This window comes from Ammospiza nelsoni, chromosome 5 (genome assembly GCF_027579445.1).
Source record: "Ammospiza nelsoni isolate bAmmNel1 chromosome 5, bAmmNel1.pri, whole genome shotgun sequence".
Classification (NCBI taxonomy): domain Eukaryota; kingdom Metazoa; phylum Chordata; class Aves; order Passeriformes; family Passerellidae; genus Ammospiza; species Ammospiza nelsoni.
The window spans coordinates 29,458,252-29,602,430 of NC_080637.1; the positions used below are offsets into that span (position 1 = coordinate 29,458,252).

Here is a 144,179-nt window from a genome sequence, read left to right on the forward strand (position 1 = left end):
ATGGCTAAACACCTCCTTTCCATTTCAACCACATCATTAGGAAATAAACCTGCTGATCACTTAGTGTCATTTCTCTCTAGTCCACCCCAAGGGACATATTATTAACAAGAACCTCAGCTACCCCTGCTTCAGGGAGAGCTGTAGCACATGCTGTGTTCAGAGAGGAGCATCTTGGTCTTGCTGTAGCTGTATCCCAGGAGAAACTGCAAACCTGAGTGATGTCTCACCTGCTTGCTTCCCAATGGTCTTCTCTACTTAGCAATGCCCATTGCCTGCACATAGATGTACTCCAACAATCTAAAATACTTCTGTCCAGCTAATTTTAGACTTTTCCTTTTCTAACTCTTCTTGAAAAGCCTGGCCCAAAGCCTCAGAAAACCTGGTTCAACAGAAGATGCCAGATTTTTACACCTTCCTTGCCAACCCACAGCTACTAATCAAATATCTGATGGGATCATCAAGTCATTCTGGAGAAAAGGCATTTCTACTCATTTCAGTCAGGAAAATACTTACATTAAAGTTTATATGAGGAGGAGGAAGGTGTTTTTCCACACATTTGTACTTTTTGCTGGATTTTCCTCTTCTGTGTTTGATTTCTTTAATTTATCATATTTTCATACTATCAAAGCTCAGATTCCCTGAAGAACCATGAGAGGCACAGTAATAACATTCATGAGATGAGGTCATCTGTCCTGTTATGGAAGAAAGCTGATATTCCACTGGAATTTCATTGTAATTTAGCAAGCATTTGTGTCTCCTTATTTGAAAGTTTTTCTGGATAATGAATTGCAATCCCTCAGGCATTCCATAATAGTTCTTATTTATGTAATACTATACCTTCTGTGCATTTCTAATACCAAAAAAGTGCATGTCAAGCTAAATTATCAAAACTGAATGTAGTTTGCTCAGTGTAATTTAGCTCAAATTTGAATTCCTTTCTAGCTATGTATTTTAATTATGCAAACTAGAGACTCAAAGTAATTTTGCCATGTTAACAGAAAGGACAACTGATTTTCCCAATGTGAAAAAATGCAAATCTCCTCAGCCTTTGCTTGGTTCCCAGACTTAGTATATTTTGATGCATCTTAGAACTCTGTTTACCATGTGCATAGAGCCACCTCTCAGGATCTCCCTGTCCTGGGCTGTAGATGTGTGATTTGGTTTTTGTAGTTCATGAGTAAGCTATAGGTTGCACATTGGTTTTTTGATAACATGTGATCCCTGATTGTCTGGTCTGCATTTGGGAAGAAGCTGAGCTTTTTCTCACAGGAGTATTTGAAACCACTGGGTGGGAATGAATCCTGAGCCTGTTCTCAACGCTCCCCATCCACCCTGTAACACTGAGCAGTGTGCCCAGCCAGGGCTCCTACCCTGCTGGTCTGCACATGCTATCCTGTGTCACTTCACACACTGCAGCTATTGTCCCCCCAGATTCCCCTCAGCAGCCACAATCATGCCTTCCCTGGCTCTGCTATCACAGCCACATGGATTGTTTTCCTTCAGACTCCAATAATAAGTCAATTAGGGCAGGATTAGCCTCTGGGAAGTGAAACCAGTTAGTCTCTCTCTCCCAGAACGAGGACCTTAAATGATCCTCTTGAACATTTTGATTCCCTTCCTTTTGCTTTTTTTTCCTGCAATCCATCGAATCCCTTCTCTTCTAATTAGCTTGCCAGTAGCCATCTATCAAGCATTTCTCTCATTAACTTACAGACAAAAGAGTCCTCTGTAGCTATGTTGTCAGGCTACAGCCAAATTTGGTGTCTGGTAGAGCTGGAAAACAAACAAAAACCCATCCCACCTCCAAAAATACTCTACCTGACCCTGTGCTAAGTTTTCACACAGGAACAAGCTCATTTTCCTCCCTGACACTCCCATTTCACTCCTCTAGCCGTTGGGAAGAATCATGGTGATCTCTTTTATAAACACCAGCAGGCCACTGTTTAGGGATGGGGACAAATTTCTGGTCATGATTTTAGTTTCCTGGATTAAGACAGGCAGAAAAAAATGTGGTTAGCCAATAGAAATGAGTTTTGGCTTTGTTCTGTGTTAAAAGGTGAGCAAATTCAAAATATCAGCCAGTTTGTAGTGGCTAGAATTTAAAGGATCATCACCATCTCCTCAACATCACAGCCAAGCCTTGCTCCAATCCCCCTCCTGTTTGCCAGGCTGATTTAGGAGGGCAATGGTTCCAATGGATTGGCATTTGCTCTGGAAGACCCTTAGGGTTATGAGTTTGCCCACTGCAGTTTCCCAGAGCCTCTGCTCCCCCAGGAACAGTGGCTGAGACTGGGAGTGGCAGCTACAGGAGAGGCATGGAAAGCGCCAGGGAAGCAATCCAGCTGTGAGCGCAGCTGTGTGAGGTCTCCCTGCATCCCCTGCTACTGCCCCAAGCCATGCAGGGCCTTCTCCATGGTGTTTGGAATTTTTGCACTAAGTTTCATACAACATGCATGACGCAGGTTTTGCTGCAGGGCCTCAACCATTAGTAAGGGAGAAGAGGACGCAGAGCATGAGACCAAAATCTGCTGGGAAATGAGTTTCTGAGGAGTTACTAAGAAAAAAAACCTGCAAAGACCCTGGAGTCTGGCTCTGGACCTCTTTTAGATGTTTCCTGTAGAGCCATAGAAATTATGCATCTTGTTTCCAAACCAATCACTGCAACTGTAATCTGGCTGTAACATGGGCCTTGATTTATCAAAGAGCATATCAGAAAAATATAACTGAATGACAGCAGGGATTTTTTTCAAGCAAACCTTTGGAGAAAAGCCGGTTGTTTTCAAATCTGGAAATGCAGCTTCTGCTTTCAGCTTTTCTACCTGCTGGGTGCAAGGGGCTTGCAGATGTAGCTGGATGCTCTGGGTGCTTTGCTTGGGACTGTGTTGTGAATTGCACACTCATGAATCTTCATCTTCTGCACTGCAAAATGCATCCTACATTTTAAACTTAATAAAGCAAATATCTGTTGACAGGGAATGAGAGGCTAATGGCAGGTAGAGCCAGCAAGGGAGACAAAGGTAGGGACGTGCGCACAGAAAACACCCAGGCAGCTGCCAAGCACCCCGGGATGGATTCTGCCTGCAGCTTTGCACGGAGCCTCCAGCAGCACCAGTGCCTGCCAAGGGCTCCCAGCCATCCAGGCTGGGCTGCCCTGCAACAGGCTCTCCTCAGCATCCTCCTTGGCACTGCAGCTGGGATTAACAGCCCAGCCAGGCTAGGCCAGGGGCCTCTTGATATATTTGGTATTTTAGAACAAAGCCATCATTCTCCAGGGCACTTGAATGCACCGTAATGAACCGAAATAAGGCAGAATGTAAAGGCTGGGAGATACAGGCACACTGCTGGAAAGCAAAGTCATTAAAAATAATGAGCAGCCTTTCACTTCCTTCTTTTTATTAACTTTCCGCAGAGGACAACCTGGCACTTTATTTTTAACACAGTCTCCACTTTACTAATATCTGTCAGACAGATGACTAATTTTTTTTCCACAACATGCTCCAAAATATTAAGAAAAGAGGGGAAGGGAAGGGAAGGGAAGGGAAGGGAAGGGAAGGGAAGGGAAGGGAAGGGAAGGGAAGGGAAGGGAAGGGAAGGGAAGGGAAGGGAAGGGAAGGGAAGGGAAGGGAAGGGAAGGGAAGGGAAGGGAAGGGAAGGGAAGGGAAGGGAAGGGAAGGGAAGGGAAGGGAAGGGAAGGGAAGGGAAGGGAAGGGAAAAGGAGACCTGAGCTCCCCCCCTCCCAATTTCTTCTTCTCTATATACCTCAGATGGCTTCTTTTGCAATAACCCTCTGAATTCAGCAACTCCTGCTACACTTTGTGGCAATCTCATGAAAAGCAATGCAAAAAGATGCCACACCCAGCGGCATTTGAAGCATGTGTCTATTAACCACCAGTAACAATTAGTGAAAATTGGAATGAATGAATGAATGAAGTTTTGCAATCTCTTCCTTGGGACAGGGGCATGTCTGTAGCCACAGACAGAGCCCTGGCTTCCTGAATGGGTCCTGGTGAGTGAGTCCTGCTCTGCAGAGCACAGCTGAAGCGGGCAATGGCATCCACCAACATTGCACGGCTTGGGTTGAAGTGGTTGCTCAGCCACAAATCCACAGCCCTTAGAAAGGTCAGAGCATCAGAACTCAGGCTGTTAATTGCTCTAGCAGCTCTGTCTTCTCCTATAACCACAGAAACCTTCAGGCCTAGCTTGGAGCCATGGCTTCAGACCCTGACCCCATTCCCTGGACCAGCATCCTTGGGCTCCTCTGCCCCTGCCAGCTGCCCACCCAGGCTCGTAGCCCTGGGCAGACCCTGCGGCACCAAGTGCACTGAAGGTGAAGCTTAGCAGCAAGCAATGCTAGAACATTCCATTGCTGCAATCTGACATGTGGCTCAAATCATTGCTCTAGATCTAAAGAGCTGATGAATAGGATTTAGACTTCTAATTTACACTTGCAATTTGTCTTTGTTGAAGCTTTAAACCGGGGTGGTAATTTATTACTGCAATTCTACCATCTTCCCCAAGGCCTCCTGGAATCCTAAAAAACAAAGCCTCTCCCCAAGCCCCCTTGGGTAAGATTTGTCCCTGCTGTCCCTTTAGATGGGTTCTTAATTTCTGCACTCACACACAGAATTCTGTGCTTGGATCACAAAAAAAATCTGCCGTGAGGCCAGAAATTAATATTTCAGAAGGGTGTAAGATAAACTGAATGCAACATCAAAATGAATAAGCAACATATTTGCATCAGACTTGAGAAGGGGGTGGGTGGGAAGGGACAGGGAGCTTGCTGAAGATAGACAGCAATATCACACAGCCCTGAACTACCTGCTGGCTACAGCCTGAAATGCTGGGAAAGCCTCAGAGGGAGAGCAAAAGGAGCCATGAGGAGCATTTTAGTGCTCTCCTGGTCTGCTCAAGCATGAACAACCCCATGCAGAGCCTCCCACTGAATTTAGCTTCAGAGGATGGCACCCTGCAGCCACAGGGGCCCAAATCATCCTTTACAAACACCTCCACAAGCTGCTGCATGGTGATTTAGGGTCTATGGTACAAAGGTCTTTGTACAGGCATTTTCCTGCATGACTGTAGCAAAGCTCCAATAGTTCATGTCAGCCACGTTAGCCAGAGTTTACAGGGCTGTCATGATAACCTAGTGCTGATCCCCCGATAAGAGAACAAATATTTAAGTCTGGGTTGGTTGCAAATATTTGCTCTGAGTTGTGCTTCCCAGCTGTAGTTGATAAAATGAGTGCTGCCATTGCTGTCCAGGAAGGTCTGGTGACATTTTCTCGATACCTTCCTGAGGGATATCTCTGTGAGCTTGCAATCCATACTCTGGCTACTTTTACAGCCCCTTCCAGCAGCAGCAGCAGAGTGGACATGCCCATACACTGGCAGCAGGTCTGCATTTCAGATCAGGTGTTGAATTTCCTAAGTTAAATAGTTTTAGAATTTCCTATTTGTGTCAGCGTTTAGATGTACAGCAATGTGTAAAGATATGACTGTCCTGGTTGGGGCTAAACCAAATTTTTTAAAAATCGTAAACTTTTCATGAGCAGCATGAAACAGCACAGCCTTTGTTTCAGTCAGTTCACTACAGAGGCCAGAGGAAATTCAGTTAAGAGAAAAATATTCCTTGTGCTTATGTATCGTCATGTATTAATCGTCTTCCTCCTGTTCCACAAATTGCTCTGGGCTGTACTGGTATACAAGGTATACATCAGCTGAGGATTTGTTTTTGAAATCCCTTTTGGGTTTGCACTCCAGCAGGGCCTGTGCCAGAGACTATCTCTGACAGCTCAGAAAAGATATGAACTGTAATTGATTGTGCCCCTGAGAGCTTTTCTTCCTGTTTGTCTGTGTGTGTGCATGAGAGAGAGAGAGGGAGAGGGAGAGAGAGACTGTCTTTTATCCTCTGCCAAAAGTGGCTTTAATCCAGCACTGAGCTTTTCTTCTTCACTCATGTTCTGAAATGCTCAGCATTATGTGTTTTCAGGGTGGGATCAGAAAAAGGCAGCTTTCAGAGAACATCTTGCTCCAGAAATTTCAGAAAAAACCCTTTTTCTTTAGTTGAGAGGCAAGGGAAGCAGCAGCAGTGATGACAGATCTCCTTTTTGAAGACATGGAGAGAATGGCATTGCCACACCATGCCAGGCCTCTGCCATGCTGAAGGACTCTGCCAGCAGAGCACTGCCAGACCCTGCCAGGGAAGCTAGAGGGGTCACAGCTTGTCCCTTCTCTGCTCCTTACATCCCCTTCCCCTGCCCCTGGGATGCTGTGGCGTGGAGGACTGGGTTTCACCTCCAGCCTGCAGACAGTGAGGACAAGGCTGCTCCTTTCCCCAGGCTCTGACAGAAGGTGGAAGGACATGAACCACTTTCCCTGCTGCTGCATCATCAGCCCATCTTAATGCCTGTAAATCAGAATCATAGATTCATAGGACTTCCCAGGCTGGAAGGAACCTGAAATGATCATTTGATTCAACATTTAGTGGGAAAGGGAGATTATAGATGTAAGTAGCACCCTGATAAATCATATACTGAAGTTCTCTACCACATCCTGGAGAGGTTATTCCAATAAATGATTGCTCTCACTGAAATAATTCTTTCTGCATACCCAGATAAAACATCTCAGTGCAACTTGTACCTGGTGTCCCTTGTCTCCCTATGTGGCTCCTTGTGAAGAGAGAGACCCCATCCTCCTTGTAGCTGCCTTTTAAATATTGGAAGGTTATGGAGCTGCTCCTTCTGGAAGATATTCCAAAGAACATAAAAGATGGGAAACACTTGGGAACAGCCAGAGTGGAGTGAGTGAAGAACAGCCTGGTTGGTAATCTCTTCTGTACTGAGGTGATTGGGAATCAGGCAGGGGGAGAGTGAGACCTGCTGTTTTCTTAGACTAAAGCAAGGCTTTCTACAGCATCCATGGAGCCAAACTGGTGAGGCATGGGCAAGGCCCTTCAAGTGCAGGATATGTGGAAATTGATTCATTGGATGGTGACCTTCTCTTGGTCCAGAGAAGAGATGTCTTTGGAGGGACCTTATTCCTGTATGCAAAAATTTAATGGAGTCATAGAGAAGAAGAACCCATATCCTATTTGGAAGTGTGTAAGACAGCAGACATAAATTGCAATACAGCAAATTCCAATTAGATAGCAAGATAGAAATTTTTCCTCAGTGTGAGGATAGTCAAACACTGGAAGAGGGTTCCCAGAGACTGTGAAATCTCCATTGTTGAAGATATTCAAAACTTAAATATCCAATTGGATCCTGAGCAACCTGATCTACTTGGCCTTCTAGTTGGAAAGCCAGCTAGGAACAAAAAGGACTCTGCATTTTGTGTGGTATTTTTCATTCACATCTTAATTATTTCCCCTCTTCATTCTTGTATAGGGCCAAGAAGTAGCCTCTGTGGGGCCTGATTTTAAAAAAGAGTCATCTGTGGGTGTTTTCTCTTCTACAGTTACATTTCCCTTGCTTCTGCTAATGAAAAATCCCACAATGATTGTATTAAATGTTCTTAAAGAAGTCTAAATAACTTTATAATCTTAAACATTTATAATCTTAAACCTTTATAATCTTAAAACCTTTATTAACCTACCTCATTTTGCTAAACCTTCTGTGTTAAAATAGCTTGAAAGATGATTCTGTGTGAGCCTGATGAACTGTTTTCCATAAAGCCAGATCAAGTGGCACAGTTGATAGCACCGAGTTGCAAAGAGAACTTTTCATCAGTAACTGATGTTTTGCCCAGGATTGATGGCAAGCCCAGAAGCCTGCTTTCAGATCACTGTATTTACACCTTTAAAATAATGGCACACATTAAGGTCTTTCTTACAGGCCTCTGGAAATGTAAGCCAAAACTTTCCCAGCTAGATGCCAAAGCCTGCACATTTAAATAATGTTTGCAAAGACCATGAGAATGGCAGATGCTTAAAAATAGGGCATGTTTATTTATGTGTTGAACATGGGTTTAGGCATCTAGCTTCTTATATGAAAATTACACAAGTGTGAATAGCCCACTTCCAGACAAGCGTGGTTATGCTTGCGATCATCTTTGCTCCTATGCAAAAACATGCTAAAAGTGGGTGTGGACAGCAGGAACTCATGCAGCATGGTTGTGCCAGCAGGGGAGGGCAAGATTTCCTCCACCATCAGGTTTCAAATGCATCAAACAACAGCAGAGGTGTGGATGGAGGGATGCACCTGCGTGGGAATTTGCCATGGAGCAGGTATGGGATGGAGATTATTGGCATTTGAAGAAAGAGATACAGAGATGCAGGGAGAGGGAGGGAGAATAACCCTTAAAATTAGATTTAAAATGGGAAAATGATAAGTCCTGCCAATTCCTACTATGGTACTGCTGCTGAGGACAGGGCTGTCCCCAGGTTCCAACCACTGCACTCGCTGCCACTTACACTGCCATCAAAGTGTGCTTTTCCAACTGGCTGCATTCCATCTCCCAGTCCAGGAGTAATATACTGCTACAAAAAAAATCTGACTGAAACTCACAGGTACTGTTAAAAATCATGAGCATATCACAATCAGCCTGTGTTGGTTGTGGCCAAAATCCACAGGAAAGAAATTCACAGCAAAAGTCTTTGCAGTGCAGAGGGTGGGAGGTGAGAGTTTGGAGGCGATCTAAGTGCACGCCTCAGCAAGGATGATTTTCCTGCACGGGCTCACATGGGTGCATCATGTCTGATAGTCAAACAAGCTTGTTTGGAACAAGCTGAGCCTCTCTGCACACCCTGTTTTATCACAAAAGCTTTGGTTCCTGCATGCATAAATAATTTTAAAGTGGTACTTCTGGCCAGAAATGGAATATATTTAGAGATCAAGTTCATACTTAAATCACTGAGAATTAGATTACTGAATACCTTTGAAAATCTGGTCATGTGGCTTTCAAGTCACTGAAATGCCTCTGTAAGTCTCAGCCAAAGGATTAATCTGGTCTTGTCATCTACTGATAGAAACTCACAGGTACAGCTAGGAATGTATTTTCCTCACAATCTTTTCCAGGTACCTGAAGGGCTGGAGCCATTCAGTCTGTTAAACTCAGCTCCCATCTTGACCAAAATGAAGAGCTGATATTTACATTGTACCTTGAGAATGTAATTTTTATTGTTTCTAAAACAGTGACTGGACCCTGGGAAACAACTGTTTCTAATACTGGACAATATTTTCAGTCTTCAAAGACATGCAGTTTATAATGTGGAATACTTTCTCCATCTCTAGTACCCAGTCTGAGGGCACAACTACCAAGATGCAAATTCTGCAGTTCAGGCCCCATTCAGTTCCTCTGCTTGGTTGCCCAAAGAAGCAACTATCCCAAACTGACCATAGTTAAATATAAAAAGAAATTCTAATAAAATATCTTGGGACTAAGTGTAAGGGAGAGTGTTACCACCCCTCCCTAGCACCTGACTTCTTGTAGCACTTCACTTCTTCCTCATAGTATTTGTTCCTGGTTTTGTCTCTGGACAGCACTGCTCTTCAGTGGCTACCTTTCTTATGCCTAATGTACCATGCCACTTTTTCATGCTTAATTCAGAAATGAAGGAATTTATTGGCCAAAAGACCTCAGACAAAAAAAATCATGGCAGGGGGGTGGTGGGTGGTGGGGGGCAGTGGGCAGGCAGGGGGAGGGAAAGGAAGTAGTCTGGCAAAGGGATGGATCAGAAGCAATAAAAGTACTTTTCCCTCTTCAGCATCCAGGGAACTTGTAATTGCTGATGTGGAGGGACTGAAACTTGCGATGTAGTCCTGAAGTCAATTTAAAGTACAATCAACAAAGTACTTCAAAAGAATGAACATCTGCCAAATGAGTAACCCATTAAAAAATGCCCAAAGTATATTATATAAATGGACTTTAATGCATCTGCATAGTAAGAAAATATTTGGAGTTGCTAAGACTGTACAGAGCACAAATCAAAATGATGTGTCATTAGAATTGTTTTGTCACCATCTTGTGGGACATTAGGGTAACATCTGGCTGATGATGATCTCCTGATTTCAGTTTGTGGGTTCAGTGAGTGTGAAGAAAATGGTGAGAAAGTGACTGCTCTAATATTACACTGGTGTTTTATAAGCACACCATACTGCATAATTTCAGATCACTTCAAGTGCGCTTTAGGGCTCCTGCAGCTTTATTGTGCTACTGAGCAAACTTTCCAATTTGCAGGTCAAATAATTCTCTCAAAGGGAGTATGCAGATCCTTATAAAAGTTAGCACAATAAAGGGGGGAGAGAAATCAGATTGCTAATGTAAACAGCTATGTCTTCTCAGAGAATGTCTCTGTTTCAGCCATCTGATTTTAAATGGTTTCCTTAAGCCCTAATTTATTACTTCAAATTCAGAAACTGTGCCTAGTCTGAAGATGCTTGATAAATATGCTCTCTCTCTCCATTGGTCCAAGCAGTTGCTGTCTGATGCAGATTTTTCTGGGTAAATGTGAACCAGATGTTTCCCAATGCTAATTTGTGAACTTCTGCCCCAGGTTTCTATGCCAAGGCAGTGCAAGAGAGCTGCTCAGCAGCAAAGGGCTGTCTGGGTAAGTGTGCTGTTCCAGACACCCTTCAGTGTTGGAGCACTTTTCTTCTTGTGCTTGGCCACCAAAACACAAATCTCTCTCTTTCTAGGGCCACTGAACAGCACCCAGCATAGCAAAATACATTTGTAGTGGGCAAACACACCATACTGTGTGTTTCTAGGAGAGGTGCCAAGCCTGTGTGGGCTCATTATGGCAATCCCTCTGTGCCAGCTCTGCCCATGGAAACCACCTCACAGGCTGCTGCTGCTGTGATAGCCAAGGACATCACATCTGAGAGGTCTGTGATAGAGAAATCTGGAATCAGATCATATTTCCCAACTATTAATAAAACTTCCCTCAAAATAAAAGTAGAGGATCTGGCATCACTTTGTGTTATTCAAAACCATGAAATCCCCTTCTCCCACAGTCTGCCAGACTCTTCTGCAACTTCTTAAAAATTTGAGATGTTTTCATCAAGTGAGCATCATCCCCCTTCAAAATGCACCAAGGAAATTTAGTGTTCCAATTTAGCATTGCTGTTTATGAGAGGAGGGAATGCTGATATTGACCCACCATGCACTGGAAATATATTAGCAGGAGTTTCTTCACTGCATTTACCCCACCTTTGCAGCAAATGTTTCTAGGAATGATGCTCTGGGGCCAAGGTGAAGGGTATAAGCTGTATGTGAGAGGAACAAGGAGAATCTCTTTGCTGTCAGCCTCAGGTCTGTTCCTGGGCCACCAAATGAAACAGAGCTGGGACATTAGGTGATCTCTGTCTTTCTGGCTCTGGCATTAAATTATTGACACATTTCTTGGTGCTATTTTGGCCTCTACTGTTCTCTGGACTGTGTGTGGGTGCATTTTGGAGAGTATGTGCCAGAGGCCCCCTGCAGCAAGCAGAGACCTTGGAGTAGGTATAGATTTATACCTATAGACATATGGAGATGAACTATGTGTGCTGTGTTGTGCTACTGCTTAGTAGGGCAGATGAAGCCATCCATGTAGGCAAGAGTTGAGCTGATGCCTCACAAGACCTGTTCAATATTTCTTGTCTGCATTGAGTCACATTTTCTTGTTAAGAAGCACCTTTGGCCCTAAATGCAGCTATGCAGAGAGCTGGAATGGGAAATCACCAGATAATTTCCCAGATTTTAACAGCATATTACCTTATGTCTTTCATTGCTCAGTGTTTTACAGGCCCCCTGTCCCAAAGCCTCTGGGTATATAAAATAGACCACTGATGTCAGATGGAGCATCTTGTTATTAAAGTAAAATTACTTGTAAAATTTGTCACACATAATAAATATATTACAAGCAGTCTAGGATCCTAAACCACCCAACCTGAGATTTGAAGAAGGCATCTTTCATGTTTGATGTGCCTTTCTCTTCCCAATGAGCTGGAAGGCTGCTGGCTCCTGGCCTTCAGCAGGTCTGTCCTGCCTCCCACCTCACGGCCAAGCCCTCATGATGATAAAGAATCAGCACATTACCACTGGAGAAAGGACAGGGACACTGAGCTGAGTGAGGATTGCTTCCCACATGAACAAGCAGGGATTTTATATATGCAAGGGAGATTCTTGGAAATATTCTGTAGTTCAGCAAATGGGATCATGCTTTTTTTAGGCAGAAGGTCTAGATTTGAGACTGTCATCTGCTAGTTGAAAATATATAGGGATGACAACCTGTCTTCTGCATGCCAAGAGGTCATTTTATTGTCCTCATATTTATTATTCTGGTATCTTTAGCACATACTTGGCATAGCACTGATCTCATCATTTAGCTTTGGCTCGTATGGTAAAGGCAGCGTGAAGCAGCAGCACAGTATGCAGTTAGATCTTTAAAGCGAAATGTGCCCTCAGATTTGCATGAAATTTCTGCTTTCAAAGCAAGTGATTCTTGTGTAGCTATGGGGAATTTAACTGGCAACCTTTCAAATAAGACAGAAGTTTCAAGTAGCAACTCCTGATGAAAAAAATACCGCATGAATTAACTATGTTACAACATTGATCCTGTATTTCTCTCGGCAATAGCACATTTTGAAAATTAACAATTCTGAAAAATAACCACATGCTTTGTCCTGAACAAAATGCTAGAGGAAGGTATATGGCTGGGAAAAAACATCCAAAAAGCCCCAGAGCCTGAGGTCTCAAGCATGGGGAACTGGATCCTCATGGAAGATCTGTGCACCAGTGCAGACTTACATGGGTATTAGTGGGGCTCGGTGAAGGGCTGGAAGTGTGGCTGCTGCGGTGACTGTGGAATCAGAACCAGAAGTCTTTTCTTGCACCGAAGAATGGTCATGCCAATTCACATCCTTTTTTTCTAATGTACCATGTTACTAAGAAACCTGAACAACTTTGCCAGGCTGGTACTCATGCTTGAGCTGGCTTATGCCTTTTGATATAGAAGATGCCACTGGCTTGATCAAGAATGTAAATGTGGGTATGAGTAAAAATATTTAAATACTAAAATAGCTGGTTGCTTGAATGTGTCTTTCTAGGGCAATATCATTAAAATAAGAGACCTCACTTTTTTCCGGGAGTAAAGCAGAAAGAAAAAAATTTAAGAACTGATGTCTCCAGAAGAGTTATTTTTTGGTTAGAAAAGTAAAGCACACTCGAGAGGTATGAAATAATGTTTGCAGCATACAGAACAAAACAGAGAGAAAAAGTCGCTGAGCAGTGCAAAATTGCCTGTAGATACAATTTTTTAATTAAAATTTTATGGTTCTGACAGCTTATATATAATTTAATATGGCAGCAAAAAAACCAACACTGGTAACAATGGTGAGGGAGTTGTTTGCATAGGGGTTAGGTAAGCTTTTCAGGCAGCCAGAAGCACATTTCCTTATCAAAGTCCCCTCTCTCCCTCTGCTTAAGCAGGGTGTAAGTTACTGCTGGAAATAGTGCTCCACTCTCCACTTGCTCTGCTGCTTGGGAAATCCTCTGAACATTGAATTTCATATGAGGCAATGCTGTCGACAGCTGGTCAGACAAACACATTGCAGGAGGCTAAGCTTCCAGCCCAAAGAGTTCCTCCCATTTTTATGCCTGCCTATCTGCATTCCCCAGAGACCTGTCTCAAAATAATCTCTCAGTAAATATTTGGCAGCATGATACCAAAAATTCACTTGTCCACAAAAGAAAAGCAGCAATGACTCTAATCCTGCCACGGAAGAGAGGATTCTAGAAGCACAATAATGTCATTCTTCGCTGTGCACTTTCTGGTCCTGCCTTTATATCAGCTTACAGGTTGTGTGGTTTCCCTTTGAGGTAACAACTATGAATTTACTTCTTTTCCTTTCTCTCTCAGCAGTTAGAAGTGGGAATTCAGCTAATGAACTGGAGACACTTTTCTGGCAGAGATAGTAATAAACCCAAGACAGAAAAGAATAATTGAAGGGCAAAAGAATTCTTAGTTAAATACCTTGTAAACACTGATGAAAGGGGCTACTGGTGGCAGCCCTCTTAGCCCTGTCTGATTTACAGAGCTTCCAGGAATACAAACACTACCAGGGTTGCTGTTTTCTTTACTGAGGTGTATAATAAATGCTTTTGCAACAAGCTTTTCTGCAAGATGTTTTAAATACAAAACACTAAAAAGAAACTTTCTGCTCTGTGGATTTACAAGCACAAATTTCAATTTGTGTTCTGTGCAACCACATTATTAATTATTCCATCTTCCAAAAGTAAATTCTAAAGCTCATGGACAATGATGAACTGACCATGAATGTCATTACCATGGTCAGTAAATGACAGCCAGAGACAGCTGAAGTGCAAAACAGGATTTCATCCTACAAGGTGTAAATATATGCTGCTGCTATGAATCACTCCAGTCTTCTGCAAATAGAAAATTCATGAGCTCTCCTTGAATGTTTCTTGCTTCTGTGAACCAGACTGCAAAATAAGCCCATACAGTTACTTCAAAAAAAGCCTTTCAGTATTCATAAATGAGGAGTTTTGCTTTCCAAAACAAAATAGTAATGATGAGCAAGACAGAAAAAGCTTGGTTTATTTCAGTTCTTTAGAGAGAGTCATTTTTTACAATTTACAGCTCAGATTCTCCATGTTGCATGCTTTGTTTAATTATGCAAATAAAATTTGAAAAACATATGTGGACAAGAAAGTTTTGTTGCAGGAACAGAGATAAAACACACACAGATTAAAGAGGGAAACATTTGTTTATTGAAAAGGAAAAGGTTCTGGATGGCAGCACAGAGTTAAACATGAGACAGATTAATGCATGCACAGCTGTTCATGTTTAAAGGCAGAATATAGACATAAATACAGTTAGATCTTTGCTCTGCTCTGCTGCTACAGTATTTTTATACAATCAACTCAAAGGAATATCTATCATAACTGAACACAAGGAGAAATTTATCAGAAAGAGAGCACGGATTGCTTCTTTAAAGCTAGGATAAACAAAGCCCAGAAAAGCCTCTCAACCTACAGTATTGCAAAATAAACTTAAGTGTGCAAAAGCAAACCACCTTCTGTGGATGGCAATATTAAATGTCAGATCCAACTCCAAGTCAGATAGCTTGTATTTCTGTTTGAACAAAATGCAGGTAGTTTACCCCCACTATCACAGTTCTGCTCTGTCTCAAGGAAAGCCAGTACTGTGAAATAGGAATGCCCTTTACAAGCAGTATTTTTTTCTATGATGTAAAAAGCTTATTTTCAAAGCACACCAGAAAGAGAGAGGGCCTCCCTCCATGTTTTAATGATTAGATTATGATTAGTGAGACCATCTTGAAAAATCATAAATGTTCAGGAAATGATGGTCAAATACCATAGGAGAGCAAAACAGGCCACACAAGAGAGACCATAAGAAGGTCTATAGATACAAATACTTCTCCAGAGTTGCCACTTTCTAGCCTTTAAAGGACATTTTTCATATTGGTTCTGCCATGGTGACCTCCACTCATACTTTTTCTGCATCAAGGAAGATACCATGTAACTGTTCAAGGCATTTAAGTGCAGCCTTTAGTATTTAATGCTTCAATTTCTACAAAAGTAGAAATATGGAATATCATATCATGAAAATTAATTATTGAAAAATGCTTTGAAAGGCTTCTTTGGTGTGCAGTAGGAAATTGTTTCAATTTATAAATAAGGCCAACATAGATTTACTGTCAACACGGATTAACTGCCAACATGGATTACTTTGAAATCACAGTTGTGATGTTTATATATGATGCTTATTTTAATGTTCCTTTATTTAAATATTCAGTTATCTTACTTCAAAGTTATTTTTGTAAATTGTTTTCCTTTATATTTTTTAAGTTAAAATACCACAGCACATTTCTGATCCACTTATAATTCAAGTTTAGTTTTGATAGCCGCCAAACATCAACTTTCACATATCTATTTGTTTCTTTATAGAAACTGTGAAAACAACCCCACATACTCCTTCCTAATCTTATTTAAAGCTTTGCAAATTATAGAAAGTGCTTGCAAGATAGCAGTATTTTATTCATATTCTGAATTTTCCAAGAATCTCATGTTTTACTGCAATAAAAATGCAAAGACACAAAGCCCCTTCCCTGCTACATGGAACTGTCTTTTCAAACAGCCGACAAAACACAGAAGTTACACTGACCATATTCCAGGTTACAGAAGTGGAAGAAAACCCCAAACATTTCCTTCATCTTGTCAAGTGTGTCTTGGATATTAAAGCCTTTCAGTTAGATAAGAAAACCCATGACTGTCCACCAGAAGCCTGCATGTGCTGAAATCACTCAGTCACAGCTCTGCCCACAAATGTCAGACTGACTGTACAACACCCATGTTCCAGGTCAAACACCTGGGCACATCCTGCTTCTCTGCAGAGCGAGGGTGGCACAACAGGCCAGTAGGAATTCTGCTAGAACAGACAACTCTTAGTGCACTCAGAGCCAAAGTTTCCATCTCCTCTGCCTCCTCCCACATATAACCTTTGGGGAAATACAAGAAGAAGACATCTAGAAGATGAATTCATCAAGAGAAGTCACAGGTACTGTTACACATCAAGTGACATGTGAGAAACAAGGTTTTTCATACCTAGTCCCTTTTTGGCACTTAATATTCAGATAAGCATTAAATATGTGTGTATACACACACAGGTAAGTTAAGTGCACACACACAGCCAAGTGCAGTTCTGTCACCTAATGTGTAATGCTGCCATTGATGGGATTGAAAAGATCCTAGAAGCCATCTAACAAAGCATTGTTACAATCCTCTTTAGCTATTACAATTTATTTTTTTTTTCTCTATGGAATAGTGATAGGGCAGTTAAGCATTTCATTCCTCAGCATGACCCCAAGCAGGAGTGCCGTGTGACTGTGACAGCCAGGGGCAGCTCAGCACATGCAGAGCCCACAGCTCTGCCTTGGAGCACCCTGCCCTTCTGGCAAGCATCTCGGCTGCCCAGTGGGATGGAAATTCAGAGCAATTTCAATTAAAGTATATGGAAACACATTACTGCAAATACAACCCATTATCTTCTTTTTTTGTTTGCATGGCCTCCTAACATGCCAGCATCATCAAATCTCCAGTTTCTTCAGAACTGATCATTAGGCTTACATCTTTCTTAAATTGCCCTCAGGACAAAAAGTTAGAAACTGGAAATGGGGATGACTAATTGAGCCCTTTTTCCTCAAAAAAAGAAAAAAAATCTTGCACAGGGAAGTCACAAAATGTCAAAACATAAGAATTACTTTTTCCCTACAGTAGGCTGAAACTCTAAATCAAGGGTATAATAAAGAAAAGATGCAAAAATCTACAATACAATATAGTGCTGTTCTATGCAAAAGTTGGACCATATGATATTCTAGAAGTATAGAAAATACATTTTTACTCAAAAATACATTTTACTATCCAAGAAAAACATGATATATTGAATACTGCATTAAAAGTCACTTTGTTTGGCAGTGGATTCACAGAGTGACTTTGTGGCAGCAGAGCTGAACGCTTTGTAGCCTTTAGATGAGCTGAAAAGAAAAAAACCCTCTTGGGGACAGAGGCAAACTGCAGTTGCCCTTCTGGCAAAGCAGCAGGCAAGGGACCATGCTATAAAAGCTGGAGATAGCACAAAGAGAGGAAAACTATTTCAGATTTCTACATTATTTCAGTTAAAACTTACAAGGCAACCCCCCACAAAAATATAGCTAATCATGGGAGGATAACTGGAAAGAGCAGACAGACATGGAGTTCTTCCCTCTGAAGCAGGAATTGCTTCTATAGAAATAATTCCTCTAACTATAACCTTCAGTTATTCCAGTACATGTCAATGTATACCACTATAGAGGAGCAGTAAGAATGCAATTATTCTGTAAATTATCTTATTTCAGCCTAAAGAAGCTGAAATGTTTTTGCAACATTTTGTACTTAGAGTACAATACCAAAAAGAACCAAAACAAAAGTATCCTGGTACCATTCACACAAGCATATTTATTATATAAATATTTTATAAATTACAATATTTTAATTGCAAATGTAAACACTTCTAGGAAAATAATGTTTTATAGTCTTATTAATGTTTACAACTATTATAAGGCACATAGTGCAAAAATACATTTCTGATGCAGAGATCACAAATAATTACCTACATGTGTTATCTTAAAAGAAGCTGGATGCACTTCTGTGGTACAGTATTGTTTTTAATTAATAAATATTGCTAATTCATGGCTAACTTTTGTGGATAAAAATGTAATATAGCTGCCACTTGATCCACCAATTATACTGGCTTGCAAAATAAATATTTGGTTTACAAAATATGTGTGGTCAGAGAAAACATGTATAGATATTTGGTACATTATAATTATCTGGTACAATAATATGCATTATTACGCTGGTAGAAAATTTTATTCTGAATACCTGAGAGTTGGCCCTAAAACACATTATCTGTATATGCATATATTTCTACAGTTCTGGATTGTACGAAAATACAAACCAACAAATCAAAGAGCTAGATCATCTTTTAAACCTTGTAACTCTTCTTTAAACAGCAGATGTTAGAACTGTATTTACAGACATTGAAAAACCAAACCAAGTCAAAGATGGACACCAAAACCACAGTGGGTGTTGCTTCCATTCAGATTTTTCAGTAAGGTTATTGAAAATGATGCTGAATCAGGTTTTGAAGGATGCACACTACTGCACTTTACTAATGTGCCACTGGCCAGGGTAAAGGAGTAAGGTGGATATGGAAAGTGTTTAAGCAAATACATATTTGTGCAATTATACACAAGATCCCATGGTAAACAGAATGCACTGCTTTCACAGTATACTTGGATGAGAGGCAGCGATTTAAAATCAGGTTTTGAAGCAATTTGTTTCCATATTTTCTTTTCCTGTAACCACAGCAAACCTAAGACCTGATGTTTAACATATGCTATAGAGACTACAGAGGTTAAACCACACTTCTCAGTATTTCTGCTAGGATTTGAGCACCACAAAGAATATAATGAAAGGGATGTGGAAAAAGGCTTTCACTGACAGAGAAACACACTGATCTATAAAACTATCTCAAGCATTTTGGCTATGTACTTTTCAGCTGTAAGTTATTGACAGATAAAACCTACAAGTTTGCATAAAATTGGAAGTATTGAAATTACCCGTCTCTTTATACAGCAGTAAAGCTTTCGATTCTATATTTTAGCACAATCTGTCATAAAAGATCAGTAGAGGATAAATTTTACTGAATACTGCATAAAGAATTATACTGGTAAGTAACAGGTAAAGAATTACAATTATGGTAAAATTTAGTGTTACCCATGGAAGTAATCCCAGTGCAATTTACTTGTTAGTACATACTGTACTTTGAATAAATGCTTCTCCTGTAAAACCTGAAGGTCTCTGATTGTGATTTATGCACTTGCTAGCCCATAAACAGATAATACAACCTTGAGTTAATCCTGAAGAAAACAGGAATTCTTATTAGTGAACGTTACAGTAATGATCACTACAGACATGAAAAAATTACAATATACACATACAGAGCACCTACAATTTGAGCCTAAATGGCAAATGTCCCTGCTTTGATGCTCCTAATACATCAGAGTTGTCACTGTACTTGAAGTTGGAGACCAATAATTGTGTTAGGAACACATTTTCCACAAAATCCTCCACATCTTCCATATATTTTAGTACCATCCTAGGAATTAGACAAAGAGAAGAGTCAATCAAGAAAAGTGATCGAAATCACAGTTGCACAAAAGGCTTCTCGAGGTTTGCACACAACAGACCTTTTGACAAATCATCCCTAGAAACACTAAATCAAGAGACAGCAGCATTAGCAAAACAGGAACAGAGATCCTTTATCACTACCACTCTACACCTTGCTCCCAGGCTCTCCAGCATTCCCAGGCTTACCATCCAATGTTGTCTTAAACCAGGCACACTTACTGTTCTTGTTTAACTGGTCTTTTGGTTTCCCATACTAATAAAGATCAGAGTAAGAAAAAAAAAGGATAATCTGTAGTAGGATGATCTTGAACAAAATATGGAGGCTTAGGTATTGTGTTTGGGTATTTTTTTAGAAGCATCTTAAAGCCTCTAATAAACACAATTAATACAATAACCTCTTAAAATCAGTTAAGTGAAGGGTAGGCAGGGAGTGCTGATCTGATTTAGATGCTGGACAGTGTGATTAAACATTGTTGAAGAAAACTTAAATGGGTCAGAGACTTTGAATGCTATTTCTGATTCACAAAAATCACTGCAGCTTTCACTACAGCCAACATTTGTACCTCTTGTTCAAGCTGTAAGAGCAGGTGAAGGACAACAGCATTGACTCACATGGGATTTGTGTATGTCAGCAGTGGCATAGTTGCCCTGAGCAATCCATCTCACTGTACTGGATAATCTCAGACCTGTACCAGCCAAGTTAATGCTGAACTGGCCCTAGGAAAAAAAAAAAGTAAAAAAAATTACAGACCTGATAAACAGGGTTCAAAACACTAAAAAACTTTATATTGGCATATTTGCACATATTGCTTGGGATATGTCTAAACATGAAGTACTCAAAGGTGTGTACAAAATATGGGCTGGATATGCTGCCTTACCCCCTTTCTATGGACATTCACAACACAAAACCAAGTTGTTCTGCAATAAGCACCAGCTGTGCATCAGCTGATCTGTAGCATCTGAGTATGAAGACAAAACTAACATCTGACAACTGAAATTAATTTTGCCCTTCTACAAATGAAATTTTAATTTACAAAAAGTACAGATTTTCAAAAGCAAGAATGAAGCTGGTTTTCTTGAATGACTATTGTTTTTTAAGTTCCTGAAATTTTTGGAAATAACTTGATCAAAACACACTGCTGCCTCTAAAGACGAATCGCTTGGACATCAAATTTTCAAATGTTTGCACACTGTAAGATGATGTAAGCATCATCATCTTATCATGTTCCATTGCTTTTTCAGTATAATAAATAACACATCTGAACAAGTACATAAGTGAATGTTAAAATAAATATTTTTAAGTGGAATGTTTTGAAATATAAACCATTCACAACAGATATGGAAGCTATTGATTCTAAAACATTTGCCTACACAAATATAGACTCTGAAAACTAGCTTCAGTCAGTTCCTATGAGAATAGGAAATATATTAAAAGTAACAAATTGCACTACCTTGGTAAACAAACTGGGATACAGAAAATTATTAAATTGCATTCACAGAGAAGTGCAATTTGTTACAAAGATGTACTGCCCCCACAAAGAGCCTAATGATTGGTTCAGGCAGCACTACAATCAGAAAACTGCACACCTCTGCATTATTCACTGAAAGCCTGGATTTCTGTATTCAGACCTAGTAATTTTTTATTGCAAATGGTAGCTTCTGTGTTTTATTGCTTAATAATGTCATACATATATAAATATATATAGCTTTTATTATAATGAATCATTTAAATTCTGTTGCAAAAATTCAGTTATATTGCTCAGCGTGGCAGATTTATTTTGAGAGCACTTCTATGTAAAGATGCTGTGCTTATAGCACTCATGTAACTCGGGATGAGCTAATAAAAACTCATATGGATAGGGCAGGATGTTTTTCAACTATCCTCAAAGTGGAAGACTTCCATTTAATGAAAGAGGAAATTCATACAAATGGTATGGACTTATTTCCATAATTAACAGTCCCAGAGTAACTTCTTTCACAGTGACATCATTTTGCAAAAATAAATGAGAAACGCTATTACAATTACAGCTCAATAGCTGTCTGATGTATCATGCAGCATGTGCAAGGCCAGGAACAGATTTAAGGACTAAAAGTACAGGAATGGAAACCTTTTGACTGCATCAAAAGTGTCAGCTTCAATCAGAACTTTTAGATGGAAATAAATATGTCAGTGTCCAGCCATGTAAGCAGAATGACCTCCCAACAGAGGCTACACACAGCAGCAAACAGATCTGTATCATGCTGCACCCAAAGGACTTGCAGGTTGAAGGCATCCAATAATGTAATGAACTTCAACTGTTTTCTTGCCAGGGGTTTAAGTCTGCCAAACCTAGACACTTCATTTGTACATAAATTGTGCATAAATTGTCTCTAGCTGCCCTGGGCTGTGCCCACCCACAGCTGATCCCAAGTTTAGGCAACCAGGAGATATGGGCAACAGGGATTCACTTCCAAGCAAGCGTGAGCCAGTTGGTCTTAATTCCTTTATAACGAAAAGAAATTCACTTCCAGAGGACAGCTGACCTCATCCTAAATTGTCTAATAGTGTAAGGTAAACTGAAGTGTTTTCTAAGGAGTCCTGTTTCTGCTAGGGGGCTACAAAGGTTGACTAGCTCAGAGTTGGGCTATGTCTGCATCATCAAGAAGGACAATGCAGTATAAGCAGACCTGTAAAGCAAAAATTGGCCCAGAAAGCCCAAGTCTGTAGACAGTGCACCAATAATGGATTTATTTTGGACTAAATAAACTCACACCTAGTCCCATGGACTGCATCCTCAATAGCATTAGAGTATATTAAGATCCCTCCTCTGAAGCTCATTGCTGCCTTTAGCTTAATCCAAAAGGGATCCAGTTCATGTCTTTCCAAACTACTCTGTGATGTGAAACAGCAAACAGAAAACTGGGACAACATAGAGATTAATCTAAAAAGCACCACCCAATAAAACTAGAACACTAACGTAGACACAATAATGCATACGGAAATTTTAAAGTACACTGCTAAAAAAATTTGATTTCCTCTGGTAGTCTTCAAAGACATGAAGCGTCAGGAGAGAAACAAAGAAAAGATTAGGAAAATTATGCAGGATTATAGAAAAGTCACTAGAGAAGAACAAAGACTGAGAAAGCATTAGGGGAAACAAAGGATACATCAAATCCAGAGAGAGGCAGAGCAGTACATGAAACACACAGAAAGCTGGAGACACATACATGGAGCCTACAGGGAAATGGTGTAATAAACAATTTGAGGGAAAAACTGTGAGAGGGGGGATGGTGGAACAGGAGAGAAGAGAGTAAGAAGAAAAGTACTTATTAATGTTGTACACTGACCTTACAGAACAGGAGATTGCTTTAGAACCTTACAGATCTAAACAAGTCACACATATTTTTTCTCTCCTCTGATGTAAACATTTCAAGGCAGCAAGAAATCATAAATACCTGTGGACATCTGGCTGCACTGTAGCAATCTCCAGCTGTAGCAAATGGTACTGCTCTCCCCAGTATAGTCTGAGCAAAAAGAAAATCTGTAGCTAGAAAACAGAAAGTTACTCAACACTAACTGCTGCATTTGAAGTTCAGGGGGAAGCAGGGAAAAGTGTGAACATGGAAGTTTTATTGTTTGCATTGGGTGGGGTTTTTTTCTTTGTTGTTCCCTTGGAAAGGAAGGTTGTGTGTTTTGATTTGAGAAACAATGATTTGAATTTTGGTTATTGCACTCCTAGTCCAACCTACAAGGCCAGATTTCTCTCTGAGATATGAGTGGGTTAGGAGGAAGATGGATGTGCACCTGGACACTGCACCAAGGGAGCTGGGCCAACTTGCCAGCTTCAGGCAGGGGCTTAAAGCACTGCAAGATTCCTTGTCCACTTATTTAGTGTCTGCCAAGGTCTGAGAAGGGACTAAGCAGAGCGCAGAATCAAAGACTTCCACAGGAAAACAAAATGCTGTGGATTAAAATAAAATGAAATAATGGGAACAAAACCTTAGAAAATGAAGGTAGTTCACATACAAAAAATGAATCTGTGAGACTGACCCGCTTGACCACTTGGGACAAATTTACAAGGTAAATAGTGGTGTTCTTTCTTTTTTTTATTTTTGACATTGAATTCTTAAATTAAATAAGAATTTTGTTTGCCCCAAGATGGCACAGCTGGATCTGTAATGGATCAAAATATAATTTGGCAATTGTGACCACATACAATTTCAATAAAATGCTCAAATTGGCTGAAACAAACAAAATGCTTACTTTTAATTTGCATAGATGCCACATCAAATCTTATTTTGCTAAAAATTGTAAAGCCAGCTGCAAGGTAATCATTTCGACAGGCACAGTCTTGCCTTCTGCTTCCATTGAAGGGACATTCATATGGATTCTGCAACCTAAAGAACAGCAAATATTTAGTTTTCATTTTGAGATTTTTTTCTTAATATCATAGTGAAAAATAAGTGTATTGCACTATGCCACATAAAAATATTAAACAACCTTTACTGAACAACAAGCTCTGCTTTTAATCTTGGCTCAACTGAAACACTAATGTGGACCAAAGTCATTTCTACTAAAGTCAAGACAGAAAATAAATATAATAATTTACTACAACTAACATAATTTCAGGCTTGAACTATCCATATTTCTGTAGTGTGCTCACATGCCTGGATATTTAAAACAGAAAATCAACAAAAAAAAAAATCCTACTCTAATTTCTCACAAAAAGTAAGCATTATTTTATTATCTTACTTTGGAAGGAATAAATGAACTTCATAACATTACAAAACCACTTCTGTACCTGTATCCATATACTTCAGAAAAGTTTTCTGCTTCACCTTTTACCAATGTCAAATATTCTTTGGGATTCTCTAAGTTCATGCCTGAGCAATAAATCTGGGAGAGAAAATGCAACCCTTTAGCAAAATTTTTATTAGAAAAAAGTTATTTCATAAAAACATGTACTCATAAAAACTCATAAATATTAACAGTACCTTTATCATCCTTCCCTTAACGTTAAGTAGGTATTCACCATCCCTTCTCAGCCCTTTTTTAATCTGCATATCTTTGCAGGTGGTAAGAATTTCACCTTCAAAATGAATTATTAAATCATATTAATATTTCAGGAGCAGAGCTTACTTTTAGGACTTAATTTTCCACAATTGCATTCCAAATATATTTATAGCTTTAATATACGTAACCTGGGAAAACATTAACTGCATAAAATCACAGCTATCACTTACATTCTTTCTCATGGCAGATCTTTCTGGCAGCTGGTTTTAAATGGGGCAGGCACAAGTCACTAGATAAGCCATTTTCAGTCATACACTCAACTGTCCTCTGCTTTATCCCCACTCCACAAGATGCTGAGCACTAGACATAGATAACCATTAAGACTCAGTTTAGAAAGAAGCAAATAATTAGCATCATTACGTCAGCAAGTTATTCCTGGTATTTATTCATGCTAGAGGCAGCTATAAAAATGAGCTTGCACGTCTGTACTCACTTTGGTCCACTTCCCCACTGTCCATGTAGCTGCTTGTGAGCATCCTTTGAGGTTGCATCTGTAAATGTAGGGGGATGGCTGTACCGGGCACTCTGGGTACGCTACAGCCCGAAGGCCGCGCATGCGCCGCCTTTGCACAGAGTGGATTCCAACACAGTAGGGGATCCTCTGCTGGTGACCAAACCCACAGCTCTCTGAGCACTGAAACAAAATCCCCAGGCACAGACATCATTGCTGTGAAAGGTTCTGGGACGTTTCTGCAGAACTGCATTACAGGTATGTCAGTTCTGAGCCTTGCTCTGGCAAAGCCTCTCATTGGAGGCGCGCCGCCTTGGGCTGGAGCAGCAGTGCACAGAAGTGAAGGTCTGCAATTGTTACATGTGCAAGGAGCCACAAAGCCCCATGGTGCCCTTTTCTCAGAGGCTCCAGAGCCATTCCCTCTCAGCTGTGACAAATGCACAGCCAGTCATTCCCTCTCAGCCGTGACCCGTGCACAGCCAGTCATTCCCTCTCAGCTGTGACCCGTGCACAGACAGGCACACACAGGCAGTGCCAATGTGCAAGGGAAAAAAAGCACTGATCAAGCACTTCACAGAAATCAAGGAAAAGCTTTTTGGTTACTTCATTGAGGTCAGCTTGCAAGAGAGTTTCCTGGGACCCAGCAAAGGAATCCTGTGGTAGGGGCAGCTCTCCGCTAGTTAGTGATCAAAGATCCTGGGTGGTTAAGGGAGGACTCATAACAGCCTCCACAATAAGTCATGGTTGACTTGGAAGGTCAATGTGGAAAAAGTTTAGACATGTTCAAATGCAAATAAATTTCTCCACATATGTAACCTACATTTTACAGCAATATAACATTCTTAAATGTAAAGATATATAAGAGATGTGTGAGCAGTACAATGTATTACTGTACCTGTGACAGTTCTCCTGTGAGCACAACATATTTAGAGGGAGATACTCCGCAGGTTTTGGATGATGGAGGCTTTGTGGCAGGATCACAGAAACTGTCATCAACTTGGAGCTGGTTTTCATTCACACATTTTACTTTCCTGTAGATCTCCTTTCTTCTAGATAATGCTGAACACTAAAAGTGAGAAAATTAATCACAGTTCAACTAGACATGTACAGAATGAAGTTACCTACTGATTGGCACACACCACTAAAACCCAGACAGCAATACCTTTTGACATCTGCTATCAATGTCAGACTAAATTATTCACTGAATCAAAGTATTTTACTTTGTCTTCAAAGTACTTCTAATCAGCTGGGAAAAAAACCAAAAAACTGCATAGAGTAACAATGACACAGTAACTGTTGGGTGAGACAGAGGAGAAAGCAAAAAGGTCAAGTCAAGATAACAGGTTGAGTGGAAAAACCCTTCCATATGAGAAGGAAAGAGACAGAAAAGGATTTCAGTGAAATATGAAAGGAGTAAGTTGGTCCTGAAAACAAAACAAGTTGATCTTGAAAACAGAACAAGAGGGAGAGGGAGATGAACAGGGAGAGGGAGAGTCTTGAAAATTTAGCATGCCAGATTATTAATATGACACAAATGCACAAAATGTTTTTTTTTTTTAATGTTGGAGAAAGGCTCTTCTGCACACCATTTCAGGTATTATACATAATTTTGGGGTTTTTTCTGTTCTGCAGATTTATGTGTTTGCATGTTTGCAAAAATAACAAAAGTTATTAAATTTTTTGCATGTAGAAAATAGTAATTACACCTTTAGAAATGACAGCTCTTTCCTAAAAGTATCTGTAATTTTTTTTAAATATGAAAAAGCATATTTGGTAAGAGAATGCTGAGGTTTTTTTCCTTATCTAGCTTCCTCTTTGGTAGGAGTATAATGAGATTTATTTTGCTTCTTATCTTCTCTCTAACAAGAAAAGATGCTTCATGTTTTTAAGATGTTTTAAATCTTCCATACAGAACTTCTTATAAACACTGTTGTCCAAAGATTTTACCTCCATGGTATTTACTTCCACATGATATTTCTTCTCCATTTCTGTTCTTAAAAAGCTGCTTTTTAAAAAGATATTTCATAATAAGGATCTATTATACATCTTATGCACTTTGTTGAAAAGTATGCAGAGATAGCCCTATCAATTAATACCTGCTCAGAACTCCACCAGAGCTTCTGTCTACAACAATAGACAAGCAAATCCTGTAGAGACTATAGAAATGGAGTATAAATAAAGCCTTTAACATTTTTTGTCACTTTTGAAGTTTTGCAAGCCTCACCTTCAAAATTTCCAGCATGGTCATTTGTTATTCTGCTACATAACAGCTACTAGAAATACATCCAAATGTGGGGGGGGGGGGGGGGGGGAAAATTAAAAAGAAGAGAAACCAAACTTATTAAGCCATATTACAGAACTCAGTGAAGTCACAGAGGTTAGAAGCCTTACTTACATTTCCCCATCGCTGTGCCAGCCAGCGGTGCTGCGGGCAGGGGCGCAGCCGGCAGTGCCTCGTGCTGGCGGGGCGCCGGCCGCGGCTGCACAGGGCGTCGCTCACCCGCCCCAGGCCTGACACCTGGCAGGAGACGTCCCTTTGCTGAACCCCCACTCCACAGGATGCAGAGCACTAAAAGTGACCAAAATTAGCTGTGTCACTGTGAAACGACACTGTCCCCAGAGGGAGTACTGCTGTCATTAGTTCTTAGGATATTATTTCAAATAAGCTTCACAGCCTTTGTGATATGAGTACAATACCTGAATAAATTTATGGTGAAAATGCAAAACTATAATTAAACAGAAAATAATTGCATCTGAGGTACCTAACTGAGCTCTCTGCCTACCTTAATTCACGGTAGGGACGATCACTATAGACATGCAAAGCAGAAGTTTACATTTTTGCAAGATCAGTGATTGAAGATCTAAGTTTACATCTTGTCTTTATTAGAGACTGACAGTCTTGTCTGTTTTAAAATACAAATACTACAATAAAAGAGAAAAAATCTCAGTGTTTCAGGTTAGAAAATCTTGCAAAAAGTGTAATATTCTGAGGACACTATTTTTTGCAGGTAGAACTAACAATTTTGAACCCTGAAGAGCTTAAATGCCAAATGCCTCTTTACCATCTTCTTGGCCAAAGGAATTTCACCATCCCATTAATGCTGAGACAAATCTAATTCCCTTTTACCCCAGGCAGAAGCACAATTATGTCCCAAAGCCCACCTAAACACCCAAGCTCAATCAAAGTTCATATTGTTCCATCAAGCCTGGCCAAAATGTGGAGAGTGATACTGTGTCCAGTGTGGGGAATCTTGTGTTGAAAGAGTGAGTGAAATACAAAATATTGCAATGTGCTCAGTTACACACAATTTTACAACAAGGTGACAGATGTTTTATAAGACCAAACCAGGGAAAAGGCCAGTATTTGTGCCCACAAGCCCTTTTTCTTATCCTTTTCCCACAAACTTGGCTCCATTTGATACTTCTGAATTCATTCCACAAGGTAAGAAGTAAATTTTAAAAATTTACTATTAATTTATAAGGTAAGATGAAGAAAGTCTTAAGTAGCTATTCAGTACAAAATTCAGATTAGCAAATAATTTCAGTTTTCACAGACATTTATTTTTCATCACTCTTAAAAGAAAGAAAAAGAAACTACAATTAAGTGCTTGCTAATTCATCAATTTCATTGCTATGTGCATACTGACAATTTTTCCCAGTGAAGCAGTGTGTCATGAAAATGATATTGTCTTGTATTTTCATGGAGAACGTAATTATGGAAGCTTTTACATACCTCTTTCCATCTGCTGGCCTTCCAAGAAGGACATCTTCCAGCTCTACATATTTTGTGTGTTCGTGGTTTTTTCAAATGTTTGCAGTTGTCCTCTTCTATTTTTGTTTGGAAGTTGTTAATGCAATGCACATCACGAAACTTCAAACCTTTTCCACAGGAAACAGAACACTGAAAAGAGAAGTGTTATTTCACTACTTTGCTAAAAATTTCAGAGCAATAAGAAAACCAGAAGAAGCTGTGGCCTCACCCAAAATGGACTCAGCCATTATAGGAGTTTCTGTATTGTGACACAACATCTGCTGTACGTGTCTGAAACTTCTCTGTGAGCTCTCTCATACTGACCATTACAGATCAGGTGCCAACTATCTCTCACATCTTCATTAATGTCATCATTGAGAAATACCTGTGCTCAGCCATCCATATCCATGCAGGAGACAGCTTGATACTATGATCTCACAAGAACATGCTCTAACAGCTGTTTCCAGATGTGTACTGCTATTTTCACGTAGGCACAATGCTTACCACAAGCACCAAAGATAGGAAAATGCAATATCATGGCTATGTGTGTTTCTAGCTATTAGGCTACAAAGTCATGTTTGCTTGGCAACTCCCCTCCATGAGCTTTGGGTATCTTATGGAACGTGGCAAACAGGCAAGAGAAGAGGTATGAAGTAGACACTGCCAGTTAAAGCATGATCCTTGGAGGTGTGGACCCCTCTCAGTATCCCATTTCTTCAGAAAGCTGCTACAATATACAGAGCTGGTTCTAGGAGCCTCCTTCCTTCCTTCCTTCCTTCCTTCCTTCCTTCCTTCCTTCCTTCCTTCCTTCCTTCCTTCCTTCCTTCCTTCCTTCCTTCCTTCCTTCCTTCCTTCCTTCCGACACTTCCTTCCGACACTTCCTTCCGACACTTCCTTCCGACACTTCCTTCCGACACTTCCTTCCGACACTTCCTTCCTTCCTTCCGACACTTCCTTCCGACACTTCCTTCCTTCCTTCCAACACTTCCTTCCTTCCTTCCTTCCGACACTTCCTTCCTTCCTTCCGACACTTCCTTCCTTCCTTCCTTCCTTCCTTCCTTCCGACACTTCCTTCCTTCCTTCCTTCCTTCCTTCCTTCCTTCCTTCCTTCCTTCCTTCCTTCCGACACTTCCTTCCGACACTTCCTTCCGACACTTCCTTCCGACACTTCCTTCCGACACTTCCTTCCGACACTTCCTTCCTTCCTTCCGACACTTCCTTCCTTCCGACACTTCCTTCCGACACTTCCTTCCGACACTTCCTTCCTTCCATGTCAAACTGTTGGGGCTGCAGGTTTGTTCTGTGAAACCCTCCCTGGCAGGGCGCCCTAGCCGAGACTAGAGTGTGCCTGATGGATCAGGCTCTGCTGCAGAAATGGCCATTCCTCCGCTAAACTGCTGGACTACTGTCAGTGAGGTTGGATTTTAATTCATCACATCAGGGACGTCCTATGCACCTACAGAGTAGGGCTACAGGGCTTAGAGAGCTTTCAGTCAAACAAGGAAGTCAATCAGCTGAACTTCTTCCACATTAGGTGGCTACTCAGCTGATTTCTCTTGAACCATGAACAACGCAAGTATAACTACTTTAGTGTTTCCTTCTTAAATATTGTCATTAATCCTATGTTACATCATCCTATATAAAAGTTTAGATCAATGGAGATGATTTTTTTCTGTCTGGAAAGAGAACATGCTTAATTTGATCTAGGATTTTATCCATGATTTATTTTATGCTTGAAAAAGCACTTCCTATGGGAAGATAATTGATTCAGGTAGAAAAATAATAGTCCAATAAAAATTGAAATTTTTAGTGGATATGAAAAAAATTTAAATATAGACTTTCTTCAAAAGAAATGAAGATATTTCTCTTCCCTTTATGTCATATCATCATCATCTACATCATTATCATTACAGGCTAACTTAACAAAGCATTTTTGAATACATAAGTCTTCTATTTTTAGGAAAATAAGTTCAGGTAAATATCTGCCTGAGAACAACAGCTGGATGAAAGTTTTTAAAATAGAGAACAAGCAGTTGTAATAAATTATTCTCCTAGGTAAGAAATGTTTTTGTTTAACAGTTTGTTAAGCAGAATCTCAGCTTACTCAGTTGTCCTCAATATCACAAGGATTTCTATGTCTTTAAACATTTCTATGTATAATCTTAAAGGTTTAATTGAAACTGCCACTGTGCTTAAAATTGAAACTTTGCAGAATGAAGCAATAAATTTGTCACACAATAAAATGGGTGGCATATTTCTCTTATGCAACTATATTTACAAAAAAGATAAGGGCACTGATTTGGCCACAGTTTGCCTTTTACACATCTACTCTAAAATCTTCATGAAAAGAATGATTGTTTCTAAATTAAATTATTTTGCTCTCAGCAAAACCCTTCAATATATCTTTTTAAAATAATGTTCTTGCAGTTTTACAATTTATGTTTTACTAATTTGGAAAATACTTAAAGATAGTAAAATAACAACAAATAGCTGAAATTTTAATATATGTCTAATGTATGTCAGAAAACTTAAAATGTTTAAATCATATGATTATAAAACCCTTTCAGAAGACTGAGCTCTGAATTCAGAGGATTTATTTATCAAAACAGGCATGATAACTTGCACAAAAAATAGAATTCTGTTAGTATCTGATAACTGACTCCACCTTCCCTTAATGATTTCTTCAAGAATTTCAGACACAAACTATTGACATGAAAGACTCCTAAACTCTAAATATTCTTCCCTTTAATTCTTTAGCAGGAAGTGAAGTGCAGCTCACAATTATTTAACCTCCTCCTATGATGAGTCAGAAAAATCCTACATGTCCCTCCTTCCTCAATGGCCTCCTCTGCAGAATAAATCAGGCTCCAGAGAGTCCCTCTTGTGGGACAGCATTCCAGGCTGAGAGTGCAACCAAAGAAACTCTCCTAAGAAGTCTCCACTTCAGGAGGTGAGGCTACCACTACACAGAATAATCTCACAGCAGGCCACAGTCTCACTCTAATTTGTTGCCCTCAAAATTAAGTGCTAGGACAACACTTTTCAGCAGATTCATATCTTTGTTTATATACCTTGTGCGGATATATTATACTCAACAGAAGTTCTATTTCTTGTACAGGGCTCATGGCTGCTAACAGCAATAGCTATGCATTATCTTATCCTGCATCCCAGCCTTAGAAAGATCTTCCCCCATCTCTACTCACTAGATACAGCATTACACATTTACTTCTACACAGGTGAGAACTTGATCTGAATTTCTGTGGCTGGCCTGGTTTTTTTCTCTTTGTTGGTTCAAATTCAACTGAGTTATATCTCTGTTATATTTAAATTTCCTTATCTGGATCTTTATAATGTCCTTATTTGATCTTTATAATTTGTGCTATTACTTCTAAAGAAAAAACTAAAGAAAGATTTTTGTGTTAATTTATTAGAAGGTATAATTACCAGTTCCAGAGAAATGCCTGCTTCTCTTTTATAAGGATGTTCTACTTACCTTTGTAATTAGAATACATGAATTAAAAGGGGGAGTTCAGAAAGGAAAATACCAGCTTAGATGTTAAAAATAACAGAGGCTTTATGTACAGTTATTACAAATACTTCACTTAAATACTGTTTAGCTTTGATGACTAAAAGCAGCTGAAACCTAGGTATCTTAATGTAAAAATACAGAAATTCAGATAAAAGATACCTAAAATCTGAAGCAGAAACTACTTTCAATTATTTTAAGAATGTTCATCATTTTAAAAACTAAAAAATATAGGAAATATAAGTTGTCATTTCAGTAATGTAACTTGTATAAGTAAACTGATCTATTTTTTCTTTGCTGTAAAAGACAATAAGTTACAAAATACTGCTAACTCATATCATGCAAATATCTACATTTAAATAACTTTTTCCAGGGAGATTTTCATTCCATATCAATTTAATGTTATGTTTAAAACTTAAAAAGACATGTTCAACATGTTGGGACTATATAAAAAAGCATTAAATGCATTAAATACTTAAAAGTGTACAGAGACAATATTTCTGCAAATAGATTTGCTATCTCCTTTTTTCCCATTTTCATCAAGATCTGATTCTCTGTTCACATGTATCCAAACCTTCTGTTGAATATATCTTGCACTGATAAAAAGGACTGTCACTCTGCAAGAAGTGATTCACTTGCATCCTCTTATGGGTTTCAACTTAAGAGCTTTTCAGCTGAGGATTTTTTGTGGGGTTTTTTTGTTTGTGTGTTTTTGTTGTTGTTTTGTGTTTTGGCTGGGTGTTTTTTACTTAATTCATGAAAGAGCACTGATATTTAATTCATTATATTAATGTGGTTTTGCTCTGATGGAATTAAACTCCTGATACTTGTAAAAGCTAGAAAACCCCATGGATATTAAGCATCTGTAAACTTCTGCTTAAATATAATTGCTAAAACTTAAAAACAAACAAAGCACTAAACTAAGATGTGCCTCTCAGCAGCTTTGCTACAGCTAAGTGCTTGGGGTGCTGCATCACCTGGAATTTCATGGAGCTGCTCCTGCCCGCTTCAGAGTGGTTCCACAGTGCCAGATTCCTACAGCTGCTGCAGTGACCATCTCCCACTTATCACAGTGTGAGGAACAGAAATCTAAATATCTCTAAAGACCAGATCCTTTACAATTTCACTGGGACATCAATGAAATTTAGGCAAGTGATTTAAGGACTGTTATTCTTAAAGCCTTGCAAACATATCAGTTACAGAAGCACCTAGATTGCCCTGAGCCACAGCCAAGGACCTTAAAAAAGTTATCTTAAAAAGTGGTAAGAGTCTAATTCTACATGCATGTACAATCTCTTTAACAGATTGGCCAGCTCAGTGCTTTACAAATCCATAAGGACAATTAACATCCTGAAAACAGATTTCCTTCTATTTCTAATAACAAGCTAAAGAAAGAAATTGATCTAAGTGTACACTGAGTGCACAGCAGATGAGTGAAGCACATGGCCAAACACAGTGATAGATGACATTTAGTGCAAATGAAGAAAAAGAAATGCTCCTATTTTATTTTTTTTAACACATGAAAAAGCTAATACACTTGCCATGGATGTAGAGGATCCAGGATCATCAGTGGAAAGTCTCAGAAGGTATATTATTCCATATGTACAGTATTCTCCTGAAATTTGGTATATTCTGGCTTTATTCCTTAGATAATATATAAATGAGTTCTCAAAAGGATCACTTCCTCCCGAAGTACTTTGGCATCATATGCAGGCAGGCTAGAGAAGACTCCTCCAGTCCAATACACTACTACAATACACTACATTACCTACTTGGTCAGGGAGACTCCTGACCAAGTAGGTAAGTTTTGCCTGTCCTCCATTACAGAGAGCAAATAGCAAAGACAGAACACCAAATCACGCAAATGCTGAATAAAAACTTTTCATCAATATCAAGTGGGGAATGTATGCATTTCTGCATGGACAGAGCATAGATCTGCTCAGTTCCTAGAACGAAAATATAGATTCCACAGAAGATCTGAGCAGGATTTGAAGAGCCTAAAGGCATCTAAATGCAGCTTACAGGGAGATGTCTTGCACTGAGCTCTAACCCCACCAGTCAGTTTTTTCTTTAGAAAGCTGCATACTGAACACTGAGCTAAGACACCTGCCTGCCTGCCTGGCCTCCCTTCAGCTCTGTAATGTCAGTCAGAACTGTCAAATTCTCACTGGTGCAGGAGCAAGGCCTTGTTCTGTGCTCAGGAAGCCACTCCTGTCCTCTCAGTGCATGGAGCCCACAGCGCATCTCCTACAAGGCTGAACCTTCCCCTCCATGAGCCTGTGTTCCTTCCTGAAGCTCTTCACGTGTTATTGCACACTCTCTGTGGAATAAATTCCTCTCACTGCTTGGTGCCCACCCTGATGTGGTGGGGATCTTCCCAAGACTTCACTCTCCTGACCAGGGAGAGTACAACTGCACTAATTCTGGCTGCTTGACCACCCTCCACTCTAACTTCAACATGGTCCTTGACTACTTGAGCGTGGTCCTCACGGCTCAGTTTGTCTATAATGTGGTTTCATTGGTATAACATTCCACACAACGTGAGGTTTATGGTGAGAGAGCACAATTTTCCATGTATTTTCTGCAAATTAACCACATAGGAAGAAAAAATCCATAAAAACTTAAATCTCAGAAGAAATATGAACATTTTCTCAAAAACATGCAAATTGAAAAAACCCCATCCTGTAACCATTTTACACAGAAATTCTAGCACTTGTCTCTACATTGGATAAAGTAATATTTCCCATATGCCATGTTCTTTTAAAAACATAAATCTGCAGTAAAAGCTGGATTTCATTACAATTGTTCAAAGTCATTCCATAACACTGCTAACTAGGATTCATCTGTTTGTGTTTTCTTCATAGCAATAAAGTTCTGTAGGGATCAGCCTGACAAAACTCATGCTTTCTGTGGCACAGATGGACTCTCAGACATGCATGCCATCATCAATTCCTACCAAATTAGGGCTCTTTCTGCAGCAGACATGCAACTTCACTAAAAGCTTTTTGATTCTTTTGCTATTATTATTTCATTGAAAAGTTGAAGACCTTGTATTATTTGGCGGATTCTGTACCAAATTTCCATAACGTTTTCTTTAGAGGAGAAAGTGCTTTGTGTAGTTTACCTGGTAGCCTAGTGAGCTTCTGGATACTGAAAAACAGACCAGTAAATAGAAAGTATGTAATAACTTCTTTTTGTATTTGTTTTAGATATACAGAGATTTAAAATATAAATGCATGACTAGAAGATGACAGAGATAATTTTCTTCATAGTAGCTAGTGCAAGATTTTGGATTTGTGTTGAAAACACGTGGATAATTTAGTTATTGCTGAAGAGTGTCACACAGCATCAAGGATAGCAAGGAGGCTGGAGGTGCAAAAGTTTTGAGGGGACGCAGTCCAGACCAAGTAATGTCATGATCAGCAATAAAAGCTGTGGGGAAGAGGGAGGAAGCCATGTGGGAGATGGCATTTTTCTTCCCAAAAAATGATCACTCATGACGTAGCCCTGCTTTTCTGGGGATGGTTGAACACCTGCCTGTCCATTGGAAGTGATGAATGAATCCCTTGGTCTGCTTTGCCTGTTGGTGCAGCTTTTGCATAACCCATAAAAATAACTTTTCTTAACCCATGAGTTTTTCTACTTTTAACCTCCCAATTCTTGCTCCCATCCCACCAAGGGAGAGGGAGGGAGTGGTTGTGTGGTGTTCAATACCTACAGGGGCTAAGACACAACAGCAGCACTGAAAAAGGATAAAACATATTATAAATGTTAAAAGATATTTTCTTCTTTTTTATGCCTTTTTTTTGGTCAGGGACTTTTGTGACTGGACAGGAAGTTCAGTTTAAAATGGGATTAAACATGGTAGTTGCTTGAGTTGTCTGGAAAACTGCATTTTAATGATCTCTAATTGGCCCAAAAGCCTGTTTGTACTCTTTTAATATTCTAGAAGTAGAGAGGGATCACAACTGCACAATTAATAAAACAGTATTTTGAGCATTGCCTAGTCAAGAATTGCTTTCAACTTTTCATTTGCTGTATTAGAACTAGATCTTCCTTGTCTGCCTCCTCTGCTTGCTTCACCTTCCCAGGGGTTTTTGCAATGCTTGAGCACAATATGCATTTTTCAGATAAAAGCACTCAAAGAGTTGTTTATTGCTTTAAGTATGTTGACAACTGTTAAGAAGCAACACAGATTCTGTAATTAAATCCTGCTGAATTCTTTGATTTAGAGTCAGTAATTCTTTGCTAAAACAAGTACAAACATTTATGCCATTAGCTCATGCACCCAAAAAGGACCAAGGATCAAACATTCCATCACTCTTGAGAAAGAGTGGATTGAACTCCAAGAAATGTGTGTATTATTTACTGTTACATCTAAGTTACACCTATGTCAACTACAGAACTTACACTGAAGAATTTTTAAGTTCTCTCTTTGAGTATGGCTTGATTTCAAAAATTCAGTGTTATATCACATTTCTCTGATGTTCAGAAGATATGTTGATTAAGTCCTCCTTCCATCTGCAGTCTGTAAGTCTGCTTTGTCACTTTTCTGACTGTGCTTTTGCAGCCATAGAAATTGAAGGGGGGAAGATCAGGCTAAGAAGGACCTACAGACATCATCCAATCCACAATGCTGCTCAGTTTGAATCAGCTATACACGGACCATTCCTGACAGCAGTTTGTCAGTCTTGTCTTCAATGTCAGGGATGCTACATCCTCACTGGCATGAAGTTCATCTTTTGTTCTTTCCCAGGCTTTAGGCAGAGGAAGGTCAAAAATGTGGATATTCTTCTGTTCATGCTCTACAGTGAGACTTCACAGTACAAGCTGCCAGCTCTATGCCACAAAAAAGGCATACTTTTTACCTGTGCAAGTACCATCACCTAAAAACTACAGATTTAGATTATCTGTCCTAGACTGAACCCTCAATGTAATGGTTAAAGCTGCCTGGTAGTCCTTTCTGAATCCTTGTTAAACCTGGATTATGGTTCCACAATCACCATACCTCACCTTAATTATTAAGAAAAATTTTTACAGACTCTGAAATTCATTTTTAACCCCAGATCCTTATACATCCAATATAAGCAATATATTGCTGTGAGCTGCAGGGTATTTTTACAAGGAAACGTAGGGAAGCTTAAGAGACCTTATTCTAACATATGAAGAAAGCCTTCCTCTGTGACCTGAGTTATTTATAACTAGATTCTTCAGATTGCAATCATGTCTTTCTAGCTAATGTTGTCCTAAACTTCATCCAGAAAGTATCACTGGACATTATTTTTGCATCAGAATTGCAGTACTTATGATAATACCTCTTCTGTATTCAGATAGCTTTCAAGTAAGAGTACTGCTCTGCGTTAAACACAAACTTATATTTATAAGTTATATTTATAAACTTATTTATAGTGTTACTTCAAAAGCATATATTTGAAGACCACCTTTCAGGACACCTCCCCAGCGATTTCACCTCAATTACTTGTAATTAATAAAAAAAATCACAAGTGTGGTGTAGTATACATGACTTTTGTAATGGCTTTCCTACTGTTGAAGGTCAGTTCTGTTATTTTTTATATGGGAAATTTAAAAGTTTACTTTTCAGAAGCCATACTCTTCAGCACAGGAGCTCAGGAAGGACAAGCCCTGTGCCAAGGAACTGCCACTACCTACTGCCCTGAGTGGAATGGACCAGAGGACAATCCGCTCCAAGTATCATCATCTAATATTGGAATTTTTTAATTCAGAAACAAAAGAAGGCAATGATCCTTTTCTCCAGTCAGCCCAAGAGGGACTTCTACATTTTTTCCCCCTTTCAGTCTACCTTCATATTCTGGCTGTGTAACAAGTGGAGAAGCAGGCACACACCAAGTTTCTACCATCCACATTGTTTTCTGAGGCTTCCAGGTTACTGGGGATGTTAACACCAGAGTGCACTGCAGTACAACCTCAGAGCTACTTGCAAGTGGCAGCTGGGCATAGAGACTGCCATGGTTCTCTGAGGTCATCTAACCTGGCCACTGTCCCCAGCCATACCTTTTCTGTCAGGACTGAGCACTGAATGCTCCTTAAAAAGCTGCTTCTATTGGACTACTTTTCAGATAATTTTCTTTCAACTTTCATCTTAGGGGTAACAAAAACTCCTGAATAACCATTTTCCAAGCATGCCAAACTACATCTATTTAACAGATGGACATAAATGAGAAGTTACATACATCTACATATAAACACAGAAAAAGCAGGAATGATGGGGGAATAAGAGGATTAAAGGCAGATTTTAGGATTGATGTGGATAACAGCAAGGAAAAACTGCTGAGAGGATATATCTGGCATCTACTAGGAATGTGCAATTACTCCTAAACATAAAGACATCTTGACTAAAACAAAGTCAGAACCATCAGCACATACACTGAAAGTAAAGGATTTCACATCTGAAGAAGCCACACTCTGCTGATGATGCTGAGAAACTTTAGAAGATATTTTTTTAAGTTGAAACCACATGGTCTGAATTCTTTTGTCCAGTGCAGCTGGCTGTATCCTTACTGCCAGAAAATGGCAATCTGCCTGGATGTCAGATGAACAACCATACTCTTTGCAGCTGTTGGAAAAAATCAAAACCAGAATCCTTGAGATTCCACTTAATGATTATTTACAGAATGTCTTTTATTCATTCCAGTTATATTTGTGAGTAAGTCTTAATTTGGCCTACCTTTCTGACATCTCAAATACTATGCATTTCTCCAAGTTCGGAACAAATAAAACAGATGACCAGGTCCTTCTTTGAAAGCCCTATCATGTTTTTCCCCCTCAGGATGAACACCACTATTCTGCCCATCACTGCCTAAAGCCTGAAATCCTTCTTGATGCCAACTACAGAGCATTTGAAAACCAGACCATGCTCATGGGCAGACCAACTCCCCATGAGTTACTATGCTCAGCTCCCCACCTACTGAGACACTCAGGCAGGCTCCACTGTGCCTTGTATTCCTACACTGTCTACATGTATTCATAAATGAGACTGAGCTTTTCCAGTCAGCAACCTTCTCTTTGTTTTACCTACATGACTCACATGACACTATTAGACTTTCAAACAAGGTTTTAGCTATTACAATAACACAAGAACAATGGATTATGGAGATGTGAATGTGGGTGGAAATTTAAAAATAATAATCCTATTTTCATGAGTTCTCATTCAACAGTGGTGACACATCACATTTGCTATCTCATCTACCTCTTCCTATATATCTTCCATTTTGTCTCTCAATTACAGTAAAAATTAAATTATCTAGTTTTTCTTCCTGTCTTACATGCTCTTGATTTGAGTCTTTGTCTGGTTACCACCTGAGAATCAGGAAACCAAGAGGTATTTCTGCCTCTTTTCAGCAGCCACTTGGCAGGCTCAGTTACCTCATGCGCAGTCCTAAATTTGTCACTGAAGGTTCTGCTTGTATCTGTGCTAGAAACTTTACCATCAGCCCTCATTCAAGCAATACTGAAACTGTCATTCATGACAGTATATATTAAAACAATGAAAAGTATAATCAGCTTATTAATTGCTGGGAGTGAGAGAAAAAATAAACTACTGTGTTCAGCCAGCATTCCTGCAGCAGCTTATCTGGTATGTGTACCTTTTATCATCTTTCAGCTGAATGACATACAACAGACTGAGACAAATCATAATTAAAAATACAGAAACATTAGTAAATTAAAAAACAAAACCAACACCGCTAACAAATAATTCTGCCTTACCTTTCCTTCTGAAATCAGTGGCAGTCAGGAACAGAGCTAGACTCTCACTAGGTCTTTTTGAAAATATAATCTACAAGTGTAAATTTGTGTCAAATTTACAAAATTGCAGTCCTGCCCTTTGCCTTTGATACCTTCTGCAAGAGCTTCAAATAGGCACTTTCTCCATTACAGCATCACAGACATCAAACTGCTGACTTGGCCAGACTTCAGCAAGACTCGTCCTTCTGCACCCCACAGCCATGAAGCACTAGTAACACTTCTAAGCAATTACATGAAAGCACTGGAGGCAGGGAGTAAAATGCAAGCATCAAGGTTGGCAGAAATGGAGACAGGAGACCTTAAGGAAATCCACCATGAGAAAAAGAAATGCAGGGGTTTCTCTGTGTTTCAAATAAATGGATAAATTTCCAGACACATTTTTCAAATAGAGAATAATAAATGTATCTGTGTCCATCCAGCAGCTGTGTTCAAAAACCTCCATGAAAACCAAACAGCAACCCAAAATTAGTCCATTTATTGCTTCCAAAAAGTGGACACAGTTTAACAGACTCTATCACAGGTAGTTTAGCCTCCAGCCTCCTGTGAAGCTGGGGAAAACAAATAAATGCACAGGACTGACATAATCTGCACTCTCACTGAAAAGTAAGTTGGACCCCTTGAGAGGGACATTTTGTTCACAGGTCTTCACAATAAAAGTTGGAGCACATTTTTAATATGATGGAGGATGATATTATGGAAGCTACATTTCCACAAAGGGGTTGCACAGTTAAAAAGCCTTTTGTAATATTTTAACTATTTAAAATTTCATTGTATTATCTTAAGGGATAGGGCCTTTTCAATTAACCAGTTACAAAATTAAGTAGACATAAGACAGTTTTACCACAGTAGGTGAATTAGTTTTAGCTGAGTTTGGAAAAATGTAAAAATGAGCAAAAGAAATGCTGGTTCCCAGCCAGTGCAAGCTTTGAATTATCATTTTTCATCATGTTAGCAACAGCAAAAGAGTAGCTCAGAAATTAAAGGAATGGCAAATACATAAGCTCTATGTGCCTTTCCATTCTATAAAAAACATCACGTTGTATAAATTTTTTCATTCGATTAAAATCTAAGATTTTGTATTCAAACTTTAAAAAACTTGAAATAAAAAGCAATATGTGCTGGCACAATATAGTATTGTCAAATTTTTTAAACTTTTCAAAAGCATAGAAAATACAACTTTTTTCTTATACAATACAACTTAACTAAATATAACAGAATGAATTAATATCCCCCCAATTTATATTAAATATTATTTTAACATGAAAATATGAGTCAATTTTGGATGAAAAATGCAACATTTTACCTACCTTCAAATGCTGAAATCCATTTTCCTTTCAACCTAAACCACTTTTCTGTATATTTTCAATTTACTAACAGTATTTCCAACATTACATTTCCTGTACATAAATATAAGCAGGCATGGAAGCTTCTGAAGTACTGATTCAGCAGGAAATCTAAGTGTTTAATCCTGCTGTCACTGAAGGGAAAGGGCCACAAATGCCAGGACATACACTGATCAACAGAGCAGCCTGTCATAGGGGAGTCACCAGTCTGCCACAATTACTGGTTTTCAAAGAAAGGACTAAGAAGTCATGCAGTACAGAACATTGTTCATTTCCTAACCCATTCCAGGTAATAAAAATATTTATGTATGGACCCTCACAAATGTTTGAAAATGCTAGTACTTTAACATTTATCTAATATCTTAAATCTGAGTTCCAAAACCACTTTGAACTAACATTTATGAGTTCTGGCTGGGGTTTTCGAAGCTGCCACACACACAGGCAGCTCAGAATGATTTTCACAAGGATTTGACCAACTAGAACCCTTCAGCTTTTCTGAAAGTTCTAATAAATACACCAGTAGCTTCACATTCCTTTCATTCTCATTAAATGGCTTATGTATCTATTAGGCATGGTATTATGCATTACCTGCTTCTTTTCCCCTTTCATTATATTCTGGTTGTTGGGGTTTTGTGTGTGGGTTTTTTGTTTGTTTGTTTTTTTGTTTTTTTTCCTGGTGTGTGTGTGATTTCATTATTATCATTATTTACTGGTTTTATTTTGACTATGTCCCACTCTTGTCCTCTTTCTAAGTGGAAAGTCTGAAAGTTCTGCAAACCTCTTCCTGACAAAAGTATTTTAAGAATTTAAAAACCATGTTACGTCTTTGATATTAAGAGTTGAGTATTATATTGTGATCCTCATTATTCTCTGTGTTTTGTCACTCACTAAGTGGGAGAGGACTGGGCCACTAAATTACAGCCCCAGCAAAAGATTCAGGGGCTAGGATCTTTCAGCTTTACCATCAAAAACTATCTATCTATTTCAGTCCAGTAGGTCAATGGCATAAACACTGCTTGTATCAGTAACAATATTTTTTGTGTTCAAATACAAGATCTTTCCCCATGACAACACCACTGAAGTATAGTATGAAGTTAATATCAACACACAGGTTAAAGAAAACCCTCACTTTCAGCAAAAATGGTTAGTATCTGGCCCACCCTTTATTTTTTAAGGGCTTTAAACATTAACATTCCTTAATAAAGAGCACAATAAATATAAATACAAAGCCACACAACATGCATGAAAAAGAAGGGTTAAAATGCAACTGTATTTCACAGACACAAGTCACAGTCATTAAATTAAATTATTACACATTTGTTATAACTTATTTATTATTTCAAGCTATACAGGCAACATAGCACCAAACAGGAGATTTTCCTCTCAATGAACATTACACAAATATTTTGTTTTTGAATTTTGGAAACATGTATTTTCTCTCATTTTTATCAGAATGACCTGAAATAAAATTCACTACCCCAAGACTGTTTTATGACATTATTTGGGCAGTGACATGTGCTATCAGTTACCTCTGATAAGGCCTCCCTCCCATTTCCAAAGTTTCAAAAAATGAATAGCAGATGCTAACATCAAGATTTCAGGCAGTGGGATATTAATTTAATGTGCTGTATTGGCAATGAGGTATTTTGAAGTTCAACATTAGGCAGCAGCAGAAGTAGAGGTAAAAAACTGAAGGTGGTTTTGAAAACCAAGTTCACTGATTCTGAATTCCCTTTTAATATAAAAGATTATTTTTAAAGATATAAATACTTTTTACACATTAGAAAAAGTGAATGAAGGCACTTATACACAGCAAGAATTTTTGCATGAAAATGAAAACAAATAAATATTTTACATATGAAACTTTGGCCTGCTTCTGCTCCTGGAGAAATCAATGGGATGCCTGGCAGTGACAACGCTGGAAGGGAACTGGGACTATTTCTAAAAAATACATTCATATACCTAAAAATTAATAGCAGATTTCTTCCACTACTGCAAAGACAGAATTACATCTAAATTATTCTGGAGCAAGTAAGTAGAAAACCAAAGCACTAGAAAGACAGCTGGTTTAAAGAATATTACATCATGTGTCTGAAGGGCAGTAAGAAATGACAGTAACACCTTTCTGAGACTTCAGGGTAACTTTGAAAATAATCCATTATTTTCATGCCTATATTCTCTGAAATCACAAGTAATACTTATGAATTACATACAAATCCTAAGAGGAAAAGAAAAAAAACCTTTTTTGCAATAAACATTTCAGACAAAAAAAGTTATCTTTTGTAAGAAGCTATCTATTCTTTCTAAAGAAACAAGAAAGGATGAGAACCAATTATATTTGAAGTTGAGACACATCTGGTTAAAATTTTCATGATAAAATTAGGTAACTACCAACACTCATATAAGAACTGATTGCCCAAATGAAATACAAAGCTTCCAAGGTAACATCAACTGCTACCACCAACTGCCTAAGCAGAAACCTTGCTGTTTGATACCTGGATCTTCAAGAGTTTTTGCAGGCACTGAAAAAGTACAGAGGACCAAAAATAAGATCAAAATCGCAGTTGTCTAAAAATGTGAGCAAACTTTCCTCACTATGGAAAGCCTGAAAGTATTGTTTTCCCATATATAAACAGCTTATTTTATTCCTCCAGTGAAATTTTGGCCCAAGCTTCCTAAAATCTTTAGAAAATATATAAAAATTAAAGGAATAAACCTTTAAAATTTGAGATTTACTTTCCTCACATGCATTTGGACAACTGCAGGAATCAGGAATAGAGGAGCACACAGCCTTTAAGCTTTGTGAGGGTCAGCTCCAGTAGCCACTGACAGATACTATAAAGTGTAACAGCCAACAGCTGCTAAACTGCAGAAAGCATCAACCAAAATTCTGGCTTCAAATCATAAACTGAACCTTCTTTGCAAGGGCCTTTTGTGCATTTACAATACATGTTTTATGTTAATTATGTTGCATAAAATTAATCAATAACTATAATAATAAAACAAATGTATTTAGAAAGGATACTGCTAAAAGTCCTCTGTTCTTAAATATATAGTAATAGCTAGTGGACAAGTTAGAATCACAGAATCATGGAGGTTGGAAAAGACTTCCAAGATCATCTAGTCTTGTGTAACAGTTTCTGCTTAGGTTTTAACACTGGAATCCCACTAGTAGACACAAAAGCTTGATGCATTGCTCACCTGGCACAGAAATATTACTCAATATTTCTATGAAAAATATAAATAGTTACTTTTCTGGTTCTTGCAATCTTACAGAGATGGGGGTAAATGCAGATGTGACAGGGTTGAGGACTTCAGCAGCCAGAGAGCATCTAGTCATTAACAGGTCCCTATATTAAAGCATATTTTATGCCAGAAATGTGTAAGATAGGCAGGGCCATGATCTTTTGCCAAACAAAAAAATCACTAGTCAACCATGGCTAAAAAAAGATGTTTTTACTAGGCTACAACAGTATTCCTGTGACTAAAGTTTTACCGCTCCTTCCTTATAGTCATTCTTAATGAATAAATTCTGCTCTGCTTAAACAGCAACAAAAACCAGCTAAATCTCTGTGTTGGCAGCATTTAAACTAGTTAAATTATTTAAATGACAGCATATTTAATATGTGAGCCTGCTTTTATTTCCTGAATCTGCTATGTTTGTTTCTGCACCATGAGATGAAATTAAATCTTTTATGGCTTAACCATAGAGCTTGCAATTATATATAAAAGAGGCCTCTCTGTCTGATAAATAGAATCCATTCTAAACTTAGTTTTTGAAGGATTAAATTGGCTTTTTGTGTCACTTGAGAAATAAACCAACATGAAAATCTTTATAAAACTGAACCATACACAACACTTACAATTCAAGATCTTACAAGTAATCTATTAATGTAGGGCAAACTGAATTACTCAGAGAAGAAACAGGTTGTGAATAATTCTTGATCTAAAAGGAAAACAAAAATTGAGTTCAAAATCAGTTGTATGCTGAACCCTGCTTGTCTTCTTGGCACCTGATGAATATTAATTAGCAAGTCACCGCTAATTATTTGGAAAATGGCTAGATAAGATACTCTGGTGTTTGCTAAACACAAACCCTAAACTCTGCTTTGTGTAGTGGAAGAAAGAGATAACTGTGGTAAACAATAAAATCAAACTTACATTTTACAGTCTCTTTGCAATAAATTATAGCCTATATAGCATTAGCAATTGTTACAGTTGAAATCAGACTTTTTTTAAAATGCTGCCATATTAATTCAAAGAGAAAAATTACATAATTTTATTAATAAAAAAATTCAAATAAGTGTTGTCCCAGACCACCATGTCAATGACAGGTTTTTTGCTGATTTTGATGGAACCAGAACTGGATCCAACCTCCTTTGATTGCCTTTATTCCCCTTAGAATTTAGCACAATAATCAATATTGTTGTCAAATTCACAGCTTCAAAATTGTAATGTGCTCTATACTGCAGAGCTTGCAATGATTACTTCAGTATGTTAATAATCTGCTAGTGGCAATTTTAAAGATTAATGGTGATTACAGTAGGCATTTTTACACATTAATAGACAGTGACATGTAGACAATAACATATTATAGTTACATACATAATTATACATAGATAACTTTAATTAGTCCCTGTTTTAAAACCACTAATATAAACTTTTATATACAAATGTACAAGTAATATGGAGCAAAATGTTTGATGATAGAATATAATATACATGGATGTGAGTTATTTTATACTTAAATATACTATAGGAAAAAGTTATGCACTAAAAAGTTTAGGGTGTTTTTGCAAATATAAATACATAGATAGTACTACAGCATAATTTACAGCATAAACTTATAAATTTAAACACATATCAAATTGTAACCCTTCCAAATGGAGCACCTATTAGGTACTGTTATGAGTTATGATAATTTCTGGTAATTTTCAAAATACTCCCTATGATGTTTTACAGACCATGATATTGTTCCCACTGAAGGAAATGGCTGTTTCTTATTCAATTCTATGACTGTAGGAACAATTTCTTTATAAAACTACATTGACTGTATTCCACCTGCATTATTATTTCATTGTCATCAACTTTAAAAAATGACATAAAATCTTTTAAAAGACATGGGGAAATACAGCAACAGAAAGAACAAGAAAGCAAAAAATATTATTGAATGCTATCGTACCGATTTCCACGGTCCCCGATGCCAAGAAACATCACCAGGGCAAGAATGCACGTTACATTGTGCCATGTTAGGTGGCTTGTCTAGAATTTCACAGTTTTGATCACCCAACATTTGGCCAGAGGGAAGCTGACAAATCACCAGTCTTGTCTTTATTCCATCTCCACAAGTCTGAGTACACTGAAACACAGAATTTTATATGCAATAATTGTTATTAACAGAGTCATCACATACCATCAAACCAAAATATATAACAATCATCAGTACATCATATTATTTACTATGTCTATTTCCATATTCCCTGGACACTCTATTCAAGAATAAGGACTTAAAGTCTAATCTCATGTAATTCCCTCACCAAAACCTTTACCAAATGACACTTTTATGGTTCATCAAGTGATTTTCTGCAGGAAGTCTCAGTAACACATACTCCATTAAGGAGAAGTAATTATGAGAATATATGTGCATGTATCTCTTTCTTTAATACAAGGAAAACAGCGACATTTTTTCTTAAAAGTAGTTTTCCCTGCCAAACAGTGCCAGAAAACTCAGATACTGGGCACACTTTTACACAGTCCAGTTTATACAGACTAAATGTGAAATACTTGTGGGATTTCTGTTTGCCTGCAATTCTTCATTACCAGTTCTCATTCCCAATGAGATCTGAAAGTCAAGCTAAAATAGTTCAAACCTTTTTATGGTATTCTCAATTATTCTAAATTAGGAAAAAACTGTATAATCTGCATGAACTGTATCCCAAGTCTATGGCTGTGGACAGAAAAAATATGATATTTAGACTGACCTTGAGAACTGAATGGCTAATTCTGGCTAAAACAAGGAGAAAAGAGGTAAAACAAAAAAGTCACTCAACCAATTTTTCTTCTTTTTTCTATTCCAGTAACTGATATGCAAAAGTAAGAAAAGTGGGCAAGAATCACAAGAGATTAAATTAGAATAAATGCAAAAATAATCAGCTTTAACTCTTTCTGTAGCATTTGAGCAGGAGTGTGTGGTCAAGATATAACATCACACAGCATGGAGACTAACATGTCCAATAATACCAAATGTGTCATCAAAGTGTTTTAACCCAGGCACAACTTTTAGATGCATGATCCTATCTTGATACTCCTAATTTGTAACTACAACCCAGTAAACACTACTACTTGCAGTTACTATTGTTAGTACCTATGAAATTACATGGAATAAAGTTTCTCTACAGCTTCTTATGCTCATTTTTTTTTCTTAGACTAGCAATTGCACTGTGGTTTTTCTGCATACAATCCAGTTTTTTGTAACAGAATATAATTTTCTGCATCTCAAGATACATGTTGTACAACAACTATAAGATTTGTTGATGTTGTATATCTTTAGCCTCACACAATACTTACTTCTTCTGGATGTATATTTACATAACTCATATTTCCACTACAGTTCTGGATTTGATCAAAGAATAAAGTTTACATAAACAAGTCGAAACTCATTGTTTTTAAATTTTAAACTCTATTAAATAAGTAAAAACAAGGAGTTCAGTTCCACTCACAATCACATAATTATGCTTCTACTTCTAAGCTTATGTAATAAACAATGTTTCCCTTGTAAGTGAAATGCTCTTACTTCTCCCCAGTTCCCAAAGTTCCATTGCGGGCAGGGTCCAGAATCACAGTGTCTCAACTCTGAAGGTTTTGTTGCCTCATCACAGTTACTGGCACTTCTTCCTTCCTCATCTTGACATACTACAACTCGGCGGTGAAATCCACCTGCACAAGTACTAGAGCACTACCAAAACAGGTAAAAATACATTTTGCCATTGCATGATCAAAGAAATGTAAAATATATTGGTTAAAACAGCAGCTTGGTTTTAAGCCTTAACTCTCAAAACTGAACTTTTCAAATAAAAAGAACTACTTTGTAGAAGTATTTTAAATTTGAAATCACAGAAAAATTACACTTAGAATTTAATATATTCTGAATAATAACAAGAACAAGAATAACAATACTTTTTAAAATGAATGTGCTTTTATTTTGACCAAATCTGTACTGTAATAACATTTCTTGAAATATTAACACATTAAATGTCAATGTGACAGAAAAAATTAATATATCTAAAAAAATTTCTTACTGCTCCCCAGGGTCCAGTTCTCCATTGATATCCTCCCACGGAAGGACGGTTCCACTGGTTTAAATTGTCTTGTGGAGGGTGTATTGGGAGGTAACCTGTTTCTGGAAAATGGCTTGGATGGTCATGTAGTTTTGGAACATGATGATAAACTGGGCATGGTGGCATGTTACATTCTTGTTCCTTAGGAGGTCGGCCTTCAGGATCACAGTAATTCTCACTGATTTGCTGATGATAATTGACACAGATGACTTGTCTTGTTGCTATTCCACTGTCACACGTAACTGTGCACTGACCAAAAGATTAACACACTGTTTGTCACAGAACATTGATGATTAATAAATATAAATTCATTTATATTTACTTTTGACAAGAACAAACATATACTTTGTGTTTTCAAGGGATGCCCTTTCAATCATGCTTGCAAAAAAAGGAAAAATGAACTCTCAATTTCTAAACAGAGACTTGGCCAATAATCTAAATACACACATTAAAAATTGTTACAATTAATACCTACAGGGGACCAATTTCCAACTTTCCACTCTCCACATGGGCTAAAGCAGCTTGAAATTTCAGCGGGTCGTGGTAAATGAGCACACAAAGACTCATCTGCTATCTCTCCATGAGCATCTCTGCAACTCACATAGCGAGCACGATCGCCCTTCCCACAGGATGCAGAGCACTGTCAGGGAACAATTCAAGGGCATCACATTTTAGGAGATTAAAACAAGATCATGCAAGCATCTAAAATATTAGTATCTGTTGGCCTGAAACTGAATTGCATGGCCTTAATTCTCATGAAGCATTTCAGTGGGTATAAACAGATAGCATTTAAACTATAACATAGAATAATTATGCAGTTGCAAGAAGCAACAGAAACATCAGTAACTTCCAGAACACTTTAGTTGTTATACAGGGATGCAATATTTACAGGAACGGTTAAAATAAAAACAGATATTAACAATCCATTTGCCATTATGGTTTGTATTAGCAGATTCCATTGAGCCCCTTCTGATGCCTTTATAGCTGAGAAGTTCACTTAATGAAGAACGGCTGAGTAGCCTCAGTTTATGCACCCTTTACTGCTATTTAGTTAAAATAGCTGTGCAAAGATATAACTGCATCATATGCTTTGTTAAATATCTCAAGGGATTAACAGACACATCCACATTTCACAGAAAATTTTAAATTTTCTCATTGCTATCAAGTAAAACTAATTTTTAACATTATCAAAATAAAAACCTTGCATTGAAGAAAATTCATGTAGGAACTGTTTTTCTAATGTTTATTTTACAAAAAAATGTCAAATTAGATCTTTAATGACTCCAGCTGTTTAGTATTACTATCACATAAAAGATTTAAATAATATTTTAACATCAAAGATGTTCCAAATACTTAGAAACTGATCAATTACATTTAAAAAATCACTTCCTAGTGCGCTGCCAATGATACAAAAACTATTTCACTCAGAACCCCAGCTCCTAGGATTCCACTTTTTTTCCTGTTATTTTTCCTGGTTGAATTTGAAGCACAGAGTTTGCTGGAAGTGTCTATCCCCTCCTTAAGAAACAGTTTATTTTCTTAAGAACTCCTTTTTGATCTATCCCAAGCAGATTTCAGTCTGAAAAATATCTTAATGAAAGCTCTGTGGAAAAATGGGTGAATGAGTGGAGGGCTGCCCTGCAAGGTGTGACTGCTATATTACATACTGGGGTCCATGATCCATATCTCCACTGGGTCACCTTCCCCACATGAACTAGAGGAAGTGAAGTAGTCCATAATTTTGTATTTTCTGGACAAGAGGGCAATTCACATTCCTGTGGGGGTGAGGAAAAAAAACACTTTTGAAATACACACTTTGGAAGAGCCAAATGTAAAGTAAATGGTTAGCTTTTAATTAACATGCAAATACCTTCTTTTACAATTTCCCTGGAATTATTCAAAGACCTTTCATTGAATTGCTTTGTTTCATTTTAAATGGAGTGTCAAAGAAAATTTATTTTCTCTTAAAAATGCATTAGCAATAACTAATAATATTGGCATTTTGAGAAAGAACGGTTTTGGCAAAGTTGTTGGAGAGAAGGAGCATAGACATTACAGTTTCCTGCTTCAGAGCCACAGGCAGCACAGAAGGATCAAGCAAAGACAGTGGCTGTCCTATCCTGTCCTTTATATCTTCAGCTACTGAGAATATAAATTTGCCCAGTTTCAGTCAGTAGCTAACAGGTACCACAATTAAAAATGCCAAGGACAATCAAATCCAGTGTTTGCACATCTAAGCAGAAATAAACTACACCAATTAACAGGCTTTTATGTTTAGAAGCTTATTAAAGAAGCCAGGTGGGTACTATTGATTAAGCAGGATGGCAAGCAGTGTCCTTAGGATATTCTACACGTTGGAGCTACTGCAAAATAATCACAGGCCTTTGGATTCCTTGAAGCCATATACTCTACCAACATCACATATCAACTTTCAAACATCTCTTAAAATTACTCTTCTTTTACTTAATTCTCTAGGCAAAATTTGACTTTTGTGAATAAAAGCATAGAGTTTCAGTACTTTGTTCTCATTTTAGAAGTGATGCCCTCCGAGTTCCCACACAGAGTCAGTAGAAAATAATTGCATTCAGACACTTTTGATAGAGAAGTAGAGAGGTGTTTTTTAACTTACTTGGCTGTCCCTAGGACGAGTGGCAGCATTGCACTCCCTGTCGTCGCTCAGGATTACGCGGTACGTCCCAGTAACACATTTGACTGCGCGCACCTGGTACCCGCGTCCGCATGTTACCGCACACTGTTGAAGGCAGGAGTTTCATACACTTGAAATAGAGCTATTTATAACCAAATTTCATTTTTAATTACATTTTCTACTTTGCAACTCTTTCTAGAATAAATAGGAATGACTACTGAGATGGTGCTAACTTCCTTTGTGGCAGACCATCAGGTACTTAAGCAGTGTTTGTAGCACACCAGTGAACAGTGCTTGTGCAGGACAAAGGCTTCCTCTCTTTCCTCTTTTCTACCCCCTGCAGTGAGTAGGCTGGAGGTTGGGCAGGAGACTGGGAAGGAACACTTCCAGAACAGCTGACCTGACCTCTTTAAAGGGACAATTCATACTCCATTATGTCATGCTCAGTAATAAAAACTGGTGAAGAGAAAGTAGAGGAGGGGAAAGAGAGGAATAAAGAGTAGCTTCAAATGAATCACTAACTGCAGCTGTTAAATGTTTTTCCCTTCACTACAGAGTTTGACCACAGTGCACTCAAAGCTGTCACCTAAAACATTAGATGGCTGAAAATATTATGATGCAAACCCCATCCCTATAAATGTTGTGGTTCAAGCACAAGTACCTGTAAAAACCTGGTTGAGAAGGGCTGTTACCAGGTGGTACAGTGGAAAAACTGCAATGAAAAATTCTACTCCAGTGACATAGATTGGTAAATTACTTATCCAAGCTATTTCAGAAAACTACTTTTATTCATAAGGATTCTATCATGGGACTGAATTATTCCTTTATTTAACTTCTGCATTTAGCTTGTAGGAATGGAAATTCACAGTCCTGTGATCACAAGATTACTCTACATTAGGTTAGATAACAGTATGCTTATCTCTAAGGTAAAAAAGTAAAAGAAATGTCTAAATTAAAAATATACCTAATTTCCAAAGGTATATTTATTCTGTATTTTAATAACAGGTTGTATATAATAAGATAAAGATCAGCTGCTATTTGGTTATGATTTCCCACTAATATCCAAGAAACACTGTTTCTTGGATAAGTATTCTACTGCTGGTTTGAATAACCTGATCTTAATAAATGCCACATGAAGTTGAGTACCTCATATTTTTAATTAATTCTCATCTATTTACTGACAAAAGTTTCCTTCACAAATTAATTCACTTTTTCCTAGTGTTTTAAATCCACTTTGGTTTACATTTGATGAGTGTCACCCAGGAACATGTTTTTCAACAGCACTTTCACATAAAGAGATAGCAGATCTTATATCATTGAAGATAAAAACAAAATGTAACAATAAAATACTAAGTCCTTTTCCCTGCTATTATTAGCATATACATTTCAATGATTGATTGAAGTGTATTGTGGATTGAAGACTGATCCGTACCAATTGAAGTGTATTGTAGATTGAAGACTGATCTATATTAATTAAAGCTACCATTTGAATATGCCCACTTACCTATAAATACTTGGACTTTTATCTGTCTCGTTCATCTGAACAGTTTGCTACCCTAATTTTCATTATTCTGATGATGTATTACACTGATGTGTAAAACATCTTTGATATTAAGGTTCAAGGCCAATTACTATTTCAGGCATTTAACTTCTATATGGGTGTTCTTAAATTACAAGTTAGATAGCCAATAGGACCCTGCAAACAAATATGTGAATCAATTCAACTAAAACAAATGCGTAAGATTCAAGTAGAATGTTTAAAAGGTATTGTTTTGTGATTGCTTATGGCCTGAACTATAAAACAAGAAGCCAGAAATCCTTATGTACTCACTGATCCCCAAGGCCCTACTTGCCAAGATGCACATTCATGAAGGTCACATGGTGTTACTGACTCTGGTCTGTCATTTGGGTTACAGAAATCATCTCTCAGTTGTTCATCATTAAGTTGGCACCAGACTTGACGATGCTTCATTCCTTTGCCACATGTCACAGGGCACTGTAAAATTATTATAAACACCAGTTTGCAGAGACATGAATCTGCATTAGGGCTTCAATTTCTTTTAATAACTTGTTCATAAATAAACCACATAAATAACAAAAATATTCCATGAATGTCAGTAGTTCAAAAAACCCTATTTTTAATGAACTTTTCATTTCCTACTAAGTTCAATTCAAATGCTAATACAAAGAAATTACTATTAAGATTCTGAAGCTGCAAATTATGAAAACTATGTGCAGATCATTTATTTCCAATACAGTAACAGTGCATATATCACAGTGTTCACTGGAAAAATTTTTAAACTGTCCACAATTATTTTATATCCATCTAATCTATAATAAAATTATTACAATTCTATTAAACAGTTGGCTGTATAGTTGTCATTGCTTCATAAAAAAGGAAGGTATGCAAATTACTGCAAATATATTTACTTTACATATCTTTTCCACCTCATTTTAATGTAACAAAATTAAGGAGAAAATAAATTCTAGGAGTGTTTTACAGAAGTTCTCATGCCAGTCGTAGATGTGTGATGTGTTTCAGACAAATTATAGGACTTAAGAACTTTCACAAACATGTGGCCCAAAATATAAAACAAAACCCCTAAGCATGTAATGCAGCTTATTTTAATACTGATGACCAGGACCAAACGTACTTTAAGTTTTACAAAGTTTCATTACCTCACTCCAGTCAGTAACAGACCAGCTTGGACATAAGAATTCATTGCAGCTCTGTGTTACAACCCTTGGAAGTTCCTGGCATTCTCTGTCAGGAAGATGACGTCCCAAGTTGTTCATACAAAAAGCTTCTCTGGTTCTGACACCTCTTGCACAGCTCCTGGAACACTGCATAGTTATGAAATAGGAAACAAGACAATAAACCAGGCCAAAATACATTACCAATCTTAAAGGCAAAAAGATGATAAGGATTGCACTTGACAAAAGTGTCCTCCATTTAATCCACAGAATGCTAATATGTTCGTTTGAGATAAATTCAGCACTTTATATAATAGCTCCAAGATAAAGTTCTAACAAAGAACAAAATCAATATAGTACAGAATTAAATTATTAAGCAAATAAAATATACACCTTTAATTACCAGACCTTTGCTGCTAACATCCAAAACCAGGCTGCAAACAAGCTGCCCATTCTTATAAAAACATAAGGAAGTTGCTGAAATATAAAGGCTGGTATCAGATGATTCTACATATCTGTACTTGTCAAACATTGTTTCCTCTTAGTTACTAAAGTAAAAACATATAGAGAATTAAAAATTTTGTGTGAATGCTAACCAGAACTGTAATGGTACAATTACAAAGTTTTAAATCTGTACCTCTGACCATTCTGTATAGTGCCAACTTCTTAACGTACAGTCACCATGGCAAGGCTCTCTGGCTGGTGGTTTCTGCTGATCAGCACAGTACTTATCCTCCACTGGAGCACTGAGTCCTCTTGCAATAGAGTACTTCATGCAGTGGATCTCAACAGACCGATGTCCTGGGCCACACTTCGATGTACAGTCACTTTTGCCAACACTGTGCCACCTAAAATGACAAACTGTTACAGAAAGCTCAAAGAATGTACCAAGAATCATAATGTAAATATAGATATGCATTTTAGGGAACAAATAAAACTGTAAACCCTATCTCATGACTGGATTTTGAAAGCAATATAAAAGAATTTGACTCATAGGCTGAAAAGAAATTTTTTAAATTTAAAGGATTTCTTATCTTAATCTCCTAGGTGACCTTGAAAAATGTAAGGTATAATTCTAACTCTTCATCGTCTGAATATTTCAGTGTGGGCTATCTTGGACTGCAAAAGCACCAGTCTGTTTCAAATTATTTCCAGTTGTGGATACAATTCTGGTGGAAAATGTATTTAATGCAGCAATACAAGTTTTTGTGCCAGAATATATAGAACAGATTCACAATTCTAACAAGAGATCTTGTAATTTACCAATGAAAATTAGAAAAGACCCTACTTCTATGTGGACTTGATAAAAGGTGTAAATACCATGTATGTGAATTTACAAAAGGTGTAAATATCATGTGTAAAGCCACTATACCAACAGATTTAAGGAAAGCAAGGAGGAATGGGAAGAATGAGGAAGGTAGAGAGGGATGAAAGGACAGAGGATAAAGCAATCTGAATTACCTTATTTCAATGCCAATCAATAAAACCACATAAGACCACAATAACTCCATCAGTTAGGAACCTAGGAACCTTTTTTTACCTTAATTCACAGTCTGTATTACACTGCTCGAAGACACTTGGTACAGTGGGTGTAAGTTCACATCTTTGATCAGACACTACCACACCATCACTTCTACGTATACATGTCATTCTTCTTCTTCGAATACCTTCAAAAAGCATCAGAAGAAGTAAGTAAAGGGCTAAAATAAGAAAGACTGCCTTATGGGTTCCATTCATCAGCTAGGAACTGATATGCCCCATTAACACAAATTGCTGTACACTGCAGATACTGCATAAACACACTCCTTTGTGCAGCTCACTACATTCCAGGTGGAGAATAACCTTTTCCAATTACCTTCTCCACCTTCCAGCTGTCCTAGAGTGGTCTCACAGGATATCAACTTCCAGAGAACTACAAAAGTGCAACAGTGCATTTACTCATCAGCCTAAGTATTCCAAGCACATCATGTATGTTCTGCTAATTAACATATTTCCTTAACCACCATGTTAACTTAGACATTGCGATCCTTTCCCTTAAAAAAGCAGAAAAATTGATCACCTAAAAGATCTGGAGTTCTGGGAGAAATACCTCAGTCGACAGTTGTTCTGCTTCTCTAGAAAATGAGCATGTATACAACCAGAAGAAACTCATCATTACATATTTTCAGGCTTTTTTAGCACCCGCTAAGAAGAGTATTTGTCAAAAATCTGTGTACATACACTTTTATATATACACATTTCATAAATGCTGTGGCTTTATTTTTATACTGGAATGGCCCAGAGTGTAACAGCTTAAAATAGTCAAATATATCTTTAAACAGCATCGTCCCATTTAGCAGATAATCAAAAAAAGACAAATAAATGAGTATGAAAGACACCAGACAAATCAGTCATCACCTGGAAGTGGTATAATGGAAGCCTAATGAATATTAATAGACATACAATACCACTTTATAAGAATATATTAGATTTGATCCAACTGCTTTTTAATAAACTGCTCCTATGTCTCCAAATGTAGGTTTGAATATAGAATTGTACTGCATAAGTAGTAAAAATAGCCAAAAAAAATCAGAAGCTGTTCTGTCCTTAAAGGCTCTGTGAACTTGAAGGATACTGAGGGTAACAAGTCTCTCCCTTACAAGTTATGGTGAAAAGTCAGAGAACTTAAGATGAGTCCCTTCCCAAATCCCATCAGGTCTTTGGTTCTGGTGAAAAAAATACTTCACAGTACCTTGGCACATCCTGCTGCAATCTTGCCAGGGTCCATAAGGATCCCATGTAAAAAGATCACTTCCGTCTTCTATCGGGACATTGAATGAATAACGCACATCAGGGTTGTATAAATTCCCTACACACAAAACCTTGATTGAGATAAAATAATAGCTGTTTTTCAGTGAATTTGAACAATAAAATTATTAACATAATGATCATGTAGGAAATTTTCAAACTTCTGAGAAAAGTAAACATGCACCTGTAAGGTTAGTTCTTCTTCAACTTTATCAGTGCTGTTAATTCGTTCTATGGTATTGTTCGAACCACTGTACTCGAAAATGGCTCCTTGTACATTGATTTCTCTTTTTGACATGCTTACAACAAAATTTCCATTCAAGATAAAATTTCCGTGGGCATCTGATAAAGCTGCAAGTAAAATAAAATATTGGAAATCTATTTAGTTAAAAGGTTCTATCAATAAAACCTCACCGACACGTAGCTTTATTGTAGTCAATGTAAAAAGTTATATCAAAGGGTTCAAATTAATGAACTCAACCCTAATAATCAGTACCTTTCACCTGAGCAGTGGTCATGGATTTTCTAAGTCATGCATTTTCTCTGCATTATAGCAATTAAATAATATTTTTTCTGCTGAATTGCTGACTGCAGTCCTAACTTTTAAATTTGACTAGGTTCTGCCACTGCAGAAGGAAACAGTAGTTATTGGTATTTCTGCCCTATTCTACAGCCCACATCCTTGTATTTGCTATAGCTACTTCTAGTGAAGTGGGTTTTAAAAGTAAATTTGAAAATAAAAATAAATTATTAAGCATTTGTGATAGTAATTTAACACAATGACCTATCTGCAAAAATAAAGATTAATGACAAATTAAACATTTTTTAAATAAGGTAAAATTTGTAGTACATGGTGCTATTCAGGCATTACTACATTTGAAATGGAAACTAATGTCAGGCGGGAAAAGGTTGTCTCTGGGCAGCGGGTGACAAGGGAAACATTTTGAGAATTCTGAAGTTTGTTGGCTAGGATTACAATGGAAGAAGAGACAGCAGGCAAATATGCTTCAATATTTTTTCAGGCACTTCAGATACAATGTAACTACTGTGAAATAGAACAACCACGATTTTTGGTAGGAGGTACTTATGAGTTCTTTGTTTCCTACACACACTTGCAAATCTATCAGCACGTGACAACCTTTATACTCTTTACGTCCCAAACATAATAGAAAAAGAGAAATTGAGACAACTGGTAAGTTTGCTGATGGTCAGACTGTTTTGTTCATAAACAAAGTAAATGCTTCCAAGATTTAAAACAACAAATACCTGCTTTATTCCTGAGCTCACTTGTGGCATTCCAATTAACATCGTGACAACAAAGTAAAGAATTGACAAAACGATGAAAGGTGCTATAATTCTTATTCTCTGATGAATGAACGCACTCATCTAAGAACTAGAAACCTTAACATCTTACTGATTTAGAGACCCAGACAAATGAATTTACAAAACAGTTAGATATTTTCTCCAATGTCTTTATCAGATTTCTCATAATATACATCCAGAGCAGATCTCTGTCAAAAGCACAAACCCCATTCATCCATGTTGTACACAGGAGGCTTTTACCAAGGTAGTTGTCATCCTCTGGTTTCCCTGAGTAGCTGTGCTGTTGAATATCAATGTTTGTTGCTCCTTTGGGAATATTTACTACAACATTGTAACCTGCAAATAAATTATATACAAAAATAGTCAAGTATTAGTACATATGAAAATAAATTTTCATTCACAAAACCCTACAGTGCACCAGAGACAACCAATGCCTCTGAATGCCTTCACATGTTACATTCTGTGTTCAGATATGTGAATTCAATTCTTCACCACTAACATAAGCTCAATCTATTCAGAAAAATTCCTACAGAGCAGAACTACTCTAGAAGGCAGTCAAGTATATCAAGAGAGACTTGGGAAACACTGTGACTGCTCACAATTTAAACTTCTACAGAAATCTGGGTAAGTCACTTAACAGGAAATATCTCCATTCCCTCTTTACGAGATTTTCTCTCCAAGAGAATTCCAGCATGCTAAAGAATGAATCCTAAATACTAGGATAATATTGCAGTGTTGCAGGTCATATGCATAGGTAGATACAGCTGTTAAACTAGCCATGCTTGATTCATCTTCTTCTGCTTAAAATATTGAGTGCACTCCCTTCAAAATACAAATGCTTCACAAATGAGTCACCATTTCTTGCAGTATCTCCAAGTAATATTATGGCAGCCTAGCCACCAGGTAGAAAAATAATGTGCATCAAGATTTACTTTTTAAAAATCGTGCTGCACATAAATCTAGGTTAAAAAATCCAGACATGTTTCTCACAGATGCTAACCATGAATTCGAAATACTTACAGCTGAGAAAAACTGAGTACAGCAAACACTGGAAACAACTAACAAATATAAACATGTAATCTGAGGTATTAATAAAAATTTTGATAATTTTTCCACTTATTTCACTGTGTTTAACAATATTACTGTGGCTTTAGTTGATGCACCTCTGTGGGTAAAAATTTAAATGGCAATATCCTTTTCACTTTGTACTGGTTTTGACTGGGATACAGTTAGTTTTCTTCATAATAGCTTATAGAGGCTGTGTTTTGGATTTGTGCTGGAAAATGTTGATAATTCAGGGATGTTCTGGTTATTGCTGAGCAGAGCTTACAGAGTCAGGGCCTTTTCTGCCTCTCACCCCACTCCATCAGCGAGGAGGCTGGGGGTGCACAAGGAGTTGTGAGGGCATACAGATGGACCCCAGCTGACCACAGGGATATCCCAGACCATATGGCATCATGCTGGGCATATAAAACTGAGGGAAGAAGGAAGGGGGGAATGTTCAGAGTGACGGCATTTGTCTTCCCAATTCACTGTTTTGCATGACAGAGCCGTGCTTTCCTGGCTGGACACCTGCCTGCCCATGGGAAGTGGTGAACCAATTCTTGGTTTGCTTTGTGTGCATGGCTTTTGCTTTACCTATTAAATTGTCCTTATCTGAACCATCTGAATTTTCTCACTTATATTCTTCTAGTTCTTTCTCCCATCCCATTGGGATGTTGTGAGTAAGTGACTGGCTGTGTGGTTCCAGCTGGGGTTAGGCCATGACAAATTTAATAATTCATTAACTTCCTAGTGCTTTTAATCTATTAAAACTATGCCATGCATTTAAATGAAGATTTAATCTAATTACAGGTCCATCACATTTACCAGCTGGGGGCAGCACTGCAATTGCAAACTGACAAGATGCATGCTCGGGATAAATACAGGGTTTGGCCAATCTTTCAACATACTGGGAAGAAACCCAAAATACAGTTTAAAAAGCCCCTCATCTCAAACACTGAAGACTTTGTCGTTGACATAATAGAATGAAAGAAGAAAAAATACAGGAGGAAACTATAAACAAAACTGCATAGCATGTTGTCAAGGATACACAAAGAGAATAAATCACACACTAGGATGCTGAGAATGACCATTGTCCAGGAAAGCCTCAGATACTCTAATTTGATGCAATAATAATAGCCAACATAGTAATAATGTGTACATAATTAGATTACCATCTCCTAAAATGGAAGCCAAGTAAATTCGTGTTTTGCTGTAATGGATTTTTGATTATTTCTTTACTACTGTTTACACAGTTACTGACAACATTGTAACTGCATGACTATAAGCACACACCACGGGCTGCTATTAGCAATTGCAAGTTCTGCCTTAGTAAAATGGCTCGTTTCAGTTTGAAAGGGAAACAAATGAAGTTAAAAGAAAAATATCAAGTGCATATCAACATATTTAGCTGGTGACCCTAATTCAGAATTTTTTTTGAAAATTGTATTTCCTTAGACAATACCTTCAGTCATTTGCCTAGGGATGTCTTAGACCTCCCATGGACATGAGAGTTTTAGTGATCAGCTAAATACAATTTATTGTTTGCATGGCTCTATTCCTACTCGAGCACACCCCGTGATAATCCCAAATGTTCAGCATACTGTTCATTGGTAAACCTCAGTATTATCTCTTATATGCTACAATAAGAATATGAACATAATTTAAAACATTTCACTCACTAGAAAACCAAATAATAACTCAAGGCTTTCCTCATCCCAAAACATGGGGACTTTTTTCCCCTTCAACTTCAATTGGAAGCAAATAAGTCAGTGACAATGGGAAGTCATTAAATCAGAGTGATAGTCTTGACCTTATTTGCATAACGGCAGTTTCACATTATGGTCACTTGATTTGTAACAAGTGCGTGAGTGACAAAATTCATGTGCTATCTATAAGCATCTCCTTAGGACAGACACAAGAAAAAGTACATGTCATTGTATGGGACAGGTAGTTGTATAAATTTTCTGATAATTTTCAGTGCATCTGTGCCTTCTGCCAGGGGAAAAGAAAATCCAGCAGGATACTTGGCATACTTTCCTCAATCCCTTTGTTCCATGAAGATCCTATTTGGCAGCTCTCCAGGTATCATTTTCACTTCACCTGTGGTCTCTTTCAACTAGTGAGGTGTATGAAGGAGCCTCTAGGCCGATATTAACCTGGAGACTTCTGTCCTTATGTTCTAAGCTCTAACTACTTAACTGCACTGCTACACACACAGTAGTCTCTCCACAATTCACAGAAAAGACTACATATAGAAGAACTATCAGTAGCTCTTGTAGAGAAACTAAATCAAATTAATAAGAAATACCAGGGTTACTCAGAACTTTCTCAATCACTACTTGTCAATGAGGAGGAAAAAACATAAATATTGTTACCCCTGTTCTCTGGAAGGAGGAGGGTCACATTTCATAGGCTGTATTTTTCACTCTAGGAGAAAAGGAACCTCATCAGCTGCTCACAACAAAAACTTCTTTCTATCTCTTTGCACAACCAAAATGAGACACTGGGATATGTTCCTGCAAAGTTTCAGACCAGAGAATGCAAAGTACAAAGCAGGAAACATTCATCCTTTCAAAGTACTTTTACTCTCATAATTTCTTTTATTTTTGGCTTTGACTTTTGAGGAGATTGATTTTTTTTTTCACTAGAATGAGTTAGTATGTCATAGTGCTTGCCTCTGTATCCTTGAGATGGAATGTGACTGAAAATGAAAGATATTTTTGTTGATAGAGGCCCTAAAGAACATACACTGAAATCCTTAAATGTAAAGAATAATTTCTGCTTCCTTAAATGTAAAGAATAATTTCTAAGCCATAGTGAAGTGTGCATTAAGATTATAAAAAGGCAAAACAAACCTTACCATAATGAGCACTGTTGAAAGTACCTGCAAGTGTCTTACATGAAGAATTATCACCACCACAGATTCCACATTTGTCTCTCTTTGCCTTTGAATTCAAAACATGATCACAGCCTGCTTGCTACAAATAATGATAAAAAAAAGGCCCAGTGTCACTCAGCCCAATGGAAAACAATGAAAACTAGTAATATAAGCTTCCCACTACCCCAAAATATTGTTGTTCACTGTATATATATCTAGTCTTCCTTGGGAATCCATTACAAGCCATCAATGGTTTTGGATTCTGCAATGTAAGGATAAAATAGAATCGTGCAATCCCAACAGATTCCGTATGTCAAGATCTGCGTAAGAATACATAACAGTACATAAAAATTTTGTATTAAAAAATCAACATAATTTATAAATTCTAATTTATATTTACATTAAAAGTCTTGGAAGTCTAAAAGCAGTATGTATATATACATGGTCATCAATTCATTTAAACTCTGTCATTACAGAAAAGAAGCAAAGGAATACACACAGACTGTGCTGGTTAAAGTAACATAAGCACAATATTTGTTTATGTATCTTTACTTAAACTTCCAGGGTTTTTTTGAACTATGATAAACAGGACAATTCTCTGGCATTTCCTCTTTATTCAACCATATAAAAATAAGCTATATTTCCTCCTCATTCTGAATTTGCTCAGTTTCACTGCAATCAGCAAAAGCTCTACAAGGCTCTACAAAAAAGTCTTGAATTGTTAAAATATAGCACCTTGCTTCTCCTAACAAAATCTTGTGGCAATGCCATAGCTGCTATTAAGCAGAGTGCTGAATTGATTTAAGGGTCAGTTCCTCCTGATTTGATAGTAAAATAATAATTACGTAAACCATTTACCCTTGGATTTTCTATTTCTGTTTACTTCTTTGGTAGCAGAAATGCAATGCTAATTTCACAGCATGCTTCTTTCCTCCCTTTATACTAATTTTGGATCAGTTTCTCACTGCTCACTTGAACAATATTTACTCTTCCACATGTGAGGCTTAATGAGGCAAGACTGTGGGTCTTCAGATTCAACTATAAGTTTTTAACTTAATTGCTTCCATTTCCAGATCTTTAATTTGATAGGTAATAAAATTAATTTACGTAAACTCAGAACACCATATTTTCAGTAATGTTGATTTGTATTAATATTGAATATGTACTTTACCACCTGTTAAAATTGATTTTAATAATTGATAAGTTTAGATTTAAATACCCTGCATAAGCCTTGAACACAAAGGTCATTGGTTTCTGCTCCACAGGGAGTACCATCAGCAACTCTGTCCTTCAGCTGATAGTAGGAAGTTGTTCCAGAAACTCGGCAAAAAAGTTTACAGCGATCTTTCATAGCAACTGGAAAGAAAATCCAAGAGGTTTCTTGTCTGTTTTAAAAGTTTAAATAAAATAACATTTTTATTGTGGTAATTGAAAAGATGTGGGATTACTTACTACCACTGTACTTTGGAAGCCAGCGAACAGCAGAGGTAAGACCATTGATATTGAAGTGCTTGCCATCAAATTCAGAGCACTGTTGCTCCCGAAAATCTTTTTTGCCTTTTGGACATGAATCAGTATTACATGACCGAAATTTCATCCTGCGACCAACACAGTACCTTCCTTCATTTCTTGGCCTAAGATAAAAGTAAATGTAAAACACGCTCATTTTCTAAAATTGCTGTTTTACACAAAAAGCGGACTCAGTCACTGATCTAAGGAGGAAAATCTCACAAAGCATCCTGTCAGCTGCGCAACTGATTTACACATGCTCAGCTTCTACTGTGCATTCAGTTATACCCAAAATAAACCCAAACCTTGTGAAATACTGTTGCTGAGATAGTAATCTCACTGCGGATGTTCATTAATACATTATTACTTTTATTTCTCTTACAGCTATAACTATTTACCCTGAGTAAAAGCATTAATAATTTTAATGCTTTTATCAATTTAGCTGAGATTACAGTCATATTTCTACACAAGCGGCACCTCCCTCAGTAATTTGAAATTATTACTTTACAGAGTGACAAAGAAAGAGGACAATTAGGAGCTAACACAGTCTTTTCTGTACTCTTAATATTGGTTTCACTTTGGGGATCAAAAGAATAAAAAAGGGAAATTGTGGAAAATGCCCCATTTACCGTAAAGTCTAGAATACATTTTAACAGTTATAAACTAAGACACAAAATAATTCAGAATTCGTATGTTCTTTGGGAAGAAAAAAAGAATAAATCAACTGCAAATTGATACAATCAATTACAAGAGACTGAAAGAGGCATTATCTAATGGCAATCTAGTCTACTGCCTCTTACTCATCAGAGAAAATAAAATAACCTGAGCCATTTGATTGAATTTCATTTATCCTACTGATAACATCAAGCTGACATAACTTCCTAGAAAAACACTGAAACTACTCAGGCACCAGCTGTAGTTCTCCTTCTGGCCAAGTTAAGGGTAAAGTTCTCCTTGACTTTTATTACAGAGAACAAAATCCACATGGAATTATTCAGCCAATGTAATTTGCTAATTATAAAGGGAAGTTTTAAATGCCTGTGTTATAACCACTGCACCTTGTGGGTTGTTACTGGTGATGATGTTGTGGAAAAGCCTTAAATCAAATCAAATCAAGTGTTTCACTGAAGAGATTAGTAGGGAATACATGTATTTATTTTTGCAGTTCTTACTGCAAAAAAACCATCTTATGTCTAAAGAAACCTCAACAGTTAGAGTAAACCTAGAAAAAAAGACCCTGCCAAACTAATGTTTTAGAAACATCTTCACGAATGAATAATATTGCAGAAAGACATAAGTAATCTAAAGGTCCTCTGCATAATAAAGTCTGTAAACTTATCTATTTCCAAACATGGCTGAAACAAGCATTTTTTGTTGGAGACTCAAACTGATTTGCACAGCCCACAATACCTCTATTTTATTTTGCACCAATCCATGATTTTCTAATACCTTCATTATGTAAACGTAAAACACATTAGAACATAATAAAAAATGTGAAACACAATAAAAAAGCATACTCTGGTCGATTACACAGCCTGGTGGTGCTCTTGATTCCACCTCCACAAGTTCTTGAACACGAGCTATAAGGTCCCCATGGTCCCCATTCTCCATCTACAGGGCGCAGCTCCATTTCTTTGCTCACACAAATTCCATGGCGGCAGTGCTGCAGTGTCGACAAACAAAATAAAATTTGCAATTCAGGTAAAAGGTTACAGCCTATTTCAGGCAGAAAAAGAATAAAATTTAAGCAACCACTACTCATATCTGGATCTGGATATTTTCTAAGATGTTCCATTTCCTTTAAGATAACTTCCTCAGTAGTCTTGTTTTTAAAAATGCTATCCAGAGTACTTTGACAGCTAGGAAATCTACTGGATATTGAATACTTATCTGTCTTGTCACTTTATTCAAATATCTCTATAAGATCTTGAATTCCTGCTACATTTTAATGCATAAAGTTCAAAAATACAACTGTCTCTTATATACCAGATTTTTTTAGTTTAATTTTGAATTCATACTGATACAAAAAGTGAAAAGTTAAAAGAAACCACCAAGAAAATCAGCGTGTTTTGAACATCTCAAAAGCTAACTATCTAGTGGGATTGTTTGGAAAAAGCAGACAAGCATTTAAGACCTTGATAATGTAAATCAAGATGATGCTATAGTTTCATACTTGAACATAGAATTTCATACCTATAACAGAAGGTGTAAAATATTTTAATTTATTAACATTTTACGCATTTTTAAATTTACTACTAATTTAACAAAGCTATTAACATTAAAATGGAATTAATAGTTAAATTTTTAAAAAATAGTAAAGAAATAATAATTCTTAGAGCATGATACTACATTACAATGCCTATTATGTTACTTTACATCTCATTCTCAGTGAAGAATTACCTATTTCCACAAAAAAATTACATAAAGGAGGAATTTTCATTTTGTCTGCTGGGATTTACATTATTAAGAAGACAAAGACTGCAAGACTATTTTGTGGTCATGCCAGTTATGAGACTTTACCACACTGTAACTGTACACTTTTACTGTTTATAGAAAGTAATTATCCTTTTTTCCCCAGAAGCATCAACCTCTTGCTTCTAAGAATTTACTAGCCCTGTTCCTGACTGCCTATGTTTCCACTTCAGTGATTATTCAGAAAGTACAGGACTAAAAAGTCTAAATCAGAATCTTATGATGGGTGCATGTGTGACTTTTTCCAAGGAACCAACAGGAACTACCAGGACTAATCCTATTGATGACTTACAGCAGTTTGAATTCTAATTCACTTGTATCCTTTAGAAAATCCCAAGTAGTATATTTGATCACAACACAGTGGAACATTTTATATACTAAAATAGAATATTTACGAGATACTATAATTTCAGCATTACATATCCTGCTGACTTCTATGTGGGAAACGTGTCAACTTTGTCCTTGACTTCAAACAGCCTCTGAGGCATCAAAGACTGCCCTCATCTGGAGACAAGACACTGGCCAGGACTGAATACACGGGGTCAGTATTCATACATAATAGAGAGAATTCTTTATGTTAGAAGCCTTATGCAAACATAAAGATGCCTTCTTTATGTTTGCAGACTCAGGATTAGAGTGTCCATTAATTAGGTTTGTTGTCAGGAGGGATTCTGCTAGTTGTATTGAAAGGGAGTGGCTCATCCCATCTTTCCCTGCAGGAAATATACAGTATGGATCAGTCACTAGAGCAGGTTATATCAACTCAATTGCTTGTTATTTCTAAAGCCTAGGCTTTGCCTCTCTGCAAGACAAAACAGCCTCAAATTACCTTAAACTCAAGAACGATTTTGATAAATAAAGTCTCTGGCACATAAAACCTTTTAATAACCTCTGATACACAAAAGATTAAATAATAAAACAAGTATTAAACCTCCAATTTTTTACAATTAATTTAAATGTACATAAATGTACAATTTCTTGAGAGTTATTACAAATTTATTGCAGAAACTACCAAGAAACCAGTTTCACTGAACACACAAAAATTGTGTGTACTCTTTCTGAATATAGCTGACTGGCACAAAATTCAAATCTTGTGGTTTTATCACTGCTTAAAATAACTCCTCATTTTTTTTTTTCCTTATTAGTATATGCTTTTGTTATATTGATACTTATGCTCACATGCTATCAAACATTTTGTTCTCAAAATAGGAATTTTTTACAGAAACAGGTTCTCTTTTCAGGCTTCTGCCTAAGTTCCTAATCAAACTTGATGATAAAATTGCTTGCCTGAATAATTCCTTGTCACACCAACTCTTGCATATAGACCATGCATCTATATCATGCATATCTTTTAATCTCTGTATGCCTTCCCCTAAGAATATGATCATTCCAATTGACTCTCAGACCCAAAGCAAATGCATAGAACTGTGTAAACAATTCAGTCAATTGGCCAGATCATCACTTAATGCTAAAACTAATGCTTTAACCTAAAACCAGAAAGCCACCATTATTTCACTGCATATGAATTCTCACTGGAGTGGTTACTGTTAGTCTGTATTATTTTTTTTCAAGATGGCCTTCAGGTACCTTTACATGCAAGCCTTCTAGTACCTAATGTCAAATCCCTAGCAATCAATGGTAGACTTTCTACAGAGTCCATCCATAATAAGGAACATTAAGAACTTGCCTTTCCAAGAACTGTCCTTAGCATCTTACGAAATAATTTTTTTCTACTATAGGCTGAAGAGTCTAAATCTTCCTTTACAAAATGAACACTGCATTCTAATATAGACAGTGATCTAGCATTTAGGCTCTTTGTCCTTCCAGAAAAACATTTACAATAACTTGAAGGCAGATTTCAAGAAAAAAGTTTTTAAACAAAATTTTATAGCCTCAACAGTACAATTTTGATCCATAAAAATGCAAAGCATATGCTTACATCTGGGATTTTAATAGCTTATTCAACAAACTTGTCTCAGCTATTATTCAGCTGCATTCCTACAGAAGCAACATGATGAAGTCAAGGTCGAAAACTCCTGCACCAGAGAGGTTCCAGATGTTTCTCTGTCAATTCATTTGAATCGTTGCTTCACTGAGAATAGTATGATACACAGAGCTTTCATAAACTTAAATATAATTGCTAACAATTTTTTCTACATTCTTATGGCAAATATAGCATATGTGTCATGTAAAGGGGATATGACACATAATTCCAAACATACCAATTGCAGCAAGTGGCGAGGCTGCTCTAGTCAAGATCAACATTTGGTTTTCTGTCGAAAAACCTAGAAATGCTTCAAATTTGGAATCAATAAACCTATGGGTACCCAAACTTGTTTTTATTAATAATCTGCTTATAATAAGCACTTGGAGTCTTTCCTATGGATTAACCTATGACTAGATAAATTGCTTTTGATAGCTTTCAATTTATCTCTAACTAAACTTTTTAAATTTCCAGGAAAGCAATCTTGGAAGAAATTATTAAAGCATTACTTGACAGGCTATGCTTAACTTTGACTGAATGAAGGAGAGGGGTGGATGCGTGCAGAACAGGACTAGAGCTCCTCTGAAATCAAGCACTTCCCACACAGCCCACCAAGATGAGAAGTGGGACCCTAAGGTACATAAAAGGAGCTAAACTAGAGTTAATAAAATGAGCATACAAAGCAGAAGAAATGGAGCTTCGAACTGAAGGTGTCACCACAGCATCTCAGGTCTTTATCTCAGACAAGTCTACATTTATTACTCAAATGACATTATCTACAAAATCCACACTATTTAAGTTTTTTCAATGTTTTCAACTTTTTCTTACAGAAAAATTGCATCATTTTTTCTCCCTTGAAACTTCTAATTTTCTGAAATTATAGCTCAAAGAAAAATATTTCACAGAAATCCCAGCTTACAGAAAAAAATTTATGGTTTGAGCCCATACTTTACTCTGTTCTTACAGTTCAAAAAATCTGCGGCTGCTTTCCAGATGGTGAACATATTCCCCTATCCCCAACTCTGATAAAATCCACATGATTTTTTTATACTTACTTTACATATATATACATTGAAATTATTTATTCTTTTAGATTCAATATCTTCATGTATTACATTGTCGAAATAGTCATCAATGCTATGTCAAGCTATGCAACAATTCTTAATAATAATCAATTACTGGGTACTACCTACCAGTCAAGAACAGCAAATATAATTCAGAATTAGATGGGTATTTCTTTTACTGTTCAAAGCAATTCTTTGTTGCTCTGCATTCTCATTCTCAGTTATATCTGTATCCCTGTCTTTTATGCCAAAAGGACTAGGATGAAATCTTAACTTATTTGATTGCTATTCTGAATATTTTTAGATGCTATCTCAATATACATTACATATCTACAGTGAATAGAATTGATTAACATGTCTCTAAAACACAGAAAAGCACATTCTTTCCAATCCAACTGTTACTTGTACCATGTGAATTCCTTCTTGCTGTTAAAGAGATTTTTCCAAACTTCATGGACAGTTAGTTTTTTACAGTGTTCAAGTAGCAAACTGCCATTATGCAGAACACGGGGATATCCCCAGGACACTGAAAAGTTTAGGTCAGAATCATATAGCTACGTCCTACCTCCCCATTCCAATGCTCAAGGAATCAAAAGAATATGGGCATATTTCTATACTCCTCAGGAATCCAGGAAGGACCAGAGTGCAAACTTTTGGAGTGCCTCAAAAAAACAGTAATAAACGACTCATGCTTTACTGGGTATTTTTGCTGTTATTTTCATATCAATAAAGACTTTTTCTGAGAATGCCACTCCTGAAAGAGAGGTGTTTTCAACAATTTTTCTTCTTTGGAGGTGGGTTTTTTTTGACTCAGATATGCTTCACTAAATCCAACTGTTAGAGCAGTTCATAGAGCCAGATTCAATAATACAACATGTGATGTTTGAAATCTGAACTTAAAAAGTTGATACTAAAATAACAAATGCCTTAAATGGGTCTTTTCTGTATCCATCACAGCAATAATGTTGTAAATGCTAAAAATAAATCAATTTAGCTTGCTGGGAAATGTTAATTACAATTAACAGTCACCATCTCTTATGCCCATTAACATCAGTGGCAACTTGCAGTCTGAGCTTGAGAAGAACTGTCCCTTAGTCAGAAACAGATGACAATTTGTCAGATTAATTAACTGCTGTTCTTTCTTACATCTTTCAGAGGTAATGACCATAATTAGCTCTTTACTTCCTAGAGAAAAATGGTTCCACTGCACTAATTACATAAAAAAGGTTTTTGTATTCTTCTGTAAAAGAAGTCCTCTGATGTTGGCAAATTAGAGTCAATTTAACTGAAGGTGACAAATGAAGTTTACATAAAAGAAGAACTTCCTTTCTGATGAGTGACTGACTGAAAAATGGGTTAAACATTTTAACACCAACGGCATGCAGAGGCTACAATCAAGCAAAGCTTCCACTACAGCCTTCAAGTAACTTTTTCTGATCTTGCAGAACAGAAAGAAGCCATTTGAGAGAGTTTACCCACTACATTTGTTTTCCATTAAGACACTATTTTCAAACTCCTCATTAATATTCTCTTACCAAACATAGAATCTCGTAAGATTAAAAGTTATTGGGGAAAAATTAGAAATAACTGAGTGAAATGTAGCTGCCTATTATACAAGGAAATTAAATGAGAGCTTTTAATAATTTTGAACATATAAAATTATTTTTAAAAAAATTAACATTGCTCCCACATTGCCCCCTGAAGCCGCCAAAGCACACTACTATATAAAAGCAGCTCAAGATAATAAACTACCCACACTTAAGATAATCATTGTCATACATTACCATGTAAAATCTCAAAAACATTTATTCTCACAATACCCTGACAAGTAAGAAAACACTTCTGTTTGCTGGTGGTGAAGTAAGACATGAAGAAGACAAATACTAGACCAGTAAAGAACTTAAGCACCTTATTTTTATTCACTTCCCAAACCACATACAAATCCAAAACTAATAGCTGCAAATCTTCGCTGGAAACTGGATACAACTAGCCTCTGCCATTGCTTGTGTTTCTATCAAGGTTCTGTAAGTGCCTTGACTATATCTAGTAATAAGATATTCATGACCCTTATGGACATCCCAAGGAAGGCTATATTGTCCAATTTTACAGATCAGGATCAGAATTCAAAGACTTGCAAATGAAGAAGCAGTGAGTAGCACCCTTATCACCAAAAAACTCCTTACCAAATAAACAATGAGCAGAATATAGGAAACGCAGTTTCCACTTCTTTTTCTTTAATCTGTCAAAGCATTTAATCTGTACTTCAAGCAGCCAGGTAGTCTTACACATTGGGGGATAAATGAGAAGAGAGCTCCTGTTTCTAGCACTGAACAGACCCAAATATCCTGAGTTATGTTACAATAGGAAAGACAGAAAATGAACATGAGTTATGTGTGCTAAAGGCACTTCCTGGAGTGAGTGAAGAGCTATTGACACGTTTTCCTATTTGCTCTGAAACAGATACAGTGCAGATATAAATATCAGAGACTAGAATCCAAAGACTCCCTCTTTCAAAAAGCATACAACTGTACCTAAGTGACTCATACTTAATTTGTGCTGGTTCAATAAACAGCCTCTACAAGATGAACTGGGGGAAACACAGTTTAAGGATGTCATATTTCAGATAATTTTACTTTGGACACTACTAATCAGGAAAAAAACAACTTATGCATGAGCTGAACATTTCAAACAGAAGGAAAGATGTCAACTTTCCCCTGACTTCTTTCACCTATTTTAAAGAAGTGTGGCATCTGTAAACTTTCATAATTACTCTGAACAGACAAACTGTGGGTTTTTCTGTCACAAGATTACAGAACTAAGAGAAACTGCATGTAAAGTCAGGTAGACAATTTTCACACCATCAGTAGTCTATAAGCACAGTATTGCCACACAGCCACACACTTTCTTACCTACATCCAAAATTGCAAGTACTGAGAAACAAAACAAGGCTTACCATGCCTATACCACAAGCTGTTCCATCAGCCAAAGGCATGTGCTGAGTACGACAACCCTTGTGAACACCTTCTGTGCTTGTGCACCATAAGCGTTTGCATTGTTTCTAAAAAGAAAACCAGGTTACTTTTTTTGCACTGGCAATACCATTTTAGACATTAGCTGTGATTACTTTATTGTTTTATTGATTATGTTAATTTTCTCACACCATGCAGGCTTAGGATTTGCTATTGTACTACCATGTTTTCACAGGTAAAGCCCTACAGAACCAAAATAGATTTTGCTTAAGACCAAGCAGGAATGTGGAATTTCTGAAATTGATCCCATCAGATTAACAGATAACTTCATTTTCTACTTCAGCAGAAAATTTATTTAAAAGTGTAAGAGGTTATGGGTAATACCACACACAACAGTTTCCACTGAATCCCCCAGAAGAAGACCCTAAGTGAATTTAACAGGAATTAAATGTACTGTCTAGAAAATGAGGCAGAAAGCCTCATTTTCAAATTGCTAAAAACTCTTAATAGACAAATAACCCTTACGGATTAAACAAATTTATAAATCAGTTTTCAGTAACACCATCTTCAGGTGTTTGAAATCCTCTTTTCCTCTCCTTTAATATTCTCACAAAGCCTGACCCCTCTTATACAACATTTTACCTCACCAAAAAGCTCCACTTAATTCAGTTTGAATTTGAGCTTAAATGCTCTTCTTTAAACAGCTCCAACAAGACATACAATGCTGGTAGAGGAATTTTACAAGTTGCTCCAAAATCTAACTCTACCTGAAATCTTGTCAGCAGTGAATAAAGTGTTATAATTGTGTTTACATTGCAACGGCCACATTAAGTTTTCAAGATACATCTTAAGTTTCAGTACTAATCTGTTTGAGTTTTCTCTCAGTTTTGTATACAAAACTGTCAGGCATGAAAATATTTTTGGACTCTGACAAAGTAGAGGGAATCTACAATTTGGAACAAACATTTAGAAGAAATGTTTGAGATAGTCTATTTTTAAGCTGTAAGTTTCTAAAAAGCATTAAAAGAAGCAGAGAAGCAAGACCTGCTAATGTAAGATATTATGAAAACATTTGCAGGAAGTGCTGAAATAAATCCCTTTAAGTTGTTGCAGGAAACTTTAGCATATGCAGCTTTAGATATTTTAAAAGAATTGTCACATTCATAGATATGGAAATCAAAATGAATTAAACCTATTTTCTATTGCAATAGATTTCTCACATGTGAAATTGCAATGCTGTATACTGAACTCTTCCACTTCAAAACAATATAACCTGAAATTTTACTTATTTCAGGATAAAATCATTCCAAAACTAGTACTTTTCAGTAATTTTTTAGCCTAGATTAAGCATAACTTTGCCTGGTTTTCACTCACCATGTAAGGGCATACTTGTGACCCAATACCAAAAGTAAGCTCACACTGCTTGTTGACATCATACATTGACCCAGGCAGCTGAGAGGAGAGATGGTATGTTTCTCCACTAGGTTTGTCTAGGAGGCACTCACCATAACCAGTACTGTTGTAAAACAGGAACAAAATGTGAATAAATCACTCAACTCATTGGGAACCTTCTCACTATTCACACAACATTTTACACACACATATCTCAGTGGAGTTATGTGTTTGCATGCTTACTTGCCTGTATAATGACTTTAATTGAATTAATGAATAAAGAAATGTACCAGATCACTTGATTTTCCTATTTTGTATTTTGCAGTTAGATCCACAAAAAAAAAATTAAGTGGGTTTTTTTCTCATTTTTTAAAAAAAGAAAAAATGGTACTACCTAAATTATACCCATCACTTATTTTCAACATAAAAACTATAGAAAAATAAAGGGTGCCTATTCTAACTTACTAAAATAATCTTAAAGGTATTTTCAATCAAAAATACCACTACATTAAAAAAATTTCTAAGCTTTACATGTTCAGTGCAACTTTAATGGTTATAATTCACAAAAAAAGTTAAATACATGTATTTTTCTGGAGGACTGAGGCCCTGCAAGTCAGTGGTTAAACCAAAGAACAGTGCAAAAACTATATTTAAGCAATACCTTTAAAATATTTCTCAGAAATAAATGAAATTGGTAAGGCAAAAAAAAAAACAAACCAAAAAACTCCACTCCAAACCATAGCATTATATTGATACTTACTCAAGAAATTCAGTGATGTGTTTTTGACTGCATTTTGACCAGGTCCATGGACTTGTATGATAATTTAAAGTTGGAGCCATCACATGATATTGGTGTTTAAGTCCAGCTTCTTTACATTTAAAACTATCATCATGAGGCACATTAAACCTAAAAAGCAAAAGAGATAAACTCCAAAACAAATTCAGCAATAATTAACTGAAACTTTCTTTGCTGCAGCAGCAAATGCTTGAATTCTGAGTTTGAGAATGCCTTAAAATTTACTGGGACTTAATGCATCTATCTGACCTTTTGGCAATATCTTTAAAATTACTTACATAATTATCCCCTTATCCAAATGCTCCTAGTTGTATAGTGGTGGGTACAGGAAGAATTGTACAAGTAACATATTTTTTTAGCTTACCAGAAAAATTCCAGTGTTTTAGGAGTGCAACACTATAAAGGAACAACCCATGTCCTCAACTGAATATACAGGCCATGGCTGGTCTGTTCACAACATGCAACCCAACACTCACATCATAACTCGAACTACTCAGAAACAAAAACTGCAGAGCACATCAATATCATACTCAATGCAACTAACATCTTACATTACTATCTCAGTTCAAGTACCAAGACAAATAGCATGTGTCTAAGTGGACTTGCAGGCACAAGAAAATGAACAAGCTAGCTACTGAGCTCTGTACGGTCGTCGTTACCTACACTGCAGCATGCTCATGGAGCTAGAGTATAGCACCTTTCTGCCATCACTGATGAGGTATGCTTCATAAAATAAAATGCTGTCATCTCCTCTTATTTTTCAGTGTAAAGTATTTCTCTTTGTGTTACTCTACTGTACTCTGAAAGGATCAAACACAAGGAAGAATATTTCTGTGTTATATTAACAATTGTCTTTTCTTAAAGGTAAATTCCTAACAGAGCTAGAATACACTTAGATTTAACAGGACTGTGTTGTACTACCTAGGGTATGCCCCAGTGTCTCAACCAATTCATATGACAAAAGGACAGAATTAATCTTTTGGACAGTTTTCCCTAGAATTCAGGATACCAACCAAGTTAGAAAACTCACAATTTCTTAACCAGGCTCACTGCAAGAGGCAAAAATAATGACTCTTCTGAAAGGCCACATCAAACTGCACCCTCTTAGAAATGCAAAGCCCACTGCTGAAAATTGGTCACATTAAAAAGGAAATTAAACAAAAACAATTACCTGCCAAGAAATAGGTACTTACACATGTCCAAGCTCATGTGCTATAGTAAAAGCAGCACTCAATCCATTTTCTTCACTTACAGAACAACTGCGCAGTGGGTCGCACATTGTACCTAGCTCTGCTAAACCTGCAAAATTGAATCCTTGTATAAAAGCTTAAGGGAATGAATTGTCACATATTGCCATGCATTACAGTGAATGCTATGGCACTCAAGTCAAAAGCTGTGCCTCAAGTATGCAGCAAATTTACACAAAACAAACAACCACCTGGCACCAAAGTACATGCCAGGAGAGAATAGCAATAAGAAATGGGAAATCATTATTTTTGTCTGTGTGGTTTAAATTTTGTATCTATTTTCTGACTATTCCTAAACCAATATTGACACTGATATTCTTATGTATGTAAAATCATACTGATGAAAAAGAGAGTAACTCACCAAGAGTATCACACTTCTCTCTAGCTCTGCAGATATCTTCCCTTGAAAGAAAATATTTATTACAAATCATTAGAGTATATAAAAGAATATTTAAAAAGTATTTCACTGTTGCTACACTAGTTACAGCAATTGCAAATCTGATTCTCATTCTTTAATGTTACAGGCCATTCAAACCATTTGAATTCTAGTGAAAGAAGTGATTTAAATTCACCAGACTAAGTCCACAGTGATGCCTTTTATCTAGCATGCAAAGAATAAAAAATTATCATGTTCTTTCTCTAGAATGCAGAAGGTAGCTTAAGTATGAAATGATGCTGAAAAACATGCAAATTGCAGTATACTTGAAACCTTACTGAAGGAAAAATCAGTGAAAAAGAGACTATTCCAATGAATGAACATCAGAACCATCACTGAGGTGACTGGTGTACGGGCAGAAAACATACTAATATTTATATGCTTTCCATTTTAAGCTTTTCATAGCTCTGATCAGGCTATCAGGAGCTGTCTGTCACTGCATCCTTCAGCTGACTCTAACAACACTCCTCCCCTATCACATGTATGTACCAAAACTAGAGATTTAACTTCCTTGCAACACTTGCAGGTCTAATTAATTTCTATAATCTTTAATGGAAGGATAATCAGATGCTTATCTATCAATATAGCAATGTCAGAGTAATTGCTCACATATTGATAATCAGTGTTTTGGAAGGGCAAGATACTGTTATTCACTTATCTATGAATAATGTCAGTGGAATGGTTGAAAGATTATATTGTAAAAACAAAACTGAAGCATTTGTCTCACCTAGGTGGGTAATTGTGGCTACTTTAGATACTGTACCTTGTGATGAGAACAGCAGTATCGTGATGAGAAGGGTGAGTATCATCCAAAGTGTTTTGTGCTTGCTGCCATAAGCAAAAATTACGCAGAGTGGTAGCTGCATTAAAAGTGATAGCTGGTCCTTCCTAAGCAAGAAATGGCCAAAAACATCAAATAAGGCCTTCAATATTCATGCACTTGCACTTACTGCACTGTCATTTGTGCTGCTAATCTACAAAGTAATGACTTGTGCATGGAAAGAAAGTCAGCAGGACTCGACATAAGAATTCCCTCAGCACATTTTTTGAAGGGCCAGATCTGAATTCATCTACAAGTCATCAGTCATAAGAACCCATTATCCTAAACAATGTATGTGAGCATTTACCATGTGTTCAATATTAGCAAATATAGTGACAAAACATTTATAATAAATAAATATAAATCCACATATTTGAAAAGCAAGTACTTCTTACAATCTTAAAATACTACAGCTGTTAGGGCTGAAAGCCTTCCATCGAAACCCTCTATAAAAAGTACTATTTTCCTGTCATGTTTCCATGAGCACAACCACACTTCAGGTAGTTCTGCCATAAGCTTTCATATACTATCTGGTTTATGTCAGTATAGGTTAAATGAACTTACTAATACAGACAGGAAAATAGAGGCATTAAATACAGGCCTTGAAGTTAACATTGCATTTGACATATTGTTTCCTATTTTAAAACAACATTATGTAGTTAAAAAAATATTTTATATTTAAACTACAAAAGAAAAACTTTGTAATTACAATGTAAGTTCATGCATTTTGTTTCTAATATAAGAAAGAAATCTTTTAAATATTTATTTTTCTTACCTGTTCATTGTGAATTACAACTAATTTGACAATAACTATATTTATAAGATTTCCAATACTTGAATCTTTATAAATAGCTGCAACCTAAAGAGAAAAAAAGATTAGAGTATTAAACTCACCTGGTAAACTATCTCTTTTAATGAAACAAACAAATCACCCAAGCAAACCAAGCCACTACACAACAGGTATCTCATTCATCCAACTGTACCTTCTACCCAAGGACACGGTGACAAAAAAAATAATATCCAAATAGCTTCACTATAGTCATTTCCAAACAGACAGACAACATGTTGAAATGATAATGTAAAAAGTACACTTATATAGTTTATGGATAAAATATCAAAGAAAGGAAAAAAGTACTGTTAATGTGACTGTGAGGCATAAGCTGCTTTATATGGATGATTTGCAGAATCAATGGAAATATTAGAGAGCCTTAAAAAGCAACTTGGAACAAATAAGGTTTTATCTTGCTCTTAATGGAAGCTAAACTGAGCTGTAAAACTGTATAAAAAATAAACATGACATATACAAAGGTATCTTTCTGCATTCATAAAATTTGTATTTATATACCCAACAGGCATTTTTATACATACTCTTGCAGACAGATAGTAAAATTCATGAGTCAATTCCATGCAACTTTCAAAGTGAACTACTTTGAAAGTTATTTTTCATAAAAACAGTATAAAAAATTTATGCACTCCAAGTAACAGCTTCAGATACTTCATCCATGTGAATTCTGGCTTAAAGCAGTAGTCGAATGACAGCCTTATGTAAACAAGAGTTGCCACCAAACACAGAAGTACTGGCTTTCCTCCCTTCAAGCTTGTGCTAAGGCTGCAAGGCTCCAAAGTGATCAAGGAACTGATACAACTGCAAATTTTTGGGTTTTTTTTAATCACATTATACTGGTCAATATGCTCTCATTTCTTGTGCTGTCTCCAACACAAGTGCTGACAGAGGGAAAGGGGAAGAAGAACAGACTTCTTTCAGAAGTCTTTTGAGCCACTTGAACTGGCTCAAATCGTTTGTGAAACCACAGCCTTGCAGTGTATAAATTCTATTTACCTGAGGTCAAGTAATACTGCTAAAACTTAGAACTGGGGCTCCCAACTCATGTCCTACCTTTCTCTAAACTGGAGACAACACAATATGCAGTACTGTCCTTCATTCCTTTGTTGACAAGCAAGCTGGAAGTAGAGGATTCAATAAGAGTAGGGGCTTCAGAACCCATGTGGAGAACATATTTCAGAGTAATACAGCTATTGTTTGCTTCTTTCCATACAGAATCCTTTCTTGGTAACTAACCAGCAAGTAGCCAATTACTCTTAGGTGGGAATAAGGAACATCTCTCAAATACTCACAAAAGTGCTGAATCCATTGGGCATGGACAAACTCAGAAGCCTTTACAAAAGGTATCTGAAATGCTCAAGCAAAATTTAGGCAGAATTGAGGGGAATAAACTATCATTTTTCTAATATCAAAATTACTTAACCACAATCAAGCTCATAATGTATTCTTCTACTTTGAAATCCACTTTGATCAACTTAGAAAGGATATTTCTGGACCTTTATCCTCTCCACAGTCAAAGTATACTCCTATAGGAACGCTGTTTTACAATAACACAATTATCACATCCATCTCAACTCATGTAACCTATAGGGAGCAAATTCCTATAGGTTTGCTCCCTATAGGTTACATGAGTTGAGATGGATGTGATGGTCAATTGAGAAGGAGAAGGGATGAACTGTTCTGTAGACATGACTATCTAGACATATGTATTTAAACATACATTTTCATACAAGACATGAAGAACAGCTATTTAATTTCTTCATCCCTTTACTATGGAAAGAGACAAGATGTTTAATTTTCAGATGTATGAGGCTAAGGCAGATTAATTCCAGCCCAGCTCTTTCAAGTTTTACTTTTCTTCAGCAAAGAAGAAACAGAATATGGGTTCATATGGCATTCTAAAATCATGTCAGAGAGGAATCTGAGATGAGACCTGTGAGGATCTTCGGCATATTCCAAGAATTGGAAGACACTTGTTCCAAGGATTGATTCTAATACCATTTAAGCTGTTATAAGAGGCACTTACAACTGAGAATTTGTTACAGTATAAACTTATACAAGAAGATTACATGTGTATAGCACTAACACAGACTTTTTTCACTGGACATGGTTGTTGCACTTGTCCTTGTAGACCTTCATGGATTCACACAGGCCCACTCCTCAAGCCTCTCCAGAAGGCATCCCTTCCCTCAAGCAACTCAACCGAATAACTGAACTTGGTGTCACCTGAAAACTTGCTGAGGGTGCACAAAATTACACTGCCAGTGTCATTGATGAAGATATTAAAAAGTGTTAGTTCCAATATGGACCCTTGAGGGACACCACTCATTACTGGTTTCTGTTTGGAAATTGAGCCATTGATGATACCTCTTTGGAGTGGCCATCCAGGCAATTCCTTATCCATCTAACAGTCCATGCATCAAATCCACATCTTTCCAATTTACTGGACAGATTGCAGTGGGGGGCTGTATCAAAGGCTTTACAGATGACCAGGCAGAGTTCTTTCCTTGCCCCTGGTACAGTTACTCCATCATAGAATGCCACTAAATTAGTCAGAAACATATCTTAATTAACTTGTAAATCAGTCTTGCTAGTGTCTGGTTTTGGAACAGAAAGCTCGAAGCTCAGGAACCAGATGCATTTCACTGGCTGTCAAGTAAAGAGCATGCAGGTCATCTGAGGTAGTGACACAATCAACAAAAACCAACACATGACTTGTCCAGTACTCTAAGACTATATATATCAGGTAGAATAGGCAAAGGGATTGAGAACTGAATGGGAGAGTTAACTAGGTTCAGCCAACACCAAACAATGCCTGCATGCCTAAACTGTGACTTTCAACCTTCAGTGCAAAATTAGCCTTAAGTTTCCCAAATGCCTCCTCTGCTATAGTAGAGATAATTTCTGCTCCTGGGTGATTAGAATGATCCAGGCAAGGAGTTAAGGCTGGAGACTTCTTGTAACTAAAACTTAGCAGTTCTTGTTCATCATTGTAGTAGTACTTATAACGTAGTTGATGGATGTTCCCTCATATACATTAATAGTTCTTTGAAAAAAATCTTTTACTGCTGTGCAGGTGCTTTCTGTCAAGGTTATCCTGCTGACAAAATCTGGAAACATAGAGGAGGCAAAGAAACCAACACAAAACACAGAGACAAGAGTGCTCCATCCTGCCTGTTGACCCAATGTCCATTTAAAATAATTGAGCAAGAGTATATCTTCAAAACACAAAACTAGTTACTCATACCTCAGAGGAGCTGCATTAGACTGAGTAAGTATATGAGAGAAAAATATCTCATTGCATGCCTGAAGAGAATCTGTTGCAGGACTTTCAACACTATATCCATCTGAATTATGTACTGGTTATCTCTCTGCAGAATAGCTGAAGACTGGAATAATGTCATGTAGATGCCAGAGGTCTGCAGTTCCTGCCAAAATGTGAAAAACACCTGTTTCCATTATGAGAGAAAGTAAGTTCATGCTAAAGATAAAGTAACACTGCTCTTATTAATCCTATGTTTGAGTCAAACTATGGATCCTTTGCCGCATGATCATGACCTCCAAACATTTAGTTATTACTACTGCTTTCAAAAGATCAAGAGCAAGACTGTATGTTGATAACAAGATGCTCTTACCAGCAAAGTTCAGTATGCATTCTCAGCACGGTCGAACAACTGTGAAAAGTCCTGAAAACTGATAACCACAAATCAAACTTGAAGATAGGTTACCTAAGGAACTAGGCAGACTAAAATAATCCACTGAGACTTGAAATTTTACAGTGATGCAGGAAACTATCAAAGATCTGGAATATAATATCCTTATTTTTGGTGAAAAAAAAATAAGATGTAAGTAGTCCCTGCTCATGTATTCTAAGGATACTCCTCTCAGTCATCTCTTATTGGAGGCATTCCTGAAAAGAGATGATGAAATGGGATAGGAATTTAACAGAATATACCATTTCTTTACAATTTCCAGATCCCCTTGGTTTACAGTGATCTAAATCCAGGCTTCAGAGAAGTAGGAGGTAGTAGCCAAGATAAAGTGAAATTAGTTTCAAAAGATTTTTCAAACTCTTAAAACCAGCCTTCACCAACCAGAATACAACAAAGAATGGGGAAAATATAAATTAAACTAGTTACGCTTTAGTGGAAGGATCACAGCTTTTATTTTCAAGAAAGTGTGAAAGATTAAGTCAGACAGCTGTGGCTGCCAGTTTATTGGAAGCAACTTGGTCACACAGTTTAGTTTCTCTTGAAAATCCTGCTTCAACTGTCCATGAAAGTGTGACTGAATAGAGGCAAAATGCCCTATTTAGAAAAGGTGCTGATAAGCAAGTACCCCTAGAGGCTGGAAGGTAAGGTAAATGATATACCCAAATCCAATTGGATACATCTTGCTTAGCTCTTTTTTCCTTCCTTTTTTCACTCCTAACATTGTATCACAAGACCTCTTTTTCTTTCCTCTTGTCTGGTACACACAAGCATGGTACCAAGAAAATACAAACATTCATATCCCCTGAAAGAAACACAGCATCACTTCATAGCCTGTATGTCTTTTGTAGGCTCCAGAATCTTCTATGTATCACTGTAGTGATGAAAGCATGTAAGATATCCAGGATCTGGGAGATTTCTCCTTCACATTTTCCAGTGTCATATTGATTCTATCATATACTTTGTAAGACCCAAAAATTGTCTGAAGTCATGAGATATATGAGCAGCTACTGCTTCAGAGAAAGAACCATGTTATTTCTGTTGGTGCTACTCCTCTATTCAGTGGCATGCATATTTCTGTACAAAACTGGCTTCCACAAGTAGATCCAGCAAAGACTTCTCATGCAAACTTGCACAAGTATACCCATGCCTCAGACTTCCCAATTTTTTCCCCTGTAAGTTTTAGTTCATCTACTGCCCCCTCACCCAAGTCTTGTTCAAGCTACTATCCGCTCAGTTAACCAAGTAGAGGTTCTACATGTCACCTCATGGAGTGCTTTAGTGGAGGCAAAAGGAAAGAATACATACCTGCATTTTAAAGCCTGAGTTGCCTTTTGTGTTGATTTTGGCTAGGGTAGAAATATTGTCTTCATACTAGCTGGTATAGGGCTATGTTTTGGATTTGTGCTGACCACAGGGTTGATAATACCGAGATGTTTTTATTATTGCTGAGCAGAGCTTACACAGAGCCAAGGCCTTTCCTGCTTTTCTTACTGCCACACTGGGAAGGAGACTGGGGGTGCCTGGGGGGCTGGGAGGAGACAGCCAGGACAGGTGACCCAAACTGGCCACAAGGAGGTCCCAGACCAGGTGCCATCATGCTCAGTGTATGTGCTGGGGGGAAGGAGGAGGAAGGGGGGACATTTGGAGTGATGGAGTTTGTCTTCCCCAGTAACCATTACATGTGATGGGGCCCTGGTCTCCTGGAGATGGCTGAACATCGGCCTCCCCATAGGAAGCACTGAATAAATTCTTTGCCTTCCCTATTAAACTGTCTTTATCTCAACCCACGAGTTTCTAGCTTTTACCCTTCTGATTCTCTCCCTGATCCTGTTGGCGGGGGAGTGAGCAAGTGATTGTGTGGGGCTTAGTTGCCAGCTGGGGACACCCCATCAGGAATGCCTGTGTTCTGTCTCACCTCTAACTGTAACTGAGATGGGTGCAAAGATAGAGCTTTAATGTTGCAGTAAGTCAGAAGATGGTAACAGTCATGATCATCACCATCTACAACTGTAATGCCATCATGTACAACACAATGTCAATGCATTTTCCTTTCAGAATCTAAAAGAAATGACCTTCAAAGATCATTTCAGAAGACACAGCCATTGACAGGCTTCTCTAGCTGTTAGAAGCTACTCAGAGAAACACTGAGCTGCTTGGCAAGATTGTCCCCTTATACTCGTCATTCCGATTCTTATATGAGATGGGTCCCAAGCAGTTTAAAGGAAGGCCTTTATCATAATTGGACAATACCAAGACTTCACCTTAGGAACACCTCTTGATCTACTGAAGAGAAATTCATAAAGTCTAATTATTGAACCAACAACAACAACCACCACCTAGACAAAAATTGTAGTAAATAATACTAACAGCAGTGAAATGTAAAGACGGGCAAGTATGTGCCTGCCCACATATTGCAAAATAAAATCACTTAGGAAAAGACCCTTAAAATTATTGAGTTTAACCAAACACTGCCAAGTCCACTATGAAAATCTACCACTAAGTACCACATCTGCACATCTTTTACTTACCTCCAGGGATGGTGACTACCCTGCTTCCCAGGGCAGCCTGTTACAATGCTTCACAACCCTCTCCATCACATAATTTTTTCTAAACCTTACTGGTGCAGCTTGAAACCATTTTCTCTGGTCCTTCACTTGTTACTTGGGAGACAACACTGTTCCCCAACTCAATACAATCTCCTGACAGGTAGTCGTACACAATGGTAAGGTTCCCCTGAGTGTAATTTTTTCCAGGTTAATGCCTCCAGCTCCCTCAGCCACTCCTCATATGACTTGTGCTCCAGACCGTCCATCAGCCTTATTGCCTTTCTCTGGCCATGCTCCAGGCACCTCAATGTCCTGGAGTGAAGGGCCCAGAACTGGACACAGCACTCAAGGTGCAGCCTCACCAGTGCTGAGCACAAGGGCACAATCACTGCCTTGGTGCTGCTGGCCACACTATTTCTCATGCAAGGATGCCATTGGCCTTCTTGGCTACCTGGCACACTAACACCTCTGTATTAGTTGGTCAACCTCGAGATGTAGTGAGGTATCATTATGACGTTTCATATACAGGCATCCTGGAGACACAATTAAAGGACAGTCACAACTAAAGAATAGTTGGCTTTTATACCTCCACAGATACCCATATGTCAAGATAAGTAAGAAGGCCAGCTCAGAGAATTTATATGAATGATACTTTGAAAATTGTTTCCCGCTATGCCTACTTATTGGTGAATAAATACCCACTTTCATTTTAATCATGCCAAATGCACAAGATCATGGGGTTTTTTTATATACACAGAAGAAACATAATAAGGTATATCCTTGGCTTGTGCCAAGAAAAATATGCCTTGTGCTGGCCTTCTAGATTTTACTGCATAAGAGATAAGAAGTACTAAACATTCCTGTAGCTTTAATACTAATGCAATGATCTGAATGAGAAAGGGGAAAAATACAGTACTGAGGTTCAAAGGAACAGATACAAGGAACAATATATTCACCCCTAAATTTTGAATGTACCTATATTCATTGCCTTTCAGATGGTAGCAATACAAATTAAATTATTAACATATAAACTATTTAGGTCTACTGCCTATTTTTAAATTATGACTGTAGGCAAAATCAATATGCCAAATATTCTTAAAGGCATCAGTGTTTTCCCAGTGTGTTCTGGAAAGATGAACTGTTAACTACTGTATAGTATGAACTGTGAAGTACAAAAACAGTCTTTAAATTCACCCCATATATATTAAGATAAAATAATTTGTCTGGTTTTAATGATGGGACACATTGGTGCACACACACTTCCCATATAGAAAATACTTCATGATGATTGCTGATTATGATTGCAAAAAAAAGCATCAATAAGACTCTAACTATAAAAATTTTTTATTGTTAAGACCTACTAATCACTGCCTTCTATTACATATGTCAGTAAAAGATGGTAACCCTAAAACTTTCCTAAAGTTTTTGTCTTAATGAAAATCAAAAGCACCAGCTTTTAACACCGTATTTTAATAGTAGTATGATACAACACCCCTTTATGGCTGGCTGCAAGTTAAATGATTTAAAGTGATGTTGTCTCAATCCTCTCCTTGAATGCATGGCTCTCCCCTCCCATGCTCTGACTTCAGCATTCCCATGACTAGGCAGTCAGCCAAGTTCACAATCTGAGCAGCCCATCACAGCCCTACCACAGGTGGTTTTATATGTCATGACTTCTTTTCAAAAAGGCAAGACTACAGAGTTTTTCCGGCAAGCAGACTAAGAACAGACCTAGTAGGGCTTTTTTTTTACTACCAAACAAACTATATAAGCAGTAAAGTACTTAAAAGGATATAAATAATCAGGCTATTGATTCAGAAAATGAGGACAGTACCTCAAAATGTTTAATAGAACCAAATTTCAGGTGGTTATGAATTTTACAGTAAAGTTCAGTGTTTTAATTAATTATCTCAGTTGCTAAGATCAAGCCTTCATGTCTGGGGCTCTGAACTTTCAGAACATAGTCTAAGTCCTCCAGTTACTAAATCTATTCAGGCAGTGCCTACTGCCTGCTCTGCTGATACAATACTTGGAGGAACAAGAAGAAACTGTGCAAGTTAAGCAATTACAGTATTCTTATTGTTTTATTTATTGTTTCACATTAAATAATACCACTCTTTGTGTTGAAATACAATAAAGTTTTTCATAAAATCCTATGGCAAAGGTTCTCCTTCTATCTCAAAGTTCATATTTCAATCAGAATGAGTAAGTATTTCCAAGATATAATGTAAGTAATGTGAATACTCATATTGCCAACATTTATGCAGTTTTCTTTAAAGGGATTACTTGCATGCTGACAGCTAAGCCTTTTCAGGTTGAATTGGATGAGTGACAAGATACTTAAAACCCTAAAAATATTTAGCAGTATATTTCAGTTCTTATTTGCCACTCATAAAACAACAGCACGTTTACTTTGGTGGCTTTGTTGATGCTAAAAAAAGCCCCAAAGAAAATAAAAGAAAAATGGGCAAGGATTTCAAAGGTTCTTCTGGGAGCTAGATGTCTAAGTTTCATTAAATTTAATGTCATTTATGTGCTTAAAGTTTTTAGGTTTCTTTAATATCCAAGCCAGAACCAAATAACCTTAAAAGTTTCAGAATTATTACAAGAGTAAAGTATAATGCTTCAATTAAAATGCCAGCAACCTGACAATTTCCCATAACAGAAGTTGCTTGACCAGATACTAGTACCAGTAAAATTTAATAACCAAAGCTATCTGTATAATGGCAGAAAGGATAAAATTTAAAAGTTTCATTTCTTTCCTTTATAGGCTATCAAATAAGACTAAAAATGGTTCAATTTCAAACACTAAGAGGCTGTGGGTCAAGAAATGACCCACTAGCGTACTGATAAATTCTAATGCAGATTACATAGCAAAGAATGATAGTCACTTGTTTTCCTATCCTTCACATTTTTTTACTAGTTTACAGAAAAATAACTGTTATGGATAAGAAGTTATAGAAGGCTGTATATTCACTCACATTATTTGTGTGACTAATATCTGTGTCAGGAGAGGGTTGGATTAGATGACTTCCACTTGTTCTGTGATTCCAAGCCATTGCTGAAAATGCTTGGAAGAAATCAAAAGGGAAGGGATACAAGTTGGGATTTGTATTCTGCGGGGGAAATGGAGACAGGAGAAGGGAGAGTGCATGGAATTTACTGAACTGTAAAGAAAATGTTTTAAAAATAAGATCTGAATTTATACTTTTTATATCTGCATTTATAAAAGCTCAACGTTACTAGAAATAACATCTTAAGAAATTTTTGTTTCAAGATCACTGTCTTCTGCATATATATATATGGAATAGAGCTGCCAACAGATGCAAGCAATAGATCTTACCACCTTCAGAGGCATTCAGAGATATTAAACTCACATTAAATATGTAGTGGCCTATTGAAGGCTATTACCCCAAAGCCAGCAGTAAGTGTCAAACCCTAGTTTTACAGTACAGATAGGAAAGCACAAGAAAGAAATGACAAGTTTTTTAGAAAAAATACTCATATACATATGTTACATACTAGATCTTAAAAACAGTTCATATATAGGTTATCTTTAATAGCAATTATACAATGCTTATCTTATTCACCTAAAAGTCCAACTGTGTAAGACAAATATGGCACTGTAAGGAATAGTACTTGAATGTACAACATCTACAGACGCAAGAACAATGATTTCTTCTTAAAAAAAAAAATCAGGAATTACCTATAATCACAACAAGGCCTCATGAAAAAGATGTAATAAATGTTCCCTTTCATCTTATTGTAAAGTGCTCTAAAAAACAGCTTCTATTTTAAAGTAATGTCTTTACCACTTCACTTTGTTCCTTAGTAAACCTCTTTAATAAAGGAAGTAACCATAAAAAAATTGCATCTTAGGGATTAATTGTTTCAAAAGGAATTCCTCTGTACTGTAAGACGCAAAAGAACTTTCAGTATGGATTTTTTTTTTGGGTAATACATGAACTTTAGTACCTTCACACCACTAAAAGTAGAAAAATTCAGAAGACTTACAATAACATATGCTAATCTCCCTTAAAACATTATTTTTCTTATATACTAATTAAAAGAAACTCCATGTTCTCAATTTACATACCTACATCATCTGTGTAATAGATGGCAGCAGCTCTAGTGTCATCAGCTGGAGATGTGGATATTAGCGAGCAGAATTCAGCTCAGCTCTCTAAGTGCCTACATCCCAGCACCACTTCACACACCATAGGTTATCAGAATGCACAACTGGCAGATGCAACACATGTTTTACTTGTTTTACAGGAGACTTGCATAGGTTGGTGAAGCAGCAGCTGAGGCCACATCAGATGTCCTACAACATCCTAAATGGCATTGGGCATTTCTATGAAGCAAGTTAATTAATCATGGTAAAACTACAGTGCTATTCTGTTCATCCAAAGTAGATGTCTGTAACTGGTCAAGTTAAAAGCCATCAAAAAGCAGATGTCTCTATAGATACTTATGTGATAGGTGTTTTAATTTGCTACCCCCAAGCTAGATGTAGTTTCATATAAATTAAGCTTCCTGAATAGATGTAAGGACAGAAATCTATGAATAATTACAATGCAGAATATGTTAGCATGCCTTTTCCTAACAGATTATTCAAGTGATGTCAAGGTAAAACTTTTGATTTTAGAGTTTACTGTAATATATTCTGAACAATTTTTGGTTCAAGAAAGAATTTACCACATAAAGATCACAAATAAATTATACCAACTCTAAGTCTGACCCATAGTAATCTGAAGTTTCTTGAAAAATTGAAAAACTAGGATTACTACAACCAAGCTTTTTTTTTCACAATGCCATTTAATATCTGTCTGCTGTAATTAATATGTATTTTTCACACCCTGAAACTTAAGAATTCTTCTAAAGCAAGAGAAAATCAGGAAATGGATCTCATAATTTCACGTACACATGGTATACTGCATTAAACTGAAAAGATCCATAACCTTAAATTTTGACCCATCTTTTTTATTTATGTTTATGTAAACTCTTTTTATTAAACAGAATTTGATCAAACCAGAAGACAGGAAAGTTGCAGAAAAGAAAACAACAGAACAGAAATAATTAAAATTCCTAATGCTTAAGAACTTACTTACTATTGACATCAGAGTTAGTACATAGTGCTGTAAATTCTGCCCGTGGTGACGAACCATTTTGGTGTCAGCTGTGACCATCACTTCTACATATCTTGGATAGGAAAGAAAACGTTTCTTCCTGGAATGTGGATTGCCACCATCCTCTACGGAGATGTTATTTAAAGCATACTCTGAACTGAGAGACTTCTGTAAAATGCTGCTCTTTTCATCTAAACTGCTGAAGGTTGGATGTAATAAAGTGCTCTTCTGCAACTCTTTCTCTGTAAAATAAAAAGATTTATTGTTGAATGCAGTTGCTAAATACAAAGGCAAAAGGCTGCCCAAAATAGAAAAATTTATATTTATGATCTTATTTCCAAGAGAAACTGTGGAACCATTAAAAAAACCCCAAAACCACAAAAGACTGTAATAGGAACACCAAATGAGATGTCTTGAATATTTTTATATAGTTCTATCATAAATGGATTATTTGTTACAAATTAGTTAAGACACAGAAATTAAGCAAATAAGACACAGTTCCTAGAAAGCAGTATAATCCAAATAGGAAGGCTGGAAGGAGATAAGCACTACAGCTTACTCAGTACAACAAAGGACACAAGTTAGTTAAACAAAACACATTTTTATGCACAAACTTTTGGCACCAGAAGAACAAATAAAATCAAACTACTTCCAACTCCTGAATTCAAGTCTTTACTGACTTTCAAATTCACATAACATTATATTTAAATAAATATGGAATTTAACTTCATAAGCAAGTACACAACAAAAGCCTTAAGTGACCCCTTTGACAGTTTTGTAAATATTCATTATGTAGAATCAGGCTCTAGGAAACACACAATCTACTCAGATATCTTCAACTAAGTACTGTAATACTTCCAATTATACTGCATAGTCCAGCCAACAAATGCTTCTGATGCCTGATACAGAAAAACAATGCCTTTACCAGAGTCATCTTAGCTCACATAAAAAATACCCAACAGAGAAGCATATCTGAATTCTCACTGCCCTCTAGCACTTCAGCAGCTAACTGGGCCCTCCAGCCCCTTCAGAGGAAACCTCCACTGTCTTTGTGGAAACTCGATTTCCCTCTTAAAAAGTAGCCAAAGGATATGTCTCCTAATAATTTTATTCTAATGACTTAGTGACTACAGCACTGACCCAAGAATTCAGAGACCACACTTCTGTCACCCTCATCTTGAGAGGATTTAAATCTACACATTCCATTATTCAAGGGAAGAGCCCTCATGTCTAAACTTTAAGGTATTTTTGAGAGATCCACAGTTTGTCTTCCTTAAAGTTAGGGTACAATATGGCAAGAAAGAAAAACAGTAGAGACAACAATAATTACTTTACTGAGTAATTGTTTAAAAATCAATCACAAAATAAAGCTATACTAATCGTGAAGCCATTAGCACTAACAATGAGGGGAGAAAGCAGGGACTGGCTCTGAAGAGGAACTAGTTCAAGAGTATCCACATATACTCTTATGTGTTTAGACTAAGTTGGATGCACTGAAGAGAATTGGCTGAAGCAGTTTCATATACACAATCTTTACTAGGTCACAGAAAGTGTCTGAGATTCCAGAGTACTGGCAAAATGGGAAATAATACTCAGATTTAAAGGGAGAGTTTAAATATTATCTAAATTTATGGATCAAACAAATCAAGAACAAATCAAATTAATTTTGTTTAACAACACCAGAAATCAACAAGCGGATAAGTAATAGCTATGAGACTTATCCAAAAGCTATTCTGGCAAACTCTGATGAGCTTCCATGTCTAAAGGAAACAGAACTTATGGACTGAGGAGATGCAATAAATATCCGATCCTGACGTAAGGCATATATTAGGGTTGCAAAAAATTTCTTCATTGGCAAACTAGTTTTAGAAGAAAACAGTACAAAGAGGAGAAAAGATTTGTTAGACAATTTTAGAATTACCATGGCCCAATTTCAAACTAAAAATATGTATTTTCTGGTATGTTCCTCCATATCATCTGTCAAGGTTCCCTTACTAGAGAAAGAGAAACTTTCATGATTCCAAGTAGTGATATAAGTTGTTCCTCTGCGAAGAAAAGATATGAATAACCAAGCAAGACTAGCATTAAAGGAGACACATCATTTTTAGAACAGAAACATAGAAACACAAAGCTTTTCTTCATAAACATTTCTGCAGCTTCACTGCCCCCAAACTGACAGTAAGCCCTAGCTCACAATCTCTTATAATTGTTCCAAAAAATGAAAAGGCAGAAAACGACTATGTTCTTAATGCCTGAAGCCTTTTTGTCACACTAGCTTGTTTAGATTAAAGAAAAAAAGTCACAAAACGAATTGAAAGACCTCTAATTTGGTTCAGTACATATTATTTATCATTTAATAAAAAAAGGCACAGGAATAAGAACATTTGCTTGAAGTAATGGTTATTTTCTGGCCTTAATAGCTATGGGAAAGCAAAATTCTCAAAAGAATGTTTTCGACTACAAAATATGTTTTAAAAAATTTCCAAAATTAATAACGCTAATCACCCAAGCTTTTTTTAATCTTTATGTTTTTAACCATCTACATAGATATTCCTCAAGTAGAGTTCCAGTCAAAGTTCCCTGTTCAGCCCAGTAACTGATCAGGGAGCTGATCTTCCTTGCTGGCTCAGCTTTCGGCACATAGGGACGGCGTTTCCCTGCACCTGTAAAATTTCTTCCTTAAATTATGTCCAGCCTTCCATTCCCCTTTGTTATTAAGGACTGTTTCCCAAGGGACACTTTGAACCAGTGCCCTGAACAGGCCAAAGTCTACCCTCTGAAAGTTCAAGGCAGAGGTTCTGTTGACCCCCTTCCTTTAACCTTGAATAATACTAAATATTATGAATATATGGAGTAAATGAATTATTAAAATACCCACAAGGACAAACATTTACAATAATGGGTAAGATTAGATTGTATTAAATTAATGATTAATATTAGATACTTCCATTATTAAGGAAGAGAGAAGTTCATGTATTATCTACTAGACTTGCAGTAAGTTCATTGTCTTTTATTATCTGCTAGAATTGCAGTTAGTTCATTATCTTTTGTGAATATAAGCAACAGCTCCTGTGGATCTATTATTTCAATGTTTACATACGGGACAATGTAGGACAAAGCAAAGTTTTGAGTTCTTGCAACATCATGGGTTATTCTTACATATACATTCAGTCCTACTTTTGAATTTGCCACTGTCACAAAACACAAGGAAAAGCTGACAAGCTTATGTGAAAGAAATGTGTAGGTTCTAATGGCACGATGTGGAGAAAAATTATTTTTCATATATATATATATATATATATATATATATATATATATATATATATATATATATATATATAAAATTAATAGATATAAATATATAAATAAAATTATTTTTATATATATAAATAAAATCTTGCTTTTTTTTTCTTTAGAACAACTGACATTTGAAAAAGGCACAATGAAATTTAAAGTATGACTCTACCTGAAACTTCACAAGGTTTATAGGATTTCTGATACTCTTTTTTAAGTTCATCATGTCTGTATATAAGATGTGGTTTGTTATGTTCATCTTCATGTTCACCTCCATCCGCTTTCATCAGAGGTTCTAAAATGTATTCACCATCGTGTGCCTTGAAGGTGCCCATCTGAAAGCAAGAGAAGTAATTTAATTATTTTTCACTGAAAATACTGATGTAAAAATAATTCTCATTGAAATAAAATCTATTTATGGTAACATTTTGATGTTAATGATCATACACATGCATGTCAGACAGGGGAAACTCCAATAAAACCTGGAAGGTAAGGCAAGAGAAGTTTGCTTTCAGGGACTTGCCCCACCAGAATAACTCAGATTACCTCACATATTAACAATGTATTAAAAGTAATTACAATAAGAGTTATGAAACAAAGGAGATCACAAAAATATAGAGAAACCAGGTATAACCAAGAAGGACCAGTTGGGAACTGTGCAAAGGTGTTGTGGAGAGCAGAGGCCATCAAGAAATTCAGAATTTGACTGATGTCAATTGACTGCTGACTGGACTGATTTGTTGCCTTCTGTCCTTAACATAATTTATATAGTATTCTTCTTCCAAAATTGCATTTCCCCCATAGATTAGAAACAGTGTTAATATGGTATTATTTTTGAAGATTTTTAACTGGAGCAGAAGTCAAAGTTGACACCATTAAAGTATCTTTTATCCTTGATGCCCCCAAAACACTCCCCATCCCCGGCCACCGTAGACACACATGGTTAACTATGTAATGGGAGCCACAGTAAGTTGATTACCAACAAAAGCACTGGCACATACACAAAGAACAAAAATTAAGCTCCTTTCCCCCTGCCCCATAATCCTTTCAATTATGAAATCCTAAAGCTGACTCTGTTCTTTCTCACTGCACTTCTAACCGAATTCATAATTTCCTACTTTAAGTACTCCACCTCAGGAGACTACGAGGAGGAAGAAAGAATTCCATCAAATGATTTTCAAACTTTTTAGCAACTTCCTCACTTCAGCCAATTAAACACATCAAGTGAGTAGGTACACTGCATCCTGATAGATGTTTTGCCACTAAAGCATAAGATTGACCAAAAAGACAGAAGCAACAACATACATAATACGGTTTAAGAGATTAAATGTTCATGGCAGCCTTGAAACTCAGGGTTATAGAGAGAGTGGCAGAGCAGGATAAATGAGAACAGTATCAAGAATAGGGCTTTTTCAAACAACCCACTAAGTTTTCTAACCGACTAACTGCTGCAGCCTATTTCAGTGTCCAGGGTATTGTACTGGAATTATAATTTCCCCTTGAACTTGGGATCCTTCTAAGCAGTTATCAGCTGTCAATCTGTAAGAGTCTGTTAGTCTGACACATGGCTGAAGCCTATCTGCAATCTTGTCTGATATATAACATTATTAGAGATAATGTCAACACATTGTGGATGAATCCTCTGCACCAGCTTTGTTGCAGAATGAAAAAAGACATCTAAATAGTATTTTCATTTCAAGACTGTTTAAATCTAACTCACAGAAGCACTTTTCCCCCTCAGTTTCATTTAAATTCTTTGCAAGTAGTCTTCATGCTGGATCCTTTATACATTCAGTTTAGCCTTCTCAGATGCAGTGTTTCCAGGGCATGTAATTTGTGGAGGACAGCAGATCGAGTGTACCAAGAAAGGCCTGGAAAGGGCTTCAGGAAAACAGACATGCCACAGCTTGTCAGTTAGTCTTAAGGTACAACTTTTTAGGTTTGTAATGACAGGGACAGACAAGAGCCTGTCACTCAGGGACAAAGCATCAATTCCCGTTAAGATTCATGTTTTATTACATATACTATTATAAAGTCCCAGTTAACAAAAATATGATAAATCTGACCCTATACTATTTGTCAACACTCACATGCTAATTAATTATTTTCTCCTGATATACCAAAACCCATATTTCTACATAATAGATATTTAAAGTGTGTTCTTCCAGATTTAAGCAAGAACTTTATTTTCCACATACATTTTACTTCCCTCCTATTCTTTCAAACAGGTGGAGCAGATAATCTGGGTTTGTCTCTTCAAGATCTTTTCCAACAAACAGACAAGGAATGGTTTCAGCTACAACACACAGATTATAAGAACAATACCCCGGAATTTACAAGGAAAGAGTTCGTACTACATTCTAAATTAAACTTTCAAAATATCAGACTTCCACTGGAAAAGATAAACCGCAGCAACAAGGCGATATTATTTTTCTATGATTTCATTCTTAAAAAAAAAAAAAGTAAAACTCCCACACAAAACATAAGACATATGTTTTTGACCGAGTCTGCTCGCTTCAAAACTTCACAATAACAGACCACAAATTTACAGGCCAAAAAGTTAGGACAGACAGCTGGATGGACAGAATCCTCCAGTATGATTCCTGGCCTCAAAATTATTCCTAGCTTTTTTTTCACGTCAAAAGATTAACACAAGACAGTTCAATTGTGTCCTTAAGACTAGAGAGTCCACCTTTACAGATACTTGGGACAACCATTTTAGAAAAATGGATTCAGCTGTCAAGCTTCCTTTTGCTCACTCTTGGGCCCACTGAGTCTCACAGAGTATCCCAGGATGTTTAGATATGGAAAAAATAGCTGAGCAAAAATCTATAATGCAAAAAGCTTTCATTCTTTCTACAATGAAATCTCTCCTCTTCAACAATGTATGGGTAAAGAAGCAATTACTACCACTGAGTAGTTATGAAGGCCTCCTATCTGTAGTCTATGACAAATTTTTGCACATCAATTGAACACACTATGTTGTATGGGAGAAAGAGCAAAAATTAAGAGATCAAGCAGTGTTCTATCTTAAGAAAGGTATTTGATATTTGTCATTCAAAGCCAAAGAAGACATTGAACTTGTAGCCACCGATTCCAATCCTCCAAGTTTGCCTTGAAACTACATGGTTTGTTCCTCATTTTCCTAACACATGCATCTACAAAAGTTCAGTCACCAGTTACACTGCTTGTTTTTAGTCCTCCAGCCAGGAAAGTGATACTTCATGTGGTGACAGATTATGCTGATACAAATGGAGCTATTGCTGCATCTTGGACACACAAGGAAAAGAGCTGTGAGATCCAAATGAAGAATACTTTTGGTAAAATGAAATAAAGAAAAGTCCCTTAGATGTACAGATGTAGGTTGCTGAAACAGGAGCACAAGCATTTGCAGGAAATTAAATCAGAAATGAACTGGATTTACCATCTACAGATGCCTCTCAAATCATCTAACATGAAAGCTGCCTGAATCATTCTATTTCTGTTCTTCAGATAAAGAGATAAAAGTACATTTAAAGATCTCTTCAGTAGAAGTAGACTACAAAATTGAAAACAGTCTCTTGCACATCATAAATAAGTGGTCCAAAGAAGAAGTGCTACCCAGAACTATGCATATGCATAGATTTGAGAAAATTTATGAGAAAGCCCACATGAGAATGATAATTTATATTTTGGATTTAAAATATTATGAATGATCTAGACACTTTAGATTAAATCAAGGTTCAGGAGATCAACACAGCTACTCACTATATGGTATGACTTAGTGGTTTAAAGTGGCTTAAAACTGTATAGTCTTAAACAATATTAATTCTATTGCAGGAGTTATAGAAGTAAATATTGCAAAATTATGGTTAAAGAATGTACCATGCCCATATACAAATTACATCTTTGTCTACAAAGTTTTCAGAACACATGGAAAACATAAGGGATATATAGCAGATTTCAGAAATGAGGAATCAGTATGTTCAACATCACAATTGGAATTGTTTCATCAAAACTCTAAAAGAACAACTGAAGCTCTGGAAAACTTGGCTCTACACTGGCAGACTCTGTCCCAGATAAGCTCCACTCCTGTGCTCAAGTACTTCTCATGCCCTCAAAGCATGACTTCTTAACTCACTTGAAAACCTGTAAGTAGTTTATAGCAAGAGCACTTTAACAGTCAAAGTAATTTACAAAATCCCTGCCTTTTATACTATTCTCTTCCCCTCTGCTATCCCTCCTCTTTTGATTATTCAAATCTCGTGAATCATATAAGAATCCCTCCCCCTTTTTCTTCCTGCTTCGCTGTTACAATATTCTATGATGAAAGACTTAAGAAACATTGCTTAATTAAAGAAAAAAGTATTACAGTGATCATAGTACACTGTCAACATTTGGAAAAAGCATTTCTGCTAGAAGATAATTCAGCTAGAAACACAATAAGAGATAGCAGCTCAAGCTAATGTATTAAAATCAGAGCTAATATAATTGAAATAAGAAAATAGTAATAAAATCATAAATTTTTATTTTTCCCTCACCAGGGAAGAAATATCTAGCAAAAAATGTTTTCTGGTAGGAAACATTTTAGAAGTGATTGAAAGCAACATTATGTTTGAAGTTCTTAGAGAATAAAATTCTATTTCTGTGATGTCAAGATTGCATGAGCTGACTATAATCACACCACTAAAATAATTGATGGGGCACTCACCAGGAAGTGTCCTGGTCTGCAAAGACACCTGAGCTTTGGTTAGATAAAATTTCTTAATTCCAGATTGAAACTTAAGTTCCATGTAAGTGCTTAAAGGGATTTTACCTATTTGTATGTTTAGACCATGCCTTACCAATAAACATACGATAACCAGGAGTTCCTAAATAAAATTTGTAGCCAAAACAGAGGGGCTAAACAGCAAAAAACTTGAGATAATATTAAAAAAACAATCTCAAAGCCACCAGGAAAGAGCATTGGTTCATGGAAATAAACAAGATTCAGTGGAGTGGAAGGAAGAGAGAGGGGCAATTTATTTATTTATTTTTATCTTTATATACAATTCACAGTGAACAAGCTAGACAAGCCAACTAAAAATATGCATAACAACATTTTTTTAATAGATATATACATGGAGATTCCATTACAGAAAAGCAGTTATACAATGCCTGTTGGCTTTGGCAAAACAAAATGTATAAATACGTACAGGGATTTTCCTGCTTGTTTGGGGGTTACTTTGGGAGGGAGTAAGTTGTTGGCTTTTATTTTAGAGTTTTAGGGGATTTAGTTTTAACACCTCAACTATCATCAAGCTAAGTATTCTGACAGAACACAGATCTACAGGATCCATACACTTTATCTTGAAGGAAACTCCATCATACCATCTCTCCTGTGTCAGAAAATGTCAAGCAAACTTACACTTGCAACTTATCTCTATTTAAAGAGAACTTCCTAGTTTGATGTTTTTAAGTAGATGCAGAACCCCTTTTTATCTCACTGGGAGATGAATAGCTCCATACAGTCCTTCTGACCTCATAAGCACCATCACAGGCAGTTATCACCCAAGAGCACACAAGCTATGGTTAGATTTTCACCCTAGTCAGCCACACAGTAAGCTACCTTGAGTACTTCTGTAAATATGTGCATTCCCAGAAGATATTAACTGTTCTCAGTGTCTGGCTTTGCTATCTTAATCTTGCCATTTTCTACATGAGGGTATGTCTGAAACAGAATGAGAATTGAGACCATTGCAGATACACTATCTCATATGGGAAGCCTATCTATTCCCCAAGAGTACAAAGTTCCCTGAGATCCATGACAGCTAAATGTTGACTGCCACCTGGGACTGGAAGCATTAAGTTCAGACAAAAAAAGAAAACACACACACAACCCCTCCCCCCCACCTATTTGCACACCAGTAATTTAGTTTAGTGACAGCAAAGGTCCATATGTTGTGTACTCTGCCCTTCCCTGACACAGAAACTTCTGTGTATTTCCTCAAAGTTTAATGAACATGTGTTTGTATATATATATATATATATAAACAGATAAAAGTAAATCAAGGTTCCTCTGGCTGCCCAGAGCATACCAGCAAATTCACCTGGGTCATATAGATCCAAACAGTAAAAGGAGCAGTTGAGAACAAGCTGCAGCCATCAAAACAATTTATTTGGCAACATATGGGCAAAGAATGTGACCAAGGAGTTATCAATGAAAGGCCACTAGACACAGGGCATGGGCAGAAGGCAGCCCAGGGATGGCTCAGCACCCTTGACATAAAATGTTGCATAGGCACATCCTCTCTGTTGAGAGGACAATTCCTGCAGAATTTTGCTGGTGAACAAGTAGACACATACTCAGGACTTACTGCTTTAGATAAAACATTTTCTGTGACAGACCTTCAGCTGCACAATCTGCAACTCCACATATCTTCTCAGTTTATAACTGCAATTACCACCTGTATTTGCTGATCTGTGCTGGCCTATGTGTGAAGGTACAGCATCTGTGGAAGCATTTCCAGGAAAAGTTGAGATGCAAAGAGCCTGAGGGAAACATACTGGAGAAGATTCAGGGTTTTTAAAACATCTATAGAGGGGACTGAAATTGTCTATTTTGTAACAAGCCAAAGAGAAAGAATATTCTTATCTTAAACTTGCAAAGGAAAACCTTTTACTTAAAACCACCTTGTGCTGATCAGAGGCAAAGCAAATGCTCAGGGTTATAATGGAAGCACTGAAACTCTTCCTGTTTTGCAGATCCAGAGCCAGAGTCTCACCTTATATACTTGTATGACACAGGAAACCAGAACTACCACGTGGAAGTCTTCAGATCACCCAGCCAGTAGCAGTAAGACTTTGTTTGCTCAAGCAAGAATCAATTGCCTTGAGTTGACATTTTAATAGGATTGTTTTCCTAGCTTATGATGGAATCAGTATATTAATATAAAAAACTATGAAATCCAGTATGTGCCTTATGGATATTAATAGCATTATAAATGTAACCCGAATACTGAAACTATCCTGCCTTCCAGATTTAGAAAGTATCTTTTTTGAAGTGACAGCTTAGAAGTTAAAGCATTAAATTATCTCAAGGTAAGCATATTTTCTAGTTACAAGTGTTAAAAGTTTCTTGGAAAAAACAATTTAGTTTCACTCACTGAGGTTGTTAGTACTAAGGAGCACAAAACCAGGGAGCAAATCTCTGGGGTTTGTCACCTGCACTAGATCTGCACAAGAAACTGGATGCTGGCTATGCTAGCAGTAGCTTCTAGCAAGTTTTTTTTGGGCTTTGGACTGTTGGATTTTTTAACCAATTAAAAATCACAGTTTTTTAAGACAAATTCCAAGACTGCTTCCTTTTCCCTAAAAGGAGCCACTTTACCAATCCATAGCAGCAGACAGAGCCGTTTTCAAAACCTCTGAGAAAGGTGATTCGCTGACCTGGATTAATAAAAAATAAATACAACCTCCTGTGCTGAGGATTGTGAAGATCCACACTTAGGTTCATACTCCTGCCCTTCTCCAGACTAAAGTAAGTCTGATGTGCAGTAAGGGAGCATTGCCAAAGGGCTCCCTTGAGCTGCTGAGGAAGAAACTCGTCACACTCCAAAGCTACATTAGAACAAAGTGGCCCTGCCTTCCTGGACTGCAGGCAAATCCACACAAGAAGAGATTCATGTGTACTTTTCTACTCCTAACTACTGCCAGCCAGTGAGCATGTGAAATTGCTCTACACACAAGAGACCAGACACCCAAAAGACTGTATTTTTTCCTTTTTTCTTACCTTTTCATCTCTCACAGTAGTCACATAAAACACCTTTGGCACTTAAGCATTCTTCTAGCTCACAAAAACTGATTTTAACTGTTCTCAGCATCAGCCAACACCCTCTTAACCCCTGATAAAAAAATATCAGGTTTCTCAACAGACTAAACAAACCGTTTCTGTAGCATTCATTCAGGATGATGAAAAAAAAAAAAGCCAACCAAAAAAAGTTTCTTTCTTTAGATGGGTCCTGCTAGGAATTGAATGTGCATGCTAGTTAAAATAAGGGAGCTATCGTCATTTATAAGACACTTCATTCACTGGTATTAGCTTGTATTTGTCATTAAGCTTGTAAGTCACACGTTCTCAAAAGTGAAATTATTTTTAACTATTAGGGGATTTACCTCTTTTTGCTGTCTGCCTAACCTTTGAAAGGTATATTTAGTCTACAGGCATCCAGGGACATCCTCAGCAGATCTCATTCCCTGCTTGTAGGAAGCTAACTGACTAAGGCAATAAAAGCAAAAAATATGGAACTTCAGAAAATAAAGTGAAATAAAGCATGAAATCTCAAAAATTAGTCTAAAGATGCAAGAAATATGCCTGTATGTGATCAGATGTTCAGCTAGGCACCCAGGCCATCACTCCAAATGACCTTCTGCCTTTGATGGATCCCAAAGTTCCCTAATTATACACTCCCTCCTTGCAATTACTACAGACTCCCTGCTGACCTTCTAACCTCCCTGTGCCATTTGCACCCCTGAACCCAGGGCATGCTCTGAAATGTAACACAACAAAACTGCAGACAGGGTGTCAGGGGCCATTAAGCAATGCTCCATGGGTACTCTGCGTTGTAAGTGCTCTTAGCAAATGCAGGAAAAGGCTTAATGGAGGGTGAAATGGCAAATCAGGGTGGAAGGGGGCAACACGCTCAACCTGAGAATGCAAAGAAAGGAAAGAAAGAAGGAACTTGAGGAGAACTGAAGCTGTGATGAATGCACTCAGACCTTGGGGATAGATGCCTACAGGATAAAGTGAACACAAGTTCCTGGTCTCACTTCACATGACTCAGGCACATATCCTGAGCAATTTTTAAAATTCCATTGTTACACTCCCTGTACCTTTATAACTGAGTACAAGTCATTTTCTCCTGCCTAGCTTTCACAGCATTGGTCAAATACAAGCAATTCTCTTATATATGCAAAGCTGGAAGACAGTTCAAAGCAGTATCATAACTTCCATACACTAAGCTCAAGTTCAGCAATCCTACAAAGAGAAAGGACTTCACCTAAAATGAATATAATGCAAGGCTACTGAGTCACTAGCCTGGTTTCTACCCTCTTGCTCCCAATAAATAGTATCTGACCTCAGTAGCAGTCAGACTTTAAATGTTTGGATGCACTCATGAAGCATGGCACTGTTCATTAAGGGGCAATAACTGACTAATGTATTTTTTCAGGTACATTTGTTGAATGCACAAACCCATGAAATTTTAAAAGCTTTGAGGATGAACACATCTTTTAACTAATTTTTGAGGATAGTCCTATCTAGGAATAGGGAATGCATTCAGTGAGGACAAGATCTCACAGGATAATTCCACACGGTCTGTAGCTCGCTCTTTTCGCATTCATTCTTCTCTAAACTCCAAAAAAGCTTTCTCCTTTGGCAGTCGCACAAGGCAGAAAACATTTGCTTTGAATCCATGAGGATGAGGAAGAACATTAGCTTGAAGGTTCTGAGTCAGGCTGGAGGACACTCTGCGCAGTTACAGGCAATCAGCTGGCTGTGCCCACCACACAATCCCTCCCTGGAAAACTATAGGCACATCCCACAGAAGTGTAACAGCATCCATGGAGGCTCTGCTTCCTCTTCTGAAAACCACCATCACTGAGGGGAGAGCAGACACAACCCTGGCTATGCTACATTCCTTCCAAGGCTGTATCTGCCTGGGCAGAAAGTGAAATGAGAGGTGAGAGAAAGCCCTGAGAGCAGCAAGACAGAGAGGTCTTTGCTGGTGGTCAGACCAGGCACTCTGTGAGCCAGGCAATGACTGAGGACATGAAGCATAGCTGGAAGCTGCAGTGACAAGTTCACACAGCTCATCTAGAAGAGGGAAAGGCCTAAGTTAAAGGCACTCAGGGATTTCTGACCATACACATACATGATGATACTGCAATGTATCAGTAAGGAAGAGGGGGGAGAGAAATAAGAAGTGAGAAATTCAGCCTGTTGCAGGCAAGAAGATGATCCTGTGATTAGGAATTTGAGAACTGATAAATAAGGTACTTGAGACAACTTTTAGCAGCAGTAAGTACAGGTTTTGATGAAAAGTTTCTTTTAATGTACGTGGTTCCTTCAAGTAATGCAAAGCAACAGTTTACAGGAATAGAATTCAAACAGGCAACAAAGATTGTTGAAAGTGGAAATTCTTAGAACTTCTCGTATTTTTCTGTTAAAAGTATGCCACTATTCTCAATGACATGACATTTGAGCATCTATTAAAACATGAAACATGGAAGAAATAAACGACAACCAAGCATATTTGTGATACCTCATCTTTCCCTCTCCTTGTAAACATACTACGCTCTCTCTTAGTAAACATATTAAGATATCTGGTATAGTTTTGAATTGAGCTTTGGATAATATAGTCAAGAACCAATGACAGTTATTTGTAAAGCAAGATATATAGATAAAACTTAGGATGAATACAGAATTACTGTTTTCAAATGCTTGCTTCATCACTAATTTCCAAGGACTAACCAAAGTCCACACACCTCAACCCAAAGACAAGATGGAATATATCCAAATATCCAAGAAGCACAAGAAAGAGGTGTTTCTTTCAAATAGCAGTTACTTCTGGTTCTCTCTTCTATCCTGTCTATCACCCTCTATTAATACATATCACACAGTCCTAAATACATCCAACCAATTGCATTCTATTTTGTGTAGGCTACTAGAAAGAGCCTAGTGTATGAAGTTGGATTTTCTTGAGGTCCCAAAAGTAAGAGGCTTGCACCTTTAGTTTCCTAAGTGACTGCAAAAAAATGGAACAACGCCAACTTCAATTCACAGCAATATTTACAATGCTGTATTTCTACAGTGTGCCTGTCACACAGCTTGTCCTTGGCCTTTCAATAAGAAGTGATGTGGCAAAGCACAAGGTATCAGTCTTCGTGTTTCTAGGCACAAAACTATAAAATTTAACAACACAGTACAATTGTTTTCAAAGACAGTTGTGTGATGCTATTTCTCCTTATCACTTTGGAAGACATAATAAATGCTATCAAGGGATAAGTACAAAATGTGTATCATTGCAGTTTGGATTTGTCTACTCAATACAATTCTTAAGAAGGGTTTCACAGACACACTTCCACTGAAGTTAGGAAATTTCCTATTCCCTTTTAGCAGAAATGTGTTTAGAGAGCACCGCTGCACACTTATTAGTATACAACATACCTTTACAGCATTGTTGAAAGCTGAGGAAGAAACTGATCAACACCAGCTCTTCTCTCACCATCTCAACTACCATTACTCCTCACCCACAACCACAATATCTGTTAAGCTACAAACACATAACTGATGCAACTGACAGCATCATTTTATCAAGACAATAGGTTACTGTGTTTCTAGGGCATGCTTTTTCCCTCTGTTACAAGGATCTTGGTGTCAGGAGTTACATCAACCAACTACATTACTGGCCAGCAAGAGATCCTTTGAAAGCGGCATTTGTATATCCCACCAGAGAAGTATCATCATGAGTGCACACTGCTGATGCCAAGACATTTCATTACCAACTACTTGGAATGATGCCCAAGAATTTCCAGCTTAGCTCTCCAGCAAAGGCATCCCACTACATTTCTTTCAGGGAGGAGAATATGAATGGAGACAGGAAGCAGTGACCAACATGCTTACCAAACCACCACAGATGCTGAAGACAGCCATATGCGTTTCCTGGGCATTGACATGCCCGCGGTAGAAACAATGCCGCAAATCAGAGGACGGCTGTTTCTGCGGGGCCCCGACGTGCACCACCGTGTACTGAGCAGCGAGGAATCCTGCATCAGCACTCAGGTTCAGCTGGAAGACCTGCCCGTACGCTCTGAGCTGGTAATGCGTCCGGAAAGCAGCGGGCTCCAGCGGTGCCTCCAAGCTCCTTTTCCTCCTTCTGAAGTGATGCGTGTGCGGGAAAACTTCTCCAAACTCATTCACTCGGACAGGTGTTATGATTTCGTAAGAGGAGAGCTGCTTCACCAAGGTCTCTGTAACAAAAGGCAGGAGGCTCAGCCTGACACCGTAGCACAGCAGCAACGCCCCGCCGGCACCCGCACGGCTGCTGGCACGGCACTCGTGGCGCCAGCCCGGGGTCCGGTGACAGCCGGGGGCGGGGGGCTGCCGCCAGCGCGCCCGGCGAGACCCGCGGCCGCCCGGCCCCGCCACCCGCCGCCGCCGGGAGCCAGCGCAGCCTCCTCCCGCCCGCCGGGGAGCGGCGGCTGCCCCGGAGGGCACGGCGCCCGCCGCAGGGCCACGACCCCCGGGCCGCTCGCCGCCTTTGCTGCCGCTCGCTTACCTTGCCCGGGATGGAAGCGGACTCCCCACGACGCGGTGACGAGCAGGGAGAGGGGGCACAGCAGAGCCGCCAGCCGCCTCGCCCCCCGCATGGCTCGCTCCGCGGCGGCCGTGCCCGCAGCGCCCCCGGGCCGCCGCCGCCTCAGCGCCCGCCGGCCGCCCGGGCCGGCCCCGGCTCCTCCATGCGCCCCGCGCCCCTCCTCGCGTCCCGCCGCCTCCGCGGCCCCGCACACGCCCGCGGGATGCCGCCCCGCGCCCGCGCTCCCTCTCCTCCCGCCCCTCGCCTCCGCTCCCCCAGCTCGCTCTCCGCCGGCGGGGTGGGCGAGGGCGGCCCTTCCCCTCCCGTCCCTGCCTCCGCCTCCCGTGCCGCTGCCCCCGCGGCCGGCGGGGCGGCGCGGAGATGCCCGCTGCCCTCAGGCGGGGCCATCCCGCACCTCAGGCGGACTCGGGCCCGGCCCGCCCCCGGGCCACGGGCCGCCCGGGGACGGAGGGCAGCTCCCCCTCCGCGGCCTGGGCAGGGGCGGCCCCGGGGTCTCGGCTCCGTCCCGCAGCCCCCCGCCCCGGCTGCAGGCGGCGTTACCGCACGCGAATGGTGTCCCTCCAGCCAAAATATGGGGTTGTGAGGAGCCTGGCAAAGCCGCATTCCCACCGGGAGCGGCAGAGGCCGTGCCGGGAGATCCAGCGGTGTGTGTCCCACAGATTGAGTATTAGCCGCGGCCCCCGCCGATCACCTGCCCCTGCGCTCAGCTCCGGGGGAAGCCGCTTCCCCAGGCTGCCTTCAAGGAAGGGGAGGTCTAGGCAGAGCCTGACACCACGGTGTCGACGGACAGGAATTGTTCTGGCTCCAGGTCCCCTGCTTCGGTTGTTCTGTCCGGGCGAAGTCTTCATAAAGCTGCTTGTCCCAGCATTCAGGGAGCCCAGCATCCCTCGCATGGAGTGCGTGGAGTATCTGTTTTACCTGAATATTTTTTTTCCTGAAATGAGGGAATTGGCTGATCAGGTCTTGAGTGAAGCTACGTAGAACTGAAACAGCCTTCACTGCTAGAATAAAATCATATATCCCTTGTCAAGAGTCCAGGATTGTAGAAGGAATATGTGGATTGTTCCAATGTATATTGGCATCCAACATAATCTTGAGAATATTGAGTCTTGTTGTGAGTACCATGTTTCTTCTTGAATACTCAGAAGACAGAAGCTCTCAGATGGATATGAAACTGTTTTTTCTATGTGGGGTCACTGAGAAGCACAGTTATATGAAAAGAAAAAATATTTGTTATCTGAACAGTTCTGCAAAGTGAAGCAAACAAAAACCTTATGTCTCCAAATACCATAAATATCAAAGAAATCCAACAAGAAGCAAGTATTGCAAAGTATTTCTTTTAAACTGCATACACCAGAGAAGACTGATCATGATAGTTAAACATAACTCCACTTCTGAGAATTGGGTATGAGAGAGGAGGTGGGAGGAAAGAGATCCATTCTGCCCACCACAGAAGCATGAAGATGCAAGATGCATTTCAGTACCCCAAGATGTCCTGTTGCAGAAGACACATGGGCAAACTAGAGTAGAGCAAAAGTAGAGCAAAGTTTGAGTGCTTTGATTTTATTGGCATAAAATGTGCAAACAATAGTAAGACATTAAATTGAGAGGAGCAATTGTTGTACATGCCTCTGATTTCTCCAGCAAATTAGAATTTCCCCATTTCTTGGATCTTACTCGTTGAAGCAATTATCAGAGTGCAGCAAGTTATCTCCTTCCCAGTCAACTTAAATAGTTGTCAGCGTTGAAGCAAATATGCATTACTTCATTAAATAGAAGCATATACCTACTGATTCAGATGTGACGTTTCACTTGTTTATGATTTTCAAAATTAGTTTTTGTAAAAATAAACAGAAGCACTAATCACCAGGAAAGTCAAAGGTTCAGTGATCCCAATTAGAGCACAAAGCTTTGTTGTAGACCACTTCAAAGCAAATATAAGATGACTCAATTTTTTTAACAATGTATGTATTTTTAGTGTTTTAGGAAAGACGTTTGCTTCAAATGCAAATATTTTAAAAGCAATAAAATTGCTTCTCCTAAATCTCATTTCATTGTGTTTAAATTTCCCTGTATTCTATGAGAGAGTGAAACCCCAGCTCTTCTATGGCAAACATTGAAGGTCTATCTCTCTCTGAAGATTGATTGTTTAGAACAATTTAAAATTGACAACCTTCATTTAGATTGACAAATGTCCCAGTAGCTCTTCTCAGAGCCATGGACAAAACCCAGTGCCAGCTAAGGCACTTTTTTTCCCAAATTTTCAACAAAACAAAAAGTAAATTTCTGAACATGAATCTAGCAATTCAGGCAATGTGAGGCCTCGCAGTTGAGCACCTTTTTATACTTAGCAGCCATTATTCCTTCAAAAACTACTGAAGCCCTAGAGGTATTAGACACAAGTCTGATTTTCAAACGCAGGATGGGTTAGCTGTGTGGGAGCAAAGGACAATAGGGCAGGGGATTAGGGCAGTGCTAGCAGTGTTCACGTTATCTGAATGGCTTTGGGCAATAAGCTGCGGTCATTCATTTGACCTCCACCCATATGGCATCACTTTGAATCTTGTGACGAGCAAATATAACCCTTTATATCAAAGCAAGAGCTACATTTCTGTTACAAAGAAATAGAAATACATCAGAAAATTCAGAAATCATGGAAATAGTATGTTTGCTACAACTGTTAGAGCTAGAAGGGTAGAGACACACATAAGGATGAAGTGAAGAGGAAAAATTATGGAAGTTATTCAAAGAAGGAGGATGGCAAAAAATGAAATATTAAAACTAAATTTTAAAAAAAAGAGGGGTAAGTACAGAAACAAGGACACAGAGAGGTTGTGCGGTCTCCATCCTTCTGTATACTCAAAATCCATCTGGTCAGGAAGCCCTGAGCAACCTGAATCAACTTTTAAATTAGTCCTATTTTGAGCAGGAGGTTGACCTAGGTGACCTCCAGAGTCTCTTTCCAGCCCAGGTTATTCTATGATTCTGTGAAACAAAAATTTAAAAAAAGGTTCTTGGAGAAAGCTGAAAATACTCAAGTAGAGAGGAAAAAGGAAAGGAAAATACCTATTAAAAGAACAGAGATGTAGGGGGAAAATCAGGAGAAAATAGTCTTCAGCTACAAAGAAACAGAAGAAGAAAAAAAACACAACTGAGAATATTTAGTAAGATTTTTTCAAGGCTAGAAGTTGTATACTGGCAAAGCTCCAGCTAAGGCAGTAGAACTATGCTAGTTTGCATCTGCAAATGCAGTCCTCAGAGATGTAATGTATTCTGACTTCATTAAATCTGCATTGACATTAAAGCTTGCTATTGAATAGTTGTCTTTAAAATGCCTCCTACATTAGTGAAATAAATCCATCTATTTACAATATTTATTCTTTTCACTTATCTCTTTCAGTTGATATGTTTGGAGTGAAGTATGTTGCACCAGTTACTTTGCAAGTCAATGAAATAGAAGGATAGTCTGTGCTTGCTAAAATAACTTGTCCTCCCTGAGGTTTCTCTAGGATTTCATGGGCAAAACGAATTGCAATTAGGTCATGATTGTTCAAATATTTGTATTGTGCATTCAAAATTCTGCAGTAGATTAGGTTTACCAGATAAAACAGTAGGATTTGTAAAAATGCATACTGAAAAAATAATACATTTCCTCCTTAGAACCACAGATTAGCTATTAAATCCTTTCACCTGTTTTTGGCTCCATTTTTTTATTTAAGTGGTCTTTTATAAGTGGTTTTGGCTGAAAATCACAAAGTGGAAAATAGAGTTATAAATGTCAGTCATGCAGAAAAGGCAAAGACAACATTCCACAAGTAAGTGAAATTGTTAAAATAAATAAGATGAACAAATTTTATTTTATAAAGGAGACTTTATTAATAATACATTTTACTTCTTTATTATTATATCTTGGCATTTTTCTGTTTTGTGGAATACAGTTTAAATCGGACTTTCAGGCTCTTAGTTACTGTTCTTGGCAGGACACTAAGCACATTGCGCAAATATTCCCAGTTTGCAATCTCTTCTCTTATTCATCCACTTATCTCACACTTACCCTGAGATTTAATACCTTATATATACACATACCATTGAGCCACCTGACCTCCAGCACAGGAACAAGAGTGGCCCAAGTCCCTTGGTCCCAGGGCTGCTGCTGTCAGGAGCAGGCTGGCCTTGTCCAGACGCTGAGCCCCGCAGTGAGCCCGGCTCCCTGCCTGTGCCATGGCCCTTCCCATCTGTGCCCCACCGTGCCTCCTCCACAGTTCCATCTGCAGTGAGCCACGGGATCTGGGCTTGGTGGAGGGAGCTGTCTGCCTGGGTCAGTCAGTATTCTCTGGGTCTTGGCAGCTGGGCTGTGCCTGCATGACCAGACACGTGATTTTGATACATACTGCTGGAGAAAAAAATGTTTTTTCCCCACGGTATGTATACATTTCTGCTGCTATCTGCATTCACACTATAGTAATTTTTCAACAGCAGTGACTTACTCTAAGGTTAATGTCTTTAAATTTACTTTTTCCTTAATCAAGAGTGACAGAAGTTTCATAACTTTTATATTATTTAATGTGAATTTGTCAAGTTTTATCCTGTGAAATATAGGTCTACATAGAGAATGAAAAGTACTCAATACCATATCATGTAATTTAAACTTGCCTCGCTTAGTTTTATTGAGATCCTGAATAATTTTTATATTAGATATTTTGTAGCATTGTCTATTAAAGACTAGCTTACTGATAAAAAGTATTATTCACAAACAGATATATACTAGGCAGTCATAACTACTGATTTAAGAAGCTTATGATTGATTAATATCATTTCTTTGTGTTAACAAGTGAAGAGAAGCACGTTGATATCATCCCAAATTCCCCAAGAGGGAAAGCCAAGAGGCATATGCCAGCTACAGAGTATTACACCCAGCGTTGTGCAAGCAAGTACCTAGGATGTACTGGGGCTCAGTGATCCAGGACAGAAGCAGACTGATTTGTGCCTTCTGCTAACCCTGGGTCAGGAATCCTGCTCCAAGCTTCACACTGTCTTTGTGCTCCATCAATACAGAGCACCTGTTGTATTGGGTGGGAGAATTTCAAGGAGAGGCAAAGGTAGGTCACCACAAACTCCTAGAGAAGCATCCACAAGGAAAAACAAAAACTTCTAACCTGACATGTAGAAGTTATTCCATACAAGTAATTCAGAAAAATAAGAATTACTGTAGTGTGAAGGCAAAGGCATGTGCATGTACTGCCAAAAAGCATGCTTTTTTCTTTTTTTTTAAGTCACAAGCACACTGCAGCTGTTACTGTGGTTGGAGTGAAAGTAAAGAGACATAGGGTCCAATTCATCTCTCATATCAACGCTCTTAGTTATGCCAAGGATAGTTTGGCTCACATAGCACTCTCCTAGCTACCAGTCTTTTTCAGAGTCCCGCTCTTGTAGACCTTAATTTAGTCTACAAGAGAATATAAATTCAACATTCCAAGACACTAACAGCAGTCATAAAATTTGGCATCAAATTATTAATAGCAAGTGAAATTATGCTTAATTGTGCTAAATCAAACCCATTTGTCCAGTGGTACACTGTGTCAGTCAGAAATGCTGACTTTAGCTGGAATTAGACTCCTCAAAGCCAGAGATTTGCTTTAAAATATATGTCCATGTGGTGAACTACACTAAGACCAGGAAGATCCAGAGGCGTCTGAACTCCAAACACTCTGCTAGGTGTGGTTCTATAGCATGATGGAAAGGATTACTTAGAGCAAAACATGAGACATCCTCGTATCCCAGTGCTGTATTTCAAAAGGAGATGAGAGCTTATTTTGCATTAATTTCACTGTTCTGACATTATAGTCATATGACACAAATGTGGGAACATCACAAATTCATGGATCATTGCTGTATCTTACTGGACCAAATATTGTTATTCACTGTTAGAACACTATTAATGTGTTAGAACTCATAACTCTGACTATGAAATTGCTGAAGACAAAAGGAGAGGAAAATCATGTATAGTGCTCACAGGCTTTCCTGGAGAGAGCATATGCTTCATGCATTGCAAGAAACTTGTAGGAAAAGAGTTGCCAGCTCTCTGCCAGCTGATGGTCACTGCATTAGCATACCTAGAAATTACCATCTTCATTATGGGTTTTTCTCAGATATGAGATTTTTTTTTCTTCCTTCAGACACTATTTTTCCCAGCTGGGAGACTCACAAGAAAAATACCAAACTGATCACCAAGACAATGGATGGATGAGGGCTTCCATGGCAAAGCAATACAAAGCTGTGTGTAAAGAGCTACGTTGCGTTTCCATCTTTAGTAATTCGGAAGTATTATCTCCTGATAGCCAACTTGAAAATGCTGACATTGCAGAAATGTGCACCATTTCTTTTGTCTAGATAGGGCATCACTACCCTAATGTTATTGTTAATTGAAATTGTCATTCTGAAAAATAAATACAAATTCAGAAGATTATGTCATCTGACTTCAGTTTTAGATTTACAAAAACTAATTAACGAGAGTTGTTTTATCCCATCCAGCAGTTACAGAACTCATTCAGGAGAAAATACCTGTTTATGTCTCTTTTTTCCAAAGGAAATTTGATCTTGTGTTTCCATTAACTGTTTAATAGAGTAAACTGGGCATGCTTGTTGCTAATTTTCTTGATGATGTTCCTCATACACTAAAAACTCAACATTTCACTATCAGAAAATCTGTGTAACAGATATATGGTGTGCAGCAGTTAGATATTATTTCTATGAATCTATTTGCATAGATTCATATCTCATTAAGACACCAAAAGAAGTTAATGCAAGGATCCCACATCATTCTTCTTGAGGTCTCTAAGTCAGAGTTATTGGGCAAAACATTTTTTTCACGAGTTTGAAAGAAATGGCATCAAGCTGAAAGCTTTTGCTATTCTTTTATGTTCTCTAGTCAAACATTTTGAGGACAAAAATCTTTATATTTAGTTTGAACAAAGGAACAGAAATAAAAAATTGGTTCAGCCACTGGAAAAAAAAAAGTAATAACTTTATATAGTGCCAAGCAGGACCTAAAATGTATGTCTTGAATACTTACTGTTCTGAACAAATTTGAAGTTCATACTGCTGAATGGACAGGTCACCGAGTCATTTATAAGTTGTGGAAATTCAGTATAGCAGTACAAGGATGCTTTCCTCAGTGCTTTAAAAATTGATTTAATAAGTTTTCAGTGCTTTCCTGAGATGCCACTGTTTCCCTTTATGTAAGACCCATACAGCAACTTCCAGCCAGTGAGAAGTACAAATCAGAGGCATTTGTCTAAAACCAGTATTGAAAGAGAACTTGTGTTTTCTGTAACCTAGGACACGAAGTTTAATGTTACCAGAAAAATTCAAATGACTGTTATTAACAACTCTAAGACTTTCCTGCCAAGCAAAGGGTGTTGTGTTGCAGACCCTGTTTGCTAAACACTGAGGCAAAATCATTTGGTCATTTGATTTCAGACCCTGGAGACTCACAAGATGGACAATATTAAAATAACAGTAATTTAAACAAAAGTACTTTGAATTTGAGGCAAAAGACAGTTTCATTCCCTCTTTTTTCTTCCCAAGATTAATTCCCTCTTCTTTTAAGCATTTTAATTTCTAAAACCAGAGAAGTATTATACTTCTGTACTCAATAATGCATTTATTACTAAAGGATGAGAAACCCTTAGTTCCTCTGTAATTTTAATGTCTTCCACACATGCATAAAGATAAGCTCTCACATTACACTTTGAGGCAATAATGAGCACTTTTATTTGGTACTTAATACAATTGTAAGACTGTTCCTCAGACACAGAATAACCTAGAGGCCTCAAAGGGACTAAGTGGTTATCAGACCTCTGAGGGGAATATGTGTACTTTGCTCACGTGCACATTTCCTCCTGAAAAGTGCTGCTATAAAGCAAGAAACTGTAGGTAAGTGTATATAGTGAGTTACCTAGAAATTAGCCATTTTTTAAAACTGGCCATGTCAAATCAGGGCTCACAGAGAGAAATTATACATGGTTCTGTCATGCTTGCATTCCTTTGAAACTGTTCAGGCAAAAATAGTAATAGTAATGGTCATTTCTGAATGGCTGCTTCTTTCTGTTTCTAGAAGGCATGGACATTCTACATCCTAATTTGTACATAATGAGGTGTTACTACAGATACTATGACATTTTCCATGGCTTGGCATTTTATTGGTAATTAACCCTATACTAATCCAAGAACAAATTGATTAAAAAAGTAAAAGATCTAAAGTAATTTTGGTATTTGGATGTGGAACCAACCTGAATTGTAAATAAGAAAAGCATAATTCTTAAAAACAGTCACCAGACTCCAATTTTTAAAATTAATAATTGCAGAACTTTTAACTAATTAAGATGAGCAGAATAACCCAGGGGAAATGCCTAGATTAAAACAGAGGCTACAGAAACAGTTACGATCTTGTCACCAGAATGTCAAAACATCAGCTGGATTCCATCTCTATTCCATACAGCAGGTGGTGGAAGGAAATCATCTGATACAATGATCCCAAGCTAGCAGGTGGTGGCATCAGTCAAGCTTTTCATAAAAAGCAAAATGTCCTCATCAGAAAGTTTAACAGAGAAAAATACAATTTTTACAAGTAATTTCAGAAATAATTTAACTAGCTAAGGTGTCTCAAGTTATACAAGTAATTTAAATTCATAAAGTTATCACTGTACATATGAGTGTTGTTTAGCTGCTTTCCTTAGGGCTTTTTTCTAATATTCAAGCTATTATTTCCTCTTTAAAATTAGTATGAAGGCTGCCTAATGACCATTGCCCTGAGATTGTTCTGTCATTAGACTTAGTGAATCTGTGTGTACACACCATCTGTGCCTGCAAATTTCTCCAGTCTCAGATTGCCATGAAGGACCGTCCTGGTAACTCCCCTCTTTCTATATGCATTGCAACAAGATAATTTTATTTTAAAATATCCAACCAGATTTCATCAATGACATAATGTCAACTGCTCTGTAATCCCCATTTTCTAAAGAATCCATTAACTTATAATATTTATATTTATATTTATATTTATATTTATATTTATATTTATATTTATATTTATATTTATATTTATATTTATATTTATATTTATATTTATATTTATATTTATATTTATATTTATATTTATATTTATATACATTTTTCTCCTTTTTTGCTGTTCATGTGCTTATATATTCAGTAAGCATACAAATAAACAGATTTTAAAAATGCAATAGATGTACCTCCATGATTTTTTTATATATAATGCATTTTCCAAAAAATGTAACTCCATTTTCAATAAGGAATTTTCTTTAAACTTCTGTTTCTAAAGGATTTTGCTGATAAATATGTTCTTTATTTGCTAAAAGATCATTTTTGATAATATACGGAAACATTTTCTAGAGATTTTAGCACTCTGCTTGGACAGAGCTTACATTACCAAATGCCCAAACAACAAATGCTCTTGTCTTCACTCAATAATGAATTATATAATATTTCAGGTGTAGTAAAAGACTCAGGAACATGGCAAGCACATTATCTGTCTGGAAATAGAAACTAAACTGTGTTGCTTGCATAATACTACTATTATTACTGCATCTTATTCCAATTTGGAAAATTATTATTTCTTTCCACATTTAGAGAGCATCCAGGACTAAACCTTTCTGTGAATTGCACCATACTTACCAAGTGAGCTCAGCAACCTTTGTCTGATATAATTTTCATTTACAGACAGATCTATCATCTGATACCTGGCAGAGGAACACTTAAATATAATTACCTGTAACCCTATTACAGTGTCTTAGAGGTGGAAACTATTAGCTGCCAAGACTGACTGTGACGGACTGATAGACAATCAGAAGTCTACCTCACTCGGGTCATTCCTTTCAGTAAGCAATAAAATAGCTAGAATGTGAACCATGGGGAAAAATCTACAGGGCAGCAGATACATCCTTGAACTACTAAATCTGTATATATTGGGAAGATCTCTTATGGTGTAGTAATTATCAATGAGAACGGTTTATCATACATGTAGCAGTACAGCATTAGGGATCATGTTGCTTCAGCTTTGCTTAGCTTATTCTCTCTAGTTTTCCACTTTCTGTTACAAAATCTTTCAGTTTCTGAAAATGCCTCTGCCTATACACTGGCAAGTTGCAATCACCCCTTTTTAATACATCCGTTTGCAAACCCATTTTTATATCCATGTACAAATCCGTGTATATCTATTTTTTTATATCTTAATGTACTTAGACTTGTGTAAAACATCAAAATATAAAATAAAACAAAAACTTTATGAAAAAATAAATTATGTGGTTTGGTTTTTTTTTTTAGACAAGAGTATTTCCTAGGTAGCATTATTGTATTAAATTCTCTGGACCCCAGTTAATGTACTTTTTATATAAGTGGGTGTAGCAAAATTTAGGTTGCAGCAGAAAGATTCAAATTTGAATGAAACCGAAAGGTCCTAAAATTAGAGAATTGGAAAGCGGTGTCCTTTTGCGAGCAGTCTAAAAGTAAAAGTAGACCAAATGTCATATATCCACCATGGGTTCTTGCCAACAAAATAGCCTGGCAGGAGATTAGAGGGATCAGCAGTTACCCCAGTGACCTGACAGAAGGCTGGTAAGGTGGATTGGCATCAGGGTGGAGGTGAAAATCAGGCACAGAGCCGCTGGCCATCCATGTCAGGAATGAGAGGGCAGGAGGCCAGGCAGGATGACAGCATACTGTTCTTGCCCTTATTAAAAGGCAGGGCAGGTTGCATGCAGTGAATATTTCCTTCCAAATTGTCAGATTCTTGAAATCAATGTGTGCACTTTTTCTCATTTGGAGCTTCCTTGATTTACTGCAGGGAGATACGCAGAAAGATGAGATTTCTCTTGTGGTGAAATCCTTTGTGCAAAGTGAAGCAGCAATGAGCACACATCAACGAAAATACTCAGACTTATCTTTGCCCTGAAAAACTCCTGCTGGCACTTTGAAAGTTCTCTCTTTAGATATCAAGATAGAGGAGTGGCATGAAACTGTCTCTGCTGGGAGCAGTTAATTCCAACCATTATGCCAAACGGAAGGACTTTGTTCTCCTCTAAGACATCCTCCTGTATACACAAAAATGGAGGGGGAAAACACTCATGCTGGGGGATCAGCAGTCTGGTGCCACCAAAAAGAGCAGCAGCCAGAAGGATTGCAGCGTGGCCTGTTCCTCTCAGTGCACAGAAAGGAGTGACAGACAGTGAGCTGTAGTGCCAACCTAAAGCAGTGACAGTGAGCAACAGCCCTGAGATCCTGCCAGAAGGGGATATGTTGTTTAGTCAAGTCAGTTTTAGGTTGGAGCATAGCATCATGACTCAGAGCACAGCTAAAGAACGTGCTCACAGTTCCCTCAGATACTCTACAGCACTTCTGGAGCAATGACAGCAGACTTGTCTCAGCAGCTAGGAAGAAATATTGATGAGATGATCTCCATGTAGAGTGAATAAGTACATTTTCCTACATCACTGCTAGGTTTTTTAAATTATAGACTTTCAATCAATCAAGAGAGCCTTATCACATAAAATAGACATTAAACAGCTGCTTTATGAATATCTGTTTTTACCTAGTCTTTTTAGTGCAGGGAGAGGGATTATCTCAGCTGTTGTACTTTTGGTAGTGGCTCATCTGTATCAAAATCTGAACTACGAGTTAAGACTGCTCCTTTTGGGATGTGTCAAAAAGCACTTTGATAGGAGGAGATGGAAGATGAAACTTGGAAATGAAACATTTTATCAAAAACTGCCATCCACTAACCAATGCAAAAGCAAGACAGATTAAATGTGAAACATCAAGTGGCAGTGGGCAGTGGAGGTGGACTGCAAGTGTCCCCACCTCATTTCAGGTGACCTGCTGAAGATTCAAGCATTGTGTCCCTTTCTCAGCAGCCCAAGCCATGCTCACTTTTTGTCTCCTCGAAAGGTTACAACCACCAAACTGGACAGATATATCCCATTTCACTCCCTGCTTGCTCTCTCACAGAACAAGCAGCAGCTATAAATAGGAATTACTGTAAGCCTCACCCCATGCTCTGTGCTTTGGGCACTGGGACAGATCCACAGGAGAAACCACACAAAAAGGAATTTTATTGGCTCAGTGCTGCTCCTGGCACAGGAGCAGCACTTCTACAACTAACGTCATGGACTATGGGATTGAATTAAGTGGGAAAGAACCCTAAAAGCACTCACATGTTTTTCAGAGAGATAATGCATTTCTGCTTGGACAGAATTAGTTTTGAATTTACCAGTTTACATAAATAGATATAGTTTCAATGAAGCAATAAATTTTGATCATTGTTTAAAAATTTACTCTATTCCTACTGACTGAATATCATTGAATGATCAGCTAAGTATTTGAGCACAAAATTCACCAAGTGCACCAGACTGCATGAGGGGCTTGGATTTCCAAGTTCCCATATGCTCCCAGTTCAATCTGAGCACATCTTCTGAAATGCTGTTTACCTTGAAACCTACCAATCTCAGCAGCATTTGGGGATGCAACACCTTTCTGAGAAAGCCATAGCACGTTGCACCTCCCAATTTAAAGTGGGACCATTGGTGATGGTGCTCATCCACGTTGAAGTCATGTAAGAGCTTAAATTACCTTTCAGATCTAATTAAACTTTTTGGTAGTGAGAGCCAACACTATAGCTATTTATTAAAACAGCGTACAGATGTTGCACAGGGCTTGTACAAACACATGCCTATGAACAAATGAAAAGCTTTTAAGATCACAGAGGAGTGTTTGAAGTTCAAAATTAGCCATGATTGTATACACAATAACCTGTCACTTCTTCTACACTTCTGTAAAATAAAACACTGTCAAGAAGAAAGTGTCCTGAAGAAACACCAGAACATAACTTTGCACTTGCTTAAAATGTGCTCCCAAAGCTGCTAAAACTTGCTTATTGAAGAATATATCTTATTTTAAAATACCTATTTGCTGTCATTTTGTATTGAGACAAAAAAAGCATGTGTAAGACACAAAATTACTTGCAGCACTGTAGAAAAGATTAAATTATAAAACCTTTTATTTTTAATTGACCACCCAATATACTAAACCTAGTTTTCATAAACAACTATGAAATATAGCAAGATAAATGCATAACAGCATTCATTACAAGTATTCTGCTTTTTAAAATGTGACTAAGTATTTCATTAGTGAAAAATTCTTTATTCTAATCCTATTCATTTTCCTGTTTTTCTGGAATAAAACATCTGAAATATTTATACAATTTTTAAGCAAAATTAAATTTTGAGGAAGGAAGGAAGGAAGGAAGGAAGGAAGGAAGGAAGGAAGGAAGGAAGGAAGGAAGGAAGGAAGGAAGGAAGGAAGGAAGGAAGGAAGGAAGGAAGGAAGGAAGGAAGGAAGGAAGGAAGGAAGGAAGGAAGGAAGGAAGGAAGGAAGGAAGGAAGGAAGGAAGGAAGGAAGGAAGGAAGGAAGGAAGGAAGGAAGGAAGGAAGGAAGGAAGGAAGGAAGGAAGGAAGGAAGGAAGGAAGGAAGGAAGGAAGGAAGGAAGGAAGGAAGGAAGGAAGGAAGGAAGGAAGGAAGGAAGGAAGGAAGGAAGGAAGGAAGGAAGGAAGGAAGGAAGGAAGGAAGGAAGGAAGGAAGGAAGGAAGGAAGGAAGGAAGGAAGGAAGGAAGGAAGGAAGGAAGGAAGGAAGGAAGGAAGGAAAATTAGTTCACTTGTGTCTTGGGAAAGGGCAAAAGAAAAAAGGTGATGGAGGGAGGGTCTCAGAGCAGAACCAGATAAAGAGAGACAGAAGACACTGCCAGCAGCAGTGGGGACCCTCTGCCATCAGGGGACTGCTCCTCTAGCCCCTCAGAGCCACTGTCTTCAAAGTCTGGTTTCAGACTCCCTAATACAGGCAGGGTGAATGTGGCTGCTTTTATAATCCCTGGCACTCCTAGGCATTTTCATTGATGCCTTCAGCTGAGAGTGTAGGAGCTCTGCAATGGATGCTGATGTTTGTGAAGGGCTGTCACAGACTGCTGTTGGTTTTGAATCATCAGAGAGAGGTGGCAGAAACAGGGATCAGGCAGCATTCCCCATCCCTGTGCTCGTGCAAGCAGACTATGCTAGAGAGAGGCTGCTGATACCAGAGACAGAGGATACAACTCCTCAGCTTGAATGAATCCTTTTGCTAGATAAATACTGATCCAGCCTCTGCTTCCTGCAGGGAGCAGACCTGAACAGCCTCAGCCCCCATGAGCCTGACTGGAATGTGCACAGCCAGGTACAGCAGAAACCAGGTCTAGGAAAAATCTCCCTATGTTGTGGAGAGAATTCCTTACAGCCATTCCAGTTTGAATTGATAGTTTTAACAGACCTGTGTTTCTTTCTGCTAAAAAAAAAAAAAAAGGCTGAAAAGCTTTTTCCAACTTATTTTGCATTGTTAGTAAACCAAATGCTAGAAGGAGTTATCTAGTATCCTTTTAGGAAAAGTGAGGATGGTGTACTTGCAATTTAATCAGCACAGAAGCTGCAAAGAAATAAAGCAAATTTCATTTGGCAAAAGCCTGTAAAGGGTCTATCTTGTATATTGTGGAAGTCTAGTGCAGTCTGAATTTTCAGAAGTTTCTAATTTGCCAAAATCTGGAAGAATGCAAAGGCAAATCCACTATGATATATCAAATTTCTTTGCTCCAAGAAAGTTTCTTTTAGGTGAGCAGCACTTTGTCAGCAGGTACAAAACAACTTATTGTTTGCATAATCAAAGTATCAGAGATGGCTACAATGTTTTATTTGAAATTTTTGAAATATAATCAGCCCAAAGTCTGGAAAAGTTAAGAATAATGACAACAGGATCCTGCAAAAGTTGCCTTGTAAAGTCTCAATACTAAGTAATCAAAGAAGGTCTTCCTACCACAGCTGTGTACATTACTAGAAAGTAAGTAAATAAGTATTTGATACTTTGGAACTTTAGACTGACAGAAGCTCTAGGAGAAAAGACAAAAAAAAATACATGGCTCTGTATTTTTTTCTTAAACTTGTGCTAGCTGGTTCTTTTCCACTTCTTGTGAAAGAGCATAAAGGTCAGAGCTGTCTCTTTTGTTTTATCTTCACAAACCAAAAGACTGATTTGATCTGTCAAGAACAAGACACGGAAAAGCTTCCTATATCAGTCTGACTGCTGGGACTCACCAAAACAACAGAGTAGATGGAGGGTATATGAAACAAAGACCATGCTAGTGAGCAAACTTATCTTGTTTTAGCTTGTGATGTGGAAACAGCTTTTGATACAAGCCAAAAAAAGACCAGAACCACTCTTTTTTTCTCTTGTAAGGAGAATATACTTCTTTATGAAAAGATAACTGAATTTGGATCTTAAACTGTCTTTAACAAAACAGCAGTTCATGGTGGCAGTTACTGCACATGCATGCTAGAAACCAAGTGCCAAATACTCCTGCTCAATTTCTTTAACAGCTGAAAGAACTTTTTTTTTTTAAATTTTGATAACAGCTGAGGGGCATTCCTTCAAACTTCCTCGTTAAGGTAGATAGGGTTTGCAGTCCAAGATAGCCAGAAAGAGCCACTGCAAACAAAGACAAAAGGGACAAAGTAGTATCTAAACAATAACTGTAGCATCCCCTGAGAGTAAATAAATTACCCAGTTACAACAGTGATCACTGCATATTTATATATCAAATTCCATCTAGAGATTCCAAAAGGATTCAGTGAAATGTTAATCATCACAACCTTCCCGATGAGCAGGTGTCATTATCCTTATTTCAGAGATCAAAACACTGTAACACTTCATGATTTGAATGACTTTGACTGCTTAGCTTCACTCAAGGAAACTGTGGCAGAGCCATGAAAGGTGTCTAGATATGAGGACTTCACATTTTAAACTGTCAGTTCAAAGGCTTACACTTTAAATGCAACATGCTTTTGCATTTGATCTTTGTCCAGAACTTCAAACTTAATTTAAACTCCCATTTTGAAGCCCTACCATTTGTATGCTATGTGGCCTGCAGGAAAACTGTTCACAGAGTTGGAGACTTTGTTTGAACCTAAGAGGAACATACCTTTCCCACAAATGTCTTTAGCTAAATCATCAACACCTTGTTATTATATCACTTACCATAGTGTGTGTGGATCTCAGAAATGGTGTTAAAGTGAAGAGGGAGCGAGGTATGTGGCTCTGCATTCTTTGGAGAGATACATTAATTTGTACTTCTAGCCTGAGCAAGACCACTTTCACACCCCTCTTTGAATGCACTGCAGGTTGGGGCGGCATGCATGATGGGAGGAATGTGCTTCAGTGAGATCCAAAGCCCTGATTTGTATGGTTGTAATTCTGTGTAATTCTGTAAATCTGTGCCTCACCCCCCTCATGGTAAAGAATTTTCCCCTAATAACTGATCTAAACTTTCTCTTTTCAGTTTGAAGCCATTGGCCCCTGGTGCTGTCACAAGCTGCTCTTATGAATTGTCTCTCTCCCTCTGTCTTGTAGACTCCCTGCAGGTACTGGGAGGCTGCAATTAGATCACCCCAAAGCCTTCTCTTCTCTGATTAGCTGTTACTTTTCTAAGTAGCTGCTTCCATTAGAAAAGGGAAAGCCTTAAGAGACTCTGAAAAGCTGAGGACTAAAATGCTGAAGACTAAAATATTGGGAAAGTACTTGGAACAGTGGTAGAATTTCCACAGTTTTCTGACAGCAATAGTATAAACAATCTACGTAAGTGTGAGATACCTTGTTGCACCTTTTCTACACCATTATTTTAAGTGGCTGAAAAGGATGCACTGGCATATGTTCATTTTTCCCCTCCTTGTCATGAGGTATCTATATAAGAGAAATAATGCTGCCCATATTGTGGCAGCAGAAAAATTAAATGGAACAGCCAAAGAATGCTATACTGAATGATAGGCAGTAATCCCACTCCAACAGCAATTAAGAGATACCTTGTCCTGGCAATGTTTGCAGAAGGAACTAGGACCAGCAAATAAGCTCAGAAAGGTGCCATACTGAAGATGTTTGTAGGCATTTAATTCACTCTCAATTTTTATGAAAAAAAAAAGTAATTCTGGAAATTGTGTCAGAAGCTGATATTGATAGATTTGTAGATTGTTGAGTAAACAGACAAAACCATTTCCTAAATTTTTCTACATGCAGACACTGACAGCTGATGAACCAATCTTCATGGGTGACTGTAGAAACCCTGCCTACTATATCCCATTAAAAACAGCCCAACTAGAAAAAGTTTTATGCATGACTACATACATACGTACGTACATCCATCCATCCATCCATCCATCCATCCATCCATCCATCCATCCATCCATCCATCCATCCATCCATCACAGCTGAAACCAGACCAGGCCTAAAGACAGAGAAAATAACCTTCTTCCATAGGACCTTCCTAGCAAGAGTCTGAAGAATGACTGCTGGGATTACACAGTAACATAAACAGATATGCAAAAATGAGTGTCAGATTTTCATCAATTTGCCTGTGTTTCTCCCCAGTCTGATTGAGGTTTCCTCTAAAAGGCAAGCTCTCCCAAGCCAAGCAATAGAAGAAGTGAAGTGTTGCCTAGCTGTAATTCTAGGTAGAAGACAGGTCTATTTCTGCATATTATTGTATGAATTTTGAGATTTCTCTGAGATATGCTCTTTGGAAGAATTCAGACTCTCCAGTAGTTCCTCCTGGATAGGAATTACTCTGATGCCAACATTGAGCAAAATCCCAACCTGCCTTTTGGATCCCTGCACTGTGCAGTGCATGGATGGCTGATGCCATTGGATGATTGCTCACTGGCAGTAACTGATGCATCACCCCTTCCTTTGGGAACAGAGGTTTGCTGTTAGAGATTTATAACGTTGAAATATAAAATGCCTGCCTGCTACAACTCTCTCTTCAAGCTTAGCAGTATCCCTGAGAGGCCTTTGACACTGCCTCTTGCAGGTGTCTCTGGAGAAGCTGCAGAAAACACTGTTTCTAGGCTCAGCACAACAGCCCCAATGCTCTCTGAGGGCCTCCTTGCCTAAGATGATAACATTTGCCAGTCACCGAACTTCCTTCTTCCCCGTAAAATGCAAGGAAGGGGAAATCCCAACATCCTGCAACTGAAGGAAAATAGTGAACTAATCCAACATGCTCATGAGCACCAAAAGGCTCCTTGTCTGCCTGCCCCACAGTTCTTGCTATCCCCCTTTATGAGATGAAACTAAGGGCCCTCTGTGGGCCCTACTATTTTGAATGAAATTTGTCTACAAGCATAACGCTTTATTGTTATGCACAAAAAATGTCACCACGGCCATGCAGAACAAGAACCCATAACACTGCGTGCCCTTTCTGGCTGGCAGTTGCTGGCAGAACAAAACTATTTGCAATCTTTTCCGCAGCTGCAAAGTAGCCTTTGTGTATTCATTTCTCCAGGATGTAATGCTACTCAAAATGCAGAATTCATTTTTTAAATGGTTGATCTTTTGGGCCATTAATTTGACTGTTGAAATAGCCCATCAGTCACCTAAGCAATAGGATATAGCAGACATATCCACCATTTTGGGGGCTGATTTTCAGATTGTTTCAATTTATTCTGTACATATGCTGGGAAAGCATGCATGACATTTAAGTGATTTCAAGTAGCATTAAATTTTTTGGCCATAACCTACGGAATTGTGTGCAAGCCAGGAAGGTTGTGATTTATTAGGAGAAAGTTTGGGCCAGAAATATTTCTTGAAGACTGGAACATTTCAGTTTAAGACTGAGATTCCCTGCCTTCCTATTATCCCAGAACTGCAACATTTGGGAATTCAAAGTGCCTGACGTAATGTTCAACACAATGTGGCTTACAAATATCCCATGTGAACAAACTCCCCTAACATCAGCCTCTTTACTGCCATCCAGAGGAATTAATCATTTACCCAACATTAATATTAATAACAATTACTTGTGAGCAACACCTCAGAGACAAAAACTGTTTGTCTTAAGAAAAAATTGGCTAAGGCTTTTCGGTCAATCAGAAAGCAAATAGAAATAATGGAATATGTTTGACATATGGAATTTGTATTCCAACAGAAAATGGCTTAAAAGGCAATGATAGGATTAAGGTGGTTTGATATTAAGATTTTACTAGTGCACATAACTTAAGTAAAAAGAGCCTATGAAAGGTATTTCAATGATGTGCCAATAAGCTTGGTTATACATACCACACGTATCTTTTTATTTCTTTACATTTAAGTATTGCCTTTAGTAATAGCTGCATATTACCCTCTGTATAATGTGTGCTGCTGAAACTTTAGCTTGGGGAGAAGGACTCACTGAGTTGAATTCCAGCCAAAACAGAAGAAAGTTCTACAAAGTAATAAGAAAGAAAAAATACAGCTTTGCCTTGGACAGATACTGTAATCCTATTCATTTGCAAGGGAATCAGCTACCATGGCTTGATATAATTCCATGTAAGCTCAGCAACAACAATATGCTGTGGGTGCTTTCTTGGGCTGTCTCAGATAACATGGTGATTTTATCAGCTCCTTCATGTTGTATTTGAGCCATCTATTCTCAAAAACAACAAAATTTCAAAAGTTTACAGAATTCTCCATACTTATTGTCACTTCTCACTCAGACTGGAAGTTTGTTTGCACTTTATGGTCAACCAAAAGGACAGCAACAGAGAGCTTATAATATTTTTATCTTTCTCCTTGTGAAACAAAACTCACCTTTTGCTATTTAGTAATATATTTTCAGAAACTGCTCCTTCACCCTCACAATGCATCCCTGGCCTGTGCTTGTGCAGTCCAGTCAGCTGTGACAATTGCTTTCTAAATCCCTTCACTCTAAAAGACTGTTCAGCAATATCTCTGTTTTTCCAGAAGCAGGCCCCACACAGATATAAAGGGGCCAAAAAGATGAAGTTAGCCTTCCACAGGCTTATACTACTGGGTCAATTCAGCAATTATTGATTTCATAGATCTTTTTTTAAGAATTTCATAAACTTTATGTCTCCTTCCTAACCTACAGTATAATGTGGCATTAAAGTAGTTTTCTTTTAAGAAGTATTTCAAATACACTAAACTGACATTAAAAACAAGCAAAGATATCATAAACATGGGTTGAGATTAAAACTAAAACATCGTATAGATGTTCAAGTAAATGGCTGCTGTTATCATGAAGATAATCCTTTTAATTTGATACTTCCAAATTAAGGGTTAAGAATTTGGGCAAAAAATATATCTTCACGTAAAATTATACTCCTTTTTGGTCCTGACATTTGGCATATTGCCATAGCTCAATCCCAGAAGTGTGAAATACAGTTCCGACAGTCTAGGGTAATCTCAAGCTCACTTTGAGTTTCAGCTCCAATGGGGAGTCATCACCTTGTGAGCGGGACGCAGGGGCATGGGGGTGCCTGGGATGGGTGGGTGTGAGGGCCCCTGCTCCTGCTGCTGACACTCAACAGGTTTGGCAGAGGTGCTGATTTCCAGGCAGCGCTGCAGAGTTGAGAACTGGGCTGACACCCCGTGCTGAAGGAAGCTGAGGACCTCGTAAGCAAGACAAACACAGAAAGAATATAACTAAACCCTCCTCTGAAATCCACAATGACAGAGGTGTTGAGCAGTGCCAGCCTCAGTTTGGGCTACTGAAATCAATCTCAGCTGAAGCTGAACTTCTTACAGCACCTAGGACCAGACATTTGAACCCATCCTGTTCTGTCTAAAGGTGTCTCTCCTGCAAGGGCTGTGCATGCACCCCTTCTGTTGTGTAGGGGGCTATTTAAATCTATGGATTATGTGTATGCTTAAATGCTTGGAGGATTTTAGTCCATGAGAGTATCTCACTTTTAAAGATGTTGGCCTAAGGCACAAATGTCTGTTGTAATATAGTTTGCAAATAAATGGGTAACAAAAATCATATGTACAAAATAAATATGTTAGAAATTTTTCTGCAAAGCTTCTATGAGCATTAGTATTTCTAATAGGTTAAAGATAATATTATGGACAAATGGAGAGTTCAGAATTTAAATGGTTGACATATAGTAAAACTTCATTTTAAACTACTGATGGTAAAAGTATGAGAGGAAAAGCACTTTTGTTTCACCTGTGTACCTTTTCCGTATTCCTTGTAATAACAATGTTAAAGTATAGGAAATGGACACAAGCTATGATAATGAGATGGTGCTAACCTGTGAAAACAAATGAACTAATATTACTGAAAAACTCTTTCAGCACACTCTGTAGAGCCTTAATAGTATCAGCAAAGTCTCCTAAACAAGGGTAAACTTTCTTGTCTGATTGTTGCAATGCTTAGTTATAAGGAGATGAGTTAAGGGGTCTTTTGTTGTGTTAGCCTTCATAACATCTACCTCTCCAAAGTTGAGTAAAACCTTTCAGATTTTCTAAAAACAGTTTTGATGCCTTAATTGCTATCTATTTTTTTTTTTTCTGGGCTAATTAACATCAGTTTGTAAAAATCTCCTGCAAGACATTGTAAAACATCACTTGTTAAAGAGATTGTGGGGCATGCTCTTGACAAATGTGAAGTGACATTCTGCCTGTGTCTTTTGTAAGATCATATAAAGGAGCTGGTTCATCTACCAGAAGAAGAAAAAAATCTCACCAGGAACCAGTGAAAAAGACAATACTCATCATACAGAGTCGCAGGGCTAAGTAAATGGTTCACACGTCTTGCTCACATGAGATGAAAGGGAATGAATCTAAATTCATTTTACATTTGATCACAGACAAGAATTCTCCAGATCAAAGTGTGCCATAATAATGAAGACTAACTAAATGCAACTAGATCCAAAAACATCTGTCAGGGGCTTGATGTCTAAAAATGGAAATCCTTTATATTAATGTTATTATTACATAACCACATGAGAACTGAAAGACTCTTGAAGTCTTATTTTGTATTTTTGTGTATTGTGGTTGAGGAAATTCAACTAACAAAACCTCCCCAAATGCATCTAACACATTGAGAGAATAGAGAGTTTGTTATAATGATGAGTTTTCAACCTCTGTTCTCTTTGTGTCTGATCAGGCACTACTTTTAAAAAGGCTAACGGCAGAAATGCTGGTGACCTAAATAAAATATATCAGCAGCACAGGAAATGAGTTTGATGGTTGTAATCCAATTTTCAGTGGAGAAGGGTGCACATTGCACATCACACATCACAAAAACCTTCTTCACAATTAGCACTAATTGGCAACTTTTTTGGCAGTCTCTTTACAGAGGCCAAAAACTGAATGAACATGGAGATTAAACTGTTCTTTTGTTCCTAGAAGTACTCTGTTTCAACAGCAGCTGAAACTTATAGTTGCAGCAATGTGGAAAAAAAATGTGTCATTTCTGACTGTGCTGTACCTGTTCTGGAGATGTTCAGAATTCACTTTTCAGGGCTGTCAAAGCAACTTGTACATGCTAATAGAGTTACAGCAGAAAAGTGAAAACATTTTTTAACCCTCTAGCTGAAAATTATTAAAACATGTATAATGTTTAAGTTTTTAGTGAATAAAGTGTGGAAATCTAAGATGTGCAGACGTGAACAAAAATGAGCTTGTGTCTTTTAATATGACAGTCATGTGTGTGCTGAAGGAAGTGTTACTTCCTTCTATCATTGCTCTGCATTCACCCATTCACTAATGCAATCCTTTAGTGTAGTAAAGCTGTCTGGTGCTCAGAAAAACTGATGCCCTTTCCAAACTTTATTTAACTTACCAAATTGCGGTCTGAGCTTGGTCACACAGCTGGACACACACTGTTCCACAGAGAAGAAGGCATGTTTTGCTGCAGCCAGCCTGGCTCCTGAAAAGCTTTTGCAAGTTGTCAGGCTAAAGAGCAGCTCTTGGCTCTGCAGTAGCTGGAACTGGTACTGGCATAGAAGTGCCCTTCATGTTTCTGGTTGAGTGAAGCTACAGTGCAACAGGCACTTTGATCCATTACCCTGCAATCCAGCTTGCAAAGAAAATCAGGGCACAGAGCAGAGTCCCTTTTCTGATAGTTTACCAAATCTACTGACTCTTGGCTGTAGCTGTCTTTGCTGTTGCCATTTCCAAGAAACTGTCCTTGTCCCAGCTTTCACAAATCTCACAGCTTCTAAGAAATGCAGGCAGCTCTGCTTGTGGTGACATCAGCTTCTGTTCTGCTAGCATTATTTGATTTATTCTAGAGTGTCTTTTTATTCATGACCTAAAAGAATTTAGATTGGTATGTTGGTATAGTATAATAGTACTAATTTCTGGAAACAGTACTGAGTACTCCCTGAGAACAGTTTATTTTCATGGTGCTTACTGAACTTCACAGCTGTCATGTCATTCAGTCTTTCATTCCTCTGACAGATTTAGATTGTCTTCTGTTTTTGTCTGAAATAATTCAGTTCTAACAGCATATGCAAAGAAGGTGACAAACATTTTTTATGCTTCTACTGCAAGACTTCATTGTTGTCAAAAGATACAGAAAAGGTGAGCCAAGAGTATATCACCAGAATTCCTATTTCTTGTTGTCCGTGTTATCATTGCATTTTTATGGAAGAAAAAAACCCCTTCTGAAACAGATTTTGAAGCATGAGAGATGATGGTATGGCAGAAGCAATTGATTGTGTCTTGCAAGTCAGACGTACAGCTCTTCTTGAGGTATTCACTTGTCTCAGTGGTTTGATATTCACTTACACACTATGGAGAAATATATGTAAATATCATTATAGGCCAGAGTCAATGAGATATCAAGCTAGCAAGTGCTATTGATAGCAAGAGATAATAATAATAATAATTATGTAATATTAGTGTTTGCCTGAGTCTGAAGAGTTTGGTTATGAACCAAAACCTGTGTGAGGGATAGGATAACAGCAGGCTGTAACTTGAAAGACAGCAGCTCTCACTGAACAGGATACAGATCTTTTACAAGAAGCAAAATGCAACACCATTTGATCTACCCTGACAACTTTCCTTTTTACTCTTTTATCTTCTCAGGTGTCTTTTAATTATTCTGTTTCAAGGCCTTATTTATTAAATCAGAGATAGCCTTGTTTATTTGTGTTTTATACCAAATCTTTCAAAGAAAAGCGAAAAAGGATGTACATCTGACTAAAATGAAGCAGCAGAATATGCTGCACACAGTAACAAAAGCTCCCATACATTTCACCCTAGCTGGTTTTCAAATACTGATCTGATTCTGCTGAAAGCTGTTCACATTCAGCACCCCCTTGCTCATGTTTACCACAGGTAATGCAGATCAGTGCCAATCAGTTCTTCACCCTGAGCAGATCTGCCACAGTGAAACAGAGCCAAACTATTAGCGAAGAACAGCATTGCAGACAAGACTCCTGAAACAGGTTCCAAACTTTAAACTCCAGGTATGGCTGAAATGCAAGTTTTTGAATGTGGGTGGGTGTATTTGTTAGTGACTGAGCAAGTTTTTTTAAATACATGTTGTTTCAATTTAACATAAATTGTTAACTTAATTCTTTATTGTTCCACAGATGAGTATTACATATACTAAAACACCAGGCAAGTATGAAAAAATACTTTCACACGCACAGCTTTGATTGCTAACAAGTTTCCAGACTTCTGGAGGTTTGGGTCATTCCATTTGACAGACTTTGCAGTGTATTTTTAGTGTCCTCAGATGATAAATTACCCCATTTATTATTAAAAAATTAGTTGTTATTTAAAGCAGATTATTTTTTAAATCAAAATGATCTGGCTTATTAAATTGCCAGATCAGTTAAAAATATAAGGGAAAAAAAGGAGGAATTCCTTTCCCTTCCTTTCAATAATTTTAACTCAAATCACACTGAGACCTACTCTGAACTCTATGGCAGTTAATTAATTCTCCTTATATAATGCACCCATAAGGGAACATAAGGATGAAAAATTCTGTTTTCATTAATTCACCAGGGATTGTGTCTTTTCAGCAAGACCAGGATTTGACCTAAAATATTTACTGGTACAGAGATTATTACATTTTGTCAGGGAGGTTCCACTGAGGAATTGCATGGCTGTGCATATGTTGTGCTCTGTGTGCACTTGGTTGCCACACTCCACAGGCTCCCCACTCCAGGAGGGGCAGCCAGGGCCAGCTGTGAAGAGGAGGGTGAGCGGACCCAAGGAAGCAGCTCTGACAAGATCACAAAACAAAAGGGTGTCCTTTTGGATATCTCTGTGCCCAGCAGTGCCCAAGGAAACAAATCCAAAGCAATTGCTCTTCTCACTCAAAACCTGAAGACAGAAATGTCCTGGTGAATTCAAAGGGATCAGACTGGATTTTGACACAAAATGAACAAGATCCATCCTGAGGATCACTCTGGAACACACCCGTGACTTACAGCCACCTTCCAGATTGAGAGTCTGAGGGAGATTTTATTTGGTTGGAGATCTCCTGTGTCTACCTCTTGATGATCTTCAGGAGGGGCTTTATTGGGACCATCTTGTTGAAGGGCTGAGTGAAGAACAATGGCAAGACTCCCAGTCATTTTCTACTATTCCAACTATCTTCCTTCCAGCTTTGCTCTGAGAAATTCCTTCTCCAGTCCTTCTCTCTCTCCTTCATCTCCTTTATTTCATCCTCAACTACTGGTTCTGTCTCACAGTTTGTTCCCAAACTCCCTTACTCCAGCACTCAAGACTCCAGACTCTTCCTTCTAGAAAATCCCTATTTCAAATTAATTGTCTGCTAATGTTTCTATAAATAGATGATTAGTGAAATTTTTACCTCCACAATTCTGTAATTTGGCATTTTACAAACAGTAGCCTTGTGAATGAGATGCCAGAATACACAATGATGAAATTACCAGCAAGCATCCATGGAAAATTTCGTGGTTATTGCCACCAAAAACCAAAATACAACATTAGTTCCTTACCTGTAGTATTGCTGAGGTATGTCCTTTCCAAAGACTTAAAAATAATGGCTATTTCAAATACCAAAACAACATAACATTAGGAAATAATTAGGAAGTGCATTATCAGTGTCACATCTCTGCCTAATATTCAATTTATATTTTCTGCAATAGCAAGCACACAGTTAAACTTTCAAATAGATAATACTGACAATAAGTCTGGGCTCCAAGCTTCTAGATAGCTCCTATGCTTGTTCAGTTCATGAAGATTTTAGCCTCAATATGCTTCACATTACCATCTAAGCTTGCGCTGAAAGTAAAAAAATGAGAACTAATTCATAGTGAACTCAAAGAGACACCACACAATATGAACATCAGAATCTACTTTCATTCTGGCTGAACTTCTGTAGAGTCAGATGGCAAATCAGATACAAGGGAATTTCAATTTGCAGAAATTGTTTAGGCTGGCTCTTTATTATGGGGTCTTTGAAGGGCTTTGATAGATTCAGAGATAGATAATCTCCTATTCATCTGCTAGAGTGCTCTTCACAGAGCAAACAATTCTATCATTTTGTGGTTTTTTTCTTGACTTTCATAATGCAGTCCTCTGTGTTTAACTTTACTCTTAAGGCAAACGAAATTTTTTAGAAGATTAAATCTCTAAAATTGGCATCTGTTAGTGCTGAAAATATAAACTTTGTTCTTCTGTTGGTGACTTGGGTGAAGGTAAGGAACATTTTGGGTCATGCACTCAGTTCTTGCTGATCTCCTTAAACCTCCATTGTATCTTAATTAATTTTTCTTTTTTTTTTTTTCCCTGGCATGATCCATAATTGTTAAATACATCATACTGGGTTTGGACACCCTGCGATCCTGCACCTCCCTTTCTTCAGGTTTTCCAGGTTAGCCACAAGACTGGGAGTCTTAGAGTGGCTTGAAGGGAGAGAATGTAGAAGCCTGGAGTATTAAGCTCTCTTTTGCTAAAGCAGAAGAAAAATAAAATATGATCCCTTTGAAAAGTGCCTTCAGATCTCCTTCAGTATTTTAAAAGCATTCTTGTGGCTCAGCATTCTGCAGGTGATAACCTGATGTTCTTCAGCTTTTCTGTAAACAGCAATCTGCAATTCTTTCATCAGTTTGGAGGCTACTCCACAGACCTCTCAGGAAGAAGAAAATCCACTTTCACTAACATATCCACCACAAACACAAGGTCCTTCTGGGTGTGAGGAGAAGAAGGGCCACATCATCCTTTGAGTATCTGTTATGGTAACTGAGGAGAAGGAGGAAAACCCAGAGTTCTCCTCCTTGGGTGGGATCCTCTCCCTCTGTGTGAATATGAGTGTTTCAAGTCCAGCTTCTTCAGGCACACCTTCAGTCAGATTCTGCACCCCATTATTTCATATTATAGGAGGACACACTGGGGCTTTATCTTGGTGTTTCTCTACCCCATGGGCTTTTCTAAAACCTTTTTAATGTTTCTTAAATCTTTTTAATCCTGGCAACGACATTTTTTCTTGGTTTTTTTTTGCCAATCATTGCCAGTATTGACAGCTTACCTCTAGCCAAGCAGCTCCCACCATGAGAAACAGTGTTGTCCTTAGTCTGCAGGTCAGACTCTGATCTCAGTCATGACTCTGTAAAGGACAACACTAGTCTAATAAAGGTTAAAGTCCATCATCTTCTGAGACTGTTCTTCCAGAGCTTATATTCAGCTATTCTGACTCCACTCCTTCAAAGTGAGAATCCTCCCAACTTCAGAGAGAGTTGAAGGCTACATTGCAGGCATGGTCTCTTCAATTAATTTTTATTTAAAGGAAAAAGAGAAATATTTACTCATAAAATTTGACCATATTTTAGCTGTGATAAAATTTAAAACTTAATATTTTGTAAAAGTTTGTAAAGCAGTAAGTTCTGTGTATCCTCAGCATAAACAGGATTCAGAAAAAAATCAGACAAAATTAAGTCTGTTCAGTACCTACAATGGTATTTTCTTTACAGAACATTTATGGAGGTACAGTTGAGTTCTATGACATGAGTACCTCAAAAATAGATCTGACATCATAACTTCTGCTGCAGAAATATTTTCCAGTGTCAAATGCTTGCTTGTGATGCTGAAAATTTTTCTGAGTCAAGTTGATTCAATCACTGGGAGCATTCAGAAATACTTTTAACATCATGTTATAATTTTTATTATAGAAATTATAGCATTGTATTTTAATTTATACTTTTCTCCTTAAAATCTGACTTTGTACACCTTCAGCCTGTATTCAAGTTTGCAGTCTGCCTTTAGTTACTGTTTCTCCCAGACAGAGAGAATCTCAGAGAATGCAATTGCCTGACTGTGCTGCAGCCAACTCATTAATAGATTTCATGCCTATGGGAAACTGAATTTACTCAGGTATGATGAGAACAAGACTGAAGAGATGTAAGGACATGGTAAGGACAAGCAAATCTTTAATTTAGGTAAAAATCACTTTTTTGTCCTCTTTCAGTACAACAAAGCTGCAGACAGAATTATTTTTAATCTTAAGAAAGATTAAATTCATAATAACTGTAGAGCTTAAAATAGAGGATTCCAGTTATACATGAAATTAATTCTGACACAAAGTATCTTGTTCTCTAGATTATAATAGAATAAATGAGAATCTATCCATGCCCACAGCTGGATTTGTCTACCAACCTCATTTAAAGTACAAATACATTGTCTTTCAGAGAAGGATTTATACACCCTGCTGCCCTCAGTTTTTTAACTACTTATATTACTAAATGTAAGAATAGGTTTTTATAATTTTCCTAATGGTCTCCTTTATTAGTTTCCTCTTTTTTTTTTTTATAATGGATATATTATAATATGGAAAATCCCTCACTTGAAGGTCTTACAGTTAATGGATGTGATTTGTCACTTTGCTGCAAACAGTCAAATCATCCCTCCAAGCAGAGTCTGGAAAAGAGCTGATTTCATCTTCTCTTACAATAATAGAATCTGACATATTCTGAATAGAAATTTTTAAAGTCACATCAGAGGTATTTCAGGTGCTTACCATTGGCAGAATAATAAAGCCCACTGTTAGTGAAATCTGCAACCCTACTGGCAAACTCCACTTTTGATAAATGGAATCAAAAAGCCTGCTATGCTTCTTGCCTTTTTGGTTCCTTCCTTTGTAAAATTTTGCCTTGCTGCCCAATAAAGTTGGTCTGAGGGCTGGTGGTGTTCTTTACAGCTCCAGCTGCAGTTTTGTGTCAGTGTTTCAGCATTGCAGGGATAAAAAGAGTGCCCTGACTCAAGCATGTGGAAAGGACGTACACAATGTAAACCCACAAGGTATCCACTGTGCCCCAAAGGGGGCTGCCACATGATAGCAGCAGCCTGCCAAATCCTCTGAACTTTTGGCATCCAGTAATAGGGACACTGCAATAAAAGAAAACCAAGGGAGGAAATTGTTAGGGAATGGGAAAAGTGACTTATGTCACTTATTTCAGGGCAATCTCTTTATCCCACTTCATTAATGCAATGATGATTGGATTGATAGAGGCTTAGCTCAGAGTACACCTGTTGGACAATAGCTGCTCTTTATTTATCTCTGGTCTGTGTATCAAAGAGTATAAAGAGAAGTTAACACTCTTTCTACCCTCCAGCCTCTCACCCCAGTCCCAGAGCCTGGAATTTTCTTTCCCACTGTTTTGCTTCATTTAGAAAGGATATGTTCAAGTGTTGCCTTTGTTCCCACTTCAGAGGGATGATCTCTAGGACCTGCAGCAACCTCCAGCAAGAAAGGCAAATTGAGCATAGTAACCCTCAGGGCACTATTGATCCCAAAAGGAAAACATGGGAAAAGCACACATAAAATCTTTATGAGTAGTATTTTTAAAAAATGTGAAGAAAAAAGTAGCTTATATATTCAAATATGAGTGTATATCACTTAGCTGTGTGAGAATTGATTCATAAATATTTATCTTCGGAGTGCATATTACACTGTTTTACTAACATAACTAACAGAAATTGTCAGACTTGGGTTTATTTTTTGTATATTTACAATTTTTTTCAAAAAAATTATACCTGTTAGGACGATGAAAGTAACACCACAAAGTAAGGTTTGAACAAACCTCATGTCTTTATGACACTAATCCCAAAATAGCACAGAAAATTATTATTACTGGCACTGACTCAACTGACCTTGCTCAATTCTGCTTTTAGTTTATATGGCTGCATATCCCATGAATTCCAGGGGAGTCATCTGACTCCCCTGGATTTTTCTGACTTTTTTAATTTGAAAATTGTTACATAGAAAGCTGCTGATGTTAATGGAATCAAATCAGACTTATTTAAGTGTTGGCAGAGTGTACTGTTATAAATAAAAATTTTCATCATGTTGCATGAAACTGATCTCTCAAAACCTCAGAACACACAGTTCAATCTCCTTTATTCATATGTATTTTTGTTTTTCATGCCTTCCCTCTGGAAGCCTTTCAAAACATTTACACATTAATTTTTATGTCCTGCTCTCCCTTTAGCTCAGTCTCTTTGTTCCTATCTTTTCCATGTCCCTCTGCTTCTGAACATTAGTGTTAAATTTTTTTCTCTGTACTCTCTTTCTCCAGTTCTATCTTGTGGTTTTTTTCACTTTTTAAAAAAATCTTCTTCCACTTTACCAGGTGGAATTCTTTTCCCAGAGCTCTTTTGTCAAAATGACTGTTTCTGCATCAGCTGCAACATCATGAGCAAGCATTTCCTGCTGGAGCAGAATTATCATTCCACAGCATTTTAGGTTTTGAGAGTGAAGTTTTAGGAAAGGAGGGACAATGTGTGTTGTTGAAAGGAAGACATATTATCTATCAAACCACAGCAACCAACCTCTCTGCATGTTCTCACACACTAGTTCTACCAGGACTAGCCTGGACCAGTTAAGCTCAATTCTGTAGTGGAGGCACACAGCAGAAGTGTTTGAACTTCAGTAACTTCACTGTCTTAATTGTCTGGAAATATGTTGAGTTATGCCTTATGCTCCCTCTTAGATGAGAGACAGTCAGTTGGAATTAATTTATATGGTTTTTCCTTTTATGAATAGTGTCAAAGAAAACTGATTAACTGCAGTATTCTGCTGTTCTCCATAAGGAGAAATGTAGATAGCAATAGGTTTATCACCAGGAAGCTGTGAAATATTTATAAATCATCAGAGAGGATAGAAAATAAAACTATTTTGATACTTGTGAAAAGTACTTGTGAAAAATTAAATTCATTTCAACACCGGAGAATGGAAATAAGCCTTTTTCAGGTTAATGGAAAAACTTATCAACTAACAAAACCACCAGAAAGGGATTCAATATATGTGTCATCTTATGAAACATGAATAAGACCTTAGAAAAGTAAAATAGATATTTGTAAATGTTTTGCCATAAACAAAGCTCTGCCAAAAGGAAAATAATTACTGAATTATTACCATCAGAGGTGGTAGTGCATTTTCAGACAGCTGAACATGGGTTACCTATGGCAAGAGGCAAGCTCAGCTCAGCCAAGTAATTCTCCTGCATTTCCAGTAATTGCATCCTGGAAATCAAAAATCGCATTTCAGCAACCACTCTCCAGTGATGTAAGGTGTTAAGTCAAATTCCTGACTTCATAAAACCAAAGGGACACAGATTTTACTGATGAACTTTTACAGTTACCAAAGGTTCAGTATGTAAACTTAGCCACAAGGATTGTTTTCTGGAGCATTGTGATCTTTCCTGGTACCCTTTAACAATGCTACAATGTCTTTGTGGTTCATCATATTCAAAAATGTTATTTCCATTGGAGTCTTCGGCCGTGGCTTATTATTTGTATGTTTTAAGAAGTAGGAGCCCTGCCTGAATCAGTGTTTCCCCTCCACCCTCCAACCATCATAGGCACCACAAACTCACGTGATAAAGCATTCATTTTTCACCAGCACAGTCCTATTTGAAAAGAAAAAGCAAACAAAGAATAGAAAGGTACTGCCATAACTTTTACTGATAGCACCAGAGAGACTTCAAGTAGGAGTCTTCACCAAAAGGTTTATTTTAAAGAGGCCAATGCTGAGGCCACTTTGGAGCTCTTCCATAGGGAATACAGGCTGTAGATAAATAAGTACTGTCACAAGGCAACTCATCTGATCTATTCTAACTGTCTGTGTAATGAGAAAACAAATCTGTACCTATAAAGAGTGTCCAGTTCAAATTAGCATCCTGACAGTGACTCACTCAGATTTAAAAGTCAATCTTTTGATCTCTGTTAGGACCATTTACTCTTGTCACTGGTCACTTGACAAGGCTGTACAGCACATCTAAATCAGAGCCACAAACTGAAAACAAATTTCTGATGTGTCATGCCCAAGGCTCAACTGTGAGGGCAAACTCTGAATGGCAATTTCTAAAGATAAGTTATATTCCCTGGGCTACAAAAAGAGAATATCTAAATAGGCAAGAATAAGGAATTGCTTCCTGATTTATATCTTTCCATTTCAGAAAGCTCTTTTCTTTTTGTCAGGTTGGCATGTGCATTTCTTCTTTTGTGCCAAGCAAGAATTTTCAGAGTTCAGAACATAAATGAAAGGTCACAGAAGTATAGTTTGCTTGCACTAAATCCTCAAAGGAAAGAGGCTGCTAATCACCACAGATGAAGTCTAGCATAGCAGAAAAGCTTGAAACAGCTTCTTCAGAGAATGTTTTAACAATCAGACCCTTTTGGGGAGGGGGGAGGAAAGTAAGCACACAATTGCAACCTTTATCTAATAATTACTAACAGCAGCTGCAATACCACTTTTTCTCAGAGGCATGATATATCAAGAGTTAAAGGCAGTATCAGAAGAAAAGAACATTAATCTTACTCAAAACTGAGTCAGTTCTTTGATTTCCAGTATTTTTCACTTGTTCAAATAATAAATTGCTATTTTTTATCCTTCCCTCTAACATAAGGTTTTTGGGGGGTTCTTTAGGTTCTTTGGGGTTTTTCTGGTGGGATTTGGGGGGGGGGGGGTGTTGTGGTTTTTTTTGTTTTGTTTTTGGTTGGTTGGTTTGCTTTATTTCATACCTGGAACATTCACAAAAAAAGTTAAACATGGAGATAGTTCAAAAGGCTTTAGGCCAGGCAGCCTCCCACTCCCTATCCTTTGCTAAGCAGGATGCAGGACATACATCAAAGCTTCTGTGCGTGAATGTGGTAACTGTTACCCTGCACTCTACACGCTGAGAGAGACCCAGACCCAAAAGGGAACTTGGGCACTGAACTATGTGAAACTTTCCCAGCTGCTAACTTTGCCATCATAGGTCTCAGCATCTGTTTCCCAGAGTGTAATTCAGAGGGGTGAGCTGGGCCTTGGTCCTCTCAGAGACAATGCAGAGCAACATCAAAAGCTGCGAGCGGTGCCTGCCCCCATCCCACCACTGCCTGTCTTCCTGGCCCTCAGCCCTGGCTGCACAAGGGACGCTCCAGAGACCACTCTGGTGCTCCTGATGCTTAAAGTAGGGAAGGGGAGATTATAGCAGTTTTTTTAAGAATTAAAAAATATAAAGCCACAAGGAGGAGGTTCATGGCCTTTTATATGGCATTCTAGTGCAGAATCTTAAAATTTAATAATCTTAAAAATTATGGGTTACAGCCTTTCAAGGAGGACACTGGAAAAATTTGTTTCATTTCTGCTGAAACACCAAAAAATATTTGGGATTAATAATTTTTCTGCTATTGTATACTTTTTTACTGTATTAATTTTTTATTTTATTGCTAATTAGTAAATGTTATTGCAATAAAGTATATAACTTGAAACATAATAAAAGTAATTTACAATATTTTATTGTTGGCAACAGCTGACTTCTTCTGGAATGGATAACTGAGAAGCAGTTGTAAATACCAACAGGATAATTTTTTTTACTGGTTAGAAAGAAACGAATTATTTTTTTATAACAACAATAAAAGCTGAAAGCCTATATGGAAGGCAGGAAAAGCGAGTAGAACTCCTTTTTTCCTACATATTTAGATCTGCAGTGAATAACAACAGCTAATTTTTGTTTTCTTGATGAATCAAAGCCAACCAAAGACAATTAGCTCTGCTCAGCTAGACTGAAATAAGAAAAGGTCATAGAAGAATAACAAAGATCTTCAAAGTTCTTGAACAACTTTCCTATGGGAAACAACTAGGCAGACAAAAACTTTAAGACTTGACATGAGCAAGGAGTGATATGGATGTGGACTACAAAACTTTAAGAGGCCTGGATAAGGTGAATAGGGAATGACTGTTGCTTTTTCTAGTACAGAACTATGAAGCCTCAATGAGGGAGAGAGGCTCACAGCAAACAAGGAGTTCATTCTTCCCACTGCTCACAGCTCTGGGGAGCTGGAGGACTTGGTGCCACAAGATGTTTCTGCTGATAAAAGTCTCTAAGTTCTCCAGGGAAAGTGAACAAAGGAAACACATCTCAATTTAGGCAAATGAAGAAATGTCTTTGAGGAAATGTCTTTGACAAGTGATATCCTGATCCACAAACTGGTGGCAGGCAGGAGTTACTACTGCATTCCTGCCTGTTTCTAATCTCCTTGGGCACCTGCTTCTGTTGGAGGTATGCTATAGAGCAAGATGAGCCTGGGGTCTAATTTGTCACGGTTTCAGTGTTTTTGTGAATGAAAGCTTTACATAGCTCTTGGCATTCGGAAGAGAATCCATAGTACCCTTACTGCCCTAAATGTTCTAGATGCCAAATGTGGAGCCTTGGTCACTCCTTGAGGCCTTAAATGCAGGCTGAATCATTGTCCTGACCTCTTGAGTAAAATCAGATGATTGATGAATGGTTATCTTTAACCATCCAATGCCTCATACGGAAAAGAAGGCAGATTTTAAAAAGTATTTTGCTCATGTCAGATCTTTTTCAGTGTCTTTCTAAACAGAGTGTAAGATAAATGCAAAATTTCTAGATTACATTTTTCCTAAATTGGAGAGAACTTCTAGGGGCACTTCAGAAACTGATTTACTAGAACCACTAGATCTTGTAAGGTTTAATATGCCAAAGTCACAATATATTAAAAAGTGGTTTTGCAAGAACTATATTACAGCAGAAAACTGTATGTATGTAGCTCCCATAAGATCATTTAATATAATTTTATCATGAATATTTGCTGTTGTTTCAGTCACTAACTTAATCAGTCACAGTAGAGAAAACATAGATGTTCTAATTTAGTTTATCATCAAAATGAGTGAAAACATTCTTCCACTGATTTTGGCATCTTGAATATGCTGACCATTGAAAAATGCATTAATAGTGGTCATTTAAGAAAATTTTTATAATGTTTCTGATACAATTATGAAATAGTTTTATCAAAAAATCTGTATTATCAGTTTCTGGAACTCTGATTTCTCTTCTGATATAATCTTCTTTCCATAACATTTTACTGAAATTAAAAATCCAGATAAAAGTTTTAAAGAACAATAAATCCTTGATATTTTAGAGAGAGCTGAAAAAAAATAATATTTTATTGGAAAGTCACTACATATAGAAGAAAAATAATTCCAGAAAATTCACTCAAAGTCGTTCTGTCTTGTTTTCCTTCACCTTACTTAGGAAGAACAATTGTCACCAGTTTTCAGTGGTTATGGCAGCATGGGTACATGGGCAGCATTTGTCACCATTTTGCTACCAGTTGGGTATTTCTCAGCTAAACTATGTGGCAGCATATCTCATGCAACTTTCCTGCTGTAGAAGGAAAGAACTGGAAGAACTGGAAGAGGACAAAGCACATTGCCATGTGGGAGGCCTGAAGCGAAAAGCCATCACAGGTACAACGCAGGCAAACACCTGCAGCAGGAGTTAAGGGCGTGCTTTGGCATCCAAGGCTGATCATGTTCCCAGGTGTTTGCCCTTCTCCTCCATGCAACAAAAAAAAAGATTTTGCAAATCAGAGGTGCCGATAAGGGACAACATCACAGTCTCTCAAAAGATATTACACATATAATCTGTAGGGTTTACACTACAGGAATACATAAATTTTCTGAAAAATCGTTGTCCTCTTTCATACATTTTTGTGAGGAAGGCCATTGTGTACTCTCACAGTAGATAAAAATTATTTTCTGAAAGCATAAAGCTCTCTCATTTCAGCATTCTTAATCCACTTACATTTATAGACCAAGGATTTGAGGACAACAAAAAGAAAAAATAATGGGACAGAAATAATGTAAGGAAAGAGATACAGAAGTACTACTACTACTACTACTACTACTACTTTCTGAAATTTGTGAGAGGAAATTCATTCAAAGGGAGGGTTTGGGAGAAGAAAAAAATGGTCTAAGTCGACAGTGATTTCAAGATTACTGCCACGAGAGCAAATCAAGACTTAAGCTAAGAACAATCCTCTCAATCAGAGATAAAGATCAAACATAACTTTCTTTCCCAGTGAAGATGTGTGTTGTAATGGAGGAGACCATACAGCATCTGAGCTACCAAAATGGGTAGTTTTCGTCAGATGTGGTACATACAAAAATTATATTAATCTTGACATCATGAAGGCAAACTGACTGAAATTCTCTCCAGTTCTGCAGAATTAGAATGCAATTCCCCACTTTCAAATCTAGAAATCCCTTTTCTTTGCATCTGCCTGCAATATTTGCTCATGATCTCTGCTATCTCATAGTTTTAATCTTTCCAAGATTTCCATGGTTTTAAAATAATACTATTTTTATTTTCAATTCTATTTCTGCTGGAGTACTTTTTGTGTGCAGCTGTTCTTTGCACCCCTAATTAAATCCAAAACTGTTACAAGAAATTGCCTCATGAGCAGGTCATGTTCTGCACAAACATCACAGCTCCGTGGGTGGTTGTTTGAAGTACATACTTGCTATATCTTGCAATCTAGAAATCTCATTCCATGTCCTCAGCAGCAGTGGAATATCCCTCTATCTATTTATCATTTCAGCAGTATCAGTCTTTTGCTATGCATTCCTACCATACATTTTACTGCCATTTCTGGTTTGAGTATCCTCTCTAGGAACCTTTGTACGTTACAGTGCAAAACCTCAGATGAATATGTATTTTTTCAAAGCCAGATCCTAGAATTCAAATTCAGACATAAGAGGGCACAGTCATCTTTGTTGTACTCAAGTTCTCAGACTACTGAGCTAATACACATTTCCCTGATGGGTGCTGGGATGACTTCTTAACAGTTTCTCAAACATGTTGCCTGGATGCAAAGCCAAAGCCAAAAGCTGACTTTAGCTATGAGGCTGGACCTTTTATCAACTACCTACTGCAGGACTGCAGGAAAACAGGGTCAAAAGAGCTTCTGTTGAAGTGTGTCTTTGTTTTGGGCTTAGCCAGGCTGAAGTGTGCTGATGCTTTGGCAGGGTGCCCTGAAGCCCTGATATTGGATTGCCAGGCACTGGAAGCCCAATACTTAGAAAGAATAATTCTTCCAATAATGCAACACCATGGCCATTGTCATAAAATTAAGAAGGGTTTTGTGCTAGTAAAAAAGTTGTAATACGTGATTTCTATTATCTTGCTTTAAGTTTACATGGGAATAGAATTTACTAGCCTTTAACCTACGCCCACTCCCTCCACAAAGTAATGGGTTCGCATCAAGTAAATGCCAAAGAAAACTGACTTCTAACGTCTTTCTGAACAAATTATTTATTTTTTTATTCCTAAGTTTACTTTCTACGTTTTCTTTTGCATTATTTTGTCTCTTTTTAATCCTCTTGGATGATAAACCAGTCCATTCCCATCATTGCAGCTAATCAAGACATCAAACCAGTGACCTTCCCTTAGTCTGATAGTTCCCATCCCCTTGCTTCATTTCCCACACTGTCCATAAGATGATAAATTTTTTTTGTAATTAAATAATCCCTGAGTGAAATTCATAAGCAATCTTTTTAGCAGGTATCCTCTATTCCGTGATCTTGTCATCAATCTACAAAACTGTGCTCACTCTTGCTACCATCTATTACTACAGTGAATTGTGAATTCTTTGTCAGCAGAGCGGCAATCTTTCACAAAGAAACAGAGGATAAATCCACCCCACAGTAATTAGGAGAAGGGAATTCTGGGTCTGAATACTCTCAAGTTGAGGACAAATATATCAGGTCAGTTCTTTGTCTTCTGCAAGTATGTTAAGGAAAGGAATGGCTGATCCATGTGTTGTAAAGAAACCCTGTAGAAACCACGATGGAAGAAGTTACACAGAGTATAGACAAATTCCAGCCCAGCACATGTCACCCTACACCCTAAATCAGGTACCAAAGTACCAAACAACATGGATCTTCAAAACATCTCTAGTTTTGTATTCCAGGGACCTCATTTTGAGGTACTTGATTGTTCTCAGGCAGGGCATACAATGCTCCAAAGCCTCACTCAGGCACAAATTCTCTGTGTTGTGCAGTCTCACACTGCTCACTATCCTCTTAATTAAACTTAATAATTAAAACTTGAAAATAGCATCAATGATTATCAAATGAATTCAAGGCTACCAATCACATAAGAAATACTTTGCATTAACAAAGTAAGTTGTCAAGCACCAGCCAATCCTTATCAGAAGTCAGCTCCATTAGGATGCACAGTTTACTCCATCATTCACTTTTGAATCAGGGGCTTGCTCAGTCAGCCATGACTTCCTTCTCCTTCAAAACGTTGTGGTGTTTTCTGCAGATCTACCTGCACGCAAACCAGAGAACTGACAACATGTTCATTGACCACCAGGCTGGTATTGAATATTTTGTCTGCCTTTTCTCTCCTTTTTCTTTTCACTGGCAGTTACTCTTAGTTTTACTTTCCTCTTCAAAATGAACACCTTATACAAATCAGGGAGTTTGTGGCTTCAGCAGCTCTTAATGCTAAATGGACTGAAGTTTCATGTTGATTCTATATCCTATCTTCCACGTTGTGAAGAGAACAGGCTAACAGGCTCTCCTTTTTTTTTTTTTTTTTTTTTTTTTTTTTTTTTTTTTTGAGGCTTACCTCCAAAACACAGAAGAAGAGGAGGAAACAAAGGTACTAAAAGATTAAATGCTGGGCATTGAGAAATAATTAGGAAAGCTGTCAAAGGTCACAGCAGTAATGCTGTAATGCTCAGGAACGTGCCTCTGCTAAGTCCCAGTGCAAAGCCTGCTGTTCATCCTTCGTGTTTCTCACAGAAGGGGATGGGTTTCAAAGCCTCCATCAGGGCAACCTGACACTGCTGCAGTCTTATGTCTGCCTTCCAGTGGTTCAGCCACTTGAAATGATTCCTTTCTGGATATTTCAGAAAATCCTTTTGAAAGAAAGGTGTTACAGCCCCCAGAAAGAGGATACCAGTGCTATTGCTGATTTAAATGCAAACCATTGTACTGTCAATGCCTATAGTTACCTGCTTTATTACTTTGAGTTTCAGCCTTCCCTTTTCATTTGTATGAATATCTTTGATCTGAGTTAATACTTTCATTTGGAGATTTAGACAGCTGTAGTGTACATACAAGGGACAGCATTGTTCCCATAATGATGGAAGTTTCCTCACCTGCTGTTTCATTT

General features: G+C 37.7%; 1 protein-coding gene across 1 annotated transcript; it reads right to left on the reverse strand.

Annotated features, from left to right (window-relative positions):
- Positions 1-19,507: 19,507 nt before the first annotated feature.
- ADAMTS20 (ADAM metallopeptidase with thrombospondin type 1 motif 20) lies at positions 19,508-104,916 on the reverse strand. Its single transcript, XM_059472141.1, has 39 exons — positions 104,826-104,916; positions 104,171-104,517; positions 92,702-92,864; positions 89,218-89,477; positions 77,779-77,862; positions 76,947-77,071; positions 76,109-76,149; positions 75,694-75,799; positions 74,465-74,611; positions 73,687-73,828; positions 72,297-72,401; positions 65,341-65,486; positions 63,767-63,948; positions 63,534-63,670; positions 62,297-62,414; positions 58,633-58,728; positions 57,254-57,420; positions 57,014-57,143; positions 55,823-55,949; positions 54,920-55,130; positions 54,268-54,432; positions 53,420-53,584; positions 51,571-51,693; positions 50,609-50,716; positions 49,417-49,581; positions 48,903-49,190; positions 48,398-48,559; positions 46,787-46,963; positions 28,933-29,100; positions 27,595-27,768; positions 26,095-26,265; positions 25,182-25,382; positions 24,919-25,048; positions 24,670-24,764; positions 24,477-24,571; positions 23,939-24,072; positions 23,131-23,222; positions 20,308-20,412; positions 19,508-19,663 (listed from the first exon to the last, which is right to left on the reverse strand). The coding sequence occupies exons 1-39, from the start codon at positions 104,914-104,916 to the stop codon at positions 19,574-19,576; spliced, it is 5,733 nt and encodes a 1,910-aa protein (XP_059328124.1). The 3' UTR covers positions 19,508-19,573.
- Positions 104,917-144,179: the final 39,263 nt, after the last annotated feature.

Bases quoted from the DNA above. Each gene is read 5' to 3' on its own strand.
- ADAMTS20 (XM_059472141.1), bottom strand. From the start codon at position 104,916: ATGCGGGGGGCGAGGCGGCTGGCGGCTCTGCTGTGCCCCCTCTCCCTG. The intron at 62,415-63,533 runs GTATTTAAATCT...CATTATTTGTAG, and splicing joins GTGTTCAAGGCTTATGCAGG to CAAGCAGGCTGTGATCATGT. The intron at 49,191-49,416 runs GTAGGTATTAAT...TCTTTTGGTCAG, and splicing joins AAGTTGGAAATTGGTCCCCT to TGCACAGTTACGTGTGACAG.